Source organism: Octopus sinensis, linkage group LG7, assembly GCF_006345805.1.
Source record: "Octopus sinensis linkage group LG7, ASM634580v1, whole genome shotgun sequence".
NCBI classification, from domain to species: domain Eukaryota; kingdom Metazoa; phylum Mollusca; class Cephalopoda; order Octopoda; family Octopodidae; genus Octopus; species Octopus sinensis.
The window spans coordinates 48211028-48355206 of NC_043003.1; the positions used below are offsets into that span (position 1 = coordinate 48211028).

The following is a 144179-nucleotide window of genomic DNA, read 5'->3' on the forward strand; positions in this document are numbered from 1 at the left end:
GGGAGAGATTGTTGGACGTTGGCGAGAGAGGTTTTCGGAGGTTGACGAGAAAGATTGTCGGAGGTTAGTGAAAGAGGTTGTCGGAGTTTGGCGAGAGGCAAAGACATTATTCTGCTTAGCGAAGGCATCTGGGAAATGTATAGCTGCTGTCATTCACAGAAAAACTATTGTTTTACCATGAGAAAAACGCTGTTGGAGTGTTAAGTGAAATTTGGCAGTCGAGGATCGAATCCACGCTATGCCTGCAAGAAGCCACTACAAATACTTTGTGGAATAAAAAAATTATCTACTGTCATCGAAAAAGTGTAAATGCAGAATTATCGGAGTAATGGGCATTCAAAAAAATTGTTTTTATAGAAATGTATGAATGATGTCTTTAACGTTTAAGATTCAAATTAAGGAAGTGCAATAATAATGTTTAGCAGTTCCAAACTGTGAGTAGTGAAATGCAGAGTTAGGTCGACTGATCGAGAGAATCAAATATTGATCGGTTCGCTAAAATCTGCAGGTGGTATGGGTTATTTCCTTTGAGTAGTTTAAATAAAATATTAGTAATATGTAGTAGATAAACGGATCCATCGGAAGGTCCCTATTATCGATTTTTTCAACAATCTAAGTATGTCACGAGGTTTCCAGACACGAATTCTACTCACGTGTTAGATAAAATATAAAAGTGATATTGTCTGCAAAAATTAGAAATAGGAACACACAAAAAATCAATATTCAAAGTAATCGAATATAAACAATGAAATAGGTTATTTCCCTTGAGTGTTAAAAAATATTGTACAGGTGCTATGGGTTATTTCCCTTGGGTGTTTAAAAATAGTTATATGAGGTATATATAAAGGTCCCTTCCAGGTGCCGTATTATCGATTTTTTTCAACAATCTAAGTATGTCACGAGTTCTACTCACGTGTCAAGTTTCATCAAAATCAATAAAACGACGTAGGAGCTAGTTAACAACGCCACAAACAAACACACACCTATTTTCCACATATGTAGTATGTGTGTGTATATATATATATATAACGAGGGGACATGGCTTAGTCGTTAGGGTGTTATGATCGCAGTTTCAATTCCTGAAGTGGGCGGTCTGTTGTGTTCTTAAGAAAACACTTCATCTCACGTTGATCTGCGATTATTTCGACACCTGATGTGTGATACACCGTGCACCTGTTCGGGCAACGTCGATTTGATGGAGAGAGTGAGTTAATGTATAGCGCATATATCTGATCACTATAAACAAATTATTTGTTCTGGCCGTTCAGCAAAAACTGAACACTTATTTGCCGTCTTCCACGTAAGATTCCATTATATGACCACAATGCACATTTGCATTTTTTTAAGCCTTCAAATGACGCCACCCTGATGGCTAAGCGGGAAGGCTAACTTCCCCTCCCGATCGAAAGTGGTGACTGGAACAACTTGAAATGAAGTGGTGTGCTCAACACAACGTACCTCTCTCTCAGGGAATCTAACCCACTAGGCCACGTACCTTCACCACACACACACACACACACAATGGGCTTTCACACAGTTTCCGTCTACCAAATTCACTTACAAGGATTATAAGTCGGCAACTATAGTAAAAGATATATGCCCAATGTGCCACACAATGGTATTGAACCTGAAGCTGGTTGCTAAGTGATCTTCTTTACCACATAGTCATGTCTGCTCCTATTTCATGCTCTCTGATCCCGGATGTAATGAAATAGATAGAAAAGAGAGTGCAGGGTAGATACAATGTCATTCATATCTTATCACTTTACTCTTTGTTCTAAGCTCTACTGTTTTATCGTGTTTTGAACTTCTCGAACGAAATTTAACCTGTACCCAGCAGTCTTTCCGAAGTATCTCAAGGTTCTGGGTTTGTCATAAGTTAATCCCTAACTTGTCCGTTATTTTAGGTATGTAAGCGATGAAGTTTTATTTTTGTAGCGATGCCTGTTATGGTGCAACGTTAGTGTTGCTAGTTTGTAACGATTGATTCTTGGGAAGGCTGCAATTCTCTTATTCCGGGGTCACCAGTTGTAACGGTAGAAATTGATTAGTAAACATTAAGATGTGTCGAAGTCAGCAGATACAACGATAACAATTTGTTGTTATAATCGCATACTGTAGGATGCGAAAGATGAACAATGCATGAAGTTTTAAGAAAGTTTTATTTACCGTTACGTTACAAATACCTTGCCTCGACGAGCAGGTTATGATAAATCCAAAAGCATGCGAAGTAAAGTTTGATGCGGTAGAATGTTTCTTTACCTAGTTTAGCGTATACGAATAGTTTGTAGTAATCCACAGATAGCGATAGAATGATGTTGTAAGAGAACGGAATTAGAGCTTGAGAGAAGTATAGGGTGTTGTCTCACAGTTGCTAACAGTAAACTTCATTTCTCCCTCTGACCAAGGTTCTAGATGGTCAGCAAGACCTCGTCGTCACCGACTGTGACTACTTGGTTGAATCGTCACCGACTATGACAAACTGAGTTTTGCTTGGGGTATGCTTGCTTATATAACTATCCAGAAGGATAGCTATTTCATTGAGAACAATAGATTTAGTTGGTGATCTTGTTATCTCTATTCTAGCTTTTGGTGAAGTAGAAGAGGTTAGAAAGGGTCAAGTGGAGAAGACATTATTTCGGCCTAACTAAAGGCATCTGGAAAATGTAAAACTGCTGCCGGAGAAAAACCATTGTTCCACCGTGGGAACAGTTCTGTTGCAGTGTAAATTTAAATTTGGCTATGGTGGATCGAATCCACTTCATGCTTGCAAAATCCACTACGGGTATTTAGATATTTTCTTTTGTCGCGATGTATGTATGTATGTATGTATGTATGTATGTATGTATGTATGTATGTATGTATGTATGTATGTATGTATGTATGTATGGATGGATGGATGGATGTACTTAAGTAAGTTGGTAGGTAGGCTGGTATATTTGTATGTATGCTTGTGTATTTATATGTATGTGTGTATGTATGTATGTATGTATATGTATGTGTATATGTATATGTATGTATGTATGTATGTATGTATGTATGTATGTATGTGTGTGTGTGTATGACATTGTTCGTTTTTATTTCAAGAGTTCTTACCAAGAGAGAAAATGCCGGTTTCTAACTTAGACCCAAGGCTCCTTCATTGGAATTTAAACAATATCAACAGGGTATTCTTGCAGGTATGTGTAAATGTGTGTAGTATTTGGAGTCAGTGCATTTGCAGATTTGTATGTTTTGTTTTATGTATACATTCTCATGCATATTGTTGCATATCTAGACATGCACATATATTCCAAATTGGTAAACTTCTGGAAAGTTTTACTGATTCTTATAGTTGTAGTGGTGGCTTGAATCTGTAGTCTTTGAAACGGCTTTCTCCTTTCTGGTTTTGAGAAGCCTAATTTCTCAAGATTGATACTTAGACAGTATGTTACATATCTCGTGTGAGGTGTGTGTGTGTGTGTGTGTGTGTGTGTGGTGTGTGTGTGTGTGTGTGTGTGTGTGTGTGTGTGTGTATGTATGTATGTATATATATGTGTATGTATGTATGTAATGGACAAGTATGTTTCTCACGTCGGAGTTACCAATTGTAGCGTACAGATGTGAAGTTACTTGACGTAGAAATAGCGATTCTTGTTCTGCGTCGGGGTCGCTATATGTAAATAGTCGAAAGTAGGATGAGAGCGTAACAACATCGAAAACAAACAACAGTAATATTTACAGACTTTATTTGCCAACTATGGTCAGTAACGCAAATTTAGTGGTTATTGCAGTGACAATCACAATGTTGTTTCTCGCGCGCTTAGCATTTTCCCAGCGTGTTAAGAATTCTGTCAGCTCGTGACCTTAAAATACATTTATGTATATTAAAATTACTTAGTATTAAATAAAATAATAATGAAATTATTGTATACAGTGCTCAGGTGCACCACAACAGATATATATAAGTAGGTGAATGTATTATCCTATGTTTATCGTTCGACTCCATTCTTTCATTTATTCATATATATATATACAGGTAGAGGAAGATAGAATAATAGACAGGGGACTGTTATGTGGATGGATGTATATAAATATATATATATATATGTATGTATTTAGATGTATATATGTGTGGGGTTGGGGTATATATAAAGGCGTTCCTTCGTTTAAACTCGACAAAACTATAACAAGACCTCGGTTGTTTCCGTGTCAACTCGACAATTCACTTCGGATATCTTCGTGACCTCCGTGACAGTGTGCGTGTTCTGTTTTTATATACTTATGTGTTGTGGAATATCATCATGGCTCGGCTTCGTGAACGGAGATCAGGAAGGCTGTCCACGTCGTATGCATGCATGCTCATGACTGATAAGTCCGATATGGGAAAGGCAGGTCCGTGAGCAGTGTCCACAGACGAAGGTAACATCCGGTGTAGTGTCAGAGGCGGCTCGCGCCTTCCTCCTGCGTCTCTTGTCTTTAAGTGCGTCTCTTATTTGTTCCTCAAACTTGCTGACTGCGTTGAAGATCGTGTGGCGCCAGACATCACGGTCCGCAGCCAGGTCTGACCAGCATTGGTGGTTAATTTGACATGCTGTTAGAGACTTCTTGAGGCAGTCTTTGTAGCGCTTCCTCGAAGCTCCTCTCACTCGGTGGACGGTGGAGAGTTCGCCAAACAGGGCAATCTTTGAAAGATTGTACAAACGTGTTTGGCACAACAGTAGCCTGAAGAACAAAACAAGGATCAGTGTCTACAGGGCCGTGGTTCTCACCACTCTTCTCTATGGCTCAGAGACCTGGATCACTTACCGCAGTCACATCCGTTTCCTCGAGTGCTTCCACCAGCGATGTCTCCGCACCATCCTCAACATTCACAGGAGTGACTTCGTCGCAAACATTGAAGTCTTGGAGCGGGCCGAGATCCCCAGCATTGAAGCCACGCTACTGAAGTACCACCTCCGATGGGCAGGGCATGTCTCCAGAATGGAGAACCATCGCCTTTCAAAGATTGCCCTGTAGAATATAGATATAACGAAATTATGCCAGCAAAAAGCCTTGCATATCTGTTCTTACCTGCTTCATGTGTGTATGTAAAATCCGCAAATTTTCGGAGGTCACGAAGATATCCGAAGTGAATTGTCGAGTTGTCACGGAAACAACCGCGGTTTTGTTATAGTTTTGTCGAGTTAAAACGAAGGAACGTCTATATAAAAATATTTATAAATGATTATAGTGTTTAGACAGGTTTATAATCTAAGTTGTGTCCTCTCGAAGCACATCTACATTTTCACAGAGATCGAATGTATGCATATGGATATTTTATTTGGAATGAGAGATACGTAGCATTTGAAATTTCTGGCGAATTCTATTTGCGGAGTAATTACATATCAAAACAAAAGAAACATTTGGTATATTTTTAATTTCCTGTTACGGTGTTTCAGAATATTTGTCTGATTAATTACTGATAGGAATTTCTATAGATGTTTTTTCTACATGTATACGTCTGTAAGTCATATCCTGTAATTAAACGAATAAAAATATACTAAATCTTTCCAGTCTTTGCTTAAATAATACATAAATAATTATAGATAAATACTGATAGATAACTGAACAAGTTTAATCTTTTATCGGATACTTTTTCTATTAAGTCTTTTTGTCAATATGCTGCCCACTGGATGCGTTCGCTATTTTTCAGTTGCTACAACAGAAATGATAACGAATACTACTGAAAATATTAATAAGACATCCACAAGAGCCTTCAGATGGTGGATCCGAGATCAAGATGTATCTAAATAGTGGTTTTCGACTACTTTTTATCTATGAACCCTTTGATTCCTATTATTTTCTAGTGGACCCCTATAGCCATTCTATGTTTAAAATCTAGTTTTATGGATATTGCTTTCAAAATTCCTATTTTGTTTTTCACACTTTAACTTGTGCAGGTTGAACTATGTAATTCGTTAGAGGAAGAAACCTAGCTGTTTCTTGCAATAAATACATCCAAATCAAATTTTTTCATGGACCTTTAAAATACTACATGTGGATCTTCAATTTACTACTATACTTGCGTGGACCACCAAAATCTTACACAGACCGCCCCCAGGGCCCATAGGGACCCCAGTTGAAGACCACCGATCTAAAGTAATACCTATTTCTTTATTACCCACAAGGGGCTAAACATAGAGGGGACAAACAAGGACAGACATAGGTATTAAGTCGATTACATCGACCCCAGTGCGTAACTGCTACTTAATTTATCGACCCCGAAAGGATGAAAGGCAAAGGCGACCTCGGCACCAATGTCTTGAATTTATTAAATATATAAATGACATAAAAAAATGGCCAGCAATGGTTTTTCAAACGCTTCATGATGCTAGGAAAACAATTTATCCAATGAATGGAAAGAAGGAGAGAGAGAGGAAGAATTTGAAGAATTTAAAATGTCTGAATTTATATCAGAATGTTTGTAAAAATGCAACGAATTGCACGTAATTTCTATCTTAAATGTGAATTTCTGTATGTATATCTGCATGGCTTCCTGCCTTAAAGACTCACACAAAGAAACAATAAGTTCTGCTAAGCAAAGTGGCCCACGTGACATTGTACAGTCATCGCGTGCGTGGGATGGCCACTCCGGTCGGAAGAGGAGCGATCCTTTTTGCTTGTTCCATGATGGAGAGATCGTTTTGTCTTTCTAAACTATCGTTGAAGGAAGCTTATTTCATTAACGTAACCCAGAACATCTTGACTCTCAGAATCTTTTAAAAAAAGATAAAATAATCCCAACTTTCACAATTCTAAAACTAAGAATAGACAACGAAAAACATCACATGATACAATCACCAGTTCAATCTTCAAGTAACCACACTCGTTATTAAATGCTTCCTTAAATTAATCAAAAGATACTCTTCCATTCTCACGAGAACCATTCTATATTCAAAACAAACTCACAAAAATTCTTTTACTCAGCAACCTGAAATGTCACGCAAAAACTTGAAAACATTAACTCAAAGGAACAGACACACAACATACAAAACCTAGCACAAGATTTTGCATATACCGAATTCCCTGCCTTCCAATTCATCCACCCTCCTTAACAATAAATGTTCCCACAAGAACATAGTCTACTCAGCAAAAATAATCAAATTGCCTCACTTAAAATGAGTTGAAACAAACTCAGCCAACATCGGTGATCATTTAGCAAAATAAACACAAGATCAAAAACAACACTATCCAACTATATGTGAAATTGCAAAGACTCCAAGAAATCCCATTCCATTAACTAGCACCCACAGCAATGACAATCTCAAGACTAAACTAATATAAATTTTCGGGAATAGTAACTTTTCTCTTGTCAGAAACTTCAAGCCTCCTCAGTATTAATATGTGCATGCATACATACATACATACATACATACATACATACATACATGCATACGTACGTACATACATACATGCATACATACATACATACATACATACATACATACATACATACATACATACACACACACATACATACATACATACATACATACATACATACATACATACATACATACATACATACATACATACATTGTTGATGTTGTTGAAATTTCAACGAAGGAGCTTTGGATCTAAGTTAGAAACCGGATCTTTCTTTATTGGCATGATATAAAACTAAATCACGACATACATAAATACATACATATATGGGTGTGTATGACTATACATGTATACATGTATGTGTGTATGTATATAGGCATGCATATGTATGTTTCTTACTCATCTTACTCATCAGGCGCAGGAGTGGCTGTATGGTAAGTAACTTACTTACCAACCACATGTTTCCGGGTTCATTCCCATGGAGAAGTGTCTTCTACTATAGCTTCAGGCCAATCAAAGCCTTGTGAGTAGATTTGGTAGACGGAAACTGAAAGAAGCCCGTCGTATATATGTGTAAGGATAACGACCGTGCGTAAGGAGTTGGTGACAGAAATGTCTCCTTTTAACGCCGCACGATCGCCCTAACAAAAGAAGAAGCCAAACACATGATATAAATGAATAAGTGCCAAAAGGAATAATGAGGACGACAACCGTTCTACTGTTTGAGAGAGGAAGGCATTATTTACAGAAGTGTACAGTAAGATAAAGTATGGGTGCTAGCAGAGTGTAGTGTCTGGGTGCGTGCACATGTGTGTCTGTGTGTCTGTTGTAAGAGTGAACATAAGTGCATGCAACAAGTGTTTGTGTCTGTGTGTTCATGTATGCGACAGAAGTACAAACAAGGTGTATGCGTATGTGAGACAGAATACAATACAGAGCATGGAATGAGCCTCTCAGGATATCTTAGACAAGATGGACTTAATTTACCAGTTCGTAATAAGGTTACACAATAGTAATAGTTCTGTAACAGGATGTTGGGGTCACAAGGTAGAATGTCGATTGAACACATATCGTGCAGCGGTTGTGGCTTCAATGCTGTGCCAGGTCTTTTGATACAGGAATTCTCGCAGGTAGTGCTGTGCTGTTAAGCTTGGTAAAAATCACAACAGCGTGGTGTTTAAACCTGAGCGAGTGCTGTGTACGTATTGGTGTTGCTGGAGATGAAGGCGACGGAGATGGAGAGCGTCATGCGTTGCTGGTGTATGTTAGCGTCGTCGCAGGAACTGGCTGTCTGGTTGTGGTGTGGTCAATGGTTGAGTCGCTCTGTAGTCAGAGGTTAGTCCTGAGAAGGACTGGAACCTACGACAGTGTTGCTGGAACATGGTTGAGTTGCTCTGTGGTCAGAAGTTAGTCCTGAGAAGGACTGGAACCTAAGACGAGAAATAGTGAATGCTGGGGCCTTTTATAACCTGCTAAAGGCTCCAGTGAGAACCCAAAAAGACAGTGTCATGGGACCTTATCCGAAGGCCGTGATTGGTTGGCTTACACACTGGCGCGAAATAAGTCAAGTTACAAACTGCGCCAATGTCAACCAATCAGAGCAGTGGACACAACAGGGTCAAAATAGCCAAAGATGGTTGCTATCTAACATGAGATCATTTCTGATGTATCTCTCAAACAGTGAGGATATCACCTAGCTACGCTACATATGTATATATATATATATATATATATATAATATATATATATATATATATATATAATATATATATATATAATATATATATATATGTATGTATGTATGTATGTATGTATGTATGTATGTATGTATATATGTGTGTGTATATGTTTGTGTGTCTGTGTCCCCCCAGCATCGCTTGACAACCGATGTTGGTGTGTTTATGTTCCCTGTAACTTAACGGTTAGGCAAAAACGACCGATAGAATTAGTACTAGGCTTACAAAGAATAAGTCCTGGGGTCGATTTGCTCGACTAAAGGCGGTACTCCAGCATGGCCGCAGTCAAATGACTGAAACAAGTAAAAGAGTAAGAGTATCTTTATTTATATATATATATTTTTTTTTATATGTATACTTATACCAGTAAGTATGTGTAATTATGTCTTGTCGCACGTACGTCTCCACACGTTTTCTGTATGTGGATCTATACCTAGGTACACATTTGTGTGTGTGTGTGTATGTGTGTGTGCGTGTGAATATTATTCTCCGTGTCCAAATGTACATGCAAATTTGTGTATCTGTGCATTTGTATATATGCATCGATATAAATCTATGTGCGTCTATCTGTACAATGTATGTATATACATATGCATCTGTATCTAGAATAGGCATCCGTCGGTCTCGAGAGGCCATGGAACTGCACCTGGAGAATTTGTCAGCTGCTGATGGTGGCCCAGCGTCTGCTGTGACTTCTTCTTCTTCTTCTTCTTCTTCTTCTTCTTTCTTCTTCTTCTTCTTCTTCTTCTTCTCCTCCTCCTCCTCTTCTTCTTCTTCTTCTCCTCCTCCTCCTCCTCCTCCTCCTCCTTCTTCTTCTTCTTCTTCTTCTTCTTCTTCTTCTTCTTCTTCTTCTTCTTCTTCTTCTTCTTCTTCGGTAGTCTTATTTTTATCACCATACTTCTGTGCGTAAATAAGTCTATCTGAGTATTTGTGCATTTATCAAATTGTTTCCATGCACGTACACACACACATCTGTCACAAATTACATCTGTCACAAATATATGTGCATGAAATCGATCGTACGCACATGCACAAGCTTGTTCTCATCCGTGTCGATGTTTGCATATATAACTATATGTTGTCGCGTATGTATATCTTATATCTGTGTAAGTATCGTGTAAGCATCGAAGTGTACATCTCTGCGCGTATGCATATGTTTGCACATACATATATGTCAGTTTACATCTATTTGCATCTACTTGTACATGTATGGGCACCGTACATCTAGCGTGGCCGTGTGGTAGGTAGTTTGCTTCCCGACCTCGTGGTTCTGGGTTCGGTCCCACAGAGTAACACTTCGGGCAGCTGTCTTCTACTATAGCCCCGGGCCAACCAAAGCCTTGTCAATAGTTAAGCGACAAGCACAAAAACCACATACACACACTCGCGCGGAAAATGAAAGAAGGCCGTCCTATATATATATGTGTGTGGTGTGTGTTGTGTGTGTGTGTGTGTGTGTGTGTGTGTGTGTGTGTGTGTTTGTGTTTGTCCCCACTACCATTGCTTGACAACCGATGCTGGTGTGTTTATGTCCTCGTAACCTAGCGGTTCGGCAAACGAAACATATATAGAATAAGTACTAGGCTTACAAAGAATAAATCCTGGAGTCGCTTTGTTCGACTGAAGGAAGTGCTCCAGCATGGCCGCAATCAAATGACTGAAATAAATAAAAGAGTAAAAGAGATATTCATATAAATAGGTCCAGCTTACACAGGGTACAACGGCAGAGAAAATTAAAGGGGTGGAAGAAAGGTGTTATAAGTCCAACAGCTGTTTCTGGGGGCTCACGATCCATAACTATGTTGGTTGATTTATGCGACTATATAGATGCAATTAACATTGAATAAGACGAACCTCCACCATCGGGGTAGAAAAAATTGTTATATTTCAGATTTTAAGGCAGAAAAGTTCAAAGATGGAACTGTGGATTAAAAATAATCCAGTCTGAACATTCCTGCCTATCAAGAATGAAACTATCAGTGACATTGTGTGAATTGAACTTTCCAATACCCACAATAAATCGCTACTCTACAAATGCATTGAGTTCTGGCATTGGATTCTCTCTCTTAGAGATGGTCATTCTCTAATACACGAGACACACACATACATACGCGCGCGCGCGCACAGAGGGACAGGTAAGGCTGTGCGGTAGGATTTTGCTTCCTAACCACATGATTCCACCACACTGTGGAGCCCTTTGGTAAGTGTGTTCTACTATGGTCCCAGGCCGACCAAAGCCTTCTGAGCGGATTTGGCAGATGAAAACTGAAAAAAGCCCGCCGTATATATATAAAGAAGAAGACGGGACTCAAATCCAGTCTGATCTACATGCTGCGAGTCAATGGGCAGACAAAAACAAAATTTGAGTTGATGCATTTTGGAAGACAGTCTATACTAAGACAGCCATACTCTCTTCCTTCAAGGAAACCGCTCATAGCATCTAATAATATCAGAGACCTGGGTGTAATTGTTGATAACAATCTCAGTTGGAGTGCCACATCAACAATGAGGTCGATATAGCTCGTAGGATGCGCTCCAGGATCTTAAGAACCTTCCGGTCCAGAGAACAAGGTGTCATCATTCCACTTTTCTCCTCCTTTGTACGGCAACACCTCGAATACTGCTGCCCCTTGTGGTCTCCCCGTACAAAACAAAACATCTTGAGGATTGAATCACCCCAGAGGGCATTCACTAAACGAATTGAACGCATGACTGATCTCGATTACTGGGACCGCCTTTAAAGCCTTGAAACTCTACTCTCTCCAGCGCAGCCGCAAGCGGTACATCATACAGCATTACCCAAACGACCTGAACATTAGTTTCAAGGTTCATCCAAGGCTGGGACAACGGGCCATACGTCCACTGTCCAATTTAGGATCGCAACATATAGGTACACTGCGACATAATTTCTTTTCCTCAACAGGCCCTGCCCTGTTTAACATTGTCCCAAAACTGATCAAAGAGGAAAAGGATCCCATCACCTTTAAACGTAGTCTGGACAGATTTCTTCAAGGAATACCAGGTAAGCCACCCATATCTGGATACAACTCACTCAACAAGAACTCACTGCTTGAATGACCCATAAGCAAAACTTGACTTAAAAAGGATTTAGATAATCCTACCAGGTGGTGCTATTAAGTTAGACATGGCCTGGACCAATCTTTGGTCGAAACATATCTAAGTTTATCTAAGTTTATATATATATACAGGGTGTCCCAAAAAAATGTATACACATAGTGGTTCGGCAAAAGAGAACGATAGAATAAGTACTAGGCTTACAAAGAATAACAAATTTACAATTATTTAAGGTGTGTATACATTTTTTTGGGACACCCTGTATATATATATATATATATATATATATATCATCGCGTGTGTACCGTTGGCGATTTTTTTCCCTCCGTCTTCCCTTCTCTGGATCTTTCCTTTTCCTGTGTTTCTGACGAAGAGCTCCGCTCGAAACGTTAAACGCTCCTTCTTCCCTCTCTTCCTGAGCGTCCAATAATACTATATTTGCTCCACGTCCTCGCGTTGTTGTGTTTTCTCTTTGTGTTTTCATGTTTGGATTAATTATATATATATATATATTATATATATATATATATATATATATATATATATATATATATGCGCTGGTGTTGGACCTATATGTGTGGTGTATGAGTGTGCGCACGTCCCACACCACTTGAGAAGCGGTGTTGGGATCTTTACATCCACGTAAGCAGCGGTTCGGCGAAATTAACCAATAGAATAAGTATCAGCTTTAAAAAAAAAAAAATAAAGTACTGGGTTGATTTGTTCATTCTGAAAAAAATTTCAAGTTGGTGCTCCAGTATGACCGTAATCTAATGACTGAGACATGTAAAAGGTAACTGGTAAATGATCCATGCACGCACACACACACACACACACAAATATGTGTGTTCGTGCATACAGACAGAAGGGATGCTATGCATGGTTGAGCACACTACTATCAACACCAACACCTACCACTAACCAGCGCCATCTGTTGCAAAGCCCGCAAGTTACACACATAGATACTGCTACTATCACTACCACCACCACCACCACCACAACCACCACTACTACTACTACTACTACTACCACCACCACCACCATCCCCACCACCACCACCAAGTTCAGCAACATGAGAACCTTATCTCCATTACCATTTCCTCTTCTGCTCTACAAACGCAACCTTCTCTTCTATCATAGCACCACCCTTCCCCTAGTACGCTTCCGTCACCACCATCACTACTGGCGCCTTCACCACTTTCCTTCTATTACCACCACCACCACCACCGTCACTGTTTCTTATTTGCGGCATCGCCGCCACCTTCTTTCTTTTCTATACGACTATTACCCCTCCCTCCCCCCTTTCAGTTTTCCTTACTGCATTATCACCTCCGCCACAGCCACTGTACTTGTAAGTATAATGTCATTGCCATGAGAAATGGCAGGCAAAGAGCATGTGTAGCGAACCTGAAATATGTTCGTTGCAGTAGTAATTACCAATTAATTAAGAGTAACCAATAAAGCAAAAAAAACAACAAAAAACTACGCACCCTATCCTGCTGACACATTTTTTACACATGCGTATACATAATATAAAACATAAATATTTACTTGATCCTTGACTTCGGTGTGGATAGAAACACAGCAGATCTTGATGTTCACAGAAAAATTATATAATTAATTGAGAACATATTCATAGTTGCATATAAAGAAAGAAGTACTCCAATATTTAGAGAAACAGTATATAATTTTACACCTCCGTCTCCGCTTACACACACTTGTCGCTGTATATTTGGTTGTTTTTGAGTAGGCGCTTACATTTCACACACACACACACACATACGCACATATGTATATCCGTACTAGTAATTCCTTTTGTTGTGCTTGAGTGTCCGTAAAACTTAAAACATATACATTTCTATCAAGGAACCGACAAGGAATTGTGGAAGAATGTTTATCTGCGACAAGGATAGTACCACGATTTAAACTGCTGGGGATTCTTACTGTGTCCATAATATTTTTTTAGTAAGTTAACTATTCTTTGTCTTTTGCTTACTGTTTACATATTATTACACTGTTACCGCGTGTTGATACTTTCTCAGATGTATTATTAATCGAAAGATTATTAATCTGTAGCTGTGTGTGTTAGTGTGTGTGTGTGTGTATAGGCGCTTTTAGTTGTTACACTGAACATCGTATTATAAGGATTTTGCTTGTTGACACATTCAGCAAAGCTTCGCCAACACAACTTTCTTATTTACCTTAACTTGTAAATCTGAGGTCCTTTGCTATGTCAAAAGCTGATGGTGATGTTTAGCCCCAGGTTAACCCAGATCGAGCTGATTTATGATCAGAGGTATTCCAGCTGTGATCACCCGTCATTTTAAGGGTATTTAGACCTACAATTTATTAACTCTTTCTTCCTAATTTAAGACTAGAGGGTGTAATACGAGACTGATTTCGTTTGATATTTCAAGCAGGTCGAGCGACCACGTTTAATTGTGGTTCCCTCTCTAGGTGAAAACGTCGTAGACCCAAGGTAAATATATGGTGAACCAATTCTGCAGTCCAGTTTCGATTCCTGTTTGTAGAACAATTTTCATATCATCACTGATACTTAGTTGAAAAGTGTGGAATTCACGCATTCTCGTGTTTATAAATGAGGTCGTGTGAATATGTAAGAATTTGTTGTTATTGATGAAATAGCAATAGTAGAAGTAATATTAGAAATCGCCAACATTGTTATTACTACTATTGCTATTAGACGTCTGTACCGAAAGTAGTGAGTTCGTGTCTGAGAAAAGATGTTTAATGTCCTTCGCTGCACATGTAATTAATTCTTGGTTGTCTAAGAACCCGTCTTTTTTTTTTCTTTTTCAAAATACACATTCACAAAAGAAAAAAGATAACTACCATTGTTATTTTTTGTTAATTCTCCGAGGCCATACTAAGCCAAGATGTTGACTCGGTTTCATTTCCTAGTTGTTTAATTGTAGACCAGCCCTGGTTTAGCAGATATACAATTAAAACGTTCCAGCCGTGGCTATCCCAGTTTTTTTTTCAGGCAGTGTGTACTAAATATTATATTATTTAATGAGTCCTTTGAAGAGGGCAGTATATGATCTGAAAGAGATTTGGCTGGTTGTTTATTGTTTAACCGGCGGTAAACTTTGATCGAGCAAACCTATGATCAAAGACGTTCCTATCATGACCATGCCGTCTTTTTTTATATTAAGGACTACGGAAGGACTACATTGTCCAGTGTATCATTCATTTAAGACGACATGATGGAATTAGAGGAAGACTTAGCTGGTGTTTTTAGCAGGTCGAGCAATCACGTAGAGCATAAGTGGGGGGAAAAACCTTATCCCGCCGTAAAATGTAGTCCATACTGAAATTTGAACCGGTCCACTAACAAAGTCTTTCGAAACACTTATGGAAAATACTCACAAAAACTAAAAAACAAAAAACAACAAACGGTTTAAACACTAAAAACCAAAACTATAAATTGAATGAGTTGCATAGTTATAAATTTGAAGATTACAGATTCCTTAGTTCCTCTCTAGAAATGTACTCCCAACAGGTTCTTGTTATTCACTTGGAATTTAACAACCGAGCTTATTTTGTAGTTGTGTGTGTTGGTAGTAGTGGTGGGGATAAATGTCTACCTTCCATCCTACAAAAGATATGAATAATGTTATAAGCAGCGGTTTTTATATTTTGCTTGTTTCTGTCATAAGATTCCGGTTATGCTAAAGCACTGCCTTGAAGGGGTTTTTTTGTCGAACAGCCCGACCCCAGGACGTTTTTTTAAAGCCCAGTATTTACTCTATCGGTCAATTTTGCCGAACCGTTAAATTAGGGGGACGCAAACACAGCAACACCGATTAAACGCGGACGGGGGACATTCAGAAAGACAAACGCACGTAGATATAAACAAATATATACGACAGGCTCCTTTCAGTTTTCTTCTACCAAATACACTCTCAAGGCTTTGGTCGGCCCGAGGCTAGGGTAGAAGACACCTGCCCAAAGGGCCACGCAATGGAACTGAACACGGAACCACATAATTCGGAAGCAAACTTCTTATCACACAGCCACGCCTTTATATGTACTTTTTGTACACTGATTTTTGGGTGCTGTTTTAGTCTGAATTGTATTTTTATAATTTCTTTGAAAATTTAAAATATATATTACAATTATTAAACTATTGGTTACCAAGGATTTAATAGATAAATCATTGGTTTACTGCATTTCTAATGTGATAAGGGAGTGCCTGTAACTTAGTGCAGAACAAGTATGGCAAAGGACTTCGTTCGAAAGCAGCCCTCCCCCCAACATTTTTCTCGCTTTTGTTTACATCTTTGATTAATGTACGCGCGCACACACAACAAGCTTCAAACACCATTCAACTAGTAATTGGTCACGCTTAAGCAATCGTAGTTGACAGATTTTAAGCATTGCTGTTATGAAACAAACTTTATAACCACATAATTGGTGTCAACATTTTCTTTTCCTTTCTTCCTTGAGAAACAAACATCACCCCAGGGGGAAAGAAAAGGTACCGAAATTGGGGGGTAAATATATAAAACATTTAAATGTTTAGAAGAAAAACAACAACAAAAACAATTCTTTCAGAATCCTAACTCTGTATGAAAAAAAGGAATACTAAAAAAAAAATGTTACAAATACCACCTAGTTCCTTGCCTTGTGATAGCTTTATTTTCAGAGATTTAATGTTTTATAGATTCAAAATTTGCAAGTTATGCGTGACACATTGGGCAAGTGTCTTCTACTAAAGCCACAAGCTGACCAAAGCTTTGTGAGTGGATTTGGTAGATGGAAACTGAAAGAAGCCCGGGTTATATATATATATAAATTTGATTAGAGGATATGCTAACCTCATAAAGGTATGGTTGCATCCAAGGAAATACTGGTTCAATACCTAATATTTTGGGGGAATGAAATTCCCTTCAAACAATAGGTATATATGTGGAGGCACATGGCCTAGTGGTTAGAGCAGCGGACTTGCGGTCGAGGGATCGCGGGTTCGAATCGCAGACCGGGTGATGTGTGTGTTTATGAGCGAAAACACCTAAGCTCCACGCAGCTCCGGCAGAAGGTAATGGCGAACTTCTGCTGACTCTTTCGCCACAAGTTTCTCTCACTCTTTCCTCCTGCATCTTGCAGCTCACCTGCGACGGACCAGCATCCCGTCCAGGTGGGGAACCTATACGCCAAGAAACCGGCCCTTATGAGCCAGGCATGGCTTGAGAAGGAACAAACAACAATAGGTATATATAAAGCGTATAGCTTATATCCATTCAAAAGAAAAATTAAAGATCAGAAATTGGAGATAAAGAAGTTAATAATTGTTTATCAAAAAAATCGGTCATCTTCGCTTCTTACAGCCGTTTCAATTAATACTCAATAATCTAATAACAGATTTGTACATTAAATTTACATCTATGTGACATGAGTATAATTTGGATGTTATATGAGGGCTTATCAATTCATTTCAGCAGATGAAATGTTACGATTTATGATTTGTAATATTATATGCTCGGGTGAGGGTTCTACAGGTGGAGTGCGTAGGCATATATGTGTGTGTATGTGTATCTATGTATATGTTTTTATATGTATATAATATATATATATAAATGTATATATGTATATGTGCATATATATATATAGGCGCAGGAGTGGCTGTGTGGTAAGTAGCTTGCTAACCAACCACATGTTTCCGGGTTCAGTCCCACTGTGCGGCATCTTGGGCAAGTGTCTTCTGCTATAGCCCCGGGCCGACCAATGCCTTGTGAGTGGATTTGGTAGACGGAAACTGAAAGAAGCCCGTTGTATATATGTATATATATATATATATGTGTGTATGTTTGTGTGTCTGTGTTTGTCCCCCTAGCATTGCTTGACAACCAATGCTGGTGTGTTTACGTCCCCGTCACTTAGCGGTTCGGCAAAAGAGACCGATAGAATAAGTACTGGGCTTACAAAGAATAAGTCCCGGGGTCGATTTGCTCGACTAAAGGCGGTGCTCCAGCATGGCCACAGTCAAATGACTGAAACAAGGAAAAGAGTAAAGAGAATATGTATATATGTATGTGTGCATATATATATATCATCATCGTTTAATGTCCACTTTCCATGCTAGCATGGGTTGGTTGATTTGACTGAGGACTGGCAAACCAGATGGCTGCACCAGGCTCCAATCTTGATCTGGCAGAGTTTCTACAGCTGGATGCCCTTCCTAATGCCAACCACTCTGAGAGTGTAGTGGGTGCATTTACATGCCAACGGCACGAGGGCCATTCAGGCGGTACTGATATATATATATAGCAATAATAAATCTCTGAACAAGATGTAAACAGCAGCAGCATGACATCTAAATGTGGCTGTCCCATATGGGACGATGCTATTGTAGTTTATAGTGCCAGGAAGACATCTCCTCCAGCTGGCTAGCGACACACTGTCTGTGCCCGATCAGTATTTTGCAAACGGAAATCATTGTTCCCATCTCTAGCCTTCTGGAAAAAGCATTTAGTATTTATGTAGGCGCATATGTAAATATATGAGCAGATGCACATAGATATGAATACGCAGGAGTGTATGTATGCACATCTATGTGTATATATATGTGTATGCATGCATGTACCTGTGCGTATGTATGAACATCTGCTGATATATATGTATATGTATGTATATGTAGACACATGCATATATTTTTTTATATACGTGTGCATGTCTATATGCATATATATGTGTATGCTTGTACTTGTGTATGTGTGGGTGAGTATGCATATATAGGTGTACGTGTGTGTGTGTATGTATATGTATGATTAACTATACGTACATATACAGGCATCTTTATCTGTGTCTGAAGTTATATTCTTTTGTACAATTAGACATCAATAGTTTACAAAACCTTTAATAATAAATGTACTTTCTTTTGAATTAGTATACACACAAATTCAAAATTTCAATAATAGATGGGCATTGATTGACTGATATGGATCTGTATTACTTTCCTTTTAGGGATGATAGGTAGGAAAAGTGCATATGTGTGTGTGTGAGTGCATACATATTTATGCATGTACGTGTATATGCGTGTATACATATGTGTATACATGTGGGTGCATGTAGATATACAGGTACATGTGCTTATCTCTGTCTGTATATATGAATGTATGTACATATATTTATATGTGTACATACAAATATATAAATTTTTATAGTCCTATTCATACCTTATAATTGAATATTTTATTCTTTTATTAATGATAAATTTTTCTTATTTATATTTAACTTTCCTCAATCATGCCTACCTACTTTGCTTAGTGATCTAATTTTATTTATTTACTCTATTTTATCTCTAATCCCTCACCCAAGCATATAATATTACAAATGATAAACCATAACATTTCGTCTGCTGAAATGAATTGATAAGCCCACATATAACATCCAAAAGTACACCTTTTTCCCTCTGATGAATTTATACTCATGTCACGTAAATGTAAATTTAATGTACATATAATATAAATTATATGCATATATATATATATATATATATATATATACATCTCTCTATATATAAAAGGCACTTTGTCTGTCTGTGTGTCTGTCAGGTTGTACCCTCACCCTGATCATGGCTTTCAACCGATTCTGATGAAACTTGACACACACATAGCCCAATGTCATAATTCAAAACTAACACCGCGAAAATTTTGAAAAGTTCCCCCAGTTCTGAAAAAAATCAATAAATTCGACATGGGGTTGAGAATCTAAGCTCATCATATGCAACACATTTTCCGTTGTAGTTTTAGAAACTTGCAATCGATATTCACCAAACTCGTGGTGAAGCTTAATGTATATGTATGTATATGTAGACACATGCATATATTTTTTATATACGTGTGCATGTCTATATGCATATTATGTGTATGCTTGTACTTGTGTATGTGGGGTGAGTATGCATATATAGGTGTATATATGCATACTCACCCACACATACACAAGTACAAGCATACACATATATATGCATATAGACATGCACACGTATATAAAAAAATATATGCATGTGTCTCATATACATACATATACATATATATCAGCAGATGTTCATACATACGCACAGGTACATGCATGCATACACATATTATACACATAGATGTGATACATACCCTAAGAAACTTAATTCTGACGTTAGTTTTCCATGCAATACCTTACCATCAGAAAAAATCGATAAAATCATGCCATTTTGGGAAATCGGGTTCAAATTCAAGATGATATATTTTCGACAATATCTTTAACATATTGGCAGGAATTTTTTTTGAAATTCACAGTGAGCATCATGTCTGCTCCAAGGAGCTATATGGCCCTTTTGATTCCAATAGGATACGTTATTACTGGAAAAAATCGGTTAATTACATCATATGTGGCACACATAGCAAACCGATTTTTCTGCGATATTTTTTGAAAGTTCACATAGATTTTCCCTACACCGATGTTAAGTTTGCATTAAATGTCAAACTAACGACCTTTTGTCAATGCAGTTAACAAGTATTGGGAGAAATCGACAAAACCATATCACTTTGAGACCGACCATGATTTTACAAAATAACAGTTCAATGAGTACAAAAAAGGGTAAAAAGGTAAAGGGCATTGCTTATTGACAAAGTTTCTTAAATACCCGGACAACGCCGGGCTATGCTGCTAGTACATATATATATAATATAAAGTATATGTGTATATATATATATATATATATACATATATATATATTCATCATCATTGTTTAACGGCCGCTTTCTATGCTAGCATGGGTTGGACGATTTGACTGAGGGCTGGCGAACCAGAAAGGCTGCACCAGGCTCCAATCTGATGTGGGAGAGTTTCTACAGCTGTATGCCTTTCCTAACACCAACCACTCCAAGAGCGTAGTGGGTGCTTTTACGTGCAACCTGCACAGGAGCCAGTCCAGCAGCACTGGCATTGACCTCACTTGAATGTTTTTTCACGTGCCACTGGCACAAGTGCCAGTAGGGTGATGCTAGTAACGATCATGCTCGAATGGTGCTTTTTATGTGCCACCAGCACAGAAGCCAGTCAGCTGCTCTGGCAACGATCAGGCTCAGATGGTGCTCTTAGCGCTCCACTAGCATGGATGCCAGTCATTGAATTTGATTTCGGTTCTGATTTCACTTGTCTTAACAGGTCTTCGCAAGCAGAGATTAGTGTCCAATGAAGGAAAGGTATGCATAAGTGGGCTGGTTACACCCCTGGCATAGGCCATGAGGTTTTGGTCTCACTTGGCTTGCCAGTTCTTCTCAAGTACAACATATGTCCAAAGGTACATATAATATAAATAGTATAAATATAGATATAATATAAATAATATATATATATATATATATATATAGGTAGATAGATAGATATAATATAAATAATATATATATATATATATATATATATATATATATATATAGGTAGATATAATATAAATAATATAGATATAGTATAAATTATATACATATATATAATATAATTATATATAATATAAATAATATATATATAATATAGATAAAATATATATATATAATATAGATAAAATATATATAATATGAATAATATATAATATATATATATATATATATAATATATATATATATATATATATATATATAATATACATAATATATATATATAGATAATATATAATATAGATAATATATATATATATATATAATATAAATAATATATATATATATGTAATATAAATGATATATATATATATATATAAATGATATATATATAATATAAATAATATATATATATATAATTTATATTATATATATATTATTTATATTATATTATATATATATATCATTTATATTATATATATATATATATATATATATATATATATATAAATAATATATATATATATATATTATATATATATGATATAGATATTATCTGTATATATAATATAAATAATATATTCTGTTGTATCTGGGGAGAGTCATTTTCTTTTTGTGCATATATATATATAATATAAATTATAGAAGTTATGAGAGGTAATGGTGTCAATAAGACCCAAAGGTGTCAGGTAATGCTGAGTAAGTGCTATGGACAGACCATAATTAAGCTCCAGGTTCAGTGATTATGCGAATAAGGAATCCAACATTGGTCATATATCAGCATATGTATATATAAAAAGTTTTTTTTCAGAATGAGATAAAAACCAAAGCTGTGAAGTTTTTAGAACATTTGTAAATAGAAAACAAAATAAATTATATATATATGATATAAATATATATATAATATAGATATCATCATCATCATTGTTTAATGTCCGCTTTCCACGCTGGCATGGGTTGGATGGTTTGACTGAGGACTGGCAAGCTAGATGGCTGCACCATGCTCCAATCTGATCAGGCAGAGTTTCTACAGCTTGATGCCCTTCCTAACACCAACCACTCCGAGAGTGTAATGGGTGCTTTTACATGCCACTGGTACAAGGGCCAGTCAGGCAGTACTGGCGACAGTCACGCTCAAATGGTGTTTTTATGTGCCACCTACACCGATGCCAGCCCAGTGGCACTGGCAACGACCTCGCTTGGATGTTGTTTTTCATGTGCTACTGCACAAGTGCCAGTAAGGCAATGCTGGTAATAATCATGCTCGAATGGTGCTTTTTATGTACCTCTGGCATAGGAGCCAGTCAGCAGACCTAGCAACAATCATGTTCGGATGGTGCTTTTAACGTTCCACTGGCATGGGTGCCAGTCGGGTGGTGCTGTCATTGACCACATCAGCAAATTTGATTTTCATTGTGATTTCACTTGTCTCAACAGGTCTTCGCAAGCAACACATAAGTAGGCTGGTTACACTGCTGGCATAGACCACAGGTTATGGTCTCACTTGGCTTGCCGAGTCTTCTCAAGCACAGCATATTTCCAAAGGTCTCAGTCACTAGTCATTACCTCGGTGAGACCAATATATATATATATACATATATATATATATATAAATATATATATATATATATATATATATATATATAAATATATATATATATATATATATATTATATATATATATATATATATATACAGCATAAATATGTATATATAATATAAATAATATATATATAATATAATATATATATATAATATAAATTATATATATATATAAATAATATATATATGCATACATACATACACCCACACAAACACACATGCATACTCACATATATATACACATGCATATATGGGTACAGGATGTCACCAACAGTAAACAACATGAAATACAAAATCAAATGAGTTCAATATGCAAACAATGAGGGAAACAAATGGAAAACAGGACAAGTAACAGAAAGAACGACCCTTCATCAGTTGTCGGCTATCTATATATATATATGTATATATATAAAGTTTGAAAATGGAGAGATTCAATGAGTATAAATTAATTTATTAATCATTTGATATTGTGTACAATTTTTAAAATATGAAGACTAATTAAAGGATTGTAAAAATAAATACTAAAGCTGATTGTAGCCTTACGAAACCTGGTAGTAAATATGGTAATAATAAATATGAAAATAAAAGAAAATCTAGCAAAACCAAAATTAATAACATATGATAATACTTATAATTGTAAATATAATATTAATAAAAAAATGATATACTCTGATAAATCTAATGTAGATTATAGTTCTCAAAATAAAACTAATAATTTGTGGTTTATTATCCCCTTTACAAGTCAAATCAAAAGCAACATAATTAAATCCATTTATCGATTAGTTCATAAAAATTTAAACATGGGTAATAGGTATAGCGAAATTATTAATTCTTCAAGGTGGTGCTGCAGCATGACCATAGTCTAATAACTGAAACAAGTAAGCAAATAAAGTAATAATCTTTTTTATTCTAGGCACAAGGCCCGAAATTTTTTGGGGTGGGGAAGGGGCAAGTGGATTAGATCAACTCCAATATGCAACTGGTACTTAATTTATTGCCCCTGAAAGGATGAAAGGTAAAATCGACCACGGTGGAATTTGAATTCAGAATGTAAAGACAGACGAAATACTGCTAAGCATTTCGTTTCTGCCAGCTCGCCTCCTTAGAATAAAGTGATAATAAAAGAACAATAGGGTGTGGTTCGAAAGAAAGATCTTGTTTCATTTAAGCAGGTCGGGCAGCCACCTAGAGCAGTGGTTCTCAACCAGGGTCCATGTGACCCCATGGGATCCACATAACAAAATAGTAAATTGGGGGTTCACAATAGTATTTTAAGGGCCCCTGGAAAAGTTTTGCTTTAGATGTATGTATTGCGAGAAACAGCTAGGTTTCTTTCTCTGTTTTACATAGTTCAACCGACACAAGTTAATGTGTGAAAAACAGAATCAGAATAAACATTGAATGGCTATGGGGATCCACCAGAATAAAATCAAAGGGGTCCATAGATAAAAAATAGTTGATAACCCCTGACTTTGAGGTTCTTGTGGGAATGGAGATTAATAACTAATGCAGTTTATTTGATTTTTTTTTTTTGAGGGGTCACATATTTATTGAATGTCCTGGAAAAAAAGTAGAAAAATCTCTTCAGGCAATATTTAATTTCATTATCTCAATCGAGCTGTGTTCTTTATCCTCTCCATACTATAGTGATATACAATTAAGGCATGAGGCCGGGAATTTCGACAGCAGACGTTTAGTTAATACCATTGCCCTATCTCTAGTACTTGGCTGCTACTTTATTTTATCAATCCTGAAAGGATGATAGGCTGGGTTGTTCGGTGGGATTTAAACTCAGATTGTGAACAGCCGGAATATATACCACAAAGCATTTTGTTTGACGCTGTACAGATTCTTCGACTCTTCCAATCTTTCTCCATTCACTATATGAGTGGTCTTTTTTTCCTATTTTGGTTTTTTAGAAAATTAGTTGAGATTGAGAAATTTGATTTTGTACACTAAGTATAAAATGCCATATTGGCTTTGTAAGTTCCTGCCATTAAAGTAAGAATTGTAGCGCAGAATATTTTAATAATTACTTTTTTTTTCCCTGGTTAATTAATCAATTGCTGTAAGTCGTCTGTGTCATTGTTGTTATTGTCCAAGCCATGAGCTATTATCAAAATCATTTAACTGTAACTGACATATTTTTAAGTGCAGTGTATCCAAAACGACATTAAATGATATCTTTTTTTAGGCTGTAATTTGAATGAAAATTGACTGTAATTTCTCGCTGGTTGATTCACTTCGTAAGGGTGTAGTGAAAGAAGACTTATAGATTATGCAACAAATGTGTCAAGAAATGACAGACGTGTGTCGTGAAATTAATTGTTCAAGACTAAAATATTTTTCTCTCGGATTTTAAACGTTAAGTATTCTGACTATGTAATTTGCCGTGTTTAATACGCTATACATACAAGTGTGTCGCCAACGATAAAAGATTATATCAGAAGAAACCACTTTGTCTGCGTGAAAACATTAAATAAATAGATAAATGTTAAATTAAGTTCGTCTGTCATTTGGTGAGGTAGAGCTACTGTCATTTCAGATAAAGCTCTCTTATATTTTATCATTGGATCTTTTCGGTTTGAACGGCAGTTTTTTCTAGCGGTGTCATATGAAATTGTCACCCATAATTATGACCCTAGTATCGATCTATTGCATTTCAATCTGTTTTAGGGTTATGGTTAGGGGTGGGGAAAAGGGTATCTTTTTTTCTTCACAAATGTAAGTAAACCCAATCTGTTTCGTAAACGAGGGACATATTCATACGGCACAGAATGTTTTCACCTCAATAGACGTCACTGATTGGTTGAAATTGCAGAACTTGAAGAAAAAAAACAAATATCTTACAAACTATAGAATTTTCTCAAGAAAACCAAGAGAAAAAGATGTTTTATAAACACATTCTACCAGTATACGAAGTTTAAAAGTGTTTAGTTACATGGAAATTATTTTAAAAAACTGCTGTTCAAACCGAATAGATCCTTATCATCTAGTATTTACGAATGTTATAATTTCTTTTTCTTCTTTGTTTTTGCATTCGTTCTCTTCGAATTTACTTTTCTTTTCCATTTCTTTCTTTTTTGTGTGTATGTGCATATAAGAAGTAATATACATTCAGCACTGCTCTGTTTTAAGCAAGGTCAGTGTTCTGCCAAGAATGAAATTCATTTTCTTCTTGTTTCTTTGCATTGTTGTAGTCCTAGCTTCAATGGTTCTTAACTGTTTTTGTAGAACCTACCACCTTTAAGCAGTTATATCTAGTGCCCACCTAAGTGACAGTGAGATTTCACGACTAAACTAACTTAACATGAATAATTTGTAAATTTTAGTTTAACGATGGCCCCTTGTAAAAGTTTTTAACAATGAAATGATAAAAAATTAATGAAGACCAAAGTTGTGAATTTACTTTATACATTACAAGTTAATGACTTCCCTGTGCCTGATGAATTCTCATTTTATTTTAATAACCATTACTAGTTTTATTATCATCTTATATATATTTCTTTACTGCCCACAAGGGGCTAAACATAAAGGGGACAAACAAGGACAGACAAAGGGATTAAGTTGATTACATTGACTCCAATGCGTAACTGGTACTTAATTTTCGACCAACGAAAGGATGAAAGGCAGTCGACCTCGGCGGAATTTGAACTCAGAACGTAACGGCAGACAAAATACGGCTACTCATTTCGCCCGGCATGCTAACATTTCTGCCAGCTCGCCGCCTATTATCATCATCTTATATAGTAAAACGCAATGTGTGGTGCTGTAAGTCATGCTAGGGAGAAAGAAGAGTAAGACAATCGGAGTGGGAATGGGTGTAAGTGACATGCTCAAGCAGGGGACAGCATTTAAAGGCTTTGCTCCGAAGACACTGATATTTTAATCAAAATTACAAGAGCACTCAGAGAGCGCAAACCTCCACCAAGGTAACACAAACGTCCTTAATTTTTTATTACCCACAAGGGGCAAAAAATAGAAGTTATCCATTACAAGAACAATACAAAACTCATAATCGGGGAAATAAAAATACAGAAAGAAATCGAGTAAAGAAGAAAAAATAAAAAGAACGAATGAAAATATGAAAATGATAAAATGGGCGCAATGCCCACTCGAGAACATACACAACTCTCTCATGGGATATGCTAATAACATAGACTATTTAGTTTAAAGTCAATTGCTTGTCATCCAACAGACTGTGGTGAACATGATCGATGTTTTCCTTGGTGGTGGCAGTTGTAGGATATTATCTTACAACTCTCAATCACCCTCCTAAATTCAGCTGCTCACTTTTGCACCATTGATAAAACTGAAGCATTATCCCCTAATGTAGCAACCATTTCAGTATGAATGTCCTTGGGGACTAAACCCATTTTCTATTGGTACTTGGTAACACAACGATGCCACATTTTGTCCATTTTCAAGAGAAATTATTACTAGTTACTTCTGAAGTCTTCTTTGAGCAGTCAGATAGTGGTTTACCCAGAAAGAAACAATGCACCTATTAATAAGAAGAGTTGAAAGTAATGCATGCAAGATTTCACAACTCTAGCCTCACTTCTTCATAGTCAATCTATGAACCTTTCAGGCAACCTTTGTATGTATGTACGAATGAATTCAGCCAACTCTCTTTTACTCTTTTACTTGTTTCAGTCATTTGACTGCGGCCATGCTGGAGCACTGCCTTTTAGTTGAGGAAATCAGCCTCAGGACTTATTCTTTGGAAGCCTAGTACTTATTCTATTAGTCTCTTTTGCCAAACCGCTAAGTTACGGGGTCGTAAACACACCACCATCAGTTGTCAAGCGATGCTGGGGGGGGGGGGACAAACACAGACACACACATACATACATACATACATACATACATATATACATATATATATATATATATATATATATATATATATATATATACACACACACACACACATATATACAACAGGCTTCTTTCAGTTTCCGTCTACCAAATCCACTCACAAGGCTTTGGTCAGCCCGAGGCTATAGTAGAAGACATTTGTGCCCAAGGTGCCATGTGGTTGGTAAGCAAGCTACTTACCACACAACCACTCCTGCACCTATCTGTAGAAGAAACTTTCATGGTTTAGTGGAGGGGAAGGCAACTGTAGCAATGCATTGTGAAGTGCAGAGAGCAAGATGAGGCAAGTAAGACATCTTGGTCATTCACTGCATCTGTCTCCATTCCCAGTTATCTTGACCTGACCTTGCCACAAGAGTGAAGACAGTGATGGTCAGAAGAATGAGGTCGATGGTGAGCAACTCTTTTTTTCACTTTAAATGAAGTCACCACTCAAGTCATCAGTCTTCCTTCAGGATGACTAGACTGACCTTGTTGCTTTAACAGACAAACATTCATGTATGTGTGTGCATTTGTATTTGTGTGTGTATGTATTCATATGTGCATGATTGTTGACATTCCACGGTTTTGTGTTTCATTGTCAGAGAGCAATAGTGAAATGATGTTTACATTCCTTCTTTGACATTACAACTGATCACTCTGCTTTTGAATGTCCTTTTAAATGAAAAATCCTTTACATGAAAAACAAGGGTTGGTGACAGGAAAAGCATCTGACTGTAAAATCCTGCTTCAGATAAGTCCTCCTCTCCAACCCATACTGGTATCAAAAAGTGTATGTTAAAGGAATGCACAGTGTGTGTGTGTTGGTTGAGCTGTACTTATTTGCATGTGATTTGATCTTAAAGCAAGTGTTGAAATTAAAACAGTTTCATCATGGCCTGAGTTCTTGAATACATTGATAAAGTTGGTTACATTTAAGTTAGTCAAGGTTATGACAAACGTCTCTATGAATGAAGTAAGTAGAAAGAGTGAATTTCAAATATATCATGTAAAGAAAATATGGATAGGCGCAGGAGTGGCTGTGTGGTAAGTAGCTTGCTAATCAACCACATGGTTCCAGGTTCAGTCCCACTGCATGGCATCTTGGGCAAGTGTCTCCTGCTATTGCCCCGGGCCGACCAATGCCTTGTGAGTGGATTTGGTAGACGGAAACTGAAAGAAGCCTGTCGTATATATGTATATATATATATAAGTGTGTGTATATGTTTGTGTGTCTGTGTTTGTCCCCCCAGCATTGCTTGACAACCGATGCTGGTGTGTTTACGTCCCCGTCACTTAGCGGTTCGGCAAAAGAGACCGATAGAATAAGTACTGGGCTTACAAAGAGTAAGTCCCGGGGTCGATTTGCTCGACTAAAGGCGGTGCTCCAGTATGGCCGCAGTCAAATGACTGAAACAAGTAAAAGAGAAAAAAGAGTAAAATATATTTACTAAAGAGTATTCTTTTGAGACATTGTAACGTTTGGTTGTTTATCCTAGCCAGCTGATGTTGATAAAGGCAGATTCACTTTACTTTATTTTCTAGTTTGTACTAGCAATGAAAAAAATCCATTGATCAAGTTTATTAGAATCATTAGAGCCTCAGACAGTATGTATTTGAACGCTTAACTTTTTGAGTTCAAATCCTGCCAGGGTCAACTTTACCCTTCATTCCCCTAGAGCCAATAAAATAAACAGTCACTTAAGTACTGGGTCAATTTAAATTGACTAATCATCTTCCCTAAATTTCAGGCCTTCTGCTTATTTTAGAAACAATTATTTAGGGCAGTGAATTGGCAGAATCATTAATATTGGATAAAATGCCACGTGGTATGTCTTTCAATTTTTTACTTTCTGTGTTCAAATCCCTCCAAGATCAATGTTGCTGTTCATTCTTTCAGGATCAACAAAATAAAGTACATTTCATGTACCCTCTCATCAAATTGCTGGCTTTGTACTGAGATCAGAAACCATTGTTATTATTATTAAGACCCAAATCTGAGTTCAACTGAGATCAACCCTCTCAGGGTTGATAAAATATGTCAAAGTTGAGCGCTGGAGTTGATGCAATTGACAAAGACCCCTCACCACAAATTTCAGATCTCATGCCTATAGTATATAGGATTATTATTGATTGGCTGGCAGAATCGTTAGTGTGCCAGACAAAATGCTTAGTGGCATTCTGTCCGCCTTTACATTCTGAGTTCAAATTCCACTGAGATTGACTTTGCCTTTCATCCTTTCGGGGTCGATAAAATAAGTACCAGTCAAGCAGTGGGGTCAATGTTATTGACTGCCCACCTCCACTCCCAGATTTCAGGCCTTGTGCCTCTCGTAGAAAGGACTATTATAATTATTCTTATTTTCACAAAATAAGAATAAAGTAAGAGTGAATATTGTAGTGTATGTCTCGTTTTTTTTCCAGTGATTACAATGATGCTATTGTTACATGTATGTTTACATACACATCTGGATGCACAAACATGGGAAAAAGGACTCAATACCTGAGTAGAGTTTATTTATTTGAAGCTGTTGGTTTGCCCATCATCACTCAGTTTATTGCTATATACAATCTTTTAGGCAACAACAACCAATCATCAGAAAGATTAATTTTTCTGTTGCTACTCAGAGGAAAACCCTTGGTAGCAATGGAGTGAATCATCAGCTCTGGAAGAATAAATAGTACTCAGACCCATCTTGGATAATAACTATATGAACTAGTGTTGACTGTAATTATAAAAATATTATATAGAATTTTTTTTTTGTTATATATGAAAGCATTTGCTTAGTTCCCTTTGTTTGGCCCAATGTTACTTTATATATTTACTCCCTCATGGCTGACTACTATTTATAGTGCAACAGAACAAGTATCTGTCTTTATCAACACTGGCTGAGGAGACAAACAGCTGTCAAAACATTATGATGTCCCCACAGAATATTCTTAGATAAACATATCCCTATATTCTTTATAGTATAATCAAGATTTACTCATTCTGTATATTTCAAACACAATGGAAGAAAAAAGAAAAAAACTAAAATAGCTGTAGAGCACTCTCTGTAGATAAATGCCATATTTAGACTAATTAAGATATACTGTGTATAGCACATGTCTATCTAGTTCACATGTGATATATATATATATATATATATATATATATACACACCGAGGCAATGACTAGTGACCAAGACCTTTGGAAATATGCTGTGCGTGAGAAGATCTGGCAAGCCAAGTGAGAGTATAACCCGTGGCTTATGCCAGGTGTGTAACCAGCCCACTTATGCGTACCTTTCCTTCATTGGACACTAAACTCTGCTTGCAAAGACCTGTTGAGGCAAGTGAAATCAAAATCAAATTCAATGACTGGCATCCATGCTAGTGGAGCGCTAAGAGCACCATCTGAACGTGATTGTTGCCAGAGCAGCTGACTGGCTTCCGTGCCGGTGGCACGTAAAAAGCATGATTTGAGCGTGATGGTTACCAGAGTCGCCACCTGTGCCGGTGGCATGTGAAAAAATATTCAAGTGAGGTTGTTGCCAGTGCCGCTGGACTGGCTCCTGTGCAGGTGGCACATAAAAAACACCATTTGAGTGTGGCTGTTGCCAGTTCTGCCTAACTGGCCCTTCTGCCGGTGGCACATAAAAGCACCCACTACACTCTCAAAGTGGTTGACGTTAGGAAGAACATCAAGCTGTAGAAACTCTGCCAGATCAGATTGGAGCCTGGTGCAGCCATCTGGTTCGCCAGTCCTCAGTCAAATCATCCGACCCATGCCAGCATGGAAAGCAGACGTTAAACGATGATGATAATGATGATTATGATGATATATATATAAACTATAAACACACCACTTCTGTTATATTGGGTCATAACTGTTGTTTACATTCGCCCACTGTTTATATGTTTCTGGTGCTCAGCTGTAATGAACTCCATTTATTAAAACCACATTCAGCATCTTCCTCTCCTTGAAAACCACTTGAATGTGGATAGTACTACTTATGCTGTATTGACATAACCAGTTGATGAGTTGTGTTTTCACCTTCCCACACTGACACCACCACCACCACCACTGACTCCCACTCTGTTGCAGCAAATACTAATGTACAATTATTTATAGTTACTTCAAAGGAAGGTTTTACTCTCACAGAAATGACTGAATGACAGTCGTTGTTCTTGTTGTTATTATTATTGTTGATAATTAACCCTTTAAAATTCAGATTATATAATGTTTATTTATTCACATTGTTTTGAATTAATTATGCATTATATTGTAGCTTTGTAATTCTTTTGATGTGATTGTTTAATTTTATGACATGGTAGGCTAAGTGTGAGGAGCCACATCTGACCAGTTCAAACATAAAACACAAAAATTTTGAGCCAGATATGACCAGATTAATTGCTAAAAGGTTAGCCTTATGTCGACCTTGAATAATCAAACATTTTATCTAAGGCATTTCAGCCATCACTATAATGGAGGCACATGGCTTAGTAGTTAGGGTGTTGGACTCATGATTGTAAGATTGTGGTTTCAATTCCTGGACTGGGCGATGCATTGTGTTCTTGAGTAAAAAAACTTCATTTCATGTTGCTCCAGTTCACTCAACTGTAGAAATGAGTTTAACCTGGAGAGGGATTGGCTCCACCAGGCTTTTTTGCCCTAGATATGTTGCATGGCTGCAGTGTCCAAACGACCCTCAGGGGGTTAAGGGACTTGTCAAATTGTCATCCTAACTGCTTTTGTTATATAATGTACCTTGAATAACACTACCCAATGTGGCTTTTCTGTTTTTTTAAAAATTTTACTTGAAGGATATTTTGCTGGCATTTCTTGCAGATTGAGCAGCCACATAGAGGCTCTCTTGTTGGTTCAAATGGTTGAATGCGTATGCATAGTTAAGGCGTTTACATTTTAAAATAAATTGATGTGTAAAGAAAATAATTAATGAAAAAAATAAATAAAACACAGCAATGTGTTTCTAATAATTCAGTTCTGTACAATGAATGATGGAGATTGGGGACTAAAGAAATTTCCCAGATGATCATAAATGACTATAATACAATAGACATACTGCATTATTTGTTTCAACTTCAGAATTTTTCAGTTCAACATATACTAAAAGAAAAGTGCATAGAGGATTGTGTTTCAGTTAGTAAATATAAAACTAACCTGTCATTTAAATGTGTCATTGAAATTTTTTCTATAAATAAATGCTCGACACACACCCTGTTTTATTATTCATGGGAAGCAATGAAAAATGTAGAGACTCAATATGATGATGTGATTGCTAAAAATAATATCCAAATCTCCCAGTGTGTGTGTGTGTGTGTGTGTATATGCCAATAAACACATTTGTTAGGATGAATATTACCAACTAATTTGCTACATTCTTATGTTCACTGCCCATACAGGTGTAGGGAAGGTTTAGACAATAGAATCCATCCCAGTAAAATGCAATGGCTGTGTATAGAATATATCACCTGTGACAAAATATACCTATACTAGCACTATGACCCAATCAAAATGCCCGAAACTTGATACGCCAATTGAATGCCTGCTAGCTGTATGTGATTGTATGCTGTATGTGTTGCCGGGTCATAGTGCTAGTGCATGCATATACAGCTGCGTGTGTGCGCACATACACACGAGTACTGTCCAAATCTCTGACCAATCACATACAGATAGCTGGCATTCAATTGGCGTATCAAGTTTCAGGCATTTTGATTGGGTTTTGGATAGAAAATTCACAAAAAAGTAACTTCTATTAATTTTTTAATGGCTTTGCGTGGTGACTGGGGAAATGTAAAGATGTGCACAACAACCTTTGGACGGTTTTGAATGACCATAGAAAGTGCAAGCCCTCTAACTGAAAAATTGTGGATTTGTATAAAGGACACGTGCACACACACACATTTTGCCATTTATATATATAGAGATTATATAAAACTACCTATATTTTATATATATATATATATATATATATATAAAGCAAAAAGAACAGAACAAGAACATAATGGATGACAATGAAAACATATGGACAGATGGACGATACAAAGTTGGACAGGAAAATCAGGACGGAACATTCATGGCTTTCTATTCATCAATAAATATATATAATCAGATATCAGAAAGCAGAACCAAAATTGAGGTCGATCAACATCAGTGGAAATTGCAACTCTGGTTAAGCGAACCATCCGAGCGTGACCGTTGCTGGTGCTGCCCCGTTTGGCCTCTGTGCCGGTGGCACGTAAAAGCACCATCCATTCGTGTCCGTTGCCAGCCTCGCCTGGCCCCCGTGCCGGTGGCACGTAAAAGCACCATCCGTTCGTGGCCGTTTGCCAGCTCTGTCTGGCACCTGTGCGGGTGGCATGTAAAAAGCACCCACTACACTCACGGAGTGGTTGGCGTTAGGAAGGGCATCCAGCCGTAGAAACACTGCCAGATCAGACTGGGCCTGATGCGGCCTTCCGGCTTCACAGACCCCAGTTGAACTGTCCAACCCATGCTAGCATGGAAAGCGGACGCTAAATGATGATGATGATGATGATATATATATATATACAGCTGAAATTTATAGAAAAGTAAAAGATGAAGACAGGTGTATGAACAACAAGCAGGTGTATTAATTTAACGCTCAGGAAAATGAAAAAGTCTTTTATGTTTTGAGCTTACGCTCTTCAACAGAAAGGAATAAGAGAAAATAAACAGAAAGAGAATGAAAAAAAACTTGAAGATTTAGCGGTCAGGCATGGTGAATGATTAGAAAAAAAGCTTGAAAGAAAGAGAGATAATAAAGTGCTGGTGATCCTAAATGAAGATGCGTGTGCATGTGTGTGTATCTGAGAATGGTGTGGGTAAGATGAGACAAGTGACTCTATTGTGTGTGAGTGTGCATGTCTGTAATGTGTATGTGTTGTGTGTAGCAGTTCAGGTGTATGTTTTCACATGGTGTATTTACATATGTGTGTGTGTATGTGACCAAACAGTGTGCATGTGTATGGTGTATATATGTGTATATATGAGAGAAAATCAGGGAAGAAATGAAGGAGGTAAGGCTACAAATACAAGTGAGAGGGCGAGAGAGAAAAAAGGGGGAAATTGTCATGCTAGAAATAGAAGTAAGAGGGCGAGAGACAAAAGGGGAAAGAGTGTATATTCTGTGTGACTCTACTCTTGCTTTCACTCTTTCTCCTTTTTTCGCTTGCCCTCTTACTTCTATTTCTAGCCTGTTCACTTTCCCCCTTTTTTTCCCTCTCTCTTGCAGATTCTAGATGTGTTGCTTTTACATACTAAATTTGCTTGGTAGTATATAAGGTGGGGGTTAATGGGCAATGTAATCTGAAAGCTTTGTTGATGTAATTGAGTGTTAGAACGGTGCAGGTGGGGTGTTTTTTTATTGTGGAAACCATTATGTATTTTTGTGCAATGATCAGAACTGAATGTAGCCCTCTCTCTCTCCTTTGTTGTCACTTTGATTTACTGCTGGGTAGAAATCTCTCTTCATTTCATGTTGCTCCAGTCCACTCAGCTGTAGAAATGAATTTAGCCTGGTGAGTGATGGGTTCTGCCAGGCTTTCTGTCCTTGATATGCTGCATGACTGCAGTGCCCCAACGACCCCTAAGGGATTAAAAGACTTGTCAAATTATCAATGGGTCGAGAGAGAGAGAGAGAGAGAGAGAGAGAGTGTGTCTGTGTCTGTTCACAACTATATAGGTACCTAAAACAGGAACAAAAACATGGTGTATAAGAAGGAAATTTTTTTTCTGCTGCTAACTCACAACAGCTGAGAGATATTGGTGAGTGCAGTAATTTCTTCAGGTTTTATGTGTTTTTGGTATGGTTGTGCTTTTGTCAAGCCCTTAACCTTCTGCATTTTCAGATTTCTCAATTACTTTTTGAAATGAGAACTTGAAGATATTGATGAATTCACTAATTTCTTCTGGCCCTTGGTATTGTTGATGTGCATTTGTAATATTGCCAGACCATGAGATTTTGGGGCTTTACAATGTCTTTATACAGATTTTCTGGTGTCTAATAGAAGGATGGGGTTAAAGTCATGATCTAGGTGAAAGATGTGTTGTTTAACTTTTGTGTTTGTGTAGTTTTTGATAGATGGTTTTAAAAATTGTTTGACAAGGGAGTTTGATTGCTATTGCATGTGAATATGCTACTTGCAGTCATTACTACAATGTATGAATTAGTATGACCATTGTATGACCATTGTAAGATTTATTGATACTGTTAATTTGTATACAATTTTGCTACTTGTTCTATGGTTTCTATTGGATACCAATGTTTGCTAGTGTTTTTTTCTTTCATCTTTTTGTTTATTTTCTTTATTTCTTTTAGTTACTTCATGCTGTGTTGCTATGATTTCAGTTGTGTTGTGATTAACTCTCTCCTTGCCAATTTCGTGTGTGTTGCATAGCTACACTGGGTTTCTGGACCAAATCTCACTAATTTTTTTAAAAAGGAATGTTTTGTGTCAGAAAATGTGTTTTTTTTTTCCATGAAAACACATATTTGTGGCCCTAATCCATCTGGTTGATTGGGAGAGGTCTGTCTATATTCCGTTGGGTAGCACCATCACCAAAATGGTGGGTTCATTTCATTTATTGAAGCTCCTCATTCATCATTATCTAACTTAATAGTATGAACTGCACTGCTCTACACACTCATGTCATCCTGTTCAAGTCCATTTTTGCTTTCAAAATCACTATCATTACCATAATTATCCCCCTGTTCACTTACCAGAATCTAAAATTTGGGCTACAACTCAATAAGTGGACCATTTTTGGTGATTTGGATCTACAAAAATCAAAACAGTTCATACAGACATACTGATGTATCAACCATAGGCTCTGAATGGTCTGGTAGTTAGGTGACTTGTTTATACACAAGGACATTTGGCAGCTGAGAGATCAGCCACTTGCATTGTGGGTTCTCAACAATTTGACTACTCTTATCAGAGGGTTAATGTTGTCTCTAGTTGATGTCAGATTGGCTGTTAAGAGCAGTGTGAGGATGGAACATGCTTCCATTTCTGTATTTGTTTTGGCACGTAAAAAGCACCATTCGAGTGTGGTCAGTGCCTGTGCTGCCTGACTGGCCTCCATGCTGGTGGCACATAAAAAGCACGCACTACACTTGGAGTGGTTAGTTGGTGTTAGGAAGGGCATCCAGCTGTAGAAACCCTGCCAGATCAGATTGGAGCCTGGTTCAGCCTCCTGGCTTGTCAGTCCTCAGTCAAACCATCTAACCCATTCCAGCAAGGAAAGTGGACATTAAACAATGATGATGATGATAAGATAGTTCCTACAGGGAAGTGCAAAAGCTACTTTCCATTTCAAAACTAAATTTTCTAATTATAAAGTAAAGACATTTTCCAGTTAGATATATTTATTTTAGAATTGAAATTAGTTTGAATTTATTGTGAAATGTAAAAAATAATAAATGCGCCCTTTTAAAGCCTAGCCAGGCTCTTGGACCCGTTTTCCCAGTTTCTATAGTGTATGTATTTCCCAGCTGGATGGGACGCCAGTCCATCACAGCATTACTCATTTTTGCCAGCTGAGTGGACTGGAGCAACATGAAATGATGTGTTTTACTCAAGAACACAACGCATCGCCCAGTCCAGGAATCGAAACCACAATCTTACAATCTTGATGCCGACACCCTAACCACTAAGCCATGCACCACCTCCACATTATGAAATGTAACATTACTCAAATGCCTTCCATTTTCAGTTTTATATAGTTGAATCCTTTTTAGGCAGTGTTCCAACACAATTCAAACTGTATCTGGTTCCAATACTCTAATTGCTTTTAGAATGTTATTCTTCAGTTTCTGGCATATTTGCAGCTTGTTTACATAGGCTATTTCTTTAAGATAATTCCAGTAGTGTTGGATGGGGTATGGGAAGAAATTAGGTGCAGACAAATCTAGAATGGAAAATGAATTTTGAATCATACTGTACATCACTTTTGCTGAAAAGTGATTTTGTTTTGTTTGTTGTTGTGTGCATATTGTAATGATGATGATGATAGTGATAGTTAGTTAAACATAAAACTGATTTGCATATTAATTCAGATATGCAAACAAAAACAGCTTTCAGTTTAGTAAAGGACCAAGTAAAACTCAATTAACAAACAATTATGTTTAATTGACCCTGCATGTAACTCTGCACACTTTTAACTTTGGGACAATTCCAGTCCACGCAGTTTTGATGTGTACTTTCCATTAGTGATCACCATTTTGTCCCATTTTCGCAGTCAGTAAATTTGAGAACTGAATGAACATAACGTAATCTCATTCCCCACTTTCTTGAATAAGTTTTTGTTTTTTAATTCTAAACTGGTAATTTCCATAGTTGGTAGATGGGTGAGTTGGTGGGGGTGAGATGTTTGCTTACTCTCTTTTCTCTCTCTTTTACTTGTTTCAGTCATTTGACTGTGGCCATGCTGAGCAAATCGACCCCAGGACTTATTCTTAGTAAGCCTAGTACTTATTCTGTCAGTCTCTTTTTGCCGAACTGCTCAGTTACGGGGATGTAAACAAACCAGCATCAGTTGTCAAGTGATGTTGGGTGGGGGGCAAACATAGACACACAAACATATACACACACATATATATATACAACGGGCTTCTTTCAGTTTCTGTCTACTAAGTCCACTCACAAGGCTTTGGTCAGCTCAAGGTTATATATAGTGGAAGACACTTGCCCAAGGTGCCACGCAGTGGGACTGAACCCAGAACCATGTGGTTGGTAAGCAAGCTACTTACCACACAACCACTCCTATGCCTATGCTTGTGTAGAATAGAAAATGATGTATCTTTAATTAGCAAGGTGATGTATGTGGTTTTGGTAGTGAGGTTGTAAGGTTGTAAGGCTGATGAGGTTTGTAAAGTTGCAATGCTGCTGTATTTTCTCTAATCTTATCTGTATTGTTTTTATATCTAGCTTTGTTGCTATTGTTTAGAAGACCTTGATGAAAAGCACTGTAACTGGAGCCACCATGTTTTATCTGTACAACTAAATAATCCTATGTGCCCTTCTTTTTAGGACTACATTTATTCAGTGTGTCCTTTTTCCTTTTAAGCCAGCAGAGGCTTCTTTGTTGGCTGACAGGTGGAAAGTGTTTGGGAGCGGGGTAGCAAAAATAGTACTGGGAGGTGATAAAAGCTTCACACATTTTTATTCTCACATACATGCATACTCGTATGTACACACACACACACAGACACACATACACTACTGAAAAATGTGTAACTAAGCATCAGATTTGTTATTTCAAATGTTACCTTTTGTGGGTCATCTCCCTCACTCTCCCCATACCCCTAAACTAGTCAAATACACTCTAGTTGCATTGTTCCTATATCTAGAAAACTAGGTCAGAATAATTTTGAAATTTAGAGTAGAATGATTTTGGAGGATGAAGAATTAGGAGTTGTAGCAGCAGCAGTAGTTGCAACAGTTTATTGTTTACCCCCAGGTCAACCTATAATCAACCTAGGCAACCTATAATCAGAAGTAATTCCAATCATGACCTATCATTTTATGCAATGTAATATGTCCTTATTAAAGACAGTAGCATGTGATTTAAGGGAAATGGGCTACTGCTTCTAGCAGGTTGAATGGCCAGTCCGGAAGGACATTGTAGAATTGGTTGGTTCCCTCCAATTGTCATTACAGCTAAGATGTTACTTGCTTACTTAAGCCCTTTGCCTTCCAATGTAGCATTCAACATTTATTCGTTTATTCTTTTACTTGTTTCACTCATTTGACTGCGGCCACACTGGAGCACTGCCTTGAAGGGCTTTACTCGAACAAATCAACCCCACAACTTATTTCTTAAACTTAGTACTTATTCTATCGGGGTCTTTTGCTGAACTGCTAAGTTATGGGGATCTAAACACACCAACACTGGTTATCAAGTGGAGATGAGGGAACAAACACAGGCACAAAGACACACACATACACACACACACACACACACACATGATGGGCTTCCTTCAGTTTCTGTCTAGCAAATCCACTCATAAGGCTTTGATCAGCCTGAGGCTATAGAAAAAGACACTTGCCCCAGATGTTGTGGGACTGAACATGGAACCATGTTGTTGGGAAGCAAGCTTCTTATCACAGAGCCATGCCTGCACCATTGGCAGCTTTTCTCCATCTTTTTGACTATGGACTGTTTTCCTGGTGGTCAGATGGAGAGTCAGCTTCACAATTTCCTTTCAGATTGTGCAGCACCAAATGCGATCCTCTCTCTGGTCTTGTTGGTTTTGGACCATAACCAATGCTTCAGTAACCTTGCTTTCTTCTAGGTAGGGATGTTGGCCCATTTTTACATATGGAGGAAATGTGGTCCATATTAGTCTGGCCTCTGACCTTTGACCCATCCAGCATGAGGGGTCCTACCAGGAGCTTGCTTCTGGGTCATTAAGAGACATAAGGCACCACATCACAACAAGGACTGTGCAAATTACAGGAACACACACACATATATATGTAGAAGGTTGAAGAGTAACATATGAGTTAATATGTTCAAGGAAAATAGGACAAAGTAGAAATTGCTATATTGCCCCCTGACTGATCCTGTGCTGGTGGCACATAAAAAGCTCCATTCAAGTGTAGTCGTTGCCAATGCCACCTGACTGGCCCCCGTGTTGGTGGCACGTAAAAAGCATGCACTACACTCTTGGAGTGGTTGGCATTAAGAAGGGCATCCAGCTGTAGAAACCATGCCAGATCAGATTGGAGCCTGGTGCAGCCTCCTGGCTTGCCAGTCGTCAGTCAAACCATCCAACCCATGCCAGCATGGAAAGCGGACGTTAAAAGATGATGATGATTTATATATGTATCATTTTGCTGCTTTCAAACATTGATTTCTGGACAAGCTAGTCCTCCTTTCTAGAGCATCAACTTCAGGATTAGACTACAACTTGTATCAACTTCCAGATATCTCTGTATGTGTGGGAGGGGAATGTGTGTGTGTGTGAGAGAGAGAGAGAAAGAGATAGAGGTAGACACATACAGAGAGATATACTTGTAGACATAGACAGAGAGAGAGAGAGAGACACACACATGCACACATACACAGACTTTGTTGAAAGTGGTCCTGTTTACATGTATCTCTGCAGAAAAAAAAAACTTTGGAATTATTGCCACTGTCTCCAATAGATGCCATAGCCACTAGTGTCCACTTAAACTTGACCAACCACAGATGTCTAGGTGACAGATACCTAGGTAGCCTTGCTTCTGAAAAGTGCCCAATGTCATAGGTTACAATGACATTAAAAGTGCCCCTTACCTTCCCACCAGGTTATCTGTCTGACATAATCCTGACCCCTCTCAACTATCATAGATACTTAGCGTTGAAAACTCAGAAGCTTTTGACAAACCAATTCTGTAAACTCTTTCTCTCACTTTGTTTCTCTGTTTCTTTCTTCTTTTTTTTTTCTCTCTCTCTCTCTTTCTCTGTCCTTGTATTTTTCTTTTTCTATCCTTGTTTGTCTATCTCACTTATTCTCTGCTTGTCTCTTTCTCTCTCTTCTTCCCTATGCATCATTGTCTGCCTGTCTCTCCCTCTTATTGTCTGTTTATCTACTCTTTCTCTCCTTACATGTCAACTTTTCTTATCTTTGTCTGTCTCTCTTGCTCTTTCTTTTTCTTTCTCATTATTTGCCTGTCTATCCCCCTCCCTCCCCCCTCTCTCTAGCTTAACTGTCTCTAACCCCTTGCAACTATTCACACTGACCAGCTGTGTATCTATATATCCTATACATCATATATATATACAAATGAAATAAGTAACCAGTTGCTTGAAATCTTCACCAAATGAGTAATTAACTCTTATTGATTTAAAGAAAAGTCAGAGGAAATGGCATATGATGTTGTGACAGTCATGCTGCCTTCACCCATTAGTGGAATCTAACTGGAGCAGAGGAAATGAGGGAGAGAGGAGGGGGCGGATCAAAACCTGATTGTTGAGTTGTCTTGCAGAGGAGTTAGTGGGTGTGTGATATCTTAACTTGTACCCCGGGTCTACAGTTTCTAGGTACAGTTTATAAATAAAATCTGCACAGTACTTTTCAGCCCATATGTCATATACACCTTTGACACATACACATGCACACACACACACACACACACACACACGCACACACGCACACACACACACACACTTTCCTAAATATCTCCCCTCTTACACTCCAGGTGGGTTGGTATATTACATTCTGCAGTATGGTGGAGTCAGGGGTGGGTGGGGGCGACTTTTCAGTTATTTTAGAAATGAGTAATGCTGTTTCTTTTAATGTTGTCTTTGCGGATGTCATTGCTTTTGTTACTATTAGTGATGATGTTGTTGTTTGGTTTGTGAGGTGTGGGGATGGAATCAGCCTTGATCCCCCTTGTAGATTATATGATCAAAAAAAATATAAAGAAAGGATTTATTTTATCTTATGCTCTACTGGTTCTGCCTATCCCAAGTCTGAGTTAGCTCACTGGCCCATACAGAGTTAGCATTGTGACACATAGAGAACTCTCTCTCACACACACACACACACACACATACGCACGCATATACACAATCCCCAATAACCTAAACTGGTTACTTATTGAGCCATGAAAAAATAATAATAATAATAATAATATATATGTGTGTGTGTAGAAACTTTGCCAGATCAGATTGAGCTTGGTGCAGCCTGTAGCTCACCACTCCTCAGTCATACTGTCCACCCAAAGCAGATGTTAAACGTTGATGGTGATTGTAATAATCTATATATATATATACATACATACATACATGTAATGTCAACAAGAAACTATGACATTACAACCAACCAGAAACAGTCTTTGCTACATTTGCGGTACCTGCCAGAGGGAGTGTTTGTCCAGGATAGGATTACACAGCCACAGCAGGAAATGTATCAGGGCATGAAATGTAAAAGCCGGACTAGACTATTTTATGCGCAACTCCATTGTCTCCCGAGACAAAAAGGATGCCAACAACATAAACATAAAAACATACATACATACATATATATATATATACATACATACATATATATATATATATATATATATATATATTTATAACATATGAATTGCCAATAATATTTTTGCAAATAGACATGAAGCCTTAAGAAAATAGTTATGTAAGATATTCAAAAATAACATTTTCATAAATAAATATTATGACATTTAATTTATTATGCTGAAATATTTGTAAAGCAACCCCAACAGCAACGACAACATCTCTACCATCAGTCAAGGAAGTCTCAATGTGAAACGTTCAGGTTGCTGAAAATAGCTGCTGTTTCAACCCATTTAGCAATCACATTAATCTGTCAAATGTGATGCTTATTTATTTCCATTGTTTTAAATTAATCATGCATTATCTTGTAGCTTCAAGATTTTGATGATGTAATTGTTTATTTTTAGAATGACATTGTAGGTTAGGTGTGAGAGGCTAGATCTGGCCAGTTTGAACATAAAACATGTAAAATATTTGGGCTTGAAGTGGTTGGTTTAAATGCTAAAGGGTTAACTAAGGGAAGGTCACATGAGGTAATGTAGTCCTATATACATTCTGAGTTCGAGTTCTGCTGAGGTTGACTTTGTCTTTTAACCTTATGGAGTTGATGGAATAAGTACTAATCAAGTTTTGAAGGCATGTGGCTTAATGATTAAGCTGTTAGACTCATGATTGTAAGGTCTGGGGTTGATCCTTGGTCTTGGTGGTGCATTGTCTCCTTGGGCAAGGCATTTCATTTTCATTTCATATCACTCCAGTCCACTCAGCTGAAAATGAGTTGTATCTGCTGCAGAGTGGTACCTTACAGATTTGCCCCAAATGTTGCAATTGGGGCTGTGGAATCAGAGTTGGAAACAACTAAGGGGTAGCCAGGGTCAGTAAAACTATACCGACTCTGACTCACAATATCTTTATTCTTTAATATAAACCAGTTATAACATATAGGCCTACTCAAAGTACAAGTGTATGCATATGCTTTATTAAATATGTAAACCACAATCACTTAATTGCATAAAGAGGAGTTAGAGTCAGAGGATCCAATAGTAGAGAAGTCAGAGTCAGAGTCGAAGTTTTTTGTTTTGACTCCACAGCCCTGGTTGCAATTCCAAGATATCAACAGCTCTTCATGGCTGCTATAACACATTTGATGGATGGATGGATGGATGGATGGATGAATGGATGAACTTTCAGGTGGTCAGGTAATTGGGCTGTTTTTATTGGTTACCTCCAATACCATCATTGTTGTTATATATTCAAATCTTGCTCAGATCAACTTTGCCTTTCATCCTTCCAGGGTTAATAAAATAAAGAACCACTCAAGTACTGACATCATTATGGATTGTATTGGATTTCCCATGTTCAGTCCACTGCAGGACTAAGGCTTCAGCATGTCCCCTCCACCAGAGACTGGCTTGAGATCATACACATTTGATGAGCCTACCCTGTCACACTGGCTCAATCAACATGGCTTGGCAGAGGGGTCCAGTTTTTATACTCTTACCCAAGAGTTGTTAAGTTGATCACATTGACCCCAGTGCTCTACTGGTTCTGTAATCAACTTATTTCAGCCCTAAAAATGTGTAGACCTTGTGTCTGAGTTAGAAATTATACTCCCATTTAATAATATTCACAATGTAGTCACAAGCCCTGAAATTCTAGGGTAAGGGTGTTAGTCGATTACATCAATCCCAGTACTTTACTAGTACTTTATTTACAGCCCAAGTGGAGTGAAAGGTAAAGTTGGTCTCAGCAGGATTTGAACTCAGAGCATAAAATGCTAGAACAAATACTACAAAGCGTTTTTGACACCCTAACGATTCTGTCAGTTACTGCCATTTGTTTCTAATTGAGGCACAAGACCAACGATTTTGAAGTAGAGTCTTAATCAAATTTATTCTCCTTTTTACATGACTTTTACTTTATTTTATTAACCTTAGAAAGATGAACAGCAAAGTTGGCCTTAGCAGGATTTATATTGAAAATATAACTTACATCATGAAGCATTTTGTCTGATATCTACCAATATTTCTCCTCGTGTTAACACTTTACCGATACTTTATCTTCTTGACCTACCCCACTCCCTGTAGTTATATTGTTATTTCTTATCACACACACCTTTCACCAGTACCTGACTAATACTTTATTTGATTAATCCCAGAATGATGAAAGACACATGGTCTTCATCAGTAAGATTTGAATTTATAATGAAAATGAACAGGCATGGCTGTGTGGTAAGAAACCTGCTTCCCAACCACATAGTTCCTGGTTCAGTCCCATTGCATAGCACCTTGGGCAAGTGTTTTCTACTAGAGCCTCAGGTCAACCAAAGCCTTGTGAGTGGATTTGGTTGACAGAAACTGAAAGAAGCCCATCATATATACATATATATATTGGTTCATCCCATAAATAAAGCGTTTTTTTTTCAATTGCATGAACTAAAAGTTGGAGAGGGACGGGATAAACTACCTGCATTTACTTTCTATAAGAGCAGGTAGTAATTTTACCTTCTACTTATTCTTAGTGCAAGTTCTGAAGAGTGCAGTTCAATTTTAACAGTTATTTTTTCAAAGCTATAATGGAAGTGACAAAGAAATATATTCAACATATCTTGCTTTATGAATTCAATAAAGACAACAATGCAACAAAATGTATGAGGAATATTAATGCAGTATATGGGGATTAGACAATAAGCTTAAGCCAGGGTCAACAGTGGTTCCAGAAATTCCAAGCTGAAAACTACAACCAAGACGACGAGCCTCATCCTGGAAGATCTGTAGAGCTCAACGAGGACATCCTGCAAACCTTGGTAGAACAAAAAAATATAGTAATTGTTGAGAAACTTGCAGAGAAGCTTGGATTTGGTCATTCAACCATTCATCAATGCCTGCATGTCATCAGCAAATTGGATCAGTGGGTTCCTCACAACCATTCTGAGTCTCATTGTGCACAGAGAGAGAATGTGTGCACTCTTCTTTGTTGACACGTCTCACAAATGAACCATTTTTTGGACCAAATAGTAACTTATGATGAGAAATGGGTTCTCCATAAAAACATCAAGCGCTGAAAACAGTGGGTAGGGAAAGGAGAAACATAGGCACCCCAGGTTAAAGATCTTACCCACATAAGGTGTTGTTATCTGTTTGGTGGGATATGAAAGGTTTAGTGCACTTTTAACTTTTAAACCAAAACCAAAACCAAACGATGACAATAGAGATCTACTGTGAGCAGCTTGAGTGGCTTAACTCAGCACTAGAAAATGATCCTCTTGGGTTTCAAGATGAAAGGTGTTCTTCCATTAAGATAATGTTTGGCCACATACAGCGAGGATGACATTCTAAAGGCTGAAGCAGTTCGAATGGTAAATGATGCCCCACCCATCATATTTGCCAGACATTGCCCTGTCTGATTATCATTTATTCTGCAGTCTTCAAAATTATTTGGACAGAAAAAATATGAATTCTGTAGACGTGGTCAGAACAATACTGGAGGAGTATTTTTCATCACGGACAAGAAAATTTTGGAAGAGAGGCCTTGCAAGTCTACCAGATAGAAAGAAGAGCATTGTAGAAAATGAGGGAGAGTGTATTTTAGATTAAAAACAGAACTTTGTTTACCTTAATTTTGAAAAATAAAAGAAGTATAAAAAAACCGCTTTATTTATGGGATGACCCAATGTGTGTGTGTGTCTGTGTTTGTCCCCCATCTCCACTTGACAACTGGTGTTGGTGTGTTTACATCCCCATAACTTAGCAGTTCAACAAAAGCGATGGATAGAATAAGTACTGGGGTTGATTTCTTCAACTAAAACTCTTTAAGGTGGTGCTCCAGCATGGCCGCAGTCAAATGACTGAAGCAAGTAACAGAATGGACGTACTAGCAATAATAAATAAATAAATGAATATTTTGATTTTCAATATTTTAGCTCCCTATGAGGAAACGATAAGAAGTTATGAGTTGATAGGTATAAATAACTTCACAGAAACCTTTGTGCTTTTACACATAGCTTGACATTTTAGTAAATACAGGAAGTACAGCATAGCATAGTGGTCTCTGTACAAGATAACAGCATATTAGGAGTGAGAGTGATGGGGGTGGGGGTGGCACGGGGACTGGCTGTAAAGAAACTTATTGACATGGTATTGAGAGAGAGGGGAATATATTAAAGAGCTAAGAAACATAATAACAATGTTTCCTTTATTATAATGCTATCATTAAAATGTCTCTCTTGCAAGACTTCCTCAAAAAAATATGTCCATTAAGTTTGTTTATTTAATTTCTACCATCATAACATTCCAACTGTTCCAAACTGTACCTGATGATCCATTCAAATGGGTTGATTGATATATGCTTAAACAAAATGTGGTTTGTTTAATTTTTATGGGCTAAGACTGACGTCAGATCTTTAAGTTTGTTCCCATATTTTATCCCTCATGCAAGTTTTTTTCCAAGTAGACATTTTGAAGTTCTATTCTGCAGGCATTAGCATTGAAATAATAACAATAGTAATGGTTTCAAATTTTGGCAATTTTTATGGGAGAGAATAAGCTGATTACACTGTCTTTAGTGCTCAACTGGTACTTATTTAATCAACCCCAAAATGATGAAAGGCAAAATTGACCTCAGCAGAATTTGAACTCAGAACCTAAAGAATCCGAAGGAATGCTGCATTGCATTTTATTCAACTTGCTAATGATTCTGTCAGCTCACTGTTTTAATGATGATGTTGATAATCCTTTCTACTAGAGGCACAAGGCCTGAAATTTTGTGGGAGGGGATTAGTCGATTACACTGGTACTTAATTTACCCACCCTGAAAAGATGAAACGGAAAGTCGATGATGATAGTGATAATAATAATTATTATTTTTTTCTACTATGGGCACAAGGCCAGAAATTTTAGGGGAGGGTACTAGTTAATTATCTCAATCCCTGTGCTTGACAGCTACTTATTTTATTGACCCTGAAATGATGAAAAGCAAGTCCAACCTTGGTGGTATCTTGAGCTCAGGTTGAAAAGCCAGAAGAAATGTCACTAAGCATTTTATCTGGTGTGCTAACAATTCTGCACACTCACCACCCTCAAATAATAACAATAATAATAACAACCAGTGTTACTATATTTTACACCAGTGTCACTTTGATGGCATGCACTGCTCTCTCACTCAATAATAATATTTTACCCCAGTGTCACTCTGATGGCATGCACTGCTCTCTCACTCAATAATATTTTACCCCAGTGTCACTCTGATGGCATGCACTACTCTCTCACTCAATATAATATTTTACACCAGTGTCACTCTGATGGCATGCACTACTCTCTCACTCAATAATAATTTTTACCCCAGTGTCACTCTGATGGCATGCACTACTCTCTCACTCAATAATAATATTTTACCCCAGTGTCACTTTGATGGCATGCACTGCTCTCTCACTCAATAATAATATTTTACCCCAGTGTCACTCTGATGGCATGCACTACTCTCTCACTCAATAATAATATTTTACACCAGTGTCACTCTGATGGCATGCACTACTCTCTCACTCAATAATAATATTTTACCCCAGTGTCACTCTGATGGCATGCACTACTCTCTCACTCAATAATAATATTTTACCCCAGTGTCACTTTGATGGCATGCACTGCTCTCTCACTCAATAATAATATTTTACACCAGTGTCACTCTGATGGCATGCACTACTCTCTCACTCAATAATAATATTTTACCCCAGTGTCACTTTGATGGCATGCACTGCTCTCTCACTCAATAATAATATTTTACACCAGTGTCACTCTGATGGCATGCACTACTCTCTCACTCAATAATAATATTTTACCCCAGTGTCACTTTGATGGCATGCACTGCTCTCTCACTCAATAATAATATTTTACCCCAGTGTCACTCTGATGGCATGCACTACTCTCTCACTCAATAATAATATTTTACCCCAGTGTCACTTTGATGGCATGCACTGCTCTCTCACTCAATAATATATTTTACCCCAGTGTCACTCTGATGGCATGCACTACTCTCTCACTCAATAATAATATTTTACCCCAGTGTCACTTTGATGGCATGCACTGCTCTCTCACTCAATAATAATATTTTACACCAGTGTCACTCTGATGGCATGCACTACTCTCTCACTCAATAATAATATTTTACCCCAGTGTCACTTTGATGGCATGCACTGCTCTCTCACTCAATAATAATATTTTACCCCAGTGTCACTCTGATGGCATGCACTGCTCTCTCACTCAATAATAATATTTTACCCCAGTGTCACTCTGATGGCATGCACTGCTCTCTCACTCAATAATAATATTTTACCCCAGTGTCACTCTGATGGCATGCACTACTCTCTCACTCAATAATAATATTTTACCCCAGTGTCACTCTGATGGCATGCACTACTCTCTCACTCAATAATAATATTTTACCCCAGTGTCACTCTGATGGCATGCACTGCTCTCTCATTCAATAATAATAATAATAATAATTATTATTATTATTATTATTATTACTTTTACTAGCCACAGGGGCGTTGATGTATGGAACATCACAAGGACAGACAACAACTTGCATGTAGTTTTACATTATAGGATGGGGAGAATAAAATGCAAAAGACAATGAAATGCAATAAAAGTATACAGTATGTGAACAACATAAATAATTCTGTCCTCCTGATACAGAAAAAATTGAAGCTAGAGCCAATCAAGGAGCCTCACAGATCCAGGATTACTCTGACCACCAAAGGCACAAGCCCTCCCTCATATTCTCCAATCTTCAGGCATGTACTTACATTTCCTTCTCCAGCTTCACTTAGCTTTCCAAGTGGAACTTAAAAAAGTTGATGAGAGCTTGACCAAAGAGGGAGGTGTCTTTCCTCAATCCTTTCAGCCTTGTTCACCACATAACCTCTTTCACCATAACTACTAAACTGAGGAACACTGCTTGCCCTGCCTTGTTAAAGATAGGTGGTGGGCAACCCTTATGATGGATCGAGACAATAGTTGCATTCATCCCACACATGTTAACAGCAAATTGGCAATATTCAGACACTGCACAAGTGCATACAGAACAGTTTCATCACTCTGTGTGTATCTTGGACAGTCCTCCTTGTCAGCACTTCCATGCCTGTAGAGTTTATCTCAAACTGGCAGTGTTCCTTGGTAGCACTACCATGCCAGGAATTTCTGGGAGTTATCTATGGTAGTACCAGGTCCAAATATCCTCTGAAACAGACCAGTGAGTTCATCCTTGTCAGCACCTAAAGTTTCCCTAAGAATGTCATTGTTCTTACCCATCACTATATTTCTGTATATTGATATTACAGAACTTCCACTGACCATATTGCTCAACTGGTAGAGGGCAGTGAGCACCTGGTGACATTCGAGATGCCAACAGATATTCACCATATCTTAGAATTTGGTGATTCCTAATATTGGACAAAGGTACACGTCTTGGTTGGAGGTTTATGTTTAACACTTTAACATTGAAACTGGCCAAATCTGGCCCCAAATTTTATACCTCTTTTATGTTCAAACTGGCCAAATCTGACCCCAAATTTTATACCTGTTTTATGTTCAAACTGGCCAAATCTGGCCTCTCACCTATATCTATCAATGTCATTCAAAACGTAAGCAATCACGTCGTTGATATATCAAAACTACAAAGGTAATGCATGATTAATTGAAATCAATATGAATGAGTATGTATTACATTTGACGAAGTAATCTGAACTTTAAAGGGTTATATTACTCAGACTTAAGTATTTTCCTGGTACAATTATTTTAATGTCTTAATGTCTCTCAAAGAAAGAAAGGTTAAACTGACATCAACCGGGTTTGCACTGAGACTAAATAGACACAACTGAATATTTCTACTTTACTGTGTCTGCTAATTCGTCACTTTATAAATAGTAATGATGATAATGTTAATCCTTTCTGCTATAGGTACAAGGCCTGAAATTTTGTGGGGAGGGATAAATTGATTACATTAATCCCTGTACTCAACTAGTACTTATTTCATAGACCCTGAAAGAATGAAGGGCAAAGTCAACATTGATGGAATTTGAACTCAGTGTAAAGATGGGTGAAATGCCTATTTCTTTACTGCCCCACACAGAGGGGACAAACAAGGACAGACAAACAGATTAAGTCGATTATATCGACCCCAGTGCATAACTGGTACTTAATTTATTGATCCCGAAAGGATGAAAGGCAAAGTCGACCTCAGTGGAATTTGAACTCGGAACGTAACGGCTGACGAAATACCTATTTCTTTACTACCCACAAGGGGCTAAACACAGAGAGGACAAACAAGGACAGACAAACAGATTAAGTCGATTAAATCAACCCCGGTGCGTAACTGGTACTTAATTTATCGACCTCGGCGGAATTTGAACTCAGAACGTAACGGCAGACAAAATACCACTAAGAATTTTGCCCAGCATGCTAACGTTTCTGCCAGCTCGATGGGTGAAATGCCACAAAGCATTTTTTCCAGCATGCCAACACTGCCGTAATTATAATGACAATAATAATAATCTTTCAAATTTTAGTTCAAGTCTTGCAATTTGGTGGTGGTGGTGGTGGTGGGGTGAAGAAGTTTTAGTTGAATAAATCAACCCCAATCCTCAACTGGTACTTATTTCATCAACCGCAAAAAGGATGGAAGGCAGAGCTGATCTCAGTAGGATTTGAACTCAGACTGTAAAGAGCTGAAAGAAATACTCTTAAGCAGTTTGCCCTCCTGTGACGAACACAACAGTGATTAGCATATTCACATTCAAAGTTAGTGGAAAGAAATATGCAAGTCATTTTCATTTATACACAAATATATGCGCACGTATGCACATTATGTGTATACTTTTATATATATACAGACACACACACACGAACACACGTCATACATATACCATGTGCATATATACATACACATATTAGAATTCGGTTGAAAAAACATATACATGAAAGTTGCTCAAAGTAGTAGTGGTGTGAATCATCAGTTTTAAATGAATGTCTGTGAGGGTGGTTGTGTGTGTGTGTGTGTATGCGTGTGAGAGTGAGAGTGTGTGTGTGTGTGAGAGAGAGAGTGTCTGTGTGTGTGTGAGAGAGAGAGAGAGATTATGTGTGTGTGAAAGAGAGAGAGTGTGTCTCCGTGTGTTAGAGAGAGAGAGAGAGTGTGTGTGTGCATGTATGCATCTGTGTGAAATGTAGGGGAAACAGGTGAGGTGGCAGAAACAAACTTGGAATGGTGTTTGGTGCTGTGCATTGAATGACCTGGAATATATATGGAGCAAATGGATTTCATGCCAGAATAACAAAGGCAGGCTGTGTGTTTCGGAAGCTCATTTTGGAATCATGTAGTCTTTGGTTCAGTCCCATTATGCAGCACCTTAGGAAAGTGTCTTCTGTTAATAGCCCTGGGTCAGTCAATACCTTATGAAAGAATTAAGATGGAAGCCGTAAGGAAGCTCATCTTGTGTGTGGTGCGTTTGTCCCCACCACTGTTTGACAACTGATGTTGGCTCGTTTGTGTTCCTGTACATTAGCAGTTCAGCAAAACAGATCAATAGAAAAAGTACAGGACTTAAAAGTAAGTACAATGCTTTCCATTGGGTAGAGCATATTGTGGGTCTGTGGCTAAATCCACTATGTCCTACCTGGAGGGCATTAAGCTTAGGATGGTTAACTGAGCAGTGATTTGTGAGCTATAGAATGAAGCACTGACTGCATCGTCATCATCGTCATGGTAGAGAAAGTGAAAGAAAGATAAGAAGTGAGAGCAAAGTAATGTTGCATGGTTTGAGTGCTGGCATCTGATACTGGTTTGCTATGATGGCTGTATTAATAACAGAATGAAAAAGCATGCTACAGTATTGGCCAGAAGAATTTGAACATCCCTCAGTAGCATCAGTGGGATGAGATATATATATATAGTCAGAAGATGCCAAAATTGTTGTGGCTTCCTGTCTAGAGAAGATGAAAGAAATGTTCTGCAGTGAAAGCTATTTGTGAAACAACAACAACAACAATAATAATATTAATAATGATGATGAAGCACCATCCGAACATGGCCGATGCCAGTGCCGCCTTGACTGGCTTCCGTGCCGGTGGCATGTAAAAAGCACTAACCGATCATGGCCATTGCCAGCCTACCTTGGCTCCTGTGCCGGTGGCACGTACAAAGCACCCACTACACTCATGGAGTAGTTGACGTTAGTAAGGGCATCCAGCTGTAGAAACACTGCCAGATAAGACTGGAGCCTGGTGCAGCCGCCTGGCTTCTCAGACCCCGGTCGAACCATCCAACCCATGCTAGCATGGAAAACGGACGTTAAACGATGATGATGATGATGATGATTATCATCATTATTATTTCAAATTTTGACAGAAGGCCAGAAATTTTGGGGGTATTGGCTAAGTTAATTACTTTGGCTCCAGTACTTAATTTGAACTCAGAACATAAAGACGTATGAAATGCCATTAGGCATTTTGCCTGATGTGCTAACAATTCTGCCATCTCGCTGCCTTAGTAAATAATAACAATAGTTTCCTGTAGAGCTTCTACTGAAAGTTTGCTTCTAAGGGATAGGAAAGATTACCAAGAGGGTTTTAAGCACTTGAAAAACTATTGAAAGCTTGTGGGTAACCTTAGTTGCCCAACATAAATCCTACAAGGAATAAGAACAAACCTGAGTCAAATCAATAGTAATGTAATAATCCTTTCCACTATAGGTACAAGGCCTGAAATTGTCAGGGAGAGAGTTAATCAATTGTATCAGTTCCAGTGCTTAACTGGTACTTATTTTATCAATCTTGAAAAGATGAAAAGCAAAGTCGACCTTGGTGGAATTTGAACTCAGAACATAAGGTTGGACAGCATGCTAATGATTCTGCAAGCTTTTCACCTTCATAATCCTTTCAAATTTTGGCACAGGCCAGGAATTTTGGGTGGAGGGCAGATTAGTCATTAACCCCAGTACTTGACTGGTACTTATTTCGTTGACCTTGAAAGGATGAAAGCAAAGTCATCCTCAATGGAATTTGAACTCAGAATATAGAGACAGACAAAATACCACTTAGCATTTTGCCTGGTGTACTAACAATTCTGCCAGCTCACTGACTTGATAATAATATATTGTTTTCATCATTGTCTCCATGCTGGGTTGGTTTGCTTGGATCATCACAATCTAAGTCTGTTCTTACTGTCTTTTAGACAGCTCAGGTATCATATGTATCCCCCTACATGGCCTTGCTATTTGCTTTTGAGCCAAATTAACTAACTAACTAACTAACTAACTAACATATCTCACTCATATGTATGTTCCATAAATGTGTCTTTATTTATTTATATTATTTATATCAGTTGATATTTACTGACACACACACACTCTCTTTCTCTCTCTCTCTCTCCCTCATTAACACATGCACACACAGAATATACATATTATGATAAAAAGTTTTTTTTTAAATGAACATAGGTGCAGGAGTGGCTGTGTGGTAAGTAGCTTGCTTACTAACCACATGGTTCCGGGTTCAGTCCCACTGCGTGGCACCTTGGGCAAGTGTCTTCTACTATAGCCTCAGGCCAACCAAAGCCTTGTGAGTGGATATGGTTGGCAGAAACTGAAAGAAGCCCATTGTATATATGTATATATATATGTATGTGTGTGTATATGTTTGTGTGTCTGTGTTTGTCCCCCAACATCGCTTGACAACCGATGCTGGTGTGTTTACGTCCCCGTAACTTAGTGGTTCGGCAAAAGAGACTGATAGAACAAGTACTAGGCTTACAAAGAATAAGACCTGGGGTCAATTTGCTCAACTAAAGGCGGTGCTCCAGCATGGCCACAGTCAAATGACTGAAACAAGTAAAAGAGTAAAAAGAGCATAATTCTAGATTTTTGTTTCTATGTGATTTATTGTAAAGTACAATTTAGGCAAGTAGTAACAGTTTCAGCTTTGAAAAAGACATTTAGGCCATCATTTTAACACGCTCTTTAAATAAGAAGGATTCCTATTAACTAAAGTTTTTACCATTTAATAAACTGTTTGGTAAAATAGTCTGACACAAAATATTCTGGCAATTAGTCTTTTGAAATCCTTAATTTGGAAATAACAACCTTTTTGACAAGTATATTATAACTTGCAGCTTCACTTCTTTTGCTATTAGGAGTGAAATGTCAATGTTTGCCAGTTCTAGCGGAAGAAGAAGGTTATGTAAATAACACCCATATTATATTAGGAAAAAGTTAGTTGTTGCATAGAAATCTCGTAAGTTCCTCAATTGACATAAAATTTAAATCTGGCTATCCTACTATAAATTAAAACTGACTTCTTAATTTGATTTTTAAATGTTTCTACTTTATTTCATGTTTGTATTGTTGGTTTTTAAGTTTTATTTTCATAAATAGGATGAAATTTATACAGCTGGGTTTTTTTGCCTTTTATTTTTTTATCATTTTATAAAAGTGGCATGCATTTAAATAAAAGGAAAAGAAAACAGGGTACAAGCATGACTGTGTGGTTAAGAAGTTTGCTTTGTAACATCTGTTTTCCCTGTGCAAATCAATTCTATTATAGCCTTGGGTTAATTAAGGATGAAAGGCAAAATGAATCGCAACAGAATACGAACTCATGTCATAAGGAGCTAGTGGAAATGTTGCTGCCTTATATTACTGGTTTCAAATTCTAGCACAAAGCCAGTAATTTCAGGGGAGGAGTTAAGTTGATTACATCGATCCCAGTGTTCCACTGATACTAATTTTATCAATCCTGAAAGGATGAAAGGCAAAGCTGATCTCAGTGGAATTTGAACTCAGAACATAAAGACAAACAAATTGTTGCTAAGCATTTCGCCCAGCATGCTAACAATTTTGCCAGCTCACCACCTTAATAATAATAATAATAATAATAATAATAATAATAATAATAATCCTTTCTATTAAAGGCACAAGGTCTGAAACTTTGGGGAAGGAGACTTGTTGATTACATCAACCCCGGTATGAAAATGGACATTGAATGATGATGATGATGAATAATCTTTTCTATTATAGGCACAAAGCTGAAAATTCTAGTGGTGATGTGGGGCAGTCAGCCTCAGTGTTCCACAGGCACTTGTTTTACGAGCCTCGAAAAATTGAGAGGCAAAGTCAACATCAGCAGATGTTAAACTCAGGACATGGGTTGGAACAAATACCACAAAGCATTTTTCTGACATCCTAACAACTCTGCTAGTTTTCCCCCTTAACAATGCTCTCTACTATAGGCACAAGGCCCGAAATTTTCAGTGAGGGAGATAGTTGATTACATCGACTCCAGTACTCAACTGGTACTTATTTTATTGACCCTGAAAGGATGAAAGGCAACATCAATCCCAGCAAAATTTGAACTCAGAATCTAAGGAGAGACGAAATGCTGCTAAGCAGTTTACCCAGTGCCATCTTACCACCTTAACCCTTTTGTTACCAAACCCAGCTGAAACTGTAGTACAAATGTCTTGTTTTCATGAATTTTGAATTAAAATCTTCCACCAAACCTTAGTCACAGTTTATGTTCCTAACACTAGCTGAATGATAACTAAGTTATTTTACTAAATTCTTTGTTATATTTGAAGTAATTGAAAGAAACACAGAGCATCTCAAAATAAATACAGTAACGAAAGGGTTAATAATGATAATAACGATAATTCTTTGTTGTAGTCACAAAGCCTGAAATTTTGTGGAAGGGAACCAGTCAATTACATTGATACCAGAACTTAACTGGTACTTATTTTATCGACCTTGAAAGGTTGAAAGACAATATCAGCCTCAGTGGAATTTGAACTCAGAACATAAAGATGAATAAAATGCTATTAAGTATTTTGTATGGTGTGCTAACAATTCTATCAGCTTGCCACCTTAATAATGGTTTCAGATTTTAGCACAAGGCTAGTAATTTCAGAGGAGGGAGTAAGTCTACTATTCCTACCCCAGTGTTCAACTGGTACTTATTTTATCGTCTCTAAAAGGATAAAAGGCAAAGTTGACCTCAGCAGAATTTGAACTCAGAACATAAAGACAGACTAACTGTTTTAACAGTTTTCTCTTCAAAATTATTCATGTAGGCGCAGCAGTGGTTGTGTGGTAAGTAGCTTGCTTACCAACCACATGGTTCATGGTTCAGTCCCACTGCATGGCACCTTGGACAAGTGTCTTCTACTATAACCTTGGACCGACCAAAGCCTTGTGAGTGGATTTGGTAGATGGAAACTGAAAGAAACCTGTCATATATCTGTATGTATATATGTGTGTGTGTGTCTGTTTTTGTTCCCCTAACATCGCTTGACAACTGATGCTGGTGTGTTTATTTCCCCGTAACTTAGCAGTCCAGCAAAAGAGACTGATAGAATAAGTACTAGGCTTACAAAGAATAAGTCCTGGGGTCAATTTGCTCAACTAAAGGTGGTGCTCCAGCATGGCTACAGTCAAATGACTGAAACAAGTAAAGGAATAAAAGAATATTACCAAATGAAATTTTCTTTGGAATACTTATAAAAAGAACCATTATCTAAGGAAAGCTTGCCTTAAGTATCCAGATTGTAGTAAAAAAAAAACCAAACAAATTTGCTTTTCAGACTTATTTGTACACATTACATTTTACACATCCAAAATAGCTACCAAACATATATACGTTGTACAAGTGACACAACAGTAGAAAGCAAAAAAAAATAAAAGTAAGAAAAAAATCACAACTAAATGAACGAAAGTAAAGTGAAAGTGTATAGTTCAATAAACATTTGTGAATAAAATTATTTCAAATACTCAAACTGGTAGGTTTGAAGATAACAATAGTAACAAAAACAGCATTGGTGATTCATACTAAGTCAAACACAATAATCTATTTATATTGTCATCACAATTTTAAACCTTTCTTAGAAATTTTAGACTTAGCACAACTATAAGAAAGAAAATGTAGTTGGGCAAATTTTTCAACATTTTTTTTTTGAAAAACTATTATCATGTTATACATACACACATGCATATACGAGGGGCGTATGAAAAGTTTTGAGCCTTGAAGTCTTGTACCTTCGTCTGAAGTCTTGTACCATGTTTTGTTTATTTGAGGCTCAAGAGTTTTCATACACCCTTCGTATATATATAATGTACATAATGTGAATGTGTACATAAAAAAACCAACATCAGTTGTCAAGAGATGGTGGGGGACAAACACAGACACACAGATGTATATATATATATATATATATATTATATATATGTATGTATACAACGGGCTTCTTTCAGTTTCTGTCTACTAAATCCACTCACAAGCTTTGGTCGGCCCAAAGCTATAGTAAAAGACACTTGGACAAGGTGCCATGCAGTGGGACTGAACCCGGAACCATATGGTTTGGAAGCAAGCTTCTTACCACACAGCCACTCCTGCACCTATATCTATCTATATATATATATATCATAATTTTTATTTGCCACTTGCCTTTCACCATGCATGTCTTAAGTGAGCTCTATGTGGTTTAAGGGTTCATTTGACTCCTATATCTGGTGAAGCTGGTGCTTTGCAGCACCATAATTATATATATATTACTAGACTGCTCGGTTCACACTTTCGATTGGCACTAATATTACTAGTTACTACTAATATATATATATATATTATATATATATATATATATATATATATATATATATATATACATGCATATATGGGTATAGGATGTTACCAATGGTGCAAATAACATGAAATATGTAAACAATGAGAAAAATGGAAAACAGGACAAGTAAACGTAGAGAAAGGACCCTTCATTAATTGTCTATCTACTCCTCATTTCAAGCATTCAACGATAATATGAGTCTTCAAAGACAGTTGCTCCCATAAATTCTAAAATGAAATTTAGGACTTATGGAGGGTCAAAGTTGGGAACAAAAACATGACAGTGGAGACATACAAGGAAACCGAACGAAAACAAACATGGAGTGTCATTAGACCAGAACAAAAGGAAAATAGTGAATGCTAGGAGGAAATTTTTGGTGAAAAGAGAAAAGATAGAAGAGAGAGCGAAAAAACATGCCCACTCTTTTGGACGTTCATGCTGGAAAAGAGAGATGGTCACAGGAGGAAAAGAAAGATGGACAATGGTCATATGTGAGCAACAAGAGAAAGAGAGAGAGAGATAGAAAACAATGAAGGAGGGAGGGGGAGAAAAAGGGAATTAGAGAATGGTAGAGGAAGAAAATAGTATAGAGTAGAGAGTTGCATCAAAAAGGTGAATGAATACATATGCATTACTGATGAGCTCTGACTAGGTGGAAATATATCTGGTGTTATCTCCCATATTTATCAGAAAAAAAGAATTGCATTAATCCTTATCTAGTATTCTTTTTATTTCTCTCACCCTATATCTGTTTTTAATTAGTATTTTAATGCTCCATGTATTAGATATATTTAGATACATAGCTTATTTAAAGATCACTGCTACTTCACTCTATCTATCGATCTACTTATTAATCTATTTCATTCTAATTCACCTGTGACTATCCCTGTTTGTATCATACAGAACACCTGGTTTTAAAGTGCTCAGATTTCAATACCATTATAGTTTTATGTTAGTCTCTTTTGTTAAGTTACATTCCAACCACCAGCATAATAACAGAGAATTTATTTATTTTACTAATTTCTTACTATTTTTTTGTTTTGTATTTTGCCAAACTGCTAAGTTATAGGCACATAAACAAATCATCACCAGATGTCAAGTGATGGTGGCGACAAACGCATGCATATACAGAGGGCTTCTACACAGTTTCCATCTGCCACATTCACTCACAAGGCATTTGTCAATATTCATTGAAGCTGTAAACAACAGTTGCCCAAGGTGTCACACAGTGGGATGGAACTTACGACCATGCCAGCTTCTTAACCACACAACCATGTCTGCATCTGTTATTTTTAAAAGAATAATTGAAACATGTGGATAATGTAATTGCATTTCATTTCTTAACCCTTTACCATTTAAACTGACCATATTTGGCCCAATATTCTACCTGTTTTATGTTCAGACTGACCAGATCTGGCCTCTCGCACCTACCCTACAATGTCATTCTAAAATTATACAATCACATCATTGATACCTTGAAGCTACAAAGTAATACACAGTTAGTTAAAAACAATGTGAATAAGTAATCATTATATTTGACGGAATAACCTGAATGCTAAAGAGTTAAGTAACCACTGTTTTAGGTTTGTTTGATTGTTAGTAGAGGTGAAAAAGCAGCATTGCTGATTGACAGGTAGAAGTCTCCTTTATGGCGCCTTCTACTACTGGTTCTAAGGCTTGTACCACCAAACAGCTGGTTGGCTCTGGCTGCTAGAACTGAAATTAACACGACACTATTGGAAGGTAGGTTTAGAGGGTGCACAGGCTAAGATTATGCACCTTTTCCCTCCATTGGTCAGATGAAATTTAGATAGTGTCATGTGACAACTAGCAGTTGCTGGCTGCTAGAGCCTACCAGCGAGTATTTAAAGGGAAATTTGGCAGGGAATAGAAGAAAAAAAGGATAAAGAAGAAATGCACTCAACACCAGAGCTGAAGACACCTCCGAAGGATAGTGGGGCTGCCACGGTGAAAATGTTAGAGGAGTAGGGGCTGAAACTGGACATGGTTCCTCCTGATGATGTCTTTAGCCACTGGATCCTATAAAGGAGCTGTTGAGGTAGCAAACCACAAAATGTGGTTGGAATTCTAATAACAGCCTTTCCACTGCTTTATGCTATGTAAGATTTGTAAATTAGTCAAAATAACACTCCGCTAATTTGTATGAATTCTGTCAATTTAAAGTCATTTTATTTTATTTTATTTTTTTCAGATATTTAAAGAAGAAAGACTGGCAAAAATACCAAAATGGCAACTGGAGGTTACGAGTATGCTATGCCATTTGGAAATGGTGAGTAGACATATATGTGTGTGTGTGTGTGTGTGTGTGTGTGTGTGTGTGTGTGCATGCTAATTCCGCAATGTGTTCTCTCTGTATTGACTCTTCTCTTGTACCATTCCCTGACCATGTCCCTCAAACCATCTCCTTCCCTACCTACCTTCTCTCTGAACAACAACTGTAATTTGTTAATATCACCCTTGACCTCTATTTAAGCAAAACGTTTGTATTTATTTGTTTTTGTCTGTTCAACCTTTGACATGCAGGTTAGGGTTAGGGTGGGAGTAAGTGTTAATTTTGGCTAATTACAGGATGTGTTTGAATACAGTTGTTCTACTATTTAAACTCATTTCTGCTTTTCTACATTCCTAGATGTTATAGTGGAGTATACTCTCTTTACTCTCTTTTACTTGTTTCAGTCAATTGACTGCAGCCATGCTGGAGCACCGCCTTTAGTCGAGCAAATCGACCCCGGGACTTATTCTTTGTATGCCCAGTACTTATTCTATCGGTCACATTTTGCCGAACCGCTAAGTGACGGGGATGTAAACACACCAGCATTGGTTGTCAAGCAATGCTAGGGGGACAAACACAGACACACAAACACACACACATACATCTGGCACCTGTGTCAGTGGCACATAAAATCACCCACTACACTCTCGGAGTGGTTGGCGTTAGGAAGGGCATTCAGCTGTAGAAACACTGCCAGATCTGATTGGCCTGGTGCAGCCTTCGGGCTCCCCAGACCCCAGTTGAACCGTCCAACCCATGCTAGCATGGAAAGCGGACGTTAAATGATGATGATGATGATGATGATGATGATACATATATACGACAGGCTTCTTTCAGTTTCCGTCTACCAAATCCATTCACAAGGCATTGGTCAGCCCGGGGCTATAGCAGAAAACACTTGCCCAAGATGCCACGCAGTGGGACTGAACCCGGAATCATGTGGTTGGTTAGCAAGCTACTTACCACACAGCCACTCTTGCGCCTATGTGTATTGTTGGTGTTAGAATTGTGGAATAGACAGTAGAAGTATATGTCGGTGGTCATGGGCTGTGCATTTGAGTTAGACATGATCTACTCTTTTACTCTTTTATTTGTTTCAGTCATTTGACCGTAGCCATGCTAGAGCACCACCTTTGGTTGAACTAATTGACCTCAAGACTTATTCTTTGTAAGCCTAGTACTTATTCTATCGGTCTCTTTTGCTGAACCACTAAGTTATGGGGACATAAGCAAACCAGCATTGGTTGTCAAGTGACAGTGGATGGGAGTGTGACAAACACAGACTCAAACAAATACACACACACACACATACACACATACACACACACACACACAGATATACAACAGGCTTCTTCCAGTTTCTATCTACCAAATCCAGTCACAAGGCTTGGGTTGGTCTGAGCCTATAGCAGAAGACACTTGCACAAGGTGCCACACAGTGGGACTGAACCCAGAACCATGTGGTTGGTAAGCAAGCTACTTACTACACAGCCGCTACTGCACCTATAGCCACTCCTGTATGACTATATTCTATCTTTTACTTGTTTCAGTTGTTAGACTGTGGCCATACTGGGGCACCGCCTTGATAAATTTCAGTCCTTTTATTTTTATTTATTTATTCATTGTAAATCTGGTATTTATTCTGTTGGGTTCTTATACCAAACTGCTAAATTGCGAAGTACATAAATACACCAACACTGGTTGTCAAGCTGTAATGAGGGACAAACAGATACACAAAAATGTCCATGCGTGCGTGCGCACAAACACACACACACATACATACATACATACATATATGACAAGCTTTTTTCAGTTTCCATCTACCAAATCCCTTCACAAGGTTTTGGTTGACTTGAGGCTAAAGTAGAAGACACTTGTCCAAGATACCATGAAGTGGGACTGAACTCAGAACTATCTGATTGGGAAGCAGACTTCTTACCAAACAGCCACTCCTATGCCTATGACCATGTTGACAGTGTATAGACAGTATGGCCAATGAACTTGATGTGAATATACAGACTAATCAAGCTGATTTGTGATCAAAGTCAATACAGCCATGCCCATTCCATCTGGATTTCTTCAGTTTTGCTCACAGATTTTTAAATTATTGTTTTTTAAACTAAGCAGTTTGAAACTTCATATACTGGTGTAATTTCTCACACTGAACATGGTTTACTGTCAACATTTTTGACAAAATTTCGTATTTTAGAAGTTAATGTGTGTTTTTATTTTAGAAGTTTTTTGTTTTATTTTGTGTTTGTGTTTAAGAAGTTATTTTGTATTGGGTGTTTTAGGAGTTATTTTGTATTTGGGTGATTTTAACCAATCAACGTGTATTCAGCTGAAGAAAGCTACTGCTGTATGCGATAGTAATGAAAGAGCAACAACTTCTGGGTCATCTCTACTAAATGTCACCATTCTGTTCTATTTTATTTTTTATTGCTTGTGTTGCATATTACATAATTTTGGGGGGGGCTTTTCAATCGCCTCTTTGTACAAGTGGTGAAAATGCAAATGTACAAAGAGGCGATTGAAAAGCAAACAAAAAAAAAAGCGTGTAATATGCAACACAGGCAGTGAACAAAAGTAAAATAGATCAAACAGAATGGTGACATTTAGTAGAGATGACCCAGAAGTTGTCGCTCTTCTATTATTATCGCATACAGTAGTAGCTTTCTTCAGCTGAATACATGTTGTTGGTTGGTTAAAATTACCCAAATATGACAACTTTAACACAAAATAACTTCTAAAATACGAAATTTTGTCAAAGATGTTGAAAGTAAACCATGTTCAGCATGAGAAATTGCACCAGTATATGGAGTTTCAAACTGTTTAGTTAAAAAAAATAAATAAATCTGTGAGTGAAATTGAAGAGGTCCTTCCATCTTATTGAGAACTGATATAGAGCTCTTGTTTTCAGCCTATATTTGGAGACACAATCAAATACTCTAAGCAACTAGTGGAGGTTAGTTTCAATATCATGCAAATGAGGAAAAATTATGGACCACAATGTGCAAAAAGTATTAATTTTAGGAAGGCAGGACAAAAGAAAAGAGATAGGAAGAGTGTTGTCTCTCTTAGTGTTTGTGTTATGATAGCAGTGGAAGCTGACCAGCTAGTGTTACTGGATGAGAAAAGGAAGCAGACAATGCTAACAGAAGTGGTTGACATGACTTTGAAATCTGATCTGGTTCTTGTGTCTATGTAGGCATGTTTTGCAGTTATCGTGAAAATGACTGTTCCATAGGATGACATAGGAAGCAAAAGAGAGAACAAAATAACAACAAAAATATCAGGAAAGTATGCAGATTTGTTGGAAGAATACAAAGGAAATGGGTGGAGGGAAGAGCTGAAGACAGTGAAGGTTGGGTGCAGAAGAATTTTAGGCCTTTCTGTTAGGACATGGATTGAGGTTTGGATGTGAGTAGATGTGAGGATGGGTGGATTAGGTAAATTTGTGGGTATCAGTGGTGGTTGTTTGTTGTTGGACAGTGCAGAAGTTAACAAACAACACTGAAGGAGATATTGAGTAGGTCACTGAAATGCAGTAGCAGCTAACCAGTGAGAGATGTACAGTACTAAATGGGCAAAACTTTGATGAGGTTTGGTGTAGTGCTGATGATCATCTGATGTTTGCAGTTTAGGGCTTCACTAGTGAATTTAATATTGAAGGTATTAGAATGCTGTTTGAGACAGATTTGGCTCACTTAAATACCTTTAGATTTCTTATATGACTTAGATATTGGCAATAGGAAGGACATCCAGCCATAGAAAATGTGCCTCAACAAATTCCATCTGATTCATGTGAGCATGGAAAAGTAAATGTTAAATTAGTAATATAATAATCAGAGAGTAGAGGAAATGTGTGCTATGACCCTTTTCAGAAGTCATGCTATTTAAAAGGTACCCACTCCCACCAGGAGTTTGATAAAACATGCATGTTCAAAAAGGGGAAAATATTCTGGAGAAGAAAGCTCGTCCATTGGATCTCATAATAAAAATAAAGCAAGTAAACAGTCATGTTTGTGGGGTTATGAAGTTTGCTTCACAACCACAAGGTTCAGAGTTTGATCTTAATCTGGACACAAACATGACTGGGGTTAAGAAGCTTTTTTTACAACATCTAGTTCAAATATAGCTTCAGGTTAACTCTTATACTTTTAAGTGGAATCTGGTAGATGGAAGTTGTGTGGAAGCCTGTTGTGTATATACTTTGTAGGTTTTAATGTCTATTTTTCCATTCCATGCAAAAAGTATCCAGTCCACACTGTAAAGTGGTTGGTATCTGGAAGGGCATCCAGCTGTAAAACCATGCCAAAACTGACCTCACTTGTGCTTGTACTACGAAAAAGCACTCTGTCCACTTGGCTGGGTGGTTGGTGTTAGGAAGGGCAGCTCCTGTTAAACCATCCGACCCATGCAAGAATGGAAGGCGAATGTTAAACAATGATGATATTCACGTTAAACAATGATGATGCTGGAATCGAAATAACTGAGGTATTGTTTTACAGTTGGGTGTTCTTCCTGTTGCTAAATCTTACCTGTTTTTCAAGTGAGGGAGTTTTTATGCTATTTGTTTTGCTAGGTGAATGAATGGTTTATTGATAGAATTGTCAACAAACATCACTGTTTTTAGCTTAATGCCTTTCATGAGTGGTAAGGAATGTAAACATACACACAGAAAACTTTTGGGCCAGGGCCCATGGAAAAGTTTCCAGAAATCCCTAACCTGGCATTACCAATTTGAGATAAATTCTAAGACAACTAAAGGGTCTGTAGAGCTGAGCATGTCTAAAGTATATGTAGAGCAATGAAACTATTCTGTACACATTTGTCCAGTGTCCAAGCATTGCTGACTGGTGGAGTTTTGTCAAACACCTGTAGTCTGTCATATGTGGAATGGATTTGTCTATCAGCTGAGACCACCGTGAAGATTGTCTCTCCACCTTCATTTAACTGAGAAAAGCAGGCAGTCTTTGTCTGGTGGCTTTAGTGTGAGAGATTGAGTATGGATGGTACTAAAAATGGTGAAGGCACACACCTTCCTCCTTAGTCAAACCTTCATCAACTTGTTCATGTTACTCTTGAAAAAGAAAGTGAGGATGGAGAGAGAAGTACTGCCTCCCAACAAATTTGTTGAAAGGTAGATGAGAGCAGTAAACCTGGTCCAAGTGAATGGGTCCATTCTGAGCATACATCTTCAGATTAGAGGATAATTGGGAGAGGACATTCACCTTAGTTTCCTTTTGAGGACATTCACCAATGTTTCCTTTTGAGGAATTCTTTGTTTCTGTTATTTTTTTACTTTTTACCTGCTTTTTCGTTACTGACCTCAATGTTTTTGTCAACTTTTGGTGATTAATAATGAAAACATTATTACTATTATGAAGGTGGTGAGCTTGCAGAATCACTAGTATGCTAGACAAAATACTTCATAGCTTCTCTTCCAGCTTTATGTTTTGAGTTCAAGTTCTGCTGCAGTTGATTTTGCTTCTCATCCTTTCATGGTCAATTAAAGAAGTACCAGTTGAGTGCTGGAGTTGATATAATTGACTAGTCCCCTCCCTGAAAATTTCAGGCCTTGTGCTTATAGTAGAAAGGATCATCATAATCATCGTTATTATTATTATTATTGTTGTTGTTCTTATTATCAATAGTGGTTGAAAGCAGAATCAGTAGAACAATTAACCAAATGCTATACTGTATTTTGTTACAGAAGTGAATTTAATTACCTTTTTGTACGTTTTGATTTTGAATCTTGCAGTTGTAGACTTTACTTATCGTTTTTCTGATGTCAATAAAATAAGTACCAATAAAATGATGAGGTCAATATAATCAACTGGTACACAGATAGTGCAGCTGTGACTGCACTTCCTGCAAAGTATTCCTAGACAGTAAACAGATGTGGGTAGTATTCAATAAATAACTTTTTTTTAACAGTTTATCACTTTGACAGAGCTGCAGGCCTGAGTGAAGCAAAAACCAAGACCAGGTGCCTAGCATCTAGAATGTTGTTAGGTGGTCTACTAGTCAGGAAACAGGATTGGTAGATGTGCTACTCTTTACTCTTTTACTTGTTTCAATCATTTGACTGCGACCATGCTGGAGCACCGCCTTTAGTCAAGCAAATCAACCCCAGGACTTATTCTTTGTAAGCCTAGTTCTTATTCTATCGGTCTCTTTTGCTGAACCGCTAAGTTATGGGGGCATAAACACACCAGCATCGGTTGTCAAGCAATGTTGGGGGCGACAAACACAGATACAGACACACACACACACAAATATATACGATGGGCTTCTTTCAGTTTCTGTCTACCAAATCCACTCGCAAGGCTTTGGTCGGCCCAAGGCTATAGTAGAAGACACTTGCCCAAGGTGCCTGTCTTTTGAGCATTAGTGGCAAAGAGTGACAACATTCTCAGGAAAATTCTGGACATTGATGAAAATGACCTAGCTAGTATGTTCCAAAGAACTTTTAGATCGGGATCTAATATGAATAATTTTCAGAAGGCCTTGACCTGGCAGTACTATGAGAAATGCTACTAGTTTATGGTACACTACACAGGCATTGAAGCCATATGGGCTTATCCAAGATGCATACAGGGCAATGAAACTGTTCTACATGCACTTGTTCAGTGTTCAGGCATTGCTATGTCAAACAGCTACTGTTGCTTATAGGATGGATCCAGATGTCCACTGAGTTCATCTCGATAATTGCTCTGTTGACATCCTTTAACTAGGCAGAAAAGGCAGTTCTGTCTAGTGGCTATAACCAGAGAAGTTGTACGGTGAGATATGAAGACAAACTTTCCTCTTTTGTAGAGCCCTTATCAACTTTTACAAGTTTTTCTTTAAAGATATGTGGGTGTGAAGAGAGAGATGCTGTCATTGAGTGAACTTATTGAAATGTGAGTGAGAACAGTGGAAATAGCAAGAATGGATGAGACTAATTAAAGCAAAAGTCTGTAAGTTAAAGAACAACCATTAGAGAGGGCACTTGCTCTTGATGTTCAAGGTTTTGGGTTGTGGGGTTCTTTGACTAGCCCTAGAGGTCCTTCTGTGCCAGGAAGATATCATCATCATCTGTTATTATAATACTGTATACCATGTATACATCTATTTTAATCATTCAGTTTTATACAAATCCCAACACATTATATCTGTCTTTGTATCATTCCCATCATCCCTGGTGGCAAATAAACAGCTAAAAGAAATCATTATTATTATTATCATTATTATTATTATTATTATTATTGAAGGTAGTGAGCTGGCAGAATCATTACCATTATGGACAAAATACTTAGTGACATTCTTCTGGGTCTTTACACTCTTGAGTTCAAATCCTGCCAAAATGAATTTTGGCTTTCGTCCTTTTCAGTTGATAAAATAAAATATCAGTCAAGTACTGGGGTTAATATAATTGACTAACCTCATCCCCTAAAATGGCTGGCCTTATGCCAAAATTTGAAACAATTATAATTGGAGTAGTGAATTAGCAGAGTTATTAGAAAATCAGGAAAAATGCCTTAAGGTATTTGTCTTGGGTTTTTGTCTTCTGAATTTGAATCCTTCCACGGACAACTTTGACTTTCATCCCTTCAGGATTGATAAAATCAAATACCTGTCAAGTACTAGGATCATTGATATCAACTAAACTACTACCTTAAAAATGTGGGTTAGAGTATTAGACAACATTCCTTGTATTTATTTACAGCTCTTACTGTTATGAGATCGAATCTCACCTCGGTCAATAATCTCAATATGATGTTGTCTTAGACACATTATATCTAAAAACAAAAGACTAGATGGTAATGGTTATGTAGCCTTAATCATGTGTCTTATCAATCACGCTTGTCCTGTGGCTAAACAACAATTTTTCACATACTCTACCCTCATACTCTTACTACCTTAAAAAGCTGAATATACTGGATAATGAAGTCTTCATACACTGTTTAACTAAAAGACAGTTAGGATGGGCAGACCTATAAGCACAGTTATTGCAGGTGTGATCATCTCTCATTTTTTTTAAAATTAAATTTTTACCTTGTATAGTGTATCTACTGCACTGGTTGTACATTAATCACAGCTTGACTTTGATTAAAAGATATGATCAAAAACACAGCAATCGTGATAATCTTAACTGTTTGTTTTCTAAGGTTTCCTTGGATAGTATTACTAAAAGTGCCCACTTTTTAAATAAAGATAGTTGGGTGTGTTGGAAGAGTATTTTTATCTATTTCTCATCTGAAACAATATCCCTTGTGTATTGTTCATCTCTGACCTACCTATTTATTGGTCTGGAAATGGATATTTGATCTCTCTTAATAACATGACTGAATGATGTCAGACCTTTGAACAAAATGCTTTGTATTATTTAAGCATAGTAAAGTAGTGAGCTGGGAGAAACGTTAGCATGCCAGACAAAATACTTTGTGGCATTTTTTCTGCCTTTACATTCTGAATTCAAATTGTACTGAAGTCAACCTTGCCTTTCATCCTTTTGAGGTCAATAATATAAGTACCAGCTGAGCACTGGGCTCATTGTAATCAACTTATCCCCCGCCCTTGAAATTGCTGGCCTTGTACCAAAATTTGAAATCAATATTTGCTCCAGTTAATGTGGCGAGCTGGCAGAAATATTAGCACGCCAGGCGAAATGCTTAGCGGTATTTCGTCTGTCTTTACATTCTGAGTTCTAATTCCGCTGAGGTCAACTTTGCCTTTCATCCTTTCGGGGTTGATAAATTAAGTACCAGTTACACACTGGTGTCGATGTAATCGACTTAATCCCTTTGTCTGTCCTTGTTTGTCCCCTCTGTTTAGCCCCTTGTGGGCAATAAAGAAATGAGAAACATTAGCATGTGAAATGCTTTGGTCGTCAAGCAATGATGGGAGGATTAATACAGACACACACACACACACACATATACATATATATATATATATATATATACGATGGGCTTCTTTCAGTTTCCATCTAACAAATCCACGCACAAAGCTTTGGTTAGCCTGAGGCTATAGTAGGAGAGACTTGTCCAAGGTGCTACACAGTGGGACTGAATCTAGAACCATGTGGTCGGTAAGCAAGTTACTTACCACACAGCCACTCCTGCACCTATGCAGCCATTCCTGCGGCTCTTTACATTCTAAGTTCAAATCTCACTGAGGTCAACTTCACCTTTCATCCTTTCAGGGTTGATAAAGTATCAGTGAAGTACTAGGCCTGGTGTTATCAACTAACTACTTCTTCTAAATTCCAAGGCTTATAGCTATACTGGAGACAATTATTAGGGCATTGGATGCGCAAAATTGGTGGAACACTGGACAGGAATGTCTTCAGGTTTTTTTTTTTTTTTTTGTCTGGTTTGAACTATAAAACATTTTGAGAAAATGAACACTAGTCAAGTACTTAGGTCAATTTAATCAATTGAAAGTAGTGACCTTGTGTTTATGTTGCAGACCATTATTATTATTATTGTTATCATATGTTTGACTTTTGCTTTGTATTTGTACAAGTTGACTCCAAATCTCACCTAGAAACCTCAAGAGACAACAAGTTAGAAGTTCAAGTTGGTGTTATTATTATTATTATTTAAGGCAGTGAGCTAGCTGAATCATTAGCATGCCAGGCAAAGTGCTAAGTGCCATTTTGTCTGTCTTTGCGTTCTGAGTTCAAATCTGCCTTTCATCCTTTTAGGGTTGATGAAATAAGTACCAGTTGAGCATTGGGGTTGATGTAATCAACTAGTCCCCTCCCGCAAAATTTCAGGCCTTGTGCCTTTAGTAGAAAGAATAATAATAATAATAATAATAATAATAATATAATAACAACAACAAGAGCACTCAGCGAGTGCAAACCTCTGCCAAGGTAACACCAACATCCTCTCAACGATTAGCCAGAAATGATTTTTTAAATGAGAATATCTGAAATAAACTTGACTGCTCTCACAAATGAGAATACTAAAAATGAACCCAACTCTCTCAAAAATTAAGTAAAAGAACAGAAAATATTATCCAGAATCCTTCTCTGGTACCAGATCGATCCCAAAATCTAATCAATTTGTGCCAGTCTCAAGACCAAACATCCCTGGAAGTTTCATCCGAATCCATCAGGTGGTTCTTGAGATATCTGGTCCACAGACAAACAAGCATGACTGAAAACAATACCTTTGCTTTTGCTAAATTATTGTTGTTATTATTATTATTATTATTATATTATTATTATTATTATCATTATTATTATTATTATTATTATTATTATTATTATTATTATTATTGTAAGAAAACTCACAGCCAGTGACACATAAGAGTACCTCTTATGTGTCACTGGCACAGGTGCCTCTTACATGTCACAGGAATTATATAAATAATGTACATAATTCCTCATCGCTTAAATATAGTACTGTATTATTATTATTATTATTATTATTATTATTATTATTTGATGAAAATTCTCAGCTTATTTTGCTGGGTATGATGGAAAGTGTCAGTTGTCCACAGCCAGCAGTCTAAGGTGACATTTATTTACTGGTCATGCTTCAAGAGCCCTATGAAGAATTCTTGCAGTTCCAAGCAATGTTGATTTTTGTAGGTGTTCTACCTTCACACTTGTACCAATCTTTTTTGGTCCCGTTGGTAGTTGAGTGCTGATACTTCCAAGTGCACCAATTACTATTGGTATCACGTCTAATCTCTTCATTGACAACAACCTTCATATTTCTCACTCCAAATCATCATAGTTGTTTATTTTTTCTTTCTTTAAAGTTGATCCTGTTGTCACCAGGGCATGTTATGTCGATTATCATACATGTTCTTTCTTTTTTTATTCTCCACATCAATATCCAGTTTCTGATGTCTGGTCTGGTGATTGCACTGGATCATTACATCTCACAGGATTTTGCAATTCTCATTTTCGGTGACTCCTTCTGCAGTTTCCTCATACCATGCCTTGGCTCTTTGTAGGCTGTGATTTCCACAAAACTCTCAATGGATCATTCTTGTCACATTGTCATGGTGGTTTTTTGTATTTGCATTGTACCAATTTCAGGCATTTGCTAACGATGTGCCATACCGTTTGACCCCTCTCACCACACATTCTGCATTTGTCACTATTGGTAGTGTTGCCTATTCTGCACTTCATATAGTTGGTCCTTAATGCTTGTTCATGAGCTGCACATATGAGTACTTGTTTCTTTATCTTCAGGTCACTCCTCCTCATCCATAGCTACTGGTCCTCTGCATTTGTCTTAATGTTCACATCTCTTGCAAACTGACCGTACATTTTCTTTTCCTTCTATGCTTTTTCTTTTTTGTTCATTTCTTGTTTAAATTTTTTTTCTGTTCATATTATTATTATTATTATTATTCATGTACTCACAACAGATTAGACAGTTGGAAAAGAAAAATTCCTAACATTGGGCAACAGCAAATAACCTTACATGCCAAGAACCCTCCTAAATATCCTACCTGTCCCTAATAACACTGTTTTCTGGAACTGTACTAAACTGGGTTTTATGCCTATTTCCTCTCTCCATCTGTTCAAATCTTTAGGGATAGTGTCTAATGCACCTATAACTGCTGGGATACATTTTACCTGCACTTTCCACAGTCTCTGTAACTCTATGGCTAGGTCCTGATACTTTGCTAATTTCACTATACCTCTCATATTGATTTTCTCATCATTTGGGTCTGTAAAGTCAATTATCTGGCACTTTCTATTCTCTTTACCTACTACTAAATATTCCATGTAATGTTGATTTTTGTAAGTGCTCTACCTTTACATTTGTACCAATCTTATTCAGCCATATTAATAGTTGAGTGCTGATACTTCCAAGTGCACCAATTACTAATTGTATCATATCCACTCTCTTCATTGCCCACAACCTTCTTCTTCTTCTTCTTCTTCTTCTTCTTCTTCTTCTTCTTCTTCTTCTTCTTCTTCTTCTTCTTCTTCTTCTTCTTCTTCTTCTTCTTCTTCTTCTCCTTCTTCTTCTTCTTCTTCTTCTTCTTCTTCTTCTTCTCCTTCTTCTTCTCTTCTTCTTCTTCTTCTTCTTCTCTTCTTCTTCTTCTTCAGCAACAATAACATATTGCCAAAGAATGTGTATTTTTACACATATTTGTGTTACATTCCAAGAGATAACAATCATTAATTCTCCCCAGCCTCCATTATTCAACTCTGGTTAGGTCTTTTATATACAAAAAAAAATTGTTTTGTTTTGTACTTGTTGAAATATGAAATTTATTTAGCAAGTGAGAAACGTTAACCTTCCCTCCCAAACAATAACAGATGTTATCATCAATCATCTTTAGCCTGTCTGGCCATGGTTGGATCTGCAATAGAGAATTTCAAAACTATTCATTTTTCATATCATATGATCTGATTTCACCAATTCTCTTTCACACAGTTACCCCTAGCAAAAGCACACAGCACATTCTTGCCCAACTCTCATCATCCTTTCAAGTTATACATTTATATCTACAGAGAACAGTTACCTCTTCAACATATTTCAGCTGATGATACCTTTAACTCTTTATGGGGTCGATAAATAAAGTACCAGTTTTGCACTGGGGTCGATGTAATTGACTTGACCCTTTGTCTGTCCTTGTTTGTCCCCTCTATGTTTAGCCCTTTGTGGGCAGTAAAGAAAAATAGATACCTTTAACTCTTTAGCATTTAGATTTCTTTGTCAAATCATCATTTAATATCTGTTGTCTATGCTGGCATGAGTTGGAGGTTTTGACCAGGGCTGGTAAGCTGAGGGGTTGCATCAGGCTCCAGTCTGATTTGGCATGGTTTCTGTGGCTTGATGCCCTTCCTAACACCAACCACTCTGAGAGTGTAAGCTTATTTATGTATACTTATCCATGTAATACTTATTTATTCACATTGATGTGAATTAGCCGTACCTTACCCTGTAACTTTGAGATTTCAATGATGTGTTTGTTTACTTTTAGAATAATATTGTAGTGTAAGTGTGAGAGGCCAGATCTGGCCAGTCTGAAGATAAAACAGGTAGATTATTGTGTCCAGATATGGCCGATTTAAATGATAAAGGGTTAATAACCAACCCCTCAGCTTGCATGTGTTCTGCTTCTCATGCAAGTCAACATTACTTACTCAATGGATCACACTCACCATATTTTTAGCCAGTCTCAGCAGATTTTCCTTGGTCAGTGCCTATGTTTCATCATCATACCTTTCTACACATACTTCATGAAGTCTACTTTTGAATTAAGAGGGGAACCTTTCTCAACATCGGGGGCAACAACTCTCTGAATTGCTTTCACCTTTTTGCACAGTAGCCAATTTACATTGCAACCAAGTCTTGAGCTAATAAACACAAACTAATTCCTATATCTAGCTAGATGTCTGAGCAAATTCTTTACTTCATTTCATAGGTACTTCTATTTTTGAGGATACTTGTAAAATTGATTCTCTATATTTCGTTTTTGCATTTGGTTTGCAAGATTGTTTATATGAGTTTGTGTGATGAAGCATATTCTGTTGTGTCTGGGGAGAGTAGTTTTCTTTTTGTGCCTTCTATAAGCTTATTAGAGATCTCACTGTGTTTTTTGTCATTGTTGTTGATGTTGTTTAGCTCCTGTTGAACTGTGAATGAACAGACATATGATCAAAGACATTGCAGCCTAGACTATCCCACATTTTATCTAGGACTACCTTATCTGATGTGAGCTTCTTTTTCAAGATGGTACGGTATGATTTGTGGGAGAGTTGACTACAACTTCTAGCAGATCAAACAACCATATAGCAGCTCCCTTGCGGGCTCTTTCACTGAGTATGCTATACCTGGTTCCTGTTCACTCCCTTCCTACAACTATGACACTGGAATTTCATATTCCCTCTTATTAACAAACACTTTAACTTTTGTCATGATGACCTTTAGTTCATTGGCCCATAGATAATATGTAACACCTGCAACCTTCACACATATGTACATACATATGTACATAAGTATATATATCTCATATACATACATATATCATATCCATACATCATATTGTTTATAAATAACATGCTGTATTTTCTGGCATATAAATCAATATAGTATTTAGTGTAAGTATTCAAATATTGTCACTATCTTTCCAAATCCTGTTCTATTTCACATGAAATTTTTGGTCCTCCAAAGTTGTCTTGGTATATAAGTTGACCTACCTCGTTTTGGATATAAATTTTGGCCTGAAAAATTCAACTTGTATGCCAGAAAATATGGTCATACGTATGGACATCAATACTTATTAATAGGCGTTAATGTTTCACTGTACTTTTGCATGTCTCTGGTTTCTATAACATTAAGTAATGCAAATAAAATCTCCAAGTTGAACAGCAGACGAATGCAAATCACTTTACTTGCTGTTAGAAATGAGCTTAAAAGTCCAAACCAGTAATTCATTCAGTGATTAATAGTGCTGCTCTGAATTAATTATAGAGTTTCTTCTAGCATCATTTAGCTAATTGAACCATGTCAGTGTGATACAACATGACCATAGCTACAATTCAGTGTTGATAACAAGATAAGAATTGCTATTATCTTGGCTGTATGAACACTGTATTTGTTTGCTTATCACAAAGTTCTCGCTTAGATTATACATTTTCCTTTCAAATATATTTTGATAAGGTGTAGTAAAGCATTTTAATATCTCTCTCTCTCTCTCTCACACACACACACACACACACACACACACACACATCTGGACCTGATGGTGTATTGTGCTGTTGCACAAAACACTTTTGTCTTGCAGTGCTCTGCAATCACTTCAATACCTGATGTGTGGTACATTGTGCACCTGTTCATGTAACATCAATTTGATGGAGGGATGGAGCTAGTGTTCAGCACACACATTTGATCACTATAAATAAATCATTTGTATGCAGGTTGTTCAGCAAGAAATTGCAGGTGGTCTTTCTCAGACCATGAGAGACTACTATTCATATTTCTTTATGCATCTTTTATCTTTTACTTGTTTCAGTCATTTGACTGCGGCCATGCTAGGGCACCATTTTGAAAGGTTTTAGTTGAACAAATCGACCCCAGGACTTATTTTTTTAAAAGCCTGGTACTTAATCTATTGGTACTTAAGCCATTGACTCCCAAGATGGGTAGTGTAATCACAAGCCGACTAACAGAGAAAGTAGGGGGCATGCATGACAGATTCACTGGAACAGTATAAGCAGTAATCACAACAGAAATAGATTCTCTGAAGTCCCCAGATGACTCACTAGAAATAGTTGACAGCTTTTCTTATCTAGGATCTGTAATTAGCAGAGCAGGTGGTTTCTCTGAAAGTATAGTGAGTGGTGTAAGAATGGGTTGGGAGAAGTTCAGGAAGCTACTATTGCTACTCACAAGAAAAACCTACTCCTTTAGAGAAAAATGTAGATTGTATAATGCTTGTATTACAACTGCAATGACGCATGGTAGGGAGACATAGGCCTCGAATGCAGAGGACTTGAAAAGACTGGTAAGGAAATGAAGTTAGGACACTGTTGGATGTGCAGTGTAAGAATGACAAAATGCAGGTGTGTTAAGAGTAAAATTGGTCATAAGAGAAATCAGATATTGTGTGGAAGAAAAAGGACTGCACTGGTATGGACATGTGTTGCATATGGATGAGGTCAGCTGTATAAAGATAGTGCTGAGGGAACTTGCAGAAGAAAGAGACCTATGAAACATGGAATGAATTTTTGAAGGCTGACCTTGAACCTCATGGAGGAAGTGACAAAGGACTTGGATGACTTGCAGTATGTGGTTCTTGAGAAACTTGCTCATCTCTGCAAAATAGATTCTGGAAGCATATTCAAATTACATCATAGCTCACTTCGACTTGTCAATCATTTGACGCTTAAATTGATCCTAGAAATTTTTCAGCCACTCCTGTCCCCTACAAAAATTAGTTTTGTACTTAATTAAAAGGATTCATCAATATATTGATTTAATCTTCATAATTCAAGCTAATCCTTGCCTGAATCACAGGAATAAATAAGGATTGTTCTTAGACATGATTAGTGTTAGTAACATGTAACACACTGCTGAGAATTTTATTGTTTGACTAGTACCCACCTCAAGGTCAAAGACATAAGTCTGTGTTGGTAACAAACGACATACTGTTGACTTCTTGAATGTTTGACGAATATCCTATTGACAAAGATTTAAATCAGTGTTGGAACAAATATTGTACAGCTGATTCCTGGAGTTTTGGGCCATTACTCTATGAACACAGACATAAGTTAGTTTTGTAACAGATTACATACAGTTGATTGTGTGAATATTTGACCAGCACTCTAATTTCCAAAACTAATCTACGCTTTATTTATTTAAGCTGAAAGAAACATTGAATTAGATCTTATTTGTTAAGTATTCTTTTAATTAATCAATTACTTTAATCAATTAACAATGGTATTTATGTTGTTTTTTATCTGCTAGACAATGGTGCCTACTTAAATGAGATGAACCAGGGGGAGAGCGGCTATGAGCTTAATGATGTTGGATCATCCCAGTTTTCACCCTCACCGTCAGACAGTTTCACAGAACAGTTGATCCAGAACCTTCCCAGCAACAGACTCAGTAAGGAGACATTGATTTCGTTTTTATTGTTCTTATTTATTTACAGATGTATCTACATACACACACACACACACTCTCTCCCTCTCTCTCTCTCTCTCTCTCTTCACACACACACACACACACATCCACACACATCCACACACACATCCACACACACCTTTAATGCATACAGCTAAGTTCAAATGTATACATACATACAACACTTATGCACAGTTTCAAATGTGTGCACATACAGCTTCACATACACACCCAAAGCTTTACATGTGTACACAGACACACACACACACACACACACACAAATATGCAGACACACATACACACACACACACACACACATAAATTTTCACAAATATGCTGACACACATACACACACACACACATAAATTTTCACATGTACACAGAACTTTACATGTACACATTCACATACACACATGATGTTCAGCTTCACATGCATATACACACATATACAAGTGCATGTGTGTGCAAGCACAGACACAAAGACATACACACATACAAATTTTTCCATAGTCACATTCTCACAACTACACATGCATATGCAGACACACACATCCACAGCTTCACAAGCATGCAACACACACACATTCAGGTATGGGTGCACACATTCATGTTCACTTTCAAAAGCACATATATACAAAGAGAAACACTCAGAAGTTATTATTACTTGGAATCCAAAGACCAAGTCTTCGCTAAGACCATGCCACTAATGATAAAAATGATGACACAATTTTAAAACTGGGGTTTGATTATTATTGTTGCTGTTGTTTAGTCTCAGATTAAAACTGATCAAGCAGGCCTGTGGTCACTAATGCAGTTTAACATTCACCATCTCATTTTATGTTCAGACACTGTGTACCTAGGACTACATTATTAAATGTCTCCAGTTCAATAATATAGTAGGTGTTATTAAAGATTTGATTGGTTTTTCTAGCAGGTCAAGTGGCTGCTTATAGCTTCCCTTGTTAACCTGCAAATGGCTTATTATTGCAATAGTACTGTGGAGTAAAAATAAATTGTTCTGAGTTAAAACCTCTACACGGTGGCTTAACCTACAAGAAATAGTGGTCGTGTGTGTGTGTTTGTGTATTCTCTTATTTGTTTCAGTTATTTAACTGTGGCCATGCTGGAGCACTGCCTTTTAGTAAAAGGAATTGACCCCAGGACTTATTCTTTGTAAGCCTGATACTTTTTTTATCAGTCTCTTTTGCTGAGCTGCTAAGTTACAGGGAAGTAAACACACCAATATTGGTTGTCAAGTGGTTGTGTGGTAAGTAGCTTGCTTACCAACCACATGGTTCCGGGTTCAGGGTCACTGTGTGGCACCCTGGGCAAGTGTCTTCTACTATAACCTCGGGCTGACCAAAGCCTTGTGAGTAGATTTGGTAGACGGAAACTGAAAGAAGCTCGTCGTATATATGTGTAAGTATATATATATATATATATATATATATATATATATATACTTTATTTAAAAGCAGCAGAAATTCAACAAAACCTGATACTCAGAGTTTCACATTCCTGTTTGTCAGACAGTTTTGTTAAAATATATATATATATATATAATATATATAATGTGTGTGCATGTGTTTGTGCATTTGTGCTTGTCCTCCAACATCGCTTGACAACTGATGGTGGTGTGTTTACGTCCCCGTAACTTAGCGGTTCAGCAAAAAGAGACCGTTAGAATAAGTACTAAGCTTACAAAGAATAAGTCCTGGGGTTGATTTTCTCGACTAAAAAGGCAGTGCTCCAGCATGGCTGCAGTCAAATGACTGAACAAGTAAAAGAATAAAAGAATATATATATATATATATATATATATATATATATATATATATATATACAAATAAGAAAATGGAGGAACAGATTCATTTCAATCATCGACTTACAGATATTACCAATTCATATTATTTATTAACTACATAAATAGGAACATCCAAATCCAACAAAACAAAACAATATACATCAATATGTAAGATAATAATACCATAAGAATAATACACATAAAATGGATCTTACAGCTGTTTCAGCCTGTAGATAAAGGTTTTGTATTCACAAAGCCAAAGCCTAGTGGACAGCTCATCAGACTTTATACAACGACAAAAAATTTAAACTTTCCGTGTCGCAGACGTGAGGAAACACTCAGAAATCGAGATTTAAGTCTTAACATATAAAACCATTATTGAAGATGGGTTGTTTCCTCTGAAACAGAGGATAAAATAACTCTTATAGCCCTGCAAAGCCTAACCAGCAAACAGGGTGATCCAGTTTTCTAGTTGGTAGTGCTTCAAGTGGACACATTTAGAGAAAACCTCTTTATAACTATTATAATGCGCCATGTTTAGTATATAGTCCTTAAAAATTTTGGCTCTTTCCAAGATCCAGATTTTGCAACAGCCACTCCAATTAATATATGGGCCTGGATGATCTATTATTTTCCACTTGATATCACATGGGGTCCCTTGATCTTTGAGGTGCTACACATGAAGGATGACTGATGGTTGCAGAAGTGACGTTTGAAAGATGTACTGGTTGATCTGATATATTTACAAATTTGGGATGCGGCTATATTCCTGGTATATCTCTGATATATATATATATATATATATATATACACACGATGGGCTTCCTTTCAATTTCCATCTACCAAATCCACTCACAAGGCTTTGGTTGGCCTGAGGCTATACTAGAAGACACATGCCTAAGTGCCCAAGGTAATGCACAGTGGGACTGAACCTGGAACCATGTGGTTGGGAAGCAAGCTTTTTACCATACAGCCATGCCTGCACCTGTGTGTGTTTATATATATATATATATATATATATATATATATATATATTATATATATATATATATATATATACATGTGCGTGTGTGTGTGTAAGCAGGGTATTTGGGCTAAATTTGACAGTTTGCATAAAAGGAGAAGAAAACACAATATCCCACCCAAAAATGAAAGCCTTTTATAAAATCAAAAAAATCAACAAGATTATAGTTGGGAGATAACAGTTTACTCAAAGTAGTTGCCCTTACCTTCCACTATGGCCTCAAGGTGCCACAGAAACCTGGCATGTGTTCCTGAGAAAATCTATGAATACCTCCTTGATCTTGGTCACTAGCTTGGTCTTGGTGTCTTTCTCAGCTATGCCTCATAGATAGTAATCCATAGGATTACAATCAGAGGAATTAGGAGGCCAAAAATTAAGACTGGTAAAGTTGTAGAAATTCTCCAACAACCACTTCTGACTGTTTCTAGGAGCCAAATGTCAGGAAGCCAAATGTCAGGAAGCCAAATGTCAAGGAGCCAAATGTCAAGGAGCCAAATCCTGTTGCTATGCATATGGCCTTCTAGCAGCAACCCTCTCCAGCCAAGGTTTGATCACAGTCTCCAGATGCTTCACAGCCATCTGATTTGCCATCTGTCTATGCTTCACATAGCCATCTGAATAGCCATCTGCCTAAGGTATTGTTCTGTATTTACTGGATGAATTCCCATGTGCAGACACAGTCAGAGTGGCTGCTGTATCCCTTCATGCAGGCCACAGCTTCAGTCACCATAGCAGCTGTCCATATCACATCTTACAGCATTTCAAAGAGCATTGAACATTAGTAATGTTGTTGACATTTTGATACCTGGTGCAGGTAACTCATGATACAGGTAACTCTTTTCCAATATTCAGATGGCTTCCCATCCTCCATGACAGCTAGCTTTTTCTCAACTACAACTTTAATTTTTATGCTCTCCAATGCCATGGACTTTTCACCAATACATCAAGCTATTCCTGGAAAAAAAAACCCACAAAAAAACTATCAAAATTTGCCTGAAAATCCTGTATACACACCCATACATACTAACACACACACACACACATGTTTATAGATTCATGCATACATGTGCAGATTTGTAAATGCATACATGTGAGTATAGATGTATATACATACATGCATACATTATACATGTGTATGTGTGTGTCTGTATGTGTTGAAAATAATCAACTTGGAGGGATTGAAGCGTTTATCATTTAAAGTGGCCACATGCAGCCCAAATATTCTATCTGTTGTATGTTCAAACCAGCCACATCCAGCTTCTCACACCTACCCAAAATTGTCATTCTAAAAATAAAGTCAAAATAGTTGAAATATCAAGACTGCAAGATAATGCATGATTAATTTAAAACAATGTGAATAAATTAGCATTACATTTGACAAAATAATCTAGATGCTAAATGGTTAATAAACTAACTTTCATTATATTTAAATTGCTGTTTGGAATATAAATTAACAAAAGACTCTGACATAAAAATTATGATAGATGGTTTTAACCCTTTTCCTGATCTGTGTATCACATATAATACATAGGACATATTACCCTGGTATCCATGCATCATTTGATACACACGTTTCACTGCCATATAATAACATTGATTCAACAGTTACAATGAACAGCTTGGTTTTGATTTGCCTGGGCAATTTGGAGTTCCAGATTTTTAGTTTGTGACAGGCTATTCATGCCTTCCTGATCTTGATGTCTGCTTCTGAATTGCTCACCCAAGAAATTATCAAATGGGCTAAATGGAAGATATACAAGAATGCTATGAATGGCCCTAAATGTGAAATGGCAGCAACTCATAACAAATGAATGCCTTTATGGAAACCTGCCAAAAGTTAGCAAGAAGATTGGGCAAAGACAGCTGCAACTATCTGGTCACTATGTGTGCCACCCTGAAGTGGAAGCATCCAAATTAGTTTTGTGGAACCCACTTCATGGTGATGTAAGAAGAAGAAAATGTTGTCACACTTAAGACAACTTGATTGCAGACACTGGCCTGGTATGTGTCCAGGTCCTTGAAGTAGTGATGATGGACTGAGAAATGAGGCAGCCAGACTATATTGCTGCTGCACAGGTTGGAACCAGGCCATAATAATAATAAATATGATGTACATTCCCAATTTCATTCAGTTACCAGAGTAACTTGGGGACTTATGAAAGAAAAGCTTTATATTTCTCAGAACATCTTAAATAAGGCCTAACTACAAGTCTGAAAACAAGCTTGGATGTTTAGGACAAAATTATGCAAATAATTTGGACAGTCAAAGGGTTAATTTAAATTTGAATATTTCAAAATGAGTTGTTTGTATTGTGGGAACAAGTTAGTCCTTGATGGTTTGGTATTAAAAGAGTTAAACTCATATTCATAATGTCTTTGCAGCTTTGTCTACTAATTAAAAAAAATTTTTTCTAGTGACTGAACTTACAAAAGCAAAAGAGGGAACACTAAGATCCAGATCAACAGGTAGCACTATGAGAAAACGAAAAACTTTCCGATCAAAATCTTTGATGTATAAAACTGTGAGGATGCGACAAAAAGCAACCAGTGAGGACATTCTGCAGAAGTTAGAATCTGATGAACTAATAGACGATGGATACCTAACAAGTGATGGCAAAGAAGCATTAAACGCCATGCCAGTGAATCTAAGCAATAAGCGAGAAGTCATGTAAGATTGAGAACATTTTTTATTAATATGTTATTGGGATGAAGTGGTGAGAAAGGATCTTCAGACATTGAACCCCACAGAGGGGTTGACAGGGGACCAAGGTTTCTGAGTTTGCTGTGCTTGAGAAGACACATCAAGCTAAGTAAATTCGAGGTTGTCCTTACATACAGGCATGTCCTTTGCATCCTTCTTCAGCTGAGCATTTCTAATCTTGTGGGCCTGCGGGTGCTGGTGTCACATAAAAAGTGCCCATACTGGTGCCATGTAAATGCACCCATGCAGGTGCTGCATAAGAGCAGTCAGTACATTCTGTTAAGTGGTTGGGGTTAGGAAGGTCATCCAGCCATAGAAAGCATACCAAAACAGACATGGAACCTGGGCAGCTTTTCAGCTGGCCAGCTCCTTTTAAACTATCCAACCCATGCCAGCATGGAAAACAGATGTTAAACGATGATGATGATGATAATTTTATTAATACATATGTATGAGTGAACAAAAAGATGTAGCACTCAACCTGAGGATCAGTATGTATATATGTGTGTGTGTGTGTACATTAATTTTTACCAACCACCTGCTTGGAAGCAAGGCTGTGAAGGAAAGCGCCATGTTTTAGAAATATTACATTTCTAAATCTCTTACAGAGATTTATAGAGTAGCAGCACGATAAAGTGGTGGTATGTTGTTCATCATCCTTTGAATCTTAAGAAGGTCTTGCAGATTTTTATTGTCCAAGATATTGTGATCATTTGTGCTGTATGAAGTAAGGGGTGACCTTCTCTCTCCAAAACAACAAGTTCAATTACACTTTGCTCTATGTGGGTTGGTACATCTGTATGTATAGCTGGATGCATGTATGTAAGCCCACATGTATCCATCCATCCATCCATCCATCTATATATATCTGTCTCACTCTCTCTCTCTCTGTTCCGATAACCACTTGCTTTTCCAACACTCCCCCCTCCTCCATCACCCTACCCCATATAAACTAGTGCACACACTCAGATTCTGCTACTTCATTTTAATAACTTCTCCAAAAGAATACAAATCCAGAAGATGCTCTTCTCTAATTTTGCGGTACGCCTGCCCTCCAACTGCCACCACCTGTACTGGAAGTCACTATCCTCTGTCATTTTTTGGTCATCTCCCATGAACACTTCTAAAGGCTTAATGCCGTCTCGCCCCTACTTGGGGTTTATCTCCTATGTAAGGTAGTGATCATATAGCACATAAAAATGATGGTGTAGTGTATGCAGGCTGAAGGCTATTGTTTGTTTATGAATTCTGCCAAATGCGAGCTTTCTTTTCAGGTACATGACACTGCTGTCCCCCATCCCAGGGCCTCATGGGCCCACACCTCCCACAACCTCAGGGTTGGCACACTCAACGTGGGCACTCTGAAAGGTAGATCTGGTGAGATTATTGAGATGCTTGAACAGAGACATGTAGAGTTGTGCTGCATCCAAGAAGTAAGGTGGAGAAGAGGTTCCGTTAGGTTCCTCACAGGCAAAGAACATTGGTACAAGATTTTCTGGGCAGGGAACACTGATGAGGTCAGAGACATGGGTATACTTCTTGCAGAGAAATGGGTTGATAAAGTAATCAAGGTAGTCAGGGTCTGTGATAGAATATTTAAGATTAGATTAGTGCTACATCATGGGCTAGCAACCACTGTCCCGGCCTATACCTCGGGCTACCTGATGGACAGAAAGACAGATTTTATGACACTCTCTTGCAGACTACCTTGTTGATGAATAACAGGGACCTTCTCTTTGTGGCTGGTGACTTCAATAGATATGTTGGACAACATGCAGGTGGTTTCCATGGCATACATGGAGGCTATGGTTTTGGTTCCTGCAGTGAGGAGGGAACCAGGCTGCTGGAGTTCTGCAATGCAAATGATCTCATGGTTTGCAATACTAACTTCAGGAAACCTACCAGTCACCTAGTCACCTACCGATCAGGCTGACATACTAGGCAAATTGACTACATCCTCACCAGAAAAAGGGGAAGATGGCTGCTTATAAATGCCAAAACCTTCTCAGGCGAACAATGTACCCCACAACATAGACTAGTAGTTAGCAACTTCAGGATCAGGGCTAAATGGATGCTCAGAAGACCACCAGCATGGAGGAGAAGGATCTGGAAACTTAAACATCCTGCGAATGGACAGAGATTTAGAGACGTATTACTTGAAGCTTTTGACGAAATAGAGGGAGATATAGCATCACATGATGTGGAAGACAACTGAAAGTTTCTACAGGGCAACCTGTTGAGGGCCACTGACCAGATCTGTGGCTGATGCAAAATCCCCTCTCGACCCAAGGTAATGTGACGGTGGAACAATGTTGTTGACAGGACCATTAGGGAAAAGAAACAGGCTTGGAAGGATTGGAAGAACGGTGGTAGCAGGGAATTGTATCAGACTGCCAGAAGGGAATCTAAGAGACAGGTTTATTTAGCCAGAGGGAAGCAGATAAAAAAAAATGTGCCAATGTTCTGTGCTGTGAGGACCAAAGACTGGAGTCGTTTCATGTTGCAAGACAGTATGTGAGAGAGAATTGTAATGTGGTAGGAGAGAAATGTGTTCACATGGATGATGGTTCACTTGCATTAGAGACTGCAAAGAGAGAGGTTTGGAGATGCCACTATGAAAGGTTGCTAAATAAAGAGAATGAATGGGAGAAATAGAGTCTGCTGAATGCCGACCCAACAGAGGAACCAGCTATCCAAATTGACAGTACCTTGCTAGACAAAGCAATTAAGGGTATGAAGATGGGGAAAGCCCCCAAGCCATCAGGAATCACCGCAGAGATGCTCAAAATATCTGGCGGTGTCGGCTATAACCTAGTCACCTGTATAGTTAACCAAGTGATACATGAAGGAGTCATACCCAATGACTGGTGTAGCAGCACCATAATCAACTGCTACAAAGGTAAAGGTGACGCTTCAGATACAAATAATTACAGAGATATCAAGTTGTTGGATCAGGTAATGAAGGTCACAGAGAGGGTCATAGCCCAACTAATTAGGGAGAGAGTCAGTTTAGATGAGATGCAGTTTGGTTTCATGCCAGGGAAAAGCACCACTGATGCTATATTTCTCGTAAGACTGCTGCAGGAGAGATACCTAGCCAAAGATAAACCTCTGTACTGGCTTTCGCTGACATGGAGAAAGCCTTTGGCAGGGTCCCCTGATCCCTTATCTGGTGGTCAATGAGGAAACTAGGGATGGATGAATAGTTAGTGAGAGCTCTGCAAGCCATGTACAAGGATGCTGTCAGTAAGCTGAGGGTTGGCAATGAGTACTGTGATGAATTCTGGGTAGGAGTCCACCAAGGATCAGTCCTTGGCCCCCTCTTATTCATCATAGTCCTCCAGGTAATAACAGAGGAATTCAAGACAGGATGCCTCTTGGAGCTCCACTATTCTGAACTAGAGGAAATGTTTCAGGTGTGGAAGCAGGGTTTAGAATTGAAGGGCCTTAGAGTCAACCTAGCTAAAACCAAAGTTCTAATAAGTAGGAAGGCAGACAAACCATAAATCCCTTCAGGTAGATGGCTCTGCTTGATCTGTAGAAAAGGCATAGGTAGAAACTCCATAAGATGTACCCAGTGTAAGCTATGGACACATAAGAGGTGCAGCAATATCAAAAGAAGTCTTACTGGGAAGATAGTTTTTGTCTATGGCAAATGCTCAGGTGCTATAAACACTGAAAATGTGCAGAGAACAGCTTCTGTCACATTCCAGGGAGAAAAACTACGAGTAGTTGATAGCTTCCATTACCTAGGTGACCAAGTCAGTAGCGGGGGTGGGTGCACTGAAAGTGTAGCTGCTAGAATAAGAATAGCCTGGGCAAAGTTCAGAGAGCTCCTACCTCTGCTAGTGACAAAGGGCCTCTTGCTCAGAGTAAATGATAGACTGTATGACGCATATGTACGAACAGCCATGCTACATGGCAGTGAAACATGGATCATGACTGCTGAGGACATGTGTAAGCTTGCAAGAAATGAAGCCAGTATGCTCCACTGGCTGTGTATAATGTTAGTGTGCATACATGACAGTGTAAGTGCCCTGAGAGAAAAGTTGGATTTAAGAAGTATCAGAAGAGAGATGACTGCGCTGGTATGGTCATGTGTTGCGAATGAATGAGGACAGCTGTGTAAAAATGTGTCACACCCTAGCAGTTGAGGGAACCTGTGGAAGAGGTAGACCCAGGAAAACCTGGGATGTGGTGGTGAAGCACAACCTTTAAACATTGGGCCTTACTGGGCAATGACTAGTGACTGAGACCTTTGGAGATATGCTCTGCTTGAGAAGACCTGACAAGCCAAATGAGACCATAACCCGTGGCCTATGTCAGTGGTTGTAAGCAGCCCACTTATGACTACCCCTCATTCATTGAACAGTAAACTTTGCTTGTGAAGACCTGTTGGGGCAAGTGAAATCAAAATCAAAATCACTGACATGGCCGATGACAGTGGGCTTCCATTTAGTTTCTGTGTACCCACTATTGCTCACAAGGCTTGAATCCACCTGAGTCTATAATATAACTCACTTTCCCAAGTCGCATTGTAGAAAGAACCCAGTTCTTATGATTATGAGCTAATTTTTTTTATTTTTTTTACTTCTATGTTACATCTGCATAAAGCAATATATCTACCCCAACACGTTTTGCCCAACATTCTAGTGATTCTATGAGGAACTGTAAGGATATAATAATAATAATGAAATTATTGTATACAGTGCTCAGGTGCACCACAACTTGTCAAAAAGTGCACATAAAGCATATGCAGTAATGTACAAATGTCTGGAAAGTGAACAGTGTATGAGTCAGATACATGCTTGCGTGTGTATGGAGGGAAGAAAATCAGGTGTAGTGTTGGCGAATCTCAGGAAGCATGAAAGTTTTGAAGGATGCAGTGCTCCGACAATTAACAACTGATGCCAACAGTCTGTTCTATGCTTCAGCAACTCTTAGCGTGAAAAAATGTTTCCGAAAGTCATGGGAGCTGTGTTGTTTTCTGACTTTGTAAACATGACCACGGGTGTTAGACAGGTAGAGTTTGAAAAGATGCTCAGAGTTATTGTTTGTAAGATGGTTATATATAAAGGGATGTAGCAGAAAGGGAACCAAGAACATAAAAGGATGGAGTGTTAAATGTCATACCAAATTCTGTTTGCCGCTATACTGAATCCTCTGATAGATTTCCTTATTGAAGCTTAATAATAAATTTTTTCTCTTTCTCTTCTATTTCTGCTCGGTACATCATTGCAACTATTACATTAAACAACTTTGCTATTTACTACCAAAGACAAAGTTTAACTGACACGATAAGGTCAAAAGAAAAGACATTGTCTGCTGATGTATGGCTTCGCTCAAATGTACAAGGGGTAAGTTATTTTCTGATGATAAATATCACAGTTAAGCTTTCTATGATGTATCACCTTTAAGTATGGTACGCAGATTGTTATTTTAAACTAATGCTATTTTTGTTGCACAAAGTGAATACATATAATTGTATGTTTTTATACGGTACTATTAGTTTTATGTGGTGAAAACATACCAGACAGTATTTTTTAACACGTCTGGTGTCTCAGTGGAGTCTTCATGCACTGCCCACATAACACAACAACGCATGGTATGTGGGCAGTGTGTGAAGATTGTGCTGAGACACCAGACATGTTAAAAAATACTGTCTGGCATACTTTTATCACATGAAACTAATAATAGCACATAAAACATACATTATATTTGTTAAACAATATTTGTCTCTCACCAGATGGAGCACATTGTTTGTTGATCTTAGCATCATCGAACAGTACACTGTATATATACATATAAACTATATATTGCTCTGTATCTATGTATTAGTTTCTTTGTATATATCTATGTATCTCTCTTTATTCTACCCCATCATTTTTCCCCTAATTTATTTTCCATTTATCTCTGTATTTCAGTCATGGAGTCGGTTCAAGAGACGTCTCAGGAACATGTCCTACTACATAGGTCTATGGCAATCAGCCATAAAGAAAATTGAGGGACTCTTTGGAAGCAGTGTCACCTCTTACTTCCTGTTTCTCAAGTGGCTGTTCCTCTTGAATATTTTTACCTTCTTTTTAATGTTCTGTTTCCAAGTTCTTCCACAGTTGCTCTACCGATTTCTACAAATGACACCCAGTGGATACAAAAACAACAGTGAATTTGAAGCCGTAAACATATTTAATGGCAAGGTGAGATAGATATGTGTGTGTGTGTGTGCATGTTTGTGTACACATGTATTTTCAATAGTGTATGTATCCCTATAAATATCTGTGTGTGTGTGTGTGTTTGTACATATCAAGTGGCTAGCAGAAAACTTGTATATATATATATATATATATCTGTATATATATATATATATATATATATATAAATTATATTAGAGATAAAACCACTATTAGGCAAATCAAACAGTGAAAAACATAAACCAAAACATAAAAATAAATATAATTAATATAATATACAAAATATATAAAATATAAAATTTTAATTAAATTATTTAAATTTAAAATTTTTTATATTATAAATTTTATATAAAATTTAAAAATAAAAGAATTAAAAAATTTGTAAATATAAATTAAAAATTTAAAATTTAAATTTATGTTTTATATATTTTGTATATTATATTAATTATATTTATTTTTATGTTTTGGTTTATGTTTTTCACTGTTTGATTTGCCTAATAATGGTTTTATCTCTAATATAATTTATATATATACTGTGAAATTTGATTTAATCCTAAATCTAATTTTTCCCTGTAAGTTTGGATTTACTCCCTAATATTATTGTATATATATATATATATATATATTATATATATATATATATATATATTATATATATATATATATATATATAAATTATATTAGAGATAAAACCACTATTAGGCAATCAAACAGTGAAAAACATAAACCAAAACATAAAAATAAATATAATTAATATAATATACAAAATATATAAAATATAAAATTTTAATTAAATTATTTAAATTTAAAATTTTTATATTATAAATTTTATATAAAATTTAAAAATAAAAGAATTAAAAAATTTGTAAATATAAATTAAAAATTTAAAATTTAAATTTATGTTTTATATATTTTGTATATTATATTAATTATATTTATTTTTATGTTTTGGTTTATGTTTTTCACTGTTTGATTTGCCTAATAATGGTTTTATCTCTAATATAATTTATATATATACTGTGAAATTTGATTTAATCCTAAATCTAATTTTTCCCTGTAAGTTTGGATTTACTCCCTAATATTATTGTATATATATATATATATATATATATATATATATATATATATATATATTATATAGCAGTTTTCTGCTAGCCACTTGATATGTACACGTACACACATATTTATAGGGATACACACACTATTGAAAATATATGTGTACACAAACATGTACAAACACACACATGCACATGTGCATGCATATATATATATATATGCATATATACATATAGAAAAATGGAACCCAGTATTTCAAAACCAACTTCAAATCTTGTATTAAGAAAGCCATCCAGCCATAAAAACCATACCAAAACAGACACAGTAGCCTGGAGTAGTTGTCTACCTGGCTGGCCCCTGTCAAACTGTGCAACCCATGCCAGCATGGAAAACAGATGTTAAATGATGGTGATGATAATGTTACATATGCACACACACACACACACACACACGTATATATATATATATTTCACAGACAAGAAAGTAAATTTTGAATGCAGTATATCTGTGAAAACAGCTGAGAAAGATTAGGTATTTACACTTAAAAGTTGCCAAGCGGCAGCTACGGGGAGTGGAACTGTACTCCTGAGATATTGGCTTGAGTGCTCTAAACCATTAAGCTAAATGACCTAACAACAATTACTCTCAGTTTTAATACTCAATAATAGCTTTATGAATGTGAGAAACACATACATACATACGTATATGTGTGTGTGTGTATATATATATATACTCTTGTTTCAGTCATGGTGGAGCACCGCCTTTAGTCGAGCAAATTGACCCCAGGACTTATTCTTTGTAAGCCTAATACCTATTCTATCAGTCTCTTTTGCCGAACCGCTAAGTTACAGGGACGTAAACACACCAGCATCGGTTGTCAAGCAATGTTGGGGGGACAAACACAGACACACAAACATCATCATCATCGTTTAGCGTCCGTTTTCCATGCTAGCATGGGTTGGACGGTTCTACTGGGGTCTGTGAAGCCAGAAGGCTTCATCAGGCCCATACATATATATATACACACACACACACACACACACACACACACACACATATATATATATATATATATATAATATATATATATATATATATACATACATACGACGGGCTTCTTTTAGTTTCCGTCTACCAAATCCACTCACAAGGCTTTCGTCGGCCCGAGGCTATAGCAGAAGACACTTGCCCAAGGTGCCATGCAGTGGGACTGAACCTGGAACCATGTGGTTCATAAGCAAGCTACTTACCACACAGCCACTCCTGTGCCTAGTGCATCTTTATATCCCTCTCTCTCAAATTCTCTCCCTCACTTTCTGTCTATGTTTCTATTACACAGGGCTGGATGGCTGATACAGAGTTGTTCTATGGTTTCTACACTAATGAGACTATTTTCATTTCTGATGCAACATACTTGATGCCGTATGCCTACTTCTACAGTGCCATCGTGAATTATTTATTCATCTTATGCGCAATGTTTTACAGGTGACAAATCTTTTTTGATTTTATTTTCTGTTTATTCTCTGTCAAGAGTATATTTTACCTTTCATATAGTGTGTATATGTGTTTCTCTCTTTCTCTGTGTATGCATGGATCTCTTTCTCTATGTATCTCTTTCTTTGTCTCTTACTTTTCCCCTTTTTGTGTCTGTTATCTTTGTCTACATTTTTTCCACCTTTATTTTTTCCTCTCAAATTATTAGAAATTATTAATATTATGGAGATGTACTTGCATAGCAATTGACCTGATCTGAGAGCGTTTACTGAAAAGAAAACAATTGCAGCATGGATAAGCTATTTAAAAAACACAAAAACCGTTAATATTAATTAAAGATAAAAGAGATCATTGTTTGTTCTGGTTCTTTGCTTTTTATGTTCAAATCTTGCCTGGATCATCTTTACTTTAATGATCCTGTGAAGATGAAAGGCAAAATACCAGTGAAGAACTGAGTTCAATTTTATCACTAACCTCTCCACCTGAGTATTTAGCCTTCACCACCATCACCACCACTACTACTACTACATTTAGTTGTAGCTCAGCCCTAATTTAGCTGTTATATAATTAAAGGCATTCCAGCCATAACCACCCAGTTTTATTTTTAGATATAATGTATTTAGGGCAATGTTAACCAATGCATCCTGTCTAGTTTAAGATGGTGTGATTTGAAAGAGATGTAACTGCTATTTTTAGCAGGTTCAGTAGCCACTTAAAGCCATTCTTCTTTGGCATAGAAGAGCATAGAACAAAATGCTTTGTGTTACCTTCCCACATCGCCTTCCCTTCTTCTACAGAGAAGGTGATGATATCAGTTTTTTTGGGATGCAAAAAACATTGTGTTTGACTATCTTCAAAAGAGCCACACCATCAATGGTGAGTACCATGCCAACCTGCTGAGGCATTTAGAAAAGGATATTAAGACCAAAAACCCAAGAAAACTAATGAAAGGGATCTTGTTTCATCAGAACAATGCTCCAGCACATAAGTTCTTGATTTCAGTGGCTGCTCTGCTTGACTGTGACCTTCAACTAGTTGGTCAGCCTCCCTATTCTCCTGATATGATCTCATCTGGCTATCATCTGTTCCCTAACATAAAAAGAAAACACTTGGTTGGGAACCAGTATCACAATGATGATGACATCATATCTGGTGTTGATGACTTTTTTGACCACTAGAAATGCCTACACATGAAACTAACATGCATGTGGCTGAGCACTTTACAAACATGCGTACCCATAACATAGTTCTGAGAGAGGTTCAGCCTGACTGGCCCTTTGAAATACAGCTACAACTCATTTTTGCTAGTTCAGTGAACTGGAGCAATGGAAAATAAAGTGTCTTGCTCAAGGACACAATGCACTGCCTGGAATCAAATTCACAACCTTATGATTGTGAGCTGAATACCCTAACCACTTAGCCACGTGCCTTCCACAAATCAACATCTGCAAGAAAGACACGAGCAGAAAGAGAATTCCAAAGGGCTGATGTTCTAGAAAGGAAAGATGTAGGATAGGGATTAGTGCAGAGCCTGGGGTTGGGGTGGACACAACAAGGATGATGAGAGAGGGAGAGACAAGTGGGATGAAATACCCTGGTGGAGATGACATGATCTCTGCTAGCTCCAAGAAGTAGAGGTCACTATAGTAGTGGTAGAAAAGGCAGAGAGAAGAGACAGCGTGCCTGTGGGCCAGAGGCTGGAGTTCATCTAGAGAAACATATTAGGATTGATTCTATTGATTTTCTTTCTCTCCCCACTTCTCTCCTCCCTTCTTCTTACCTCTCCCCACCTATCTCTCACCCTCCCTATCTAAATTCAGTAACTGTTGTTTGTTTTTTTTAATGGTTCAGTGAAGAAGGAACAGTTCCCATGACTCCCGAGATTGCTAGAACTAATATGGTTGCTCTGTAAATTGATGTCTGCTGTAAAAAAGTTTTAAAAAATCAGAAACATGTGCTATGAAAGGAAAGAATCCAAAGAGTTCATGTCCTGGGAAAAGATGTTAGTGCAGAAATTTGTGTGTGTGTGGTGGGGTGTTATGAGATGAGTTGGGGCAGCTGTTTATACAAAGATGGTTTGACATAGCTGACAGAACATTCAGCCTGTTTTTGCAGCACTACTTTTTGGTGTTGGAAGCAATCACACAAACATACATGCACATATGCACAGGCATGCACAAAAATATACACATACAGATAGAAAGAGTGAGAGAAAGAGGGAGAAATACATGATAGTTGCTAGAAAGACCTGAGCAAAAAGGGAATTCCAAAAGACTAATGTTCTAGGAAGGAAAGCGTATGGATAGTGATTAGTGCAGAACCTGGGGTTGGCATGAGCACAACAAGGATGATGAGAGGTAGAGAGGCAAGTGAGAGGAAATACCCAAGTGAGTGAATTTGGTAGACAGAAACTGAACATGATTGACACAAGCATTTTCCCTTTCCTCTAGTGCGACTCGTGTATAGGCACTGCGGAACTACAGCACCCTTTATTTCCACTCAATATTATTAATAACATTCAATATAATGAGTCCTTTTTCTTTAATTCTTTCCTTATACTTGTACATTATATAATCCTTAAGCTTAATGTCAGTAGCCATCCCCTAGTTTATGAAAAAAATACAAAAATCCTTGTATAGAACTGTACGCTTCATAGTTCCAGTGATGTGGTGTTTAGCTGTTGTGTGCATGCTCACATGTCCATGATAGGAAACTTCACGCTAGGGAGAGAGAGCACTGCATGCACAACAGTGCCGGGTGAAAGGTAGTTTCTTTTTGACTCTGCATGTGTTATGCTTAAATACGTGTTTATATTCTTGAATGTGATGAAGTGACAAATGAAATTATTATCCTGCTTCTAGCTTTTGTGTTGCTGCCAGGATTTGAAAAATAGGGCACATCCCTCCACCACCATTTATTTTGTGATTTAGGGGGGATTTTTGAAAAACAAGGGGAAATTTTATGGTGGTGTTCAGTGAACAAATTAAACATGGACCAATCAAGTTTATGTATAAATTTTCTTTTTATATGTTTGTTTCCTTTTACACAATATTAAAACAATGGCTAAAAATTTTCTGAAGCAGCACCCCCACTAATTTTATCTATGATCTGCCACTGCTTCCCTCATACGCAAAAAAATAAAATGCTTACACACATAGAAGGAGAAAGAGAAAAGGAGAGAGGGGGAAGGAGAGAATGAGCAAACTATTAAAATGAGAGAAGCGCTAAAACATCTTATGTCAAATAAGTCAGCAACACCAAATAAGCGACACGGAAATGGCTGTTGAAACGTTTCATAAACAATGTTGGCTGGCATTGTATGGAACTAGTTCAGAAGGTCCTTGTGCTGATGTTATATAATTGTTTTTATAACTGTCATTACTAATGTTTATATCAAGTTACTATTGATATTGGTGTTGTTATTGTTCTTAGTATTGCTCGGTCATACAAGGAGAACTATATTGAAGCAACAACTGAAGACAATTTTTACTTTGTTACAAAGATGTTCACAATATGGGACTATAGTGTGATATCGAGAGATGCTGCAGCCCTGCGGCACAGGAGCATCCATAATGAAATCAAGGTAAGTTTGGTCTACCTGTATATATGCATTATTGAATGGACATGTATATGCATACAAGTATGTGTATACGCACACACGTGAGTGTGTGAACATATCAATCTGTGCAGTATGAATGAATACTCGTGTGCAGGTGTATCTCTGATTGGGTGTTTATGTGTGTGTACATAATTTTCATGTGAATGCCTATATGATTATAAATTGTACTTGTGTGTATGATGTATATAGAGGTGTGTGTGTATGTTGTACATAGGCATAGAATTTATGCTTATGGATATTCAACTGAAGTACATGCATACACACTTCATGATATTTACACACAAGACCGTCCAGGTGTGGCTGTGTGGTTAAGAGGTTTCCTTCCCAACTACATGATTCTGGGTTCAACCCCACTGTGTGACACCTTGGGCAAGTTTTTTTCTACTGTAGCCCTGAGCCAAACAAAGCCTTGTGAGTGAATTTGGTAGACAGAAACTGTCAGAAGGTGGCGAGCTGGCAGAAACGCTAGCATACCAGGCGAAATGCTTAGTGGTATTTCGTTTGCTGTTACGTTCTGAGTTCAAATTCCGCCGAGGTCGACTTTGCCTTTCATCCTTTCGGGGTCGATAAATTAAGTACCAGTTACACACTGGGGTCGATCTAATCGACTTAATCCGTTTGTCTGTCCTTGTTTGTCCCCTCTGTGTTTAGCTCCTTGTGGGCAATAAAGAAATAAGAAACTGTCAGAAGTCATCCCTCTCCCTATTTTTAAGAGGTGATGGGCCAACAGGTTTTTGGAATCTGATGATTTGTCATAAAGCTAAACCCTTTATGGACAGGAAACCTAAGGTAATCCCATAAACCAGCCTTCCCAATTTTTAATACATATTGCTCTACATCTTAGAGTGTGTTTCCTCTTTCAGATTTATGTTTTTTACAGACAATATATGTGTGTGTGTGTGTGTGTGAATGCCTATATATCATCATCATCATCATCATCATCATTGTTTAACGTCCTCTTTCCATGCTGGTAAGGGTTGGATGGTTTGACATGGAGCTGGCTAGCAGGGAGCTGTCTATTGTGGCATGGTTTCTATGACTGGATATCCTTTACATAGCACTGGCACGGGTGCATTAATGTAGCATCGGCACGGATGCTTTTTAAGTGGCACCAGCACTTGAAGGATCAGCCTGTATGTGTGCAAAACAGTAATTTTACTTAGCTTGATATGTGTTATTAAGTACAGCGAATTGCTACATTTCCCAGCCCCTTCACATGCACAAGCAGGCAAGCCCTAATTCACCAAGAGTTGCATACCCTTAGAAATAAGAAATAAGAGTTACATACCCTTAGCACTTACTATAGTTCAATACAGATACATCATGACCTACATTGTAACCCTATAATTTGAGGCACTTGCATGTTGACTTATAATACTAGAAAAAATTTGTTTACACATTATCCAAACATGATCGATACCAGGGCTGCCTGACTGGCTCCCATACCAGTGGTATGTAAAAAGCACCATCCGAACGTGGCCAATACCAGTGCCCTCTGACTGGCTCCCATGCCGGTGGCATGTAAAAAGTGCTATCTGGACGTGATTGATGCCAGGGCCACCTGACAGGCTTCTCTGCCGGTGGCACATAAAAAGTACCTTCCAAACGTGGCCAATGCCAATGCCCCTGACTAGTTCCCGTGCTAGTGGCACATAAAAAACACTATCCAAACATAATCAATGCCAGGGCTACCTGACTGGCTCCTGTGCCTGTGGCATGTATAAAGCACCCACTATACTCTTGGAGTTGTTGGCATTAGGAAGGGCGTCCATCTGTAGAAACATTGCCAGATCAGATTAGAGTCTGGTGCAGCTGCTGGCTCTCCAGACATCAGTCAAACCCTCCAACCCATGCCAGCATGGTAAACGGACATCATGATGATGATGATGATGTGTGGACCTACACTACCATTTAACTATAATATTGATTCTTCATCTTATAAATGAATGAATTACAACAGACCAATAAAAATTCAAGACAGGATCATTGAAAGTTCTTGAATGAACCAGAAAGAACCAAATTTTGGGAAAAGATAATTCACTGAATTTTTTTTCTACTTTGCAGGAATATCTCTCTGAGTTCAAAGATTCCAAGAAGGAGAAGAATTTTGATCTTAAAATGAAAATTTTCCTTTTACGGCTGTTAAGTCATATTCTAGTTTTGGGCTTGATCAGTGGCTGTGGATATGTTGTCTATTATCTCTCTACATTTCTAAAAGATAAAGTAAGTTGTTAGTTTTACAAACTTACATCTTATAATATGAACTTTCACTTCATTACAACTACTCTTCATTTTCTGCTTGTTTTGTAGTCTAATAATAACACATTAATTATTGTTTAACATATCTCCTCACCCAGTTAACTTTATCCTTTTATTCTAGTCTAGGAAGGATAAAAGAGAAAAAAACACTGTAGCCTCTCCCACCTCCTCATAGTAACTAAAACCGCTTCAGGGACCCCAACCTGCTAGAAATAGCAATTAAATCTTTCTCATTTTTTTTATATATTTTTGTTATATATTTTTTTTAGATATTTTTGTCAAAAAAAAGTTGGGGAGGACACATTGGATAATGTAGTCCTAGGAACACTGGATAAATGATAGTCAACACTGGACTACCTTTGATCATAAGTCTGCTGGATCAAGGCTAAACAATCAGCACCATATTATTCCTTAATTCTCTGCTTAACCCTTTAATATCTAAACCAGCCATATCCAGCCCAAATATTCTGCTTGTCTTATATTGAAACTAGCCTGATTCTACCTTTCACACATACCCGGCAATGTCATTCTAAAAATAAACAATCATGCTGTTGAAATCTTGAAACAATGAGATTATGCATAATCAATTCAAAGCAACGTGAATGAATTACATTTGACTAAATAATCTGAATGCTAAAGTGTTAACCTTTATCTTGATAATTCTTTTTAAATTTCATTCTGTTCTTATTCCTTGCATTTTCTATTGTTATTCATCTATCAGTTTATCTGTTTTAACTTGTCCAGACTTCAAATGAAATCCTGCAGGATTTTGGTGTGCCTGTATTGATGTCAGCTTCAAATCTTCTTTTACCTTTAATTTTTACGGCTATAACCCACTTAGAGTCCTATGAACTCCCACAGACCAATTTGTATGTGACAATGGTGAGGTAAGAGAAATGAATTTTCTTCCTCAGTTCTGTTTTTTTTTTTTTTTGTTCCAGTTGTCCCACTTTATGGTGATTTTGTATTGGATTGTGTTATGTTTTAATACAGAATTATCAACTTACTTGAATGCCAACTAACCAAAAATGGAGTGAATATGTGAGCAATATATACTCAAAAATACATGCTGATTAAAACAGAACCCAAAAATTCACATGCAACACAAAGCAGTATGCAAATTAGAAGAACTGTTATTTGTACCAATTAACAAAATTCAAATACATTTGCAAAAATCACCAAACTCAGTTCGATATGTAGTCAGAACTGAATTAGAGCAATAAAACAGTTTGAAACCTTATCACTGAGTCTAGTGACTGATGAAAATTGAGTTAAGTTTATGTGCTGTACATTAGCTCACTCCCTCCATCAAATCAATTTTGCCTGAACAGGTGCACCTTGTACCATGTATCAGGTATTGAGGCAGCGAGCTGGCAGAAACGTTAGCACGCCGGGCGAAATGCATAGCTGTATTTCGTCTGTCGTTACGTTGTGAGTTCAAATTCCGCCGAGGTCAACTTTGCCTTTCATCCTTTCGGGGTCGATAAATTAAGTACCAGTTACGCACTGGGGTCGATGTAATCGTCTTAATCCGTTTGTCTGTCCTTGTTTGTCCCCTCTATGTTTAGCCCCTTGTGGGCAATAAAGAAATAGGTATCGAGGTGTATGCAGAGCAACACATGAAGTGATTTGCTCAAGAACACAATACACCACCCGGTCTAGAAATTGAAATCACGATCTCACGATCATGAGTACAACACACTAACCACAGGGCCATGCCCCCTCAAATGATGATATTAATAATAATAATAATAATGATAATAAATGCCCTGATGCAGTACCAGACAGTGGCTCTCGTGGCTTCTGATCTTAACTGATTGGAAGTGTTATCATGTACATTGTTTTGTCTTGGTTTAAAAGATGGGCTACAGCAGATATTCTGCTCAATACCACAGATTTGCTTGTCAGTTGTTTGACCTTAACCAGTTGAGCATGTCCCTTAGTGACTGACAATATGTGCATCTCTGATCATGAACAGAAGTAGTGAGGTAATATCATAGCTGTGTGTTGAAAGGAATTCTTAGAGGCTTGAATAATTCACCTTTGTAAACATGGGTAGTTCATTAAACATCCTTAAACAATCCTTGTTCAGGGACCTTTTGAGTGGGATGGGTTACTCGACCAGAAGAAAATTCTAACTGAGCCCCACCTGCAAGGTCATGTGCTGTTTATCTCAATATGAGATCACCATGTCGCGCACATATGGTTGTGATGCATGTGCCTGGTGTACCCTTATCAGATGGGTAGTCATGATAGGTATACTGGGCTTCGTATATTTTACCCCAGTGTCACTTTGATGGTATGCACTACTCTCTCACTTGATAATAATAATAATAATAATGTGGTGTGTGTACCCTTATCAAATGGTATTCATGTCGGATTGGAAAAGGTGAGAAAATGGTTTAAATAAAGTGTGGTAGAAAATGACGGAGTTCACGATTCATTGTGTTCATGGAATTGAGCACTGAAAACCCAATATTATACTGGTAGACAGGAAAGAAAAATTATGCCTGACCATAGACATTGTTTTCTAGCATGCTGGGCAAAATGCCTAGCAGCATTTTGTTTGCCTGCATGTTCTGAGTTCAAATTCCGCCAAGGTCGACTTTGCCTGTCATCCTTTCGGGGTCCATGTAATTGACTAGACCCCCCCCCCCAAAAAAAAAAATTTCAGGCCTTGTGCCTTTAGCAGAAAGGATTATTATTATTATTATTATTATTATATTATTATTATTATTATTATTATTATTATTATTATTGCCTTTGCACAGCTTCTAATGCTGGAAATGTACTTATTTTTTGAGCACCTTCCAGAGTCTTTGAGTGATTCCAAGCAGTGTTGTTTTCTGCAAGTGCTCCACCCTTATTGCAAGCGTTATTTGTTCCACATACTTCTCGAGATTTTTGCCCCACTGTTCCCAGGGCTCTGACAATTATTGGTACTACTGCTACTTTTTTCATCAACCACAACTGCTTAACTTCCCAAGCTAACCTGTCATATCTCTCAATTTTAAAATGTTTCCAACAAATTATCATTTGAAATAATAAAATTAATTTTATTTATTTAATTTTTATTTCATTTTATCTCATTCATGTATATTTTCTTCTTTTTCTTCTCTATCATTTTAGAACAATGCTATTATCAATCGTTAATATGGCAATGCTGTGTTTATACTGGTCAATGAAAGTTATAAGGAATGGGAGTACACAGGTGAGACAATGAATATAAATAAGCACACGTCACACTAGCATGTATACCTCACACTAGTATTCACAGTATGTATCATATTAACATGAATACTTTACACTAGCATTTGCATACATCACACTAGCATTCACATGAGTCAATCAAGCATTCACATGCATTACTCAAGCATTTGCATGCATCACTCAAGCATTTGCATGCATCACTCAAGCATTCGCAGGCATTACTCAAGCATTTGTATGCATCACTTAAGCATTCACATGCATCAATCAAGCATTTGCATGTGTAACTCAAGCATTTGCATGCATCGCTCAAGCCTTCGCAGGCATTATTACTCAAGCATTTACAGGCATTACTCAAGCATTCGCAGGCATTACTCAAGCATTTGCATGTGTCACTCAAACATTTGCATGCGTCACTCAAGCATTCTCATGTCGCTCAAGCATTTGCATGCATTGCTCAAGTATTCTCATGCATCATTCAAGCATTCACATGCATCACTCAGGCATTCACATTCATCAGGCTAGCCTTCACTTACATCACAATTGCATGCATACATCACACTAGTGTATGTCCATTGCACAAGCATGCACAGGCATCAACTAACATGTATACATATCATCAGATTAGTTTGCATTCATCAGATTAGCTTGACTGCTCTCATGTACACATTCACACACACAAGCATTCATGATTATTCATTCACCCTTGTTCTCATCATTCTCAGTGTTATGTCACTATTGCTGTTGCATATTCTAACATCATCACTATTGTCATCATCATTGTTATTGCCTCTCGTTGTTACTATCATTATCAAAAACACTGAGAATGATGTTGATGATGATAATGCTGGCAACATTGATAACGACAACTATAACAAAGAAAATTATGATAACAAAAGCAATGAGAATGACATTGTAACTTTCATCCTCTTTCATTGTCACTCACCTGCTCATCGTCCTCATTCATATTATCATCTTTATTTTTATTGTTATTGTCATTATTACCCTCACTATCATCATCATCATCACCATCATCATCTTTATCCTCATTGTTATCATCATCAGTTTGATATCTTTATTCTTCTCTTTCAGTGCTGGGAAACCTTCATCAGCCAAGAAATATACCGCTTAGTGGTAGTTGATTTCTTCTTCACCATTCTCTACACTTTAGTCTTCGAGGTAACCTGGTTGTAAGTTTTACCTTTCCACTGCAAAGTTAACATTTTCTTTTGCCTAGGATTTTTAGGCTTTTATTGATTCCAGCAAGTAAAATGGGTTATTGTGGAGGGAAGCAGGGTTTTTCATCAGTGATACTGCAGCCTTTATTCTGGTTTGAGTGTGAAATAAAGAATTTGATACAGAACTTTGTTTTGCTAAAGGATATCTAAGTATTATGGACATTTTGAACACTGAAAATATGGCAACTTGATGATTGGCATCCGTGCTAGTGGAGCGCTAAGAGTACCATATGAGTGAGATCGTTGCCAGAGCAACAAGCTGGCCTCTGTGCCGATGGCACGTTAAAAACACCATTCAAGCGTGATCTTTACCTGTGTTGCCTTACTAGTACTTGTGCTGGTGGCACATGAAAACAAACATTTGAGTGAGGGTGTTGCCAGTGCCGCTGGACTGGCTCCTGTGCAGGTGGCACATAAAAAGCACCATTTGAGCATGGCCATTGCCAGTACTACTTAACTGGCCCATGTGCCGGTGGCACATAAAAGCACCCACTACACTCTTGGAGTGGTTGGCATTAGGAAGAGCATCCAGCTGTAGAAACTCTGCCAGATCAGATTGGAGTCTGGCGCAGCCATCTGGTTTGCCAGGCCTCAGTCAAATCGTCCAACCCATGCTAGCATGGAAAGCGGACATTAAAAAATGATGATGATGATGTGTGTGTGTGTGTGTATGATGATGATAATGACGACGACAACGATGTTGTTGTTGTTGTTGTTGTTCAATAATACAAGCTGTAGTCATATAGCTTTGATAAGAATAGGATGATGTTGAATTCCTCAACACCCTTCTCTCTCTCTCTAAGATTTTAATGGATCAAATATGGAATTGGTTAAATGTGCATAAATGTTGCATTGCAGCATTTGGCGGTATGCTAATCAATTTGAAATATATATAGCTCCTTAATCATGAATAAATCTCCATTCTTTTATGTGTGTGTGTATGTCTAATGATTCTGCGTGTTCACCACCATAATAATGATAATGATAATATAATAATAATAATAATAATACCCTTTCTACTGGAGGCACAAGGCCTCAAATTTTGTGGGAAGGGACTAGTCGATTACATTGACCTCAATTTTTTCACTGGTACTTAATTTATCAACCCCGAAAGGATGAAAGGCAAACTTGACCTTGGTGGAATTTGAACTCAGAACATAGCGACTGGTGAAATACTGCTAAGCATTTCGTCTGGCATGCTAATGATTCTGCCAGCTTGCCACCCTAATGATAATAATAATCCTTTCTACTATAGGCACAAGGCCAGAAATTTGGAGGGAGCAGACTAGTTGATTACATCAACCCCAGTGCTTCACTAGTACTTAATTTATTGACCCTGAAAGGATGAATGGTGAAATTAACTTTGGTAGAATTTGAACTCAGAACACAAAGACAGATGAAATGCCGCTAAACATTTCACCTGTCATACTAACAATTCTGCCAGCTCACTGCTTTAATGATAATGATAATAATAATCAATTCTTTTATTAGCCACAAGGGCTGACATAAAATAACATTAAATGACATGCAACAACATAAAGGACAAAAACAGAACGATACAAAGGGTTTTAGAATGAAAGAAGCCCGTCGTATATATGTATATATATATGTGTGTGTGCATGTATGTTTGTGTTTGTTCCATCCAACATTGCTTGACAACTGATGCTGGTGTGTTTATGTCCCTGTCACTTAGCGGTTCAGCAAAAAGAGACCGATAGAATAAGTATTAGGCTTACAAAGAATAAGTCCCGGGGTCGAGTTGCTCAATTAAAGGCGGTGCTCCAGCATGGCCACTGTCAAATGACTGAAACAAGTAAAAGAGTAAAAGAGTAAATTAAAACTCTCAATAGGAGTGGGGTGGGGGCGCTTTAAGGTCCTCGTGGAAAAAACCCAACAAAAGCCACAGGTACCTGATTAACAGAGCAAAACCCTTTCTCCTTTAATTTTTCACAGGTGTACACTCAGTCCTTTTACACTGGCCATTCTTCCAACATTCACCTACCTTTCAACAAACTTGCTAGAAGGTAACACTTCTCTCTCTCCATCCTCAACTTCCTTTTCAAGTGAAACTTGAAAAAGTTGATGAGGGCTTGGCCAAAGAGGAAAAAGTGTAATAAATCCATATATCCACATTCACAAATTCAGAAACATTATGTTGCAATATACAGTTTGTAACCCAGTATTTGTTGTATATTTCAGCGTTTTACATTCTTGTCAAGCCTTATCTGCAAGCCCAAAGTTCAATATTGCTACAACAACACTAGATCTGGTTTATTCACAAGCGCTTTGTTGGTAAGAGTCAAACTTTTCTCTTTTAACAGCTTTCATTTCTCTCACTCTCCTTCTCTCTCTCCCTCTTACTTTCTCTTCCTCTCTATCTCTTACTCTCTCTCTCTCCCTCTCTACCTCTTACTTTCTCTCTATCTCTTACTTTTTTCTATAGTTCTCTAATGCTAAATTTTAAACTTTTTTCTTTCATTCTTTATTTTTCATTTTATATTTCTTTCATTATTTCTTTTTTCTTCCTTCTTCTTTTCATTCTTTCTTTCTTTCTTTCTTTCTTTCTTTCTTTATCCCTTCCTCTCTTACTTTCTCTCTATCACTCCTTTTCTCTATAGTTCTCTTTCTAACTCTCACTAACTTTTTAACTTTTTCCTTCTTTTATTTTATTTCTCTTTCTTTATTTCCTTTATTTCATTATTTTCTCTTTTTTATTTCTTTTTTCTTCCTCCCTTTCTTTATTCCTCCCTTCCTTCCTTCCATCCTTCCCTCCTTTCATCCTTCTTGCCTTCCTTCCTTCCTTCCTTTTTTTCTCAAGTTCTCTTTTTTGCCCCATCTTGCTCACTCTTTTCCTAGCTCTATATTTCTTTCTCTTATCTATCTGTATGTCAGTCTTAAATGTTTGTATCTCTGTGTTTGTTGGTTCCCCTCCCCATACCACTTGACAACCAGTTTTAAGTTTGTTTACACCCCACCTATAACTTAACGGTCCAACAAAACGAGACCAACACAATAAATACCAGACTTACGAAATAAGTACTGAGGCTGATTTGTTCAACTAAACCTTTCGGGATGGTGCCCCAGCATGGCCACAGTCCAATGACTGAAACTAGTCAAGAATAAAAGAATCTGTCAGCTACATAGCATCACTGACGCATTGGCAATAAATGGCTTGTCAGCCTCACCTGGACATAGTCATCATCAATATGTATAGGTGAATGAGGATGTACATATGTGTTTGTATAGTGTATACAGGGTGGGCCAAAAGTCACAAAATAAGTTCAGTACAGTCCAGAATTGTCAAAGACATGCTTCGGTTTTGCTAAAATTGAATGGAGTAAATAAAATGAAGTGCATCCAGCTGTGGACACTCTGCCTCAGCAACTTCTGTGTGAGCATGGATAAGATGACATTAACCCATTACTATTTAAACTGGTCATACCTGGCCCAAATATTCTACCTGTTTTATGTTCAGATCAGTCAGATCCAACCTTTCATACCTATCCTACATTGTCATTCTAAAACTGAATGTTCATATCATTAAAATATGAAAGCTAAGAGTTAATACATGATTAATTTAAACCAATGTGGATTAATATGCAGAACATCTAAGAGAATAATCTGAATGCTAAAGGGTTAAAATGATGATGACTAGATGTATATAATATGTATATATTTACAGCTTTTAATAAAATGTTGTAGTATGAAACAATTGTACTAGATTACCGGATTCATTCTTGTTGCTTATTTTTTGTATATATATATATATATATAGGCGCAGGAGTGGCTGTGTGGTAAGTAGCTTGCTAACCAACCACATGGTTCCGGGTTCAGTCCTTACTGCGTGGCATCTTGGGCAAGTGTCTTCTGCTATAGCCCCGGGCCAACCAATGCCTTGTGAGTGGATTTGGTAGACGGAAACTGAAAGAAGCCTGTCGTATATATATATGTATGTGATTGTGTGTCTGTGTTTGTCCCCCTAGCATTGCTTGACAACCGATGCTGGTGTGTTTACGTCCCTGTTACTTAGCGGTTCGGCAAAAGAGACCGATAGAATAAGTACTGGGCTTACAAAGAATAAGTCCCGGGGTCGATTTGCTCGACTAAAGGCGGTGCTCCAGCATGGCCGCAGTCAAATGACTGAAACAAGTAAAAAAAAAAAATATATAAATATATACAACGGGCTTCTTTCAGTTTCTGTCTACCAAATCCACTCACAAGGCTTTGGTCTGCCTGAGGCTATAGTAGAAGACACTTGCCCAAGGTGCCATGCAGTGGGAATGAACCCGGAACCATGTGGTTGGTAAGCAAGCTACTTACCTCACAGCCACTATATATTGAAATATTTCTACCAACAGGTTCATATTTTGAAATGTTCTAACCGAGAGTGTTATTACACAATGGGTGCATTTCCTATTATATGCTGCACAAACCTGAAATGTACATATTAAATGATTTTCAAAATGTCAGTATTTGGTTTGACATTATTATTACGACTTTATACACACACACACATGTTAACAAATGTCACTTTACTTGCAGGCTTGGTTTATTCTATGCTCCTTTGATGCCATTGTTAATGGTCGTGAAATTATTTTTTATATTCCACATTAAATGGGTAAGTGACATCTCTATTATTTGTATATTGTTTGTGTATCTGTATATATGTCAACAGCAATACACAATTATACAGTTTATATATAGTGATCATCATCATAATCATTATGGTGCATTTTTTTTCTTTTTCCTTCTGATATATGCTGAATAGCTTTCATAGCATCTCATCACTCATTGCAAACTTTTTGTCTGTTGGCAGATTCACAATAACACTGAAAACAAGCTAGCCTTGTTGCTGCTGTGTATGCTTTGGTTTTTATTTTTTTAAAGGCTGGCTTTCTTTTCCATCATCAACCTCTGTATGCATGGGTACATGTACTTTTACTTTTATTTTTACTTGTTTCAGTCATTTGACTGCGGCCATGCTGGAGCACCACCTTTAGTCGAGCAAATCGACCCCGGGAATTATTCTTTGTAAGCCTAGTACTTATTCTATCGGTCTCTTTTGCCGAACCGCTAAGTGACAGGGACATAAACACACCAGCATCGGTTGTCAAGCAATGCTAGGGGGACAAACACAGACACACAAACATATACACACACATACATACATATATATATATAAATATATACGACAGGCTTCTTTCAGTTTCCGTCTACCAAATCCACTCACAAGGCATTGGTCAGCCTGAGGCTAGAGTTGAAGACACTTGCCCAAGGTGCCACGCAGTGGGACTGAACCTGGAACCATGTAGTTGGTAAGCAAGCTACTTACCACACAGCCACTCCTGTGCCTATACATACATGTATGTATGTTAGTTGGTCGGTGGCAGTGGTGACTAACATGTATTCCATACTGGCATGGGTTGAGTATTTTTACAGGATTTCATAGGTTTGAAGACTACATTGTACTCCAATGTCTGCTTTGGCAGGTTTGTTAACACCTACCATTTTACAATCTGTATATGCATATATATGTGGAGGCACAATGGTCCAGTGGTTAAGGCAGCGGACTCGCGGTTGGAGGATCGCGGTTTCGATTCCCAGACCTGGCATTGTGTGTGTTTATTGAACGAAAACACCTAAAAGCTCTACGAGGCTCCGGCAAGATGTGGTAGTGACCCCTGTTTTACACTTTTGTCCCAACTTTCTCTTACTCTTTCTTCCTGTTTCTTGAGTAATGCTGCGATGGACTGGCATCCCGTCCAGCAGGGGGGAACACATACACCATAGAAACCGAGAAACCAAGCCCATGAACCTGGCTAGGCTTGAAAAGGGCGCATAAATAAAAAAAAAAGGCATATATACAGGCGCAAGAGTGGCTGTGTGGTAAGTAGCTTGCTTACCAACCACATGGTTCCAGGTTCAGTCCCACTGCGTGGCACCTTGGGCAAGCGTCTTCTACTTTAGCCTTGGGCCGACCAAAGCCTTGTGAGTGGATTTGGTACACGGAAACTGAAAGAAGCCCATCGTATATATGTATATATATGTATATGTATGTGTGTGTTAGTTGCCCCAACATCGCTTGACAACCGATGCTGGTGTGTTTATGTCCCCATAACTTAGCAGTTTGGAATAAAGAGTCCACTAGAATAAGTTCTAGGCTTACAAAGAATAAATCCTTGGGTCAGTTTGGTTGACTAAAGGCGGTGCTCCAGCATGGCCACAGTCAAACGACTGAAACAAGTAAAAGAGTAAAAAAGTATATATACATATAGCCCTACCTGTAATTGTTGTTGTTATGGTAATGAGTATTATGGGGGTTTTATTATTATTATCATTATAACTTAACAAAATACACAGCAGCATTTCATCCATTTTTATATTCTAAGTCAGGGTTTCCCAACCAGGGATGCTTGCATTCTTTGTGGGTGTGAGCAGGGCTGGATTTACAGGGTGTCAAAAGAGGGCAATTGCCCCGGGCACCTTTATTCTTATATAAATTATTACTTTAAGGGGTGCGAGAATATATTAAAAGTTTTTAGGGGTGCAGGGCATAACAAAGTTTGGAAACCACTGTTCTAAGTTCAAATTCCATGAAGGTCAACTTTACCTTTCAGGGTCAATAAAATAAGTACAAGTCAAGTACTGCAGTCAATGTAATTGAGTTCTTCCTCCCTTCAAAAACTGCTGACACTGTGCCAAAATTTGAAACCATTATTATCATAACTGAGATCAGTATCTTTAGAATGGTGGGTTGACTTTTTTAGTTTCCGAAAAATAAAATGCTTTGCACTATTTGTTCAAACTCTTTACATTCTGTGCTCAGATCCTGCCATTCTTTGGGTCAGTAAAATAAAGTAGTATCCATGTACTGGTGATAGGGTGGGGGAGCAATGTTATTAATTAATCTCTCCCCAAAATTTCTTCTTTTTTTTATATATTACTATTATTATCTTTTTTGTATTTCAGGCTAGTGTAATATGCTGTTGCAGTCCTTCTAAAATGATCTGGAGAGCCTCACGTACACATACAATCTTTCTGGGAGTATTACTGCTGTATTTTGTACTAACAGTTGTTGCAGTTGCTATAAGTATCTATTAGTAAGTAAAAATTTGAGATTTACTGAACTCCATTCATGTGTACCTGTCAAGAATACATGTATGCTCACCTGAAACATACACGCATTCACCTGGAACAAACACAAGCTCATTTAAAACACATTTTCACCTATCCATAACATATATACATTTACTCAGAACAAATATAAACCCACATCATTGTCATTTTCACCCTCTAACCCTTTTGTTACTGTATTTATTTTGAGATGCTCTGTGTTTCTTTTAATTACTTTAAATATAACAAAGAATTTAGTAAAATAACTTAGTTATCATTCAGCTAGTGTTAGGAACATAAATTGTGACTAAGGTTTGGTGGAAGATTTTAATTCAAAACTAATGAAAACAAGACATTTGTACTCAGAGCCAGAGCCGGTTTCAGCCAGGCTGGTAACAAAAGGGTTAATGTCCACTCTTCCGTGTTTGCATGGGTCAAACAGAATTAGTTGAGGCTAATTTTCTATTGTTGGATGCCTTTTGTGTCACTAGCCATCACCTGTTTCCAAGGAAGATATTTTCTCCTTTCTAGGCATCCTTTTCACTAATGTTGGGTAACAGGCTTCACTTTTATGACAGTGATTTTTATTTATAATCATCATGGGATGGTGATACAAGGATACACACAAATATACGCACTCACAAATACATACAAATACACACATACATAGATACACACACATATATACATACATGGCTGTTGCCAGCCTCATCTGGCCCCCCGTGCCGGTGGCACGTAAAAAGCACCATCCAATTGTGGCCGTTTGCCAGCCTCGTCTGGCACCTGTGCAGGTGGCACGTAAAAAGCATCCACTACACTCACGGAGTGGTTGGCTTTAGGAAGGGCATCAAGCTGTAGAAACACTGCCAGATCAGCCTGGGCCTAGCGCAGCCTTCTGGCTTCCCAGACCCCAGTTGAACTGTCCAACCCATGCTAGCATGGAAAACAGACGTTAAACGATGATGATGATATATATATATTTTAATATAATCTGGGTAATAAGTTTATAGTGTGCTTTCCAAAGCTCCTCTCCGGGTATCAGCTACCAAATGTAATTATATAGTAGGACTTCAGTTACTGGATATACATGTGGAAATCCACAAATATCCATAGACTATAAACAAATTTTAATATGAGAAGATGGATTAAACAGGCTTTATCTCAATCACTACAATTGTTTCAATGCATCATAATCAGCAGATAATTGCTGAATGTTACATCCAATTGTGTTGATATTGTGTTGATATGATTCAACAATAGCTGTTGAATATGTACATATATATATATATATTAATTTTATTAATAGTTAGGGAATATAAAAATTCCAAGCCGACAGGGAAAAAAATTCAATTTAGCACACTAAATCAAAAATTCGCAATATATTATATGTATATATACATAGAATTTAGAGATAAACTGCTCTTGTTATTGAATCAATACTGAAACGATATTATCTTTCATACCCACATAGAAATTAATTAAATATATTATAATTGTTAATCTAATAATCACAAAACAAATCAAACATTAATTGACTACACGCGTTTCATGAATATATATATATAAATCGATAATATTAAAAGTTAATATTAATTCAATTAAAAATATATAGCCACACTTCAGGTCAAAAATTAATAAAATAAATAACGATATTATATTAAACCATAAATATATAAATATATATATTTTAACAGTAAATATTCCAATAAATTTAAACAATATTAATGTAAAGCAAAAACATAACTTATCTTAGTGATGAAAACCAGTTAAATAAAATTTTAAACTTGAAACTAATGATCTAGCGTTGTAAAAAAATCTATCTCATTAAACGTAATATAGTTTATTTGGTAACCAAAAGCCTACTGAATCTTTTGATACCACATATGTCAAAATCAGTAACTTGGTTTTGGAATACATAAGGAACATACACACCACACACACACACACACACACAAGCAAACTCTCTTTTATATTTATAAGATTACCTCTGCCTTAGTTAAGGCGGAGGTATTGTTTTCAGTCATGTTTGTTTGTCCGTGGACAAGATATCTCAAGAACTGCTGGATGGATTTGGATGAAACATTCAAGGATCTTTGGCCTCATAACTGGCATGAACTGATTAGATTTTGGGATTGATCTGGTACTGGACAAGGTTTCTGGATTATTTTTCTGGCTTTTTTACTTAATTCTTGAGAACGGTTGGGTTCAGTTTTAACATTCACATTTGTAAGGGCAGTCGAGTTTATTTCAGATATTCTCATTTTAAAAATCATCTCTAGCTTATCGTTGAGAGGACATCGGTTGAGCTTTGGCAGAGGTTTGCAATCCCTGAGTGTTCTTGTTATCATTATTATTATCCTTTTTCTCTCTATCATCTTTCCTTTCAGTTCTATATTTAAGAGATGAGGAATTATGTACATTATTTACATGATTTACATTTGACGGACATTTGTCCTCATCTTGTTTGTTGTTAACACGTTTTGGCTGATATACCCTTCAGTCTTCATCAGATGTCTTGGGGAAATTTTGAACCAGGGTTCTCATTCCAAAGGTATTTTTCGATGTTGTTGCTATTATTATTATTATTATTATTATTATTATTATTCAGGTCACTGCCTGGAATCGAACTCAGAATCTTGGGGTTAGTAGCCCCGCGCTCTTAACCACTATGCTATATGCCCACAGGCATATGGCGTAGTGGGGCATATGGCATAATGGTTAAGAGCACAGCCTACTAAACCCAAGATTCCGAGTTCGATTCCAGGCAGTGACCTGAATAATAATAATAATAATAATTATAATAATAATATAACAACAACATCGAAAAATACCTTAGGAATGAGAAGCCTGGTTCGAAATTTCCCCAAGACACCTGAAGAAGGCTGGAGGTTATATCAGCCAAAACGTTGTGTTAACAACAAACACGATGAGTAAAAATATCTGTTAAATGTAAATAATGTATCTTTCTTTACCTCTCTATAATTTTAAACTTTCTCTTTCTCTCTCTCTCTCTCTCTCCCTCCTTTCAATTATCTCTGTCTTTCTATCTGATATCCTCTCACTCTGTATTTATATTTCAGCAACAAACCAAGTGTTGCATGTGGACCATTCAGCCAAATGGATACGGCCTACGATCTTGTCTCTCTGATGGTTGAGAAATGGCAGTCTTCAAATTTATATCTCAAGAAAATCGTCAGGTTTATTTCTCAACGAGGTTTTATATTTGTAGTCCTTATTATCTTCTGGTGAGTATTGACTACCATTTCTGGCCTTCATGGTATTGACTACTATTACTAGCCTGCATCATGGTGATGGTGATTGTGTCAGTCCTGGTAAGGACAAAGACAGTGTATACTTCATCATTCATAATTTACTCACTTTCTTCATCAACACCAGCAAAAGTAACTAGCACTACTTTTCTTTCAGCTAATTAAAAATTATCATCATTATCTCCAATATCATCATTATTGTCACCATCAACCACCTTCATTATCGTCAATTACTGCTAGCCTCATTATTGTCACTGTCAACCTTCAGCATTATCATGATGATCACTATAAGCACTATCATCATCATTAGCCCCATCATCATCCTTTATTCTTATTAATCATTAGCCATCATCATTATTGTTATCAATCTTATTCTCACCTTTATTTTCAAAAGTGTGTGTATCCATGAGAGTATTTACATCAAAAAGCTGTGTGTGTGTGTGTTTCTTTTATCTTTTACTTATTTCATTCATTAGAATATGGCCATGCTGGGGCACTGCCTTGAAGAATTTTAACTGAACAAATCAACCCAAGTACTTATTTCTTAAGCCTGATATTTATTCTGTTAGTCTTTTTTACTGAACCATTAAGGTATGGGGATGTAAACACACCTACACCAGTTATCAAGCAGTGGTGGGTGACAAACATACAAACACACACATATATGACAGGCTTCTTTTAGTTCTTGTTTACCAAATCCACTCAAGGCTTTGGTTGGCCCAAGACTTTGGTAGAAGACACTTACCCAAGATGTCATGCAGTGGGACTTAAAATAGGTTATCTTCACAGGAAGCACTGGAATATGTTTGATATTTGGCTGCTTAAAAATGAATATATCAAAAAACTATTCAGAATTTCTTCCATTTTCTTGGGATCAACATTCCGTCTGGAGTGTGGTGTACTCGTATATGGAGAGTCTTAGTAGTTTTATTATGTATTCAACTCTGTACATATTTCGTGGTTCTCAAAATAATGTCTAATTTACTTGAAAATTCATCTGTTGTCTTATTACAATGAGTCAACAAAGAGACCTCTATACAGTTGCTTGACATGCTAGAAACAACAGTGAAAATTTCCCTCAAATAACCTACTAACCTTCCCCCACCCCCCAAAAAAACCCATGGAAATTATACTGTGGATAACTTAGTTTTACAGTTCTATATTTAAGAGATGAATTATGTACATTATTTACATTATTTACATCTGACAGATATTTGTACTCATCTTGTTTGTTGTTAACACATTTTGGCTGATATACTCTCCAGCCTTCATCAGGTGTCTTGGGGAAATTTCGAACCTGGGTTCTCATTCCTAAGGTATTTTTCGATGTTATTATTATTATTATTATTATTATTCAGGTCACTGCCTGGAATCGAACTCAGAATCTTGGGGTTAGTAGCCTGTGCTCTTAACCACTACACCATATGTTGAAGGCTGAAGGGTATATCAGATGAGGACAAATATCTGTCAAATGTAAATAACGAACATAGTTTTATGTCCAAATAAAAACGTGATGGCCACAGATGGAACGTCTTTAATCATAGGTCTACTCACTTGGGACTGACATGGGGGCTAAACAAGAAAAAAAGAAAATGCTAGCAAATATTTCAAACTTGTTATAAGATCGATAACATCAGATGCTGAATAGTATTTAGAATATATGTTCTTCTCTTTTTTATTTTTTTGATACAGTGTCATAGCATATTACAGTCATATTCTACTGACCAGCCATCGCAAAATGGTGAAGCTTCTTAAATACCAGCTGGATCTGGTAAGGACTAATGTTTATTTTGCCTTTCAAATTGCATTACAAAATAATAATAATAATAATAATAATAATAATAAAGAACTAACAGAGCTTATTGTAGCATTTTTTTCATAACAATTTCCATGTTGTTTGTATTGTGATTGTGTTTTATGATTTAGCCTCAAACAATTCTAATTTCAATTACATATGAACCAAGCCAACAAAAGATCCTTTATGAGGTTTCTCATCAATCTAGAAACAGTAGCCAAATCTCCCTTTCAAACTGCATTTTCTTAAAAAAAAAAAATTAAGGACACATTGGACATTGTAACCAAAGATTTACAAACTACACACCAAATGGATGGTTAATGGCTGGAACTCTTGAAATGCCTTTCATCAGAAACAATAATCATACAACAAACAGACTGGATTCCAAACTGCCCTCTGCTTTGTGCTTTTGAATTCCTCTTGAATAAAATATCCCTTGAAAAACAGATAAGGGTCGGAGATAAGATTTGTATATGACTAAAAATTCCTGCTTCAATTTCCTCTTGCTCAAACCATGCTAGCATGGAAAGATAAATATTAAATGGACAAATTAATGTTATATAAAATTATCACCCCTATTCCATTTCTGCAATATCAGTTATCTTTTTCCTACCCACTCCAACTTGTGTATCATTGGTCACAGTCACCCATCAACCTCCTCCCAATTTCTACAGTTGTCACCTACTCTTCCCTCAACACTTGTTTTTCTTAATATTCACCCTCACACACATTCCCTATCTCTAATGTTCTCTCACTCTCCCACATGCCCTTGTAACCTCTACCCACCAACACTTCCTGATCTCCTGTCCCCACTCACTTCTACTTATCTGGCATCTTGAGGCTCCACTCTATCATCTCATTGCCATTGTTTTTATCTCTTTCTAACTCTACCCCAACCACTCCTACTGCCTCTTCTATAATGGGAGTAGAAGCGTAGTTCCCTTATTGCAAGAAACCTGTTCTGTTCTGAAGCTTTCTCTCTCACTTCAACCCTTCATCTCATAGTATAAAGCTGCCTCTCTCTCTACTGTAGTTCCACTTGATCAAAAGAGATCTTAATGTTGCAGGTTGCATGGCAACCTCACTGGTAGTAGTGGCATGAAAAAAGACACCCAGTACACACTGTATAATGGTTGGCGTTTGGAGGAATATCCAACCATTGAAACCATGCTAAAACAGACATTGGAGCAGGACATAGTATTTTGGGGCTGTTGGATCTTATCAACCTTATGCCAGCATAGATCATGAACATTAAATGATGAAGATAATGATTTTTATATAAATATATATAGACATGACACTCATGTCTCTTTGAGAAGTTTCTTCAGACAAAATTTTACAGCTAATGCTGGTTCACATTTTCTCTTTGTCCAGACATTATAAATAAGACACACATTAGAGTATGTGCGAGTGTATGTATATAAAACTGCTGAGTGGTTGGTGTTAGGAAGAGCATCCAGCTGTAAAAATCCTGTCAAAACAGTCACAGAAGTCTGGTGCAGGCTTCAGCCTGGCCAGCTTTTGTGGTACCATCCCACCTATACTAGCATGGAACATGGACATTAAATGATGATGATGATGGTGATATATATATATATATATATATATTCTTTTATTATTTTTCTTGTTTCAGTCATTTGATTGTGGCCATCATTATTAATAAATAATATTAATATAAATGGCTAGCAAGCATAAAAATCAAAAAGATAAATTTATAAATTTATAAATCTATAATTATAATTAAGGGTACCAGATAGTACCAGCATTGCTAGAAATAAGAGTCAAATCATACTCAAATAAGCTGCAATATCACTGAAAATTTAACAAGCTGATGAAATCAAGGAGTCTTTCAACGATTTTAACATGTATGATGAAGCGGGCATTAATTTAACCCCAGGCAGCAAGACCCACTGATGAGGACTAAGAGTATTATCTCAGAGTTTGAAATCACATGATATGGGTATACCTGCAAATTCACTTATGTCTTTCCCCCACAAATGGTAGGTTGACTCTTTACTCGCTCCTCGATTTCATCAGCTTGTTAAATTTTCAGTGATATGTGGCTTATTCGAGTATTTTCGACTCTTATTTCTAGTAATGCTGGTACTGTCTGGTACCCTTAATTATAATTATAAATTATAATATATATATATATATATATGTGTGTGTATATATATATATATATATATATATATATATATATATCACCACCCTAATGTGGCTCATGCCAGTACTCCCTGACTGGCTACCATGCTGGTGGCACATAAAAAGCACTATCCAAACGTGATCGATGCCAGGACCATCTGGCTGGCTCCTGTACTGGTGGCATGTAAAAAGCACCATCCAAACATGGCCTCTACCCACTGACTGGCTCCTGTGCCGGTGGCTCGTAAAAAGCACCCACTATACTCCTGGAGTGGCTGGCATTAGGGAGGGCATCCAACTGTAGAAACATTGCCAGATCAGATTGGAGCCTGGTTCAGCTACTGGCTCTTCAGACCTCAGTCAAATCATCCAACTCATGCCAGCATGGAAAGCAGAGAGTAAACGATGATGATGATGATGATGATGATGATAATATATACACACACATATATATTATTGGCAAGTGATGGGATAAAACTGATGCAGGAATTGAAAATACCTTGTGATATTAAGGTCTTTCCATGTGTTACTTCTCTTTTTATACCTGGTTGAATAAAGTACCAACCAAAGTAATGCAGTCAATATAGTTGACAAAATCCCTTTAAAGAGGTCCTTCAGAATAGCTGGAGCTTAACAACTAAAACCAATAAAAGAAGGAGAGAGAGAGTATGTATGAGATAATAAGGCAAACAGGCTTAAGTACCTGGCTCTAAGATTCACTCAATTGGCTTTGTGATCAAGTGTTCTTATCAGTGTACTGAAATTTTCTTCTCAAGGGGCCAATTGAATGAAATCTTATATCTAGCTGTGTAATGCTCTTTACATACAGTAGACTTTACACACTTCTAGCATATATTTTATGCACCACAAAATATTCATACTGTACTCTCAATATTGATGAAGAATGAAGCACTCCATTTTTGTGACATGATCCCAATATTTGGACAATAAACCTGAAAGTGTTCGGAAAAGTTAAACTTATATAAGACTTCAATCAAAGTTCCTACATTCTCTTAGCCATCTCTTCAATCTCCTGCTCAATTTATGCTACATAAATATTAGCAGGAAGATTGTAAGTACCAGTCTAGAGTGATGGATTAAGTGAAATTTCATAGGTGGTAGATTAGAAAGTGCCTTTAGGGCACAGAGTGAAATGCTTTGAGGTATTTCTTTCAGCTTTTTGCTCTCTGAGTTCAAATCTTAGCAAAGTCAACTATGTCTTTCATCCATCGAGGGTCACTAAAATAATTTACCAATCCAAAGTAATGGATTGACAGAATTGTTAGAGTGTTGGATAAAATGTCTTGCAGTATTTTTTTTTCCCAGTTGTTTGTGTTCTGAATGCTTGGATAATTGATTGTCCATTGTACATGTTAACACCATCACTTGGTCTCCCACTGCTTTAGCAGAATTCACTCAATTGTTGCAAGCATTTTGGGTCTGGTCTCTTATTAGAGGATAACTTCCTCCTTTCCTCCAGTCAGTTTCAGGGAGCCCTGAAAAATTTACAGGACCTCCTTATTTAGCAGCGAAAAAGGTATTGCATATTTTCATGCTCTGTATTAAAATAGACTTTCTATACACATCTGTCTATATGACACAACATGCCACACCCTCTTTCTCTTTCCATGACACATTACAAATTACTATATACCCTATGTCCTCATATAGCATCTCTTTGTCTTTGCAGTTTGTACAACATTGTTCCATGTACACACATGCATTCAAATACACACATCGTTTTCCACATTCCAACAAAATGACAGACCACTCATCAAATTCTACACCCTTTGTTCAACTCCTAATGCGTCATTCTCCAGGAATGATATCACTCACACCAAACTCCACATGCAACACTTACTACAATCCATATGCTGAATACTTAAATATCATGCCTTATATATTAAACTCCATGAGTTGCACATCACTCACCAAATTTTCTTAACTGCATTTCATGCATCCTACTCCACTCACTACATGCCATCTATGTTCCTGATATGCTGCCTCTCTACATACACTACTTACCATTTTTTACATTCCAATGTGCACACTTCAAGTGTCACATTAATAACTGTGCTATCTTCTCTCTACAGGAAGGTAAGAACAAGCAGTTCTTGTTGACATTGATGAAGAAAGAAAGGCAAGCAGATGATGCAGAGTCAAGCAGAAGGAGATAGGAATATAACTGTTGTAAGTAATAGATATCTTGATTTTCTGTATAAATTAGTGTAAATACAGTCATAGATGAGTGTGGAAGTTATTATAGAGTAGTTTAGAGGCTACTGCTACTGTGTAGAGGTTTCCATAGGGCAAATGATATGGACAGTCATAGAGTAGTGATGAAACTACTATGAGGTGAGGCCAAGTGGGAAACCAGTTATTGCCTGCCATAACCATTTCACTTCACTTACATCATTGTTGTGGTCTTAATCCATTAACAGTTAATGTCCCATTTTTAAAACAGAGATTGTAAATTTTAATATAAAACTTTTGTGTTTCTTCTGTTATATATATTTGAGTGAGGAAAAAAAGAAACATTCGAGCGAGGTCATTGCCAGTGCCGCTGGACTGGCTCCTGTGCAGGTGGCACGTGAAAAACACCATTTGAGTGTAGCCGTTGCCAGTACTGCCTGACTGACCCTTGTGCCGGTGGCACGTAAAAGCACCCGCTACACTCTCGGAGTGGTTGGCATTAGGAAGGGCATCCAGCTGTAGAAACTCTGCCAGATCAAGATTGGAGCCTGGTGCAGCCATCTGGTTAACCAGTCCTCAGTCAAATCGTCCAACCCATGCTAGCATGGAAAGTGGATGCTAAACGATGAATATGATGATTTCATATTTACAGCTTGATAGAAATAAGCAATATAGAAAGGGAAATATAATCAAAAAGCCTTCAGTAGCTAAGAAAATGTGAACATTTATAAATGATATTCCTAGTTGAATTATGACCATTCCTAGTTGAATTATGACCTTCAATGGTGCAAAGAAAAGTATGAGCAATACTACACACAGCCTTATTTCGATCTCTGTGGTTGAGTTCATCCACTTCAGGGTGGTATGACTTAACTCCAATACAATGCAGTAGTAGCATTGTAGTTTGCAATACTGGATTAAGCTTGTTAAGTGGGAAATGCTACTAGCCATAGATTTGTATCTCTACATGATTGAAAGGTGAGTATCAAAGTGGTCTCTGTAATTCTAAGTTTATTCTTGACACAATGACATCTTACTGTTCATCATACTGTTCATCTTCTGTTGTAACATCTCCCTCAATCATACATTTAAGTATGTAGGTTATTTGAATTTTTGTTCCATTGTAAGGATAACTAGCCTTATCTAAATTTTACAATATCGGTAAAGCATACACTGTCTTCAATGTCAAAGTGTAGGAATGGGGTTACAGCGGCTTGGGAACTCTATTGGATAAGTCTGCAGAATCTTTTCATCATTACATGAAACACTACTTTTGTAAACTGTTTTCCCATCCAATAAGTTGATGATTTCATAATTTCCTCATTTTTAGAATCAACACAGTGATCAAGTTTTTTGTTAGAGCTAGGTCTTTTAATGAAGAGAGCTGGAAGTGCATCATAGCTACTAATGTAACATTTAGGATGGTCTCTGTATTTGATCCACCAAGCCTGATAATATTACTTGTTTAGTTTTCAATGATTCTTTTGAATGTATTAGAGTCAATCATTAGAGATCTTTCTCTCAACTACACCTCATATGTAATAGTTCTGGTGACCTAGGCCATGTGTCTGGGAGAACATGATCATGGAGATTGGTATGCATCCATGCTTAGGTTATCCTAGCCTTATGAGATGGCACAGAGTCTTGTTGGAATACATATGGTCTTCTGTTGCATATCTGTCTATCCAGGGCTTCATAACTTTCTCCAACATCTCTTTGTAGACATTAGCATTGACTGTTAAATTCTGTGAGAAAAAATGAGGCAACATGACATCTCCCTCATTGCTAACAACTCCCAGAACCATCACAGTTGCTGATAACTTAGATTGCATAATCATCGAAACCTCATTCAGCTCTTTGCATAACCATTTATCTGGTCATGAATGAAGTTTTTCTCATCAGAGAAAAACCAAAACATCCCAGCCTCTTGGTTTTTTAACTTGTTTAGCAAGCATTTTGCACTTATCAAACAATTCTCTCTTGTCTCAATATAAGCTGATTCCTCCACATCACATACAACTTGTAACAGTTGTCCTCATGTACAACTTTTCTGACAGTGCATTCTAAAACCTTGAAGTTCTTTACAATTGATCTGATTGACTTTCTGAGGTTTTTATCAACTATTTCTTTGACTTTTTGTACAAAATTATGTCGCCTGGTGGTATGAGGATCCTGTGCATGCTTTTGGTATTTAGCTGCTGATGTTGGATCCCTATCAGCAGCTTCCAGCTCTTTTCAAGCTTTGACAGCAAAAGATCAGGCAACTTTCAGGAAGCGACCTATCTCTGTGTTACTATGCTATGGTTTTAAGGCAATGATTACAGTGTGATTTTCCATTTGCTGAGTCAACCTGATGTCTGACATTATTCATCTGAAAAAGTAAGGTAAAAAAAAAAAAAGGTAAGAAGTTAGAGCTCTTAAAAGAGGTATCCTCAAAAAACTGATGCACTCTATATAACTTTTTTTTTTTCAGACCAGTAGCAAAATTGGTTTATTGCTAAATGTGCTGCAACTGGAATAAAGTAGGAAGTGATTATGACACCTAGGACTTTGCAAGGAAAACCAAGCAAGAGTATAACTTGTAAATATTATTTAAAAAAAACAAGACAGCAAGAAATCAGAGATTCTGTTAAAAAATAAGACTACAAAAAAAAAAAGAAAAAATATTGCAGACTATTTCCATTTTTGAGATTTTTTTTTCCTATTTGTTTTTAATGAATGATTCATATCACAAAATGATTTTTTTTAACTGTTATACTTATGTTTATACTGTGTACAAAAATATCTGTGTCATATTCTAGAGGTGAAATGACCAAGTGAATGAGGTCTTGATTTCAAGACCACAGTTGGGTTTTTATTATTTTTTTTTAGTTGTTTATTTAATTCTATATTGTCTCAGTTCAGCTGGCTCTCATGAAAACTTAGTTACAAAATTTTCTGGGAATATTACCTACATTAAAGACAGACTAACACTTTCCAACAGTAGACATATGTGTGTGCATATATATTGAAATGAAGAGTTGAAAGTTTAATAATTATTTATTAACAAATTGGTAATCTTTACTTCTTACAGCCAATTTGTTAATAATAAATAATTATTAACTTTCAACTCTCCATTTTCTTTTCTTCATTTAACTGGATATGAACTCTATGCTTAATATATACCAATTGTTTTAAGGGAATTTCATTCCCCAATAATACTAGTTATCAAACCAGTATTCCCTTGGATGTAACCATCCCTTTATAAGGTTAGCATATCCTCTAAATAAATCTCTCTCTATATATATATATATTGGTAAAAACAGTAAGATGACAAAAGAAAGAAAAAGACCTCAATATTATGTAAATAGAGGAAATTTATCTGTAAATTAATATGTTATCATTATACAATAGTCAAGACAAAACTCTGAGTTTCAGATGCTGAAGTCTTCAGCATCTGAAACTCAGAGTTTTATCTTGACTATTGTATAATGGTAACATATTAATTTACAGATATATATATATATATAATATATATATATATATGTGTGCACACTCATACGTATATACATACATATCTCGTCTTTTTAATGCCATGGGACAGAAACAAAATCTCAGGGTCATCTAATCTCCCTCTCAGTTATATCTGAGATTGGTGACATTTTTATAATTTTTGTTTTTTGAAACTGTATTATAAACATATTTTTTGTATTCTATTTTTATAATGTTTCAGTCATTTGGCTGCGACCATACTGGGGCACTGCCTTCATGGGATTTACTTAGTTATATTGACCCCAGTTCTTGATTTCAGTTTGGTACTTGTTTTATTGATTTCTATTCATTGAATTGCTAAGTTATATTTTTGATATAAAGAGATTCAAACTGAAATGCTGGTAAACACATATACATACATACTTATGTGAATGTGAGTGAGTGTGTGTGTGTGTGTATGTGTGTGCGCATATATATATATGGTGGCCATCCACTCGTGACTGAGGAAGATCATTGCTGACCTTCAGGAATGTTGTGCGCTCTAGAACTAACTTATATTTTGCATCTGTGACTCCGTTGGTGGTTGATGAGCCCTGCTCTTGACAAGCATACATGACTGCAAACATTGCAAACCCAGCTTTCCCTATTCACTACACCAGCAGTGCACTTTCGAGCAGCATACTTAAGTTCTTCAAGTAGAATACGTGTTCTCTCAAAGGTGTTGACCCTTTCCTTAACCTGCTTCCTCCATCTGTGGCAATGACACGCATTGCTCTCCCAGTCGGCCTCCTGCATATCACAGGCCTTTAATGAGGACTTGACACAGTCCTTAAATTACAGCCTTCACATACATTCACATGCACTCATTCATTTTTAATGGGCTTCACCACACTTCTCTGATTAGCAAATTCCACACATAAAGTATTGATAAACCTACATCCACAGCAGCAGAAGACACTTGCCCAAGGGATTTGCTACTGTGTTGTGTAAAGTGGGTATCTTAACCATATGGTTACACCTACACCAATGTGTAACTGACTCTTGTATAAATGTCTACATATGACAGATATCCTGCCTGCATGTCTGTTAACAGCAAATCTGCAGTGTTTTTGCTAAAATATCTACTTTAGATCTCCCATTTCCATTACAAACACAACTAAAAAAATAGATAAAAGTAAAAATAGCTTTCCTTAGCATGTATTTTTTTAATGTATGGTAGATAAGTGCTCATTATTGATTCGATGGGGTTTTCTCTCTTCTTTTGAGTTTGCCTATGTTATTGTTTAACAACATGTTTACCATAAAAGAACATATCCATGATCAAAAGCATTCCAGCTATGACCACACATCTTTTTATGATTATATAGCCCATGACTAAGGTATACAAGACTTGGAGGGCTGGCTGCTAGACTTGTGGTACACAAGCCAACTGGTGTATAGACATGACTTAATATCACATAAATCAGTACCCCTGCCTAAGGTTAAACAGGCTTTGTGCCTTAAGGGTAAGCTTGAGAGTAGAAGACTAACATAGTAAACTATATTATCTGGCAGAAGACAAAAAGCCACTGTTATATCTTCTGTAAAAAAAAAATCATGAATCTTCAGACTTTGGCATGGAAGTCTATAATTGCTGACACATGTAAAACTGGTGTGAAACATGGAGAGAGAGAGAGAGAGAGAGAGAGAGAGAGAGAGAGAGAGAGAGAGAGAGCAAGCAGCAGATGTTTCAATACAACATTAATCCAATGTGCCTTTATTTAAAATGGTAGGGTAGAATTTGGCTACTATTTCTAGTAGGTTAAAGATCCTGTTATGGTGGCTCACTCTTTACATTCTAATTGTCTGGTATGCCCTTTTCTTTTTTTTACAGCATAATTTTCATTGTTATTTAGAATCATTTGAGTATTGAGTAAAATGCCTTACAATATTTATATTTTGAGTTCAAATCATGGTCAACTTCTGGAAGTCAATAAAATAAAGTATTATTCAAGTACTCGGGTCAATGTATTCAAGTGTTCCTGCCCACTGAAATTTCTTTGTGCATATTTAAGAAACTGTTATCTCTAATGTTTAATAAAGTAAATCTTTCTTAATATATTGATGCTAATTTAATAAAAACTATACCACTTTATCAATTATATCACTTGTCTTCATGAAAACACATAGCATAGTGGTTAGAGTAATGTTGGGCTCAAGATCATAAGTCCATGGGTTCAATTCCTAGCCACATGTTATGTCATTAAAATGTTATGGATTGGGTCTGCCCCTCTGGCAAAACTCAGACATGTCATGTAATGTTATGGATTGGCCCTGCCCCTCTGGCGAATCTCCAACATGTCATGTAATGTTTTGGGTTTTGTCTGCCCCTCTGGCTAATCTGACATGTCATGTAATGTTATGGATTGGGTCTACCCCTCTGGCAAATCTGACATGTCCTGTAATTGTTATGGATTGGGTCTGCCCCTCTGGCGAATCGCTGACATGTCATGTAATGTTATGGGTTCAGTCTGCCCCTCTGGCGAATCTGACATGTCATGTAATGTTATGGGTTGGGTCTGCCCCTCTGGCGAATCTGACATTCATGTAATGTTATGAGTTGCCCCTGCCCCTCTGGCAAATCTGATGTCATGTAATGTTATGGGTTGGCCATACCCCTCTGACGAATCTCTGATATGTCATGTAATGTTATGAGATGGCTCTGCCCCTCTGGCTTATCTGACATGTCATGTAATGTTATGGGTTGTCTACCTCTCTGGCAAATCTGACATGTCATGTAATGTTATGGGTTCAGTCTGCCCCTCTGGCGATTCTGACATGTCATGTAATGTTATGGGTTCAGTCTGCCCCTCTGGCGAATCTGACATGTCATGTAATGTTATGGGTTGGGTCTGCCCCTCTGGCGAATCTGACATTCATGTAATGTTATGAGTTGGCCCTGCCCCTCTGGCAAATCTGATGTCATGTAATGTTATGGGTTGGCCATACCCCTCTGACGAATCTCTGATATGTCATGTAATGTTATGAGATGGCTCTGCCCCTCTGGCTTATCTGACATGTCATGTAATGTTATGGGTTTGTCTACCTCTCTGGCAAATCTGACATGTCATGTAATGTTATGGGTTCAGTCTGCCCCTCTGGCGATTCTGACATGTCATGTAATGTTATGGGTTCAGTCTGCCCCTCTGGCGAATCTGACATGCCATGTAATGTTATGGGTTGGGTCTGCCCCTTTGGCGAATCTGACATGTCATGTAATGTTATGGTTTCAGTCTGCCCCTCTGGTGAATCTGATATGTCATGTAATGTTATGGATTGGCCCTGCCCTGGCAAATCCCACCGACTTGTGTCTTTTTGGCATTGAACTGATGAGCTTTGTGGAATTTCTGCCCACTTTTCATGCAACAATCAAAATAATTCACCTTTAGCTTTAGGTTTCTGTTGAGTTTTTCGTATAGCTGTATCTCATATACTCCAAAGATTTTCAATTGGGTTCATGTTAAGAGATTGGCTGGGCCTAGTAAGCTTTTTCATCCCATTTTCAGTCAACCATTGTTGATTCCTTTTCGCTGTATGGCATGGAGCTCCATCTTCCATGAATAAAAACTCATTTTTCGTTATGTTATTATGTGAATACATCGGAAGTAGTCCTTGCTTAAATATTTCGATGTATTTTTCAGAGTTTATGGTTCCAACACATTCAATCAACTCAGAACGACCATTGCTGGTGACAGCTCCCCATACCATTACAGAGATACTGCCATGTTTCACAGTTGGTTGGAGTTGTTTCAAATCAAATTCTTGATTGGGAAGCCTCCAGACCCAAACACATCTACTGTCTGAAAATAATGCAAATCTGGGTTCATCTGAGAAAATCACTCTATCCTAAAATGAACTGCATTTTTCTGGCATCTCCTCATTTCTTTCTTTTCATGATATTAATTGGTTGAAGGAGAGGTTTTCTTCTAGCAGCTCTTCCATAATATCCAAGCTTATGCAGATATGTAACACACTTTCTTGGACTAACTTCTAGCTGTTTTGCATTATCAGAAGCCTTTAAACGGGGTTCGTTTTCCACAATTCTCTTCAAACAGCGAAGCTTCCTTTCTCAGGACCCAGGTCAGCCAGGACGAGAATCTGTTGATTCTTTCCTTGACTTTTGAATTGCACTATAATTCTATTTACACTCGGCAATTTTTTGCTGGCAAAGACCAGCCTCAGGTTGCCCAACAATACGACCTCTTTGAAAATCTGACAGTTCTGCTGAATTTTTTGTGCATGGCATGGTTACTCTTTGCAAATGTTTAATATAATGGCACCTGGAATGAAAAAGAATAATTACATTGTATGTTTGTCTGTCTGTGTTTGTTCCCCACCATCGATTAACAACTGATATTGGTGTGTTTATGTTTTCCGTACATTAGCAGTTCGGCAAGGGAGACCGATGAAATGAGTACTAGGCTTATAAAGAATAAGTCCTGGGGTTGATTTGTTCGACTAAAAGCATGGCCACAGTCAAATGACTGAAACAAATAAAAGAATAAAAGAACATATATACACAAGAGGTACTGAAAAGTTCCTGACTTTAAGGGTGTCATGAAAGGTGTGGTTGGAGTCCCAACCTTCTCAGTTCTTTTGCAGGGATTGGAGAGATTGCAGGGCCACTGCAGTGGGCATGCGGGTCTGAGAGTGGAATATGCTGAATGGAGTCTTAAGTAGCTGATCCACCTGTGTTTCCTTTTGCCCAAAGCCAGGAACTTTTCAGTCCCCCCTCGTATATATGTATATATATATAGGGTTGCCTGGAAAGTTTGTGACTACACCTTCATTTAGAGCACAGTTTAAGCTATCTTTTCGTGGAAGAAGGTTTATGTTCCTATAACCTGTGTTAATTCTGTAACCCTTTAAAATGGAAGATAAGAAAGTTCATTTTTGGCATTTGATGCTTTGGGAACTAGACAAAAATTGCTGCAGCTCAGCTGGGATGTGTTACCCTACCCTCCGTATTCACCAGATATTGCTCCTTCGGATTTCCACTTATTCAGGTCTCTGCAGAATAGTCCTAATGGTAAAAATTTCAATTCCTTGGATGACGTAAAAGGATACCTTGATGAATTCTTTGCCATGAAACCACCTCAATTCTGGGAAGAGGGTATTTTCAAGTTAAAGTAAAGATGGAGGCGTATTGTGCTACAAAATGGTTCATATTTGATTGATTAAAAATGTAATGGCAAGTATTTATTGACCTTTTTCTTTCCTTTAAAAATCGGCACGCACTTTCCGGACAACCCAATATATTTCACTTTTGGATTTGGTTTGCAACATTCGTTATGTGAGTTTGTGTGTTGAAGCATATATTGTTGTGTCTGGGGAGAGTCATTCTCTTTTGGTGCCTTGTGGTTTAACACGCTCACCAGTGGAGTTTCCACTTATTTCTTTTTTATTTTTCTAGAATTTTTGTTGCATCTTGCAACCTTTTCAATAGTTTTGACTCTCAAAACTACTGGAAAGGTTGCAGGGCGCAGTAGGAGTTTTGGAGGAATGTGGGGGGGAAATGGGTGGAAGTTTTACTGGTGAGTGTGTTGAGTTGTAGGGCGCCAGAAGAGAGTGACTCTCCCCAGACACAACAGTACATATATATATATATATATATATACATATATATATACATACATACATGTAGAGAGAGAACAACTTCTGCCACATTCCAGGGAGAAAAACTAGAAGTAGGTTATAGCTTCCGTTACCTAGGTGACCACGTCAGTAGTGGGGGAGGGGGAGCTGAAAGTGTAGCTGCTACAATAAGAATAACCTGGGCAAAGTTCAGAGAGCTCTTACCTCTGCTGGTGACAAAGGGTCTCTCGCTCAGAGTAAAGGGTAGACTGTATGACGCATGTGTACGAAAAGTCATGCTACATGGCAGTGAAACATGGGCCATGACTGCTGAGGACATGTGTAAGCTTGCAAGGAATGAAGCCAGTATGATCCGATGGATGTGTAATGTCAGTGTGCATACTCAACAGAGTGTAAGTACCTTGAGAGAAAAGTTGGACCTAAGAAGCATCAGATGTGGTGTGCAAGAGAGACAACTGCGCTGGTATGCTCATGTGGCGAGAATGGATGAGGATAGCTGTGTGAAAAAGTATCACACACTAGCAGTTGAGGGAACATGTGGAAGAGGTATACCCAGGAAGACCTGAGATAAAGTGGTGAAGCACGACCTTCGAACATTAAGCCTCACCAAGGCAATGACTAGTGACTGAGACTTTTGGAAATATGCTGTGCTTGAGAAGACCCGGCAAGCCAAATGAGACCATAACCTCGTGGCCTATGCCAGGGGTGTAACCAGCCCACTTATGCGTATCTTTCCTTCACTGGACACTAAACTCTGCTTATGAAGACCTGTTGAGGCAAGTGAAATTGGAATCGATGACTGGCATCCATGCTAGTGGAGCGCTAAGAGCACCATCTGAGCGTGATCATTGCCAGAGCAGCTAACTGGCTTCAATACCGGTGGCACGTAAAAGGCACCATTTGAGCGTGATCGTTACCAGCATCACCTTACTGGCACTTAACCTCTCAAGTGAGGTCATTGCCAGTGCCACTGGATTGGCTCTTGTGCAGGTGGCACATAAAAAAAATACCATTTGAGCGTGACCGTTGCCAGTACTGCCTGACTGGCCCTCGTGCCGGTGGCATGTAAAAGCACCCACTACACTCAGAGCGGTTGGCGTTAGAAAGGGCATCCAGCTGTAGAAACACTGCCAGATTAAGATTGGAGCCTGATGCAGCCATTTGGTTCGCCAGTCCTCAGTCAAATCGTCCAACCCATGCCAGCATGGAAAGCGGACGTTAAACGATGATGATGATTTAGACATTAATAACTTTTAATAATATATACAATATAATGAAGATGAAAATATATTGAAGTGGAAACATTAAAGATATAGAGAGAACTTTGACCTCTGAACCTACCTCCCTCCCATAAAAATCTATATCTATCTTTTCAACTCTTGTACTTTGTTCCAAATGACTTAGCTGACAGATTATCAAACAACCAGCTGAAGTGTAACAGGTATATTTTCTGTCTGTGACCCAAAAACCTACTCTACCTTGATGTTGTGTATTAACAGCTCACTCCTGCAAATAGCACCAACAGTGCAGTGCTGATTTCAAAGTCAACCAATAAATAAATTTACAATACCTGGCTGCATATATTATGACCTGCATACCTTAAGGGCATGCCCTGGCAATTGCCACCATTTACCTTTCTCTTTTGCTGCTCTACCATCTCATCTATGCTCTGATCCTTTTATTTGTGAATTTACCCTGGCACGTCATCATCTCTCTCCTGTTTCCCACTCTCTCTCTTTCCCTTGCTCTTCCCTGACTGGGTAGCCATGTATCTCCTCTACAGCAGCACACCTATTTCTGCCCTCTTGACCATTCTCTCCCTCTCCTTCTCTTGCTTTTTCCTTCTGGCTAAGTAACCAAGTGTCTCTTTCACATCAGCACACCTGTTTCTGTCCTCGTTACCTCTTACTCACTCTGTCTGAGTAACCATGTACCTTTTCTAAAGCTAGACACCTGTTTCTCTCTAACCTTTAATCATCTAACAAAAGATCCCCTCCTCCCATCTCAAAATTGTCTTACAAGTTACTTGGTGACCCTATCAATGATGGTGTCACATAAAATGCATCCAGTTCACACTGTAGTGTTTGGCATTTGGTAAGTAGTAAAAACCATGTGGTGCCACAAAATGCATTACCCACTTTGCAGAGTGGTTCATGTTAGGAAGGGCATCCAGTTGTAAAAACCCTGCCAAACCAGACACAGTAGCCTGGAATAGTGTTCTACCAAGTCAGCTCCTGTCAAACTGTCCAACCCATGACAGCCTGGAAGGCAGATATTAAACAAGGATGACGATAATGATGTACAAGAAGTCTTCAATATCATACCCACAATCCAGTCAGACACATTGCAACACTTAGATAACTAAAAACTGGATGTGAGAGATTCTTCCCCTACCTAAATGGAAGGATTTGAGTTTAACAGTGCTAAAGAAAAACAAAACAATGCTCTAATTGCTTTCAGAAGTAAGCAGTTTTCCTGGTACCTATTGACGGCTAAGTAAACCAGTGTTATGGCGACAGTTATACGTTTTCATAATGGAACTGAAACCTTTCTTTATTCAGCATAGGTTCGATCCATCAATCGAAAAATAGATGTCTCTTACTGCTACACAGACCCAGATTAGCTCTGATTGAGCAGGTTTAAGGCCAACAGACTACTTGATGTGATCCACTGGTTCAGATATATTACACATTTGCTGAGCTGAAAGCCATACTGCACAACCCAATTATGCAGTACTTAATCATATAGGATGTAGTGCTATTATGAGTACACTGAATTTACTTCACAAATTTATTTCTATGTCTGTGTGGTTTAGAAGTTTGCTTCCCAACCACATGGTTTCAGGTTCAATCCCACAGCTTGGCACCTTGCGCATGGGCTTTCTACCATAACCAGGGATTGACGACGGCCTTGTGAGTAGATATATGTGTGTGTGTGTCTCTCCTTGTCTTGACAGTCTGATTGTCAGGTCATTCAGTTCCAATATACTGCAAAAACACGTCTAGGCATGGGAAAAGATTATTTTGCTTGAAAGCAGGTAGGGGTTGGTAACAAAAAGGGCATACAGTTATAGTAAATCTGCCTCAATAAACTCCATCTGACCCATGCAAGCTTGGAAAAATGGATGCTAAAACAATGTAGATTATTCTGGTAGTATCAAAAAGATAGGACACCTTACATGTGCAGGTAGGCTTTCATTTGTTTTTCTGTTGGCCAGAAATAAACAATGGCTTGTGTAGCCACATAGCAGGATGAAAATTTGAACTCCCATAAAGGATTTGAATTTTAAACTTAAGTATCATATGAATCATGTATAAACATTAACATTTTAGCATTCAAACCAGCCATATCCAGCCTGTTTTTTGTTGAAACTGGCCAGATCCAGCATCTCACCTCAACCCTATAATGTCATTGTAAAACTAAACAATTACATCATTGAAATCTCTAAATAAGATAAATTCATGATTAACTCAAAACAATATAAATAAACATTACATTTGGCAGAATAACTTGGATACTAAAGGGTTAAAATATGCAATACTGTTGTGCAGGAAAGTGTAAAGAATATGTTAAATGTCTATTTAAATCTATACCAAAGTTTCATGTAGCTATGAGGGAGGATACTGTGAAACATTCATTGAGGATCACTGTCATCCACTCGACTTGCAACAAACCAGAGTAAAGGCTTAGTAAAATAGGTACACATATACGTGTACAAAGAAACAAAGCCCATGTGTGCAAACCAAAGAGAATTATACTCAATACATAAATGGAAAATAGACAGTAAACTACTGACAGCTTTCCCATTATATATTTGTCAAAGTGAGCCAAGAACTGACTTAGTAAACAGACTTGACTCAATATACATTTTCTTTCAATGAAGGTAAAAGCCAGTTAATTGTGAGTTGGGACTGAAATTTTCTACTTTGGGTCAGATAAGTTAAATCATCTTAGCAAACTAATTTTGTCACAACTTTCTCAAGTTTACTAGTCCCTGTTTAAGCAATTCTTCTGACAGTGTTGGAGGAAAAAAAGCTGTGATTTAAACTGACATGAACACAACAATATTTAAAGCGTTAATGATAAGATGTCTTTTGAAACCATCAAAATTTTGCACACATCTCGCTTTTATTTACTATAAAATATATGTATAGTGACCTACAAGCTTCAGGGAAGGGGAGAAGAGTTCTTACATGTTGTCTAGTGTACAGATGTTAAGGGCTGGTAGGTTAAATATGAGGGAAATTTTTTTAAAAAAAAGTATTTAGCCAGTTTTTGGCTAATTCTATGAAAATTATCTAAAACAGTTCCGGAGTTTAAGAGTGACTGAACCATTTATAGAGATACAGCAAAATTTAAGATGAGAAAGAGAGTTAACCAAATAAAAAAATAAAACTTAAATGTAAATTTTCACAAAACACATTTTTCTCTTTTTTTATTTAAAAGTAAACAAATATTAAAAAAAAAAGAATTTTTTTTTGTTTATGTAGTTTTTTTTTTCTTTAATGTATTTTATATAAATATGAAGAAATTTGACTAAGAAAGGAGAAAAGAATGAGAAATATATAATAAACAAGACAAAAAAATTATTACAAATGAAATTAAAATAATAGAAAACAAGAACCAAAGTGAACATGTTAAGAAATATGTTAAAAAAAGTTAAGATGATATAGTGCTTTTGTTATATTTTTTTCTTTCTTTTTAATAGACTCTTCTCCCATATTTTTTACATGGTCAAATAGAATACTGATGTAAAATAAAGTGACTAAAATTAATTGTAATATACAGTTAACTGAAAGGACTGCAGACTGCCAAAAAACACGATTTAAACAAGGATTTTAAAGAGAAGAATATACCAGGTGATCTGAAACTGCTGTTTAGATGCACTGAAAGAAGCATTCAAAAACAGAATGTAGGGAAAGAGAGAAAAAAAAAATCAAAAATATATGCTGTGTGAGTAGATTAGCCAATCAGAGGGAGGGAGACAGTATATAAATCCAGTCCAATTTGTAAAGAGTCTCGTGTTTCTCATTAAACCATATACATTACAAAGAGTGAAATTGTCATCAGCAGTGAAATCAACTGTAGAAGGGAGAATGGAGTAGGTGGAATCTGAAATACTTGAAAGATGCACAAATTCAAAGACTTACATGAAATATAAAAGAAAGAAACAAAGGTATCATTAAGGTTAATTTTATAGTCTGTGTAGTTTTCAAAGTTCAATTTATCCTATCTACAATAGCTGGAATTGGTACATGAAAGTAATGGAAATAATCTCAGATTTGTCAAATCATGCTCAAGCAAAAGCATTCTTGTTTTGCTGGAGAAGAAACAGCCTGTTCTTCCAGTAACTTCTTTAATCACAAACTAAATCTTCCATAACACCCTAACTTTACATTTTTAAATGTGTTGGTAGGTAAAAATAGAACTCCTTGATTACCCACAAAAAGAGACAGACAGACAGACAGTAAGTGAAAAGGTATGATGCTAAATTTCATGATGAAAACTACAAATTTATTAGAGGTTTCTTTTCACCATATCTTTTCAAACAAATAAAAACAACAGTAGTAATTATGATGTTGATGAGTTCTTTTGGCACAAGGCCAGTATTTTTGACATGGTGAGGGCACAGTTAGCTGAATCAAAATAAGATTATTACTGATAGCTATCAGCCCCAGTGGGGATGAATAGTGCAGTTAAGCAAGATAGAATCTGAACTCTGAACCAAGAGATGAAACTAAATACTTCAATGTATCCAGTTCGGTACTACTATCTCAGACATCTAACATTGCCCTTATGTTTGCATCAGCACAAAGCCTTAGATTTTATAAAGAAGACAAAAATGAGAATTTGTTATGTTTATGCCCGTCTCAAGAGCATAAGTTAAATGATTACAAGCAGGTAAGAAAACTAGTTTACAGACTCAGCTTACTCTTGCTCTTGACAACACTTGTAAGAGTAGTGGCAACAATAAAAGACCAAGAAAAAAATACAACCCAAAAATGGAAACAAGCAAAAACAAAAAAACAAAAAAAAACCTCTGGGAAAGAACAAATATTAGATAAATGATGAAGGTATTAAGTCTCTTCATTCAGGAAGTATGTCCACACACATACACACACATCTATACACACAGATACAAACTCACATAACTATTGTACTATATATATATATATATATATATATATATATATATATATATATATATATATATATATATATATATATGTTGTAAGATACATGTTCTTTCAGGTTTTGAGAGTATTAGTTTTCATAATGAGTAACCAAAATGAACAAAAACAAGAGTAGGTGAATATATGGGTGTGCATGTACCTACAATTAAAAATGGGGAAAAAAATAAAGAAACAAAAAGAAAAAACAACCAGAATCTTCAATTAATGATTAAATAGGCAATTGATTAAAAAAAATTCTAATGTCTACTTGTTTAAATACAACATGCTTTCCATTTTTGCTGGTTCTTGCTTGAGAGAGAGAGAGAGAGAGAAAGAGAGAGAGAGAGAAAGGGGAAAAAAAAAAAAAAAAAACTAAGAATTCCCCCTCTATTGTGTGTATTCATTTTTCTTCATCACTATCAGATCTGCCGGGATTAGATGTGCGACTTGACAGTGCAGCATGTGATCTGTCTGGAGATGGAGATCTGAAAATATAAAACAGATAAACTGTAGTAACAATTATGATAATGATGATAACTAGTAGCAGCACCTAATTGTGCACACATTTATAGAAGGTATCAGAAAAACTTACAACATAACCTATACAATTTTTGCTTTGAAAAGATGTGCCTCTGTTCAAAACCCCAGGTACCTTACCTAAGTGCAAAACTGTGAACCTCAACTCAAAACATAGGGCCTTACATACATTCACTATAAAAATGAAAGTATGCATGCATGTGAGTGTGTGTGTGTGTGTGTACAAGAATTGGCACCAGGTGTAGCTCAAGTGGAAAATATATACACACGATTATGTGTGCATACATATACATAGGTATATAATGTATGACCCTCTCTCTCTTTCGGAGAGGCACAAGCACCTACACGCACATATACACACACAGCAGTAACATCCGCCTGCCGAATTCAATCACAAAGTTTCGGTCGGCTCGGAGCTATAGCAGAAGACACCTGCCCAAAGTGCCACGCAGTGGGACTGAACCCGAAACCATATAGCTAGGAAGCAAGCTCCCTAACCACACAGCCATGCTCACCTCATGGAAGAAATGACTAAAGAGTGGGACATTTGACAATGTGGGGTTCTCTGTGAGACCAACTTGTGGAAACACTGTGGGCATGTATATGCACTGATGGGCACAAGTCATCAATTTCTGCCGATGTCCCTCCCTCACGCATTATCTCTCCCGCTGCAAACCCAACATTCAGACAATTCTATTTTTCATGCTACCAAGAACCAGTTCACTTGTTAGCTATTCTTCAGCTTTTCCTTTTCTCCTTCCTCACCCATATGTTAGTGATTCATCACCCCCACTGAACCATCAAATTATTTCCCCTCATGTACTATGCTTTGCTCTCTCTCCACATGGAGGTGTTGGAGATGAGTACCAACACTTCCATGTGGTACACCTGAACAATTAAGATATCTTCATTTGAAACTATTGGTTGCCTTGTTTTATGGGATGGTGTGATAGTTGCAAAAAAGCATCAATGTCATTTAAGTAGTGTCCTTTGTTTTGATTCATCCATATTAACATGTCTAGCTGTAAAAAGAAATCTGCTTTGATGCATTGCATCTACATGCAAACATGGAAAAGTGGACATTAATATGATATGTATATATATATATATATATTTGTATATCATCATCCTCATTGTTTAACATCCGTTTTCCATGCTAGCATGGGTTGGGCAGTTCAACCGGGGTCTGGGGAGCCAAGAGGCTGCACCAGGCTCCAGTCTGATCTGGCAGTGTTTCTACAGCTGGATGCCCTTCCTAACGCTAACCACTCCGTGAGTGTAGTGGGTGCTTTTTACATACCACCGGCACAGGTGCCAGGGGAGGCTGGCAACGGCCACAATCGGCTGGTACATTTTATGTGCCACCGGCACGGAAGCCAGTCAAGGCGGCGCTGGCACCGGCCACGTTTGGATGGTGCTTTTTATGTGCCACCAGCACACGTATCACAACTACAATTTCCATTTGATTTTTTGATGTTGATGTACTTGACTCATTAGGTCTCCCCAAGCACAGCAGGCCATCCTGCGATCCAAGGTACTTTGGATGGGCTGAGGCTTCTATGTGAGGCTGGTGCAGGAAACAACCATGAGCTCGTGTTATTTGTCGGGTCTTCGCAGTCACAGCATATCTCCAGAGGTCTCGGTATTTCGTCACTGCCTCTGTGAGGCCACACCCACATTTCCCCTGGCTAACAACAGGTTCCAGTTCTAGTAAACACTCACACACACGCAGTTTGTAAGTGTATATGCATATTAGCATATGCTTGTATATCTCTAAACACATGAGAATATTGTGTTTACATATAATATGCATATATCTGTTTCTTTAGATTGTATATAGACGATGCATGTATACAAGTAGTGGCAGAGAGCTAGTCATCACTCACTAATTTTGATATTACTCTGACTTTTAGCACAATACTAAAACTACGGAAGGCTTAAAAATAGGAGGAGTATTAAAAACCAACTAACCTGTCCACTTTCATTTTACGAGATTTTCTCATGGGATGGTCACTGATTTCACCAGTTTCCAAGTCAGAACCATCATAACTAGGGGAACGCGACCGGCTATTTTTCATAGTCAACTTCTCTTTCCTCAGTCCAGACTGCTCACTGGTATCAGATTGACCACCATCATGATTGTCCAGATCATGACTAGCATCGTGTCTAGAACGAGATGAATACTTGCTTCGTTGATCATCTGGTGAAACTGACCGGTTCCGTGGTGAACGTTGTCGGCTGGACTCCTCAATGTCATCCAGAACACGAAATAATCTCGGGCGCAAGGGCGGGCTCTGAGAGCGGCTGTTTGACCTACTGCGATAGTGCTCATCTTTCTTGTGTCGCTGGGGAATATCCAGGGAACTATGTCCTCCTCTTGATCTTGAGAGTTTTTCAGGACTTCGCGAACGACTGTAAGACCTGAATATAGATTAAAAAACAAAATTTTAAACTTACACACACAATGCATACACAAACACACTATCCCAAAATATAAGATGGATTGAAGAGAAATTCTTTATCAACCTCCTTTGTGAGAACCACTTATAGATCATGAATTTCCAGCTTTATTAGCTGGTCAATGAGTTTTGCCACTGAGCAGGCTTGTTAAAGACATTTCGCTTATATTTAACAGTGATAGAATTATGAGTTGGAAGGGATACAGTTCTAACAAAAATACTTTCCTCCAACAATATACTGATGTCTCCATCATACTTATGTTAATCAATGGTAGTCTCTTAATCTAAGAATTCTACAATTTCTTCCTGAACAGCCTGCACTGATGATTTGCTTATATGGATAAAATGTTTGTACTGCACATGAGCACATCCCCTCCATCAAACTGACATTGCTTATGCAGATGCATGGTTTGCCACATGTGACCATAGAGAAATGTAAGACGAAGTGTTTTGCTCAAGAGTACAATGCACTGCTCAGTCCCGGGAATTGAACCCATGATCTAGTGGTCATGAGTGCATTAACCACTAGGTCACTGTTCTCACATTAGCATGAAAATATAATTATGAGAGAGAGAGAGAGAGAGAGAGAGAGAGAGAGAATGGAGAAATCATCTATAAGTGTAAATTACCAAAGCACATGCTCATTGAATTGCCCTTTTACTTTCTACCATGCCACTTATGAAAAAGGGGAGATAGAAGAAGTGACATGTATTTCATCAGTGAAAGCCCACAGAATAAATTCAATACAAAAACCAATGATCTTCCTTGCCACTGTAACTGCGGAAAATAGTCTCCTCCTCTGGAAGCCATCTACTCGCAATGCCAGAGGGCGCACACTCTCCTACCCTGATGTAATCTCCAGGGATACAGGCATCCAGCAACAAGATCTCCGTAATGCCATGATGGACCGTGAAGTCTGGCGTAGCATGTAAATTCCATTGTCTCGACCACAGTCGAACAATGATGATGAAATAGTTTATAAATTGACTAGTTCAGATGGAAAAGAAAAAAAAAAAAAAACCTGCCAAGTTTATAAGCGTCCAACTATTACTAATAGTTTTATCTATAGTGCTACCAATATAATAAACAAACCAAAATGGATCCTTTTAGATAAAAAGATTCTACATGCCAAGACGAAAATACAAAGTGATTCAGAACAGTGAGGTTATTGAAGAGGATTTTCTTTAATATATCTCACTAGTTTAATCAACTAGTAAATAGAATAGAGTAAAAATCACACTGTCTAATTCATAGAAACACAGACTTATGTATATTGTTTGCTTACCTGAAACGTGACCTGGAACGAGATCTTGAGTAAGGGCTCCTCCTGGACCTAGAAAAAGAAAGGGAGGTAATAAACTAAAATTGCCTCTTTTTCAATGAAATGACCACATATGGCAGCAGTAATTTACCAATACATGTCAACGCCTTCTGCTAAAAAGACCAGAAATACTAATCAATGATGAATAATTTGGTTATTTTCTTCTTCCTTTACCTCAAATTTTTAACCTGAAATGTACTCTAGTACGCATTATATAGCTACCGCTAATATTCATTTTTGGGTTATTTTCAACTCTTGACTGAAACCAGCCACAAGACAAATTATTGACACCAACCTACCTTGAGTAGCTTCTGTCACGGGATCTAGACCTGGAATAGCGAGAATCAGAACCGGATCTGAAGTAAATAGAATATAAAAAATTGCATTGGTTTTTTTTTCTTTTCTTTCATCTTCTTTTTGCATTGTTTCATTTTGTTTTTATACACTAGGTGGAAAAAAGACTTTCATTGCATAGAAATAGAGAAGAAGGATTAAAAGTAGATGGAGGGGATATTAAGTTAGCAACATAAAAAAAAAACAACATGCACACTTTACACTTTAAATGTATATTTTTAAGATTGGATGTAAATATTACATAGCTAAAAATTGGAAAGGAAATTCAAATTTCAGAATTTGAATACATTAGCAAAAAATATATAGTAGCGATTTCTTTTGGCTGGGTATAAGGCCATTTTATTCTAGAGGAGAGTAGTTAATTGAACTCACATCATAGCATTTATTTTATTGACTCCTCAGCAACAACAAAAAAAACCCAACAAAATTGACCATCATGACAAGAGTGGAACTCAGAAAGTAGAGGAATAAAACTAGATACTAGAAGCATCTGCTATGAGACAACTATTTCTGTAAACACAGTGCCATTTAATTAAATAAAACAAGAAAAAACTTAGTAGAAAGATAAACAGTAAAAAAACAGAAAAGATAACCTTTTAAAAATCAATTCAAAGTCAGTAGATGAAAAGATTTCAAACCTTAGTCAAATTTTTCCTTATACAAACTGCACAAGATACCTAACTGAAATACAAACATTGTTGAAGATTTTCTTTCTTTAATACAAAAAGAGCAAGAGAAATGGTATCTGGACAATGCAATAGAGGGTAAAAAACAAATGGTAAGGGGAGACAAACACTGATTATTGAAAAAGAGTAAACATTCTACTAGTTAAGTATGCACAAGACAAACATTTCCTTGTAGTAATAACAACAATGAATCATTTAGAAAGAAATGAAGGCTAAAATCTCCACTAATAACCCAACATCAGCTGATTTAACATAGGAAATAATTTTAACTCACTGACTTAGCAAGTATTTCGACAAAAATGGAGGGGGTCAAAGTGTAAAATAGCCTCTCTCCTCATGTTTTTGAAAAAATTCAAGTAGTTTTAAATAGAAATGAGTGAAATATGTTTGAGAATGTCTAAGCACTGACTAGTGGTTCTTAAACAGTGTGCAATAAGGGCAGGTATCTAAGTGCATTGTGGATTTTACAAACAATAGATTAACTTATTTGAAAAAAGTATTATTCAATAATTTTGTTCTGCACAACTATTATTAACAGCAGCAGATAAGCCAGTTTCACACTTTTTTTTCTATCTCTCTAAATTTCATATAGCTCTGGGCTTGGTCTTATTGTGTGGCACTGTGAGTAGCTTTGACAAGAGCTTCATTTAACCAACACTTTTTGAATAGAATTTGGTAGGCAGAAGTATGGTGAAACCCTGTCATAAATATGTATATCTTTTGCTGATGAATATCACCTCCACCCCACCAAAAAGAAAAACTGTTTCTTAAATGATGCCCTTTGCACTGAGTTGTAGACACCCCTTTGCCACTCACTGTTTAAAGATGCAGTGAGCCAATGGAAGCCTACAATAAAATGATGTTATGGTTCATAAATTATGCACTAAATCCAACAGTTCTGAAATCTGAAACATTACTGTTATAATTATTGAATGTTGATAAACAAAACTCCAGGCTCAAGAGTTGTATTGTATGCTTTATATTAGTAGAGTAGCAGCAAAAATGTATACGAAGTATATTACCAAAACATCCATGACAACTGACAGATAATTCACTTTGCTGTTATTTTGAATTAAAATGCAAAACAATAACATCCTTCTTTCTGTTGTTGGAAAATAAAATGCTATAGAGAATTCAATTAACTATACACCAACTCTTACCACCAAACTGGGCTTGTTACTCATCAAAATATTATTATTACCATTAGTACTTTAATTATTGTTGCTGTTATTGTTATTATTATCATTATTATAAGAAAAATAAATTACATAAAAGGAAATCACCAAAACTAATAAAAGACTAAATGCCGAAGTTGTCAAGGTGAAAAGAAGAGGAATTAAGTAAAAACGAACCAAATAGATTTCTGTGTAATAAAAGTCTCCACTGAAGGAAACCAAGCAACAACAAGGAACCAACTCAAATACTCCAGCAAGGCACCTCACTTAGCTTACACAAGAAAATCCATTAATAACTATATGAGAAATGTAATATATATATATATATATATGTAAGTATATACACAATCCTTATGCCATAATGCTATCTACTGAATAAGTGCAAATGTCCAAAGAAAGAATTGTCGACCTAGCAACAGAAAACTAAGAGAAAAAGAATTTTTTTAAAATTCAAGCCGTACTGAGAGTATCCCAGTTTGAGAAATGATATACCACATCCCTACATGTTGTAAGAGGTGACTAAAAGGGCTGGTAACAGGAAGTGGTTATGGTGTAAAAACCACAGCCTTATAGAAACCATCCCAAACCGTGTCGGAATGGAAAAATGGGATGATGATGCTAAGTTATCAGATCTGTTATCATTACCAATTATTAAAGGAATATTTCTTGACAGAACACTGCTGCCAGCACACACTGCAAAGGCTGTGGGTGGTGGCAATGGTGGTCATGGGGCACAGGTTTAACAATATACATCCCAGAACATACTACTAGGCAACAGAAACGTCATAATATCACCATCAGCATGCAATGAATGAAATAGTTTAGCAACTGTAAAAAGACAGTTATCATTAATGCCAAACCAAAATTGCACAGAACATGAGAAGCATGCAGAAATCTGGGAACCACATAGGTTTAATTTTAATTTTCAAAAAATAAATTGTTTTGGTTATATATTACCAGTGTTCAAAACAGAAAATTAATGGAATTTGAGAATAGCAAAATATTTTTTAATTTTTATATATATATATATATATATATATATATAATATATATATATATATATATATATATATATATACATACATATATATATATATATATATATTATATATATATATATATATATATATATATATATATATATATACACATACATATATATATATATATATATATATATATATACACACGTATATATATATTCCTGTGAAACAATTTGCTTTTTAAATGATCAAACTTATCTGAGCCAGACTGTATGGCAAGACTTGGGGAGCTTGTGTGCAGAGGATGCAGTCTATCAAATGGTCTCAGTCTAATTCATAGCTCACCTTACAGCAGTATTGGTGTGATCTTCCCTGGAATAGATGAAGTAGCAGTGCATAGAATACTAATATGAACAGCGAAGGAGGAGTCATTAGCAAAAGAAGGGTGTGGAACTACATTATATAAATGTATATGGAGAAAGATAGCGATAACTGAACTGGAAATCTTTCCATGTATGTCACAACTATAATTACTACAAATGTTACTATAAGAAGTTGCAAAGAATTGCCAAGACAGTTTTAGGACAGAATTTTCAATGAAAGAAAGAAGAAAATGTTTAATTTTCAAGCCAACAAAAATAGATATATGATCCTGAATGAACTAACTAGACCATCTCAATTTATCTGATGCAAAATTGAAGGATTTTTCAATGAAAAATGAGAAACTTTCTAATTTAAAGTACTAAAAACCTTAAAGAACTTAAGTTTTAAACAGCCCACACCCCAACTAAATTTCCCTAAAAACTTTTTGCTTTTAAGAACAACCTAGCAAAGGTAAAAGGGGTTTCAATTATCTGAAAATAAATTATTCTCAGTGAATAGAAAGAGCAAGCTCATTTCATTTGAATTTTTCATAGAAAATAACCAGCATTCAATTCTATCTTGTATAATATAAGCAATGAAGTTGAAAGAAAATATAATTTAAAGATCATGTTTCCCTAATTCTCTTGGCATTGATGTGATAAAATTTGAAACCCTAACAAACCTCAAATAGCAGACATCTGAGAATTGGTTTCTTAAGTGTGATTGCATGCTGAGAAGTCTAAATTAGAACATCACAATGCAGGAGAATCTACCACATGAGCATCTGTAACAAGTTATAGATGATGGGACTGACAATTGCTCATTAATATGGGGGAAGATGTCATGTGCAATTGATTAAATACATACTCCTACCATATGCAGAATTTAGGGAAATCAAATGGGTTAACAGTTAATTATTGCAGTCAACAATAGAAAATCAAATACCACTGAATTAACAAGGAAATTGCACAGAACACAAAAGAAAATTATACAAAACATAAAAGAGACAATTGAACAAAACGATTTATTCTTTTATCACAAGTAGAAAAAACAAAAATAAATGGAAAATAAGAGAGCTAAAATGTCAATGAACTATACAGCAGTAAATATCTGTTGGTCTATGTTCCAAGTAAATTTAAAACAAAATCTCACTCAACTACATTTTTTAAAACAAGATAATATTGCTATTGTTTCATGATACTCAGGAAATCAGCTAGGGTGAAAATATATTTACCAACAACCAATTAAGAACACCTTTTAAAAAGAAATCAGGAAGGAAAATCATTTGATGATTTGAAACATAAAAAACACAAATTGGATCAAACCACCAATTCTAAATGGTACTAAATAAATAATAATAAATAAAGGTAATGACTACTGTAAGCACAAGGCTGAAAATCCGATGGAGGGGGCAATTGATACAATTAACTCCAATACTTGATTGGTACTATATTTTATTGACCCCAGAGGAACGGAAGGTAAAATTACTTCAGTGGAATTTAAACCCTGAATATAAAAACAAATACTGCAAGGCATATTCTGCTGAATAATAATTTCTTACATGGGCTCAGGGCTAGAAATTTGGGGGTGGTGTTGGGGTAGATTAGTTAATTACTGGCTAGTGCTATATTTTACCAACTCTGAAAGGATGGAAGACAAAGTTGACCTCTGTGGTTTGAACTCTGAATATACAAATACCACAAGGCATTTTGTTTGATGCTCTAACAATTGTGTCATTTCGCCACCCAAATAATAATGATAACAATAATAATAATAACAACAAGTGTGCATGAAAAAACATTCTGGAAAAGTTCACAGGTTTTTTTTTTATTTTTATTTCTACGGATTAAAGCAATTTTAAGAAAGAAAAAGAAATAATCATACATGTACGTAACATTGAATCATCTTGATACTTACCTACAGGTAATGAAATATTCTAGACAACAGAAACAGTATGGGGATATGCAAAAGTCTTACCAGTAACAAAAAAAAAAGTTTAAAAAAAGACAAATTAAGAGGTTTTTAAATGGTAGTGAGGAGGTATAGGGGTGGATTTAATGATATTGCTTTCCTTAGCTCAAATTATAGGTAGACTTATCGCAAAGCTGTCCAACCAGGCCCAAAACAACTAATGGGGGTTAAAACATCCTTACATTGCAACATAAGATTGAATGCACAGAATTACTTCTAATGACCATGTCAGTTTAGATAAATAGTTCCATGTTTTGTTTGGATTGATCTTAGTAAAGATTCAAGATTATGTGTAGAGTCTAAAGACATATATAACGTGTGTATATATATATATATATATATATATATATATACATATACACACACACACG

At 37.1% G+C, this 144179-nt stretch overlaps 2 protein-coding genes across 5 annotated transcripts in view; one reads left to right on the forward strand and one right to left on the reverse strand.

The window, feature by feature from the left end:
• The first annotated feature begins 13240 nt into the window (after positions 1-13240).
• On the forward strand, positions 13241-121326 carry LOC115214219 (transmembrane channel-like protein 5). The gene is made up of 19 exons (XM_029783331.2): positions 13241-14123; positions 60892-60969; positions 77415-77555; positions 82817-83069; positions 88381-88459; positions 89027-89299; positions 91689-91834; positions 95276-95426; positions 97527-97685; positions 98466-98608; positions 100851-100932; positions 102021-102118; positions 104366-104458; positions 106709-106784; positions 109136-109266; positions 112360-112524; positions 114241-114319; positions 118582-118678; positions 121155-121326. The coding sequence occupies exons 2-18, from the start codon at positions 60927-60929 to the stop codon at positions 118663-118665; spliced, it is 2196 nt and encodes a 731-aa protein (XP_029639191.1). The 5' UTR covers positions 13241-14123; positions 60892-60926; the 3' UTR covers positions 118666-118678; positions 121155-121326.
• Positions 121327-134181: 12855 nt separating this feature from the next.
• The window catches only part of LOC115214243 (probable splicing factor, arginine/serine-rich 6), a 59972-nt gene continuing 49974 nt past the window's right edge, over positions 134182-144179 (reverse strand). The window contains exons 4-8 of one of the 4 annotated variants that reach the window (XM_029783369.2): positions 141820-141846; positions 138576-138605; positions 138241-138288; positions 136468-136917; positions 134182-134444 (exon numbers count right to left, since the gene is read on the reverse strand). In XM_029783369.2, coding sequence (XP_029639229.1) covers positions 134360-134444; positions 136468-136917; positions 138241-138288; positions 138576-138605; positions 141820-141846 — 640 coding nt within the window. In that variant the 3' untranslated portion in view covers positions 134182-134359. Of the gene's footprint in view, positions 134445-136467; positions 136918-138240; positions 138289-138575; positions 138633-141819; positions 141847-144179 lie in introns of all 4 variants that reach the window. The other 3 variants (XM_029783367.2, XM_029783370.2, XM_029783368.2) reach the window with 3 other exon arrangements.

What these genes read in the sequence shown, in the direction of transcription:
- LOC115214219 (XM_029783331.2), top strand. Translation starts at nt 60,927, where the DNA reads ATGGCAACTGGAGGTTACGAGTATGCTATGCCATTTGGAAATG. An exon ending in AGCAATAAGCGAGAAGTCAT is followed by an intron (nt 83,070 to 88,380) that starts GTAAGATTGAGA and finishes TTACTACCAAAG; the next exon opens with ACAAAGTTTAACTGACACGA. An exon ending in TAAGGAATGGGAGTACACAG is followed by an intron (nt 100,933 to 102,020) that starts GTGAGACAATGA and finishes CTTCTCTTTCAG; the next exon opens with TGCTGGGAAACCTTCATCAG.